This window comes from Nyctibius grandis, chromosome 3, assembly GCF_013368605.1.
Source record: "Nyctibius grandis isolate bNycGra1 chromosome 3, bNycGra1.pri, whole genome shotgun sequence".
Classification (NCBI taxonomy): domain Eukaryota; kingdom Metazoa; phylum Chordata; class Aves; order Nyctibiiformes; family Nyctibiidae; genus Nyctibius; species Nyctibius grandis.
Window position 1 is genome coordinate 99,196,077 of NC_090660.1, and position 144,179 is coordinate 99,340,255.

General features: G+C 43.3%; 3 protein-coding genes and 1 non-coding gene across 13 annotated transcripts in view; 2 read left to right on the forward strand and 2 right to left on the reverse strand.

The window, feature by feature from the left end:
• The first annotated feature begins 43,890 nt into the window (after positions 1-43,890).
• TRNAS-AGA (transfer RNA serine (anticodon AGA)) lies at positions 43,891-43,972 on the forward strand. The gene has a single exon. It is a non-coding gene; the product is annotated as a tRNA-Ser (tRNA).
• A 204-nt stretch (positions 43,973-44,176) lies between these two features.
• Positions 44,177-60,851, forward strand: CFAP418 (cilia and flagella associated protein 418). Of its 2 annotated transcripts, XM_068396263.1 has the most exons (7): positions 44,177-44,307; positions 45,859-45,958; positions 47,850-47,920; positions 48,501-48,566; positions 49,390-49,485; positions 51,691-51,822; positions 60,505-60,851. In XM_068396263.1, exons 1-7 carry the CDS (start codon positions 44,177-44,179, stop codon positions 60,668-60,670), a joined length of 762 nt encoding a protein of 253 aa, XP_068252364.1. In that variant the 3' UTR covers positions 60,671-60,851. The 2 variants fall into 2 exon arrangements, with proteins under 2 accessions (XP_068252364.1, XP_068252365.1); XM_068396264.1 differs by lacking the exon at positions 60,505-60,851 and having other exon boundaries at positions 51,691-52,251.
• On the reverse strand, positions 51,688-108,609 carry PLEKHF2 (pleckstrin homology and FYVE domain containing 2). 4 transcript variants are annotated; one of them, XR_011047812.1, is made up of 5 exons: positions 108,520-108,609; positions 66,450-66,526; positions 64,200-64,333; positions 58,972-59,037; positions 51,688-52,537 (listed from the first exon to the last, which is right to left on the reverse strand). XR_011047812.1 is itself a non-coding variant. In XM_068396265.1 (2 exons), exon 2 carries the CDS (start codon positions 86,562-86,564, stop codon positions 85,815-85,817), a length of 750 nt encoding a protein of 249 aa, XP_068252366.1. In that variant the 5' UTR covers positions 86,565-86,578; positions 108,520-108,609; the 3' UTR covers positions 84,240-85,814. The 4 variants fall into 4 exon arrangements, 1 of the variants encoding a protein (XP_068252366.1); XR_011047814.1 differs by lacking the exon at positions 108,520-108,609 and adding an exon at positions 82,739-82,847; XR_011047813.1 differs by lacking the exon at positions 108,520-108,609 and adding an exon at positions 82,661-82,749.
• An 11,163-nt stretch (positions 108,610-119,772) lies between these two features.
• NDUFAF6 (NADH:ubiquinone oxidoreductase complex assembly factor 6) overlaps positions 119,773-144,179 on the reverse strand; it is a 25,405-nt gene continuing 998 nt past the window's right edge. Inside the window, exons 2-10 of one of the 6 annotated variants that reach the window (XM_068397016.1) lie at positions 143,849-143,904; positions 141,440-141,539; positions 140,413-140,535; positions 133,417-133,473; positions 129,525-129,627; positions 126,668-126,801; positions 124,752-124,853; positions 120,425-120,481; positions 119,773-119,918 (exon numbers count right to left, since the gene is read on the reverse strand). In XM_068397016.1, coding sequence (XP_068253117.1) covers positions 119,790-119,918; positions 120,425-120,481; positions 124,752-124,853; positions 126,668-126,801; positions 129,525-129,627; positions 133,417-133,473; positions 140,413-140,499 — 669 coding nt within the window. In that variant the 5' untranslated portion in view covers positions 140,500-140,535; positions 141,440-141,539; positions 143,849-143,904 and the 3' untranslated portion in view covers positions 119,773-119,789. Of the gene's footprint in view, positions 119,919-120,424; positions 120,482-124,751; positions 124,854-126,667; positions 126,802-129,524; positions 129,628-133,416; positions 133,474-140,412; positions 140,595-141,435; positions 141,540-143,848; positions 143,905-144,179 lie in introns of those variants that run through there. The other 5 variants (XM_068397011.1, XM_068397012.1, XM_068397015.1 and 2 more) reach the window with 5 other exon arrangements.

Consider the following 144,179-nt stretch of genomic DNA (forward strand, 5'->3'; position numbering starts at 1 on the left):
GACCGGTGGGTACGGATCCTTGTTTTGCTGGGATGGCTTCTCTGAACCAGGACAGGATCAAACAGCCTGAGAGGAGATGAACTGGGGAGAGAAGAGCTGATGATACTTGTGGCCAAAGGATTGTCAGCCAATGATGACAGCTTGGGGCAGTGAATAAAAGTCTTTTGGATCTTCCATAATACTTCCCTCCAGGTTAGGGAAAAGGTCAGGAAAAGAGAAGAAGGTTTGGGGGAGAGATGAACAGAGGACCAAAGAGGTAGTTGTGGAGTGTTTCCAAGCACACAGATGCTTGAGCTGTAAGCACAGTCACTACAGTGAAGGCAAGTCTCAGGGACCTTTAGACAGTGGAGTGACTATCATCAGCCAACACTCCATAGTACAGAACATAGATAGACCATTCTGCTGCTATTGTGTAACTCAGGGTGGATCATTTGTCCAGTGTTTTAAGTCTCCTCTATTCAGGTATATTAGGCTATGTGGACACATGAATGGAGAGAGAACTTAAGGCATAAGTTTGGAGAAAATCAAGCTTTGTTGGCTTTTTGCAAGTGCGCAACCTGTATGTACAAAAAGCAGCCATTTGAGATCATGTCAAATTTTGTATTGATTCACTGAGGGGTAAATTAACACTGTTTGAGTTAGTAGAATTTGATTCTAGGGGTTGTATAAGTTGGAAGCTTTTTAAATTTGGGACAGATGTCCTTCCCAAAAATTAACAAATGGCCTTAGAATCTGCAATATTGCTGTATTTAAATAATCATTAGAGAATAGCCTCCAAAACCAGGCACGTCTTCTCCAAATCATCCTTTCCTCCTCTTCTTATCTTGGAATTCACTCTTACTTGAAGGTATCTTCTTTGGAGATCCAGGGACTTTCACCTACTGCTCTAGCTTCTTGCAGCAGAAGCCTTTGGTCATAGATGGTGCCATACCTTTTTCAATAAGCTCAAGTGTTGGCATGTAAGAACTGGTGCTGCCTTACGGGGCTTGGGGAACTTTTGAGGAATTACAACTAAACAGCCTTTGGCCACAGGTGAGAAGGCAGCATGCAGTAATTGTCTAGCTAGACAAAGAGGGATTGCTTGGGTGTTATCCAGAAGGTGCATGTCTGAGTGTAGTATTAATGAGACAGTCAAGAAATGCTAATGCCACTGTTTTCCAAGTTAACAGATGTGGGTGAAGAGGAAAACCTCAGGAAAAAATTGGATCAATGGAAGTGAAGGGTTCAACTGCCATTTTACTGCTGTAGATGGCCTTTCTATCGCAAACCTAAGCCACATTAGCAGTGAGGTCGTTTTTCACCTGCTCTATGAACAGCAGATTTCTATCTCCAGCACTGTCAATCTGGTACTTTTCATGAGTCATAAACCCATTTTTTTAACTATACAAGAAAAAGAAATGGTCATTACAGGAACAACTACTCTGATATTGTCTCATAAAAAGGATAGGTATCTCCTGTAATACACCTTAATTGAGAACGTGTTACCAAAACAGATGCAATAAGTCATACTTGATACAGAAAAATGTGTTCTCCTTTCTATCTAAATAGTCCTTTTCTGTGCCATGGCATTTCCTAACTGCACCATTTAGCTCATTGTGAGAGCAGAACAATTCAGTGTAGCTGTGAGAACTTAGAAGTGGACTCTCTCTTCTATCAACAGGCAACTTGAAGGGTTTGCCAGATGGATAAGCTGCAGGCTGTACTTTTGCCTGATGATACCCGCACATAATGCCAGCCCAGGTAACAGCAAACTTCAGGATTAAGCTAGGAAAAAAACCTGTAATGTAAATAGATGGGGGTTTTGAACCAAATGATACATTTGTTGAATGCAATCTTTCTTTTTCCTCTTGACAGTTGATGATTTATAGCACCCCGCACTAATTTGTCTCTCTTTCAGATTCCCCATTTTCATCCTTCTTTTTCCCTTTCCATCCAGCAAGTGCTGTCCCCAAAATTTCCAACACCACCATTATGGCAGTAACTCCCACCATAGAGGTCCGGACCTCGTCTCTGCCAATGGCAGATAATGCAGACCTGAGAGATATTGGTGCTGGTAGGGCAGGAGGGTATTATGAGATTATAGCTATACTAGGAATTTAAGCATGCCTAGGTTTAAATATCTAGACCTATGGACCAACTGGAACAGCACTCCCTGGCTCATGACACCTCCTGACCAAGTCCAGGAGCTGTCTGGGAGAATGGTCAAAAGCATGCCTGAAACCATATAACAGAATAGGTGATCATAGTCATTGTCCAGAAGGGTTCCCACCATTTGATTTCCTAGTGCAGACTTAGCCCAGATGTCCTTTGTACTGCATAGCAAATACCAAAAGCAAATGAATTGGTGGTGCACTGGTCAGGGTGGTTAGTACGGAAGATGTTGGCATTGTCTGCTCTAATACTGCTGGGATGATCACAAGCATATTTCATTCTTGATGCCTTGAGGACATGATACTAAAGTCTGGTGGCCAGAGCTCAGGTGAGCTGCAGAGGAAGCTACCAGCTCTTCTCCAAGGCAGGACTGCAGCTAAGCTCTCTGAACCACATCACAGAAAAGAGATTAGGTCCCTTTCTCCAGCTATGGAAATGGTCCCTCTTTTCCCATTGTGAAAGTTGTTGCCAGATAATCAGGGACATTATCTGACAACACCTACAGCAGAACTGTAGCTGTAGATAACTGTGCTGTGTTTTCATGGGACTGAGGAGAGATGTATGGAGTTTTCCAGCAAAAATGCGTTCAGGTATGCTGACGCAGTGGTTTGTGGTGGTTTTGGGAATGACACCAGCTGAGTGTTTTTGCAGGGCAGTGCCATTTCCTTCAATACAGGCAGCACCAGGCGCAGAAAAGGAGAGCGCGCACCAAAGCAAGGCAGGGCTGCAAGGGATCAATAGGGAGGAAAAGGGGAATAAAAGGCAGATAAAAGATATAGAAATATTACTTTATATTTAGAGATAGTAAAGGCTGTGGAGCAGACAAGGTGATTAAAATATAACACTAATGCAAGAATGAATTAGTATAAAATTAGCTGTGAATACATGAATGAATGTAATTAAAAGGCTTTAACTGTCAGATGGCAGTGAGGTTCTGGCATGAGCTTCTAAAGAGCGTAAACTGCTTTAAAATAGAGCTGATTCAGTTTGAGATAATGATTGCCTGATGCGACTGTGAGAGCAGGAGAGCTGCTGCATTACCTTGAGACTGCAGGCCCAGGAATGGCCCTGTTTAAACACCAGGATATATGCAACGATGTACCTGAGCAAGACTACCTGAAGTCTCTCAGCCGAAGAAGCTGACAGTCAACTGCTTTGCAGAGACATCCTGTTCTTACAGGCCAGTTTCTGCTGGCTCAGGAGATGAGCAAACATCATTCATCTGATTCACCTTCTAATGGACTTAAGTTATCATACATTATTCCCTACATCTATATATAAGATCAATAAATCTTTGCTTAAGTCCAAATAAAAAAATTTCACAGAATCACAGAATCACAGAATGTTAGGGATTGGAAGGGACCTCGAAAGATCATCTAGTCCAATCCACCTGCCGGGGCAGGATTGCCTAGACCATATCACACAGGAACGCGTCCAGGCGGGTTTTGAATATCTCCAGAGAAGGAGACTCCACAACCTCTCTGGGCAGCCTGTTCCAGTGTTCAGTCACCCTTACAGTAAAGAAGTTTTTCCTCAAATTTAAGTGGAACCTCCTGTGCTCCAGCTTGCACCCATTGCCCCTTGTCCTGTCAAGGGATGTCACTGAGAAGAGCCTGGCTCCATCCTCTTGACACTTGCCCTTTACATATTTATAAACATTAATGAGGTCACCCCTCAGTCTCCTCTTCTCCAAGCTAAAGAGACCCAGCTCCCTCAGCCTCTCCTCATAAGGGAGATGTTCCACTCCCTTAATCATCTTCATGGCTCTGTGCTGGACTCTCTCTAGCAGTTCCCTGTCCTTCTTGAACTGAGGGGCCCAGAACTGGACACAATACTCCAGATGCGGCCTCACCAGGGCAGAGTAGAGGGGGAGGAGAACCTCTCTCGACCTGCTGACCACACCCCTTCTAATACACCCCAGGATGCCATTGGCCTTCTTGGCCACAAGGGCACACTGCTGGCTCATGCTCATCCTGTTGTCCACTAGGACCCCCAGGTCCCTTTCCCCTGCGCTGCTCTCCAACAGCTCTGTCCCCAACTTGTACTGGTACATGGGGTTGTTCTTGCCCAGATGCAGGACTCTACACTTGCCCTTGTTATATTTCATTAAATTTCTCCCCGCCCAACTCTCCAGCCTGTCTAGGTCCCTCTGAATGGCTGCGCAGCTTTCCGGCATCTCAGCCACTCCTCCCAGTTTTGTTTCATCAGCGAACTTGCTGACAGTGCACTCTATTCCCTCATCCAAGTCATTAATGAATATATTGAATAGAACCGGTCCCAGAACCGACCCTTGCGGAACTCCGCTAGACACAGACCTCCAACTGGACTCTGTCCCATTGACCACCACTCTCTGGCTTCTTCCCTTCAGCCAGTTCACAATCCACCTCACTACCCGATCATCCAGACCACACTTCCTCAGTTTAGCTGCGAGGATGCTGTGGGAGACCGTGTCAAACGCTTTACTGAAATCGAGATAGACCACATCCACAGCTTTACCATCATCTATCCACCGGGTAACATCCTCATAAAAGGCTATCAAGTTGGTTAAGCATGACTTCCCCTTGGAGAAGCCATGCTGAGTGCCCCTAATGATCCCCCTATCCTTGATGTGCCTAGAGACAGCACCAAGGACAAGTTGTTCCATCACCTTTCCAGGGATGGAGGTGAGGCTGACCGGTCTATAGTTACCCGGGTCCTCCTTCTTGCCCTTTTTGAAGACTGGAGTGACATTCGCTTTCCTCCAGTCCTCAGGCACCTCTCCCGTTGCCCACGACTTAGCAAAGATGATGGAGAGTGGCCTAGCAATGACTTCCGCCAGCTCCCTCAGCACCCGCGGGTGCATCCCATCAGGGCCCATGGATTTATGGACATCCAGATTGTTTAATTGGTCCCTGACCCAGCCCTCATCTACCAAGACAGATTCCTCCTCTATCCTGACTTCTTCTGAGGCCTCAGGGGCCCGGGGCTCCTCAGGACAGCCTCCAGCAGTATAGACAGAGGCAAAGAAGGCATTCAGTAACTCCGTCTTCTTTTTATCCTCTGTGAAAACAGCATTTTAATTTTATTTGATCAGTTCTTAAGCTAAAGACAACTGACTGCTGTGCTCTGTTGGCACGTGGATGCTATTCCCACATGTACAACCATGACCAGCTCAGAGCCAGCCAGCTTCATTAAGCCACTCCTCAGTAACTCTAATCCTGGTGTTATATATTCCCTCTGGGACCAGCAGGCAGAACTTGTCCTTTTCCCTGAGGTCCAGTATTTTTCTCTCAGCTGTTTTCATTTCCATTTTTTAAAGCCCACATGGGGAAAGGTGAGATTAATGTGGCCTGATTCTGTGGCACTCAAACTGTCAGCAGTCTTTGCTGAAGTTAATGGGAATTGCTTGGGGCTGCAAATGCAGCAGTGCATGAGCAAACCTGAGTGTGGGATGAAAAACAAGTATCCTAGGTCTTCTGCCCATGCCTGGTCACAGAAGTTCCTTCTGGTCTTAAGGCCTTACCTAAGATTAAATTGCTCACAACAAGTTTGTAGAAGCAAATTTTTAAAATATCTAAAAACCTGCATTAGTACAATTCTGCCATTAATGTCATTGATATTTTTTTCCACCTGTTAGGCACCAGTTTAACCTCCACTATGCCATACTGCAGGTCTCTGTGTGTAATGTGGATGTAGGACTGGAGAAAAGCTTCTAACAACTGGAGGCCCTTGGTCTCCTGAGACAACAGAGGACCAAGAGACCTTTGGTGTAACTCGTTATCTGCATTCAGCATGCACCAATATTCCAATCCGTGTTCTCAGGACACATCCCCCCCTTTCAGGAATTGCTGCTGGATCCTAAAGTAGAGGCCACTCTACGTTAGTGAAATCTCTGTTCCTCTTCCAGAATCGAATCACATCACACAAACAGCAATGTTTTTTAATGACTTAGAAGTTCTCATACCCTTACAAAAAGACCTGGTGAGTTGCTATAACACTCTCTGGAGTGAAGGAAGGCTGTGCTTTGTGATCTTTAATAGGCTGCAAACCAATTAAGAAAATTCAACTTCAGGAATGCAATTTGTTAATCTCTTTTCAGATGATTGTCTTGAAATTATCCAAATGAGACCTCACTTGACCTAGATTTAGGTCAACAAAGAGGTAATTACTTCAAAAAATACAGTGTCACTAATTTTGTGAGTATGGCAGTATTTTTGAGCAGGTTGTCAACAACTGGAGAACCCTTACTAGACAGCCAAAACTGAGTGTGTGCTGTGAAAAACAGTGCTGCAGTAAAAACGTGCAGCATCTTCTTGTGGGTGTAGTGAATAGTGTAAATACACACCATATCAAAACTGCAATTCAGACTTTGCACTGTCTGCAAAAATTACTGTGAGTATAGGTGTTGCAGGGGAAACCTGGAAAGGAGGAAGCGCTGCACAAACAGGCAGTGGGAGCATGGGTGCCTCACCATCACCTTTCCAGGCTGGTCCAAAACTCATGCCTTGGGTGTACTGCCCTCTTCTGACATCCCCCACCCAGCGATCGGGAAGTACATGAACAAGTCCCAGAAAAACACAGCACAGGGATAATCTCCCAGATGACCAACAAAGGTTTGGAAAGGGTAGGGAGGAATCACAATGTCCTGCATATTTTTCCTTCAAAACATCATCAAATTAATACAAGTCCACATGACATACATGTCTTGATATGTGTTTGTTTTCTTAACAACATGCTCCAGGTAGCTGTAGCACTCCGTGTACATGTGGAGTAGGGTTGTCGAGGTAAATGCTGAGGTTTTGGGACTGAAAAACAGGATAAATCAGTGGCAAAAGTGCCCTTCACTGTCTCCATGACAATGTTGCACTGTACCCCCATCTCTGAGCCAGTTTCAACTGGCTCATGTTTCTTTAGTACACTATGCCACTGCTAAGGCAAGAGTGAGCACATGTGGCATTTTTAATCTTTTCTGACTGAAAGTTATACTATGGTTTGTGACAACATAGTGGAGTTTATCTTCTTAAATAAATTTACCTTTCAGTAGAGATTCCTGGGAAGGAGGCTTCCTACAGGTGCCTTATTTGCTGCAAGTGCCACGCAATGTTTCATTTCCTCTGAATTTTCTGCAGTGGTTTTTGTCTCAGTAATAAAATTCTCCATAGCAGACAGGTGAGGGTCTCTTTCTTTCTTGCTGCTTTTAATTTCATTCTGGTTGACACTAGTTTGAGCAGCTGGGCAGAAATCTGGATTTCAGCAGATTGGTATTTGCATGCAAAACCCAACCATGTTGTCTGGCCCATTTTTTTTGTGCAAGAAATGTTGAACTTGCATTAGGAGAGAATAAACCATTTCACTCAAGGGCCAGGATCACACACTCCATTTTACAGACAAGGAAATGGAGCACAAAGAAGAAAAAGGAAGTGATTTCACAGAATCACAGAATCACAGAATGTTAGGGATTGGAGGGGACCTCGAAAGATCATCTAGTCCAATCCCCCTGCCGGAGCAGGATTGCCTAGACCATATCACACAGGAACGCGTCCAGGCGGGTTTTGAATATCTCCAGAGAAGGAGACTCCACAACCTCTCTGGGCAGCCTGTTCCAGTGTTCGGTCACCCTCACCGTAAAGAAGTTTTTCCTCATATTTATGTGGAACCTCCTGTGTTCCAGCTTGCACCCATTGCCCCTTGTCCTGTCAAGGGATGTCACTGAGAAGAGCCTGGCTCCATCCTCTTGACACTTGCCCTTTACATATTTATAAACATTAATGAGGTCACCCCTCAGTCTCCTCTTCTCCAAGCTAAAGAGACCCAGCTCCCTCAGCCTCTCCTCATAAGGGAGATGTTCCACTCCCTTAATCATCTTCGTGTCTCTGCGCTGGACTCTCTCTAGCAGTTCCCTGTCCTTCTTGAACTGAGGGGCCCAGAACTGGACACAATACTCCAGATGCGGCCTCACCAGGGCAGAGTAGAGGGGGAGGAGAACCTCTCTCGACCTGCTGACCACACCCCTTCCAATACACCCCAGGATGCCATTGGCCTTCTTGGCCACAAGGGCACACTGCTGGCTCATGCTCATCCTGTTGTCCACTAGGACCCCCAGGTCCCTTTCCCCTACGCTGCTTGGGTTGGAGAGCAGCGTAGGGGAAAGGGACCTGGGGATCCTAGTGGACAACAGGATGACCATGAGCCAGCAGTGTGCCCTTGTGGCCAAGAAGGCCAATGGCATCCTGGGGTGTATTGGAAGGGGTGTGGTCAGCAGGTCGAGAGAGGTTCTCCTCCCCCTCTACTCTGCCCTGGTTTGTCCCAGTACAGGAAGACAGATTCAGACGGAAATTTTTAAAACATTATTTTTTTTGTTTTTCACTAGGAATGGTTTTATCAGCTTGACCCTCACATAGTAATGGCAGCAAGGAAGCCATGAGTTCGGGGGGATGGAAGACAGAAGGATGGAAGATGGAGGATGGAGGTGAAAGCTCTGAGGACTTATCTCCTCCAAAAACACGAAGAAGGGCATCCCCTAAGAGTTAAAGGCAGGCCTACGATTCCCTTTACTTACGTCTGACTGTGATTGCTCATAAATCCCCTGATAAACTCTCAGAATTTTTGCAGAGAAATACACAATATTTTCAAGATATTTAAATGACCCTCCTCATGTGAAGTGGAGTTAATTGGGACATGTAATTATAATATTTTTCTCTCAGAAAATTCTGATTTGCCAGAAGTAAAGCATTATACAGGAAAAGCTGCATTCAGAGAGATTTTTTCAACATTTTCAAGAGCATTTTATAAAGATTTGAAATTATCAAAATAAAAAGTCTCAGGAGTTTTGATGTTCAAAATTCTGTTTCTCCAGCTCAGCGCTACTTTGTTTCAAAATACAACCCAATTAAATTCAAAGCCTTTACTCAGGGTGGAAAAAATGCTGCCACATCTGATAACCCACTCTACACAATTTTCGTGAGCATCAATTACACCAAAAAGCAAAGAATATTCAGAGCCTGTAATCAAAATTCATCACTTCTCTGTGTCTTGGATAGAGTTAAAATGGTGCAAAGTGGGTCTCGAGCGTTGTTATTCGTTTATGAGTACCATTGTTAAGCAGAACACCATTATTTAAGTAAAAACATGTTTCAAGGAACAGCTGTAGAGAGCTGGTTTTCTGCCATCTGGAAAAAATAAAGGAGCCTGATTCTAAGACATGTTTGTGACATTTGTAATGTAGGTATGATGCTGTACGCATGCAGAAAACGTGCAGGTAATGATTTTTCCTTGTGAGCGTATGAGGCATTTTTTGGTGATTTATTGAATTGCTTTTCTGCAAAGGTAAGGAAAAAAAATATGAGGGTCTAAGTAGGGGAGTAAATCTCCCAAAGGTGCTCTCTGCCTCACGGTGCAGCCCAGCCTCAGCGTCGCACCAAGGTGGCTTTTAGCCCCGGAGCGCAGTGGGACGCCGTTAATCCCCTACTCATGGCAGTCCCACTGCGCTGGCCACCCCACTCCACACCAAGCAAGACAGGGCTGAGGCTGTGGGAAGGGGGTGGAAGGAAACCAGATCCCTGTTTTCTGGCCGTGCTTCTGTCAGTCAGAGTGGACGATGGTTAAAAACCAAAACTAAGCACACTAAGGGGTATGTAGGGTCACAGGGAGTAACAAGCTGGGGCAAGACCTGGGCAAGTCTGGGAAGTACCTGGTTTTTTCCTGAATAACCCCAAAATCATCCTGTCCATGCTTCTGGTATCTTCTCCTCCCCGTCCACCTGCCAGGCAGCTTTAGCAGGCGTTTGCTGTGTGTGCCCTGGAGGCTGCTGACTGAAGTGGTGGTCCTGCTCTCCCTTCCCGCCCCATCCTCATCTCACCCTGGTTTCTGCAACGAAATACCTGGCTGCAAGAAGAGGTAGCCGGAGGGGGGGGTCGAGGGGTGTTGCGTGCGTGTGTGCATGCGTGCACAGGAGTGCATGCTTTCCAGCAGACACAGCTCACCATGGTGGTTTCCTGGCACCTCCAGCCAGTGCAAGCAGAGCCACAGGAACAGGCAGCCTGGGCTGGAGGCTGTGCACAAAACTGACCAAATCTTGGTTTTCCTCTGGTTCCACTCAGGGATTTGTGTCCAAAGGAATATCATGCAGCTGCAGGGGTAGCATCACTGGTGGGGTCAAAGCCCTGAGGAGGAGGCTTTCTTTCCTCTTCCCTCCTACAAACCAAGCCTGAAAGCGAGCGGAGAGTGAAACCCAGGTGCTGTGCTCACCGGAGCCAGCATGCACCCAAAGGTGAGGCAGGAGTGGTGGAAACAGGGCTTACTGTGCCTTTCATCATTGCTGCTGCCCACCCACCTGCCTGCCTGCAGCACCTGCCTGACCTCTGCCAGGCTGCAGGAGCTCACGGCCTCCCTGAAAGACCATGCTGGGCAACTTGGTACCTGGCCGCCAGGATAGGTGCCTGTGGTTGTAGCCACCCTTGGCCAAATGCGCTACCTGACATGTTCAGCACGTTTAGTGTATAAACTCATTTCTGTCCCTAATCAGCAGCAATTTTTGCCAGCAGCATGCTCAAGCTCAAAGGTCTGTCCCCTGCTCTAAGAGCTGAGTGTGGGCTTCATCATGCCTGTACATCTGTGAGCATATTTTCAAGTGCTTACACATTTACATGCAATATAGCATCATAAAATGAAAGGAAAACACTCACGCGTTCTGTGAGAGTAGACAGACACGGGCATTATCAAATAATCTGGCTGCAGTTATAAATATACAATAATATTTAAATTTATAAATCTGACTGCTTAGATCTAAAAGCCATTATTTATTTTGTACATAAAAGTGATTTACGTCATACACACATAATAAAGAAATGGAAAGTCTGAATTGCTCTACAAACATGGGACTTCATCACCTTCTAAAATTTAAGAAAGAAAAAGTTCACATGGAAAATTTAAACTCGGGCTACTAGAGTGGATTAGAGAGAAGATCTAGTGATATGATTAGAAAACTGAACTTTTTCTTTAACCGTACTCTTTGTATAATATTCTTTATTTCAACAGAATTAAATTATACTTATCACTGTATTCTTCAAGTGCAATTCAGAAGCATCTTGTGATAGTTCTTCTCAGTGAGAAAAAGATTTCCTCTAGTTTACTGCAAGATTCATGTTTCAGAGATAAAATATACAAATGACACAAGTCAAAATGTGATGAGCCTAATCCATTTCTACACATACTGATTAATACTTTTGAGCTTCAAGCATCATCAGTTATTTTTGAACTCAATTATTTGTAATTTCTGGTATTTGCCTTAATGCTTGTCTCATCTCCAAGTTGGATTTTATTAAGATAAATTTTGTAAATGAGCAGCTATTAACATGAAAATATCAGCATACCCTCATGTGGTAGTAAACCAGTTTAGTGATGCCATGAGCAAAAGGAAGGTCAGTGAAAGAAGTATTTCCATAGAAACTGGATCCACTGATGCTTTAATCTCATGTGGATTTCTTCCTCTTGGCCACCTCTGCCTGTGAAATGTACAGGGACATCCTGTGCTTGAAACCTTCACCTCTGTCCGATGTGGTTGCTCTACATTCATGAGAACTTACAGATAAAGGACTATATTCCCCTCAGTGCCTAAAGACACTAGATTAAAACTGGGATGAATGGGGAAAAAAGAAAACAAGCAAATACTGCTCTATAGCTCCAGTTCATCATTATTTCTGCACATTGCTTCTTCTGTGTTTAATAATGACCTCTCCTTCTCTTCAGGAAGAATGGTGGTCTTCTAGTTAAAGTATGTGACCAGCAATCAAGCCACTTGGCTTCTGATTTCTGCTTTGGCATGTTTGTCCCTTGGCTTTGGGAAAATTACATCATTCCTACCTACCATAATTTTCACAAATGTCAATCAGTTTAATAACCTTGGGAGGGAGCATGAGTATTCACTTCCCCTCCCCAAGTGAGCAGCCCAGGTCCTCTTCAGCGGTCAGCCAGAGGGACGCCGCGTCCTCACAAGCAGGCTGGGAGCAGGAGTTCATCTTCAGAACCACTAATTTCATTCACCTCTCTCTTCTCCATGACCATAGAGAAACCGCAGACCCTTACATGGGCAGTTGGCTTTAGATGCCCAAGGAGGACAGCGTGCCTGTCCTCCCATGTCCATGGGCAGAACAACATGTTTTCATATCAGAATCAGAATCAATCAAGTTGGAAGAGACCTCTGGGATCATCAAGTCCAACCATTGCCCTGACACCACCATGTCAACCAGACCATGGCACTAAGTGCCATGTCCAGTCTTTTCTTAAACACATCCAGAGATGGTGACCCCACCACCTCCCGTTCCAATGTCTAATGACCCTTTCTGAGAGGAAATGCTTCCTAATGTCCAACCTGAACCTCCCCTGGTGAAGCTTCAGGCTATGTCCTCTTGTCCTATCGCTAGTTGCCCAGGAGAAGAGGCCGACTCCCACTCCACTACAACCTCCCTTCAAGTAGTTGTAGACTGCAATAAGGTCACCTCTGAGCCTCCTCTTCTCCAGGCTAAACAACCCCAGCTCCCTCAGCCGTTCCTCATAGGTCAGACCCTCCAGACCCTTCACCAGCTTGGTCGCCCTCCTCTGGACTCGCTCCAACACCTCAACATCTTTCTTGAAGTGCGGGGCCCAGAACTGGACACAGTACTCAAGGTGTGGCCTCACCAGTGCTGAGTTCAGAGGGACGATCACTTCCCTAGACTGGCTGGCTACACTATTCCTAATAGAGGCCAGGATGCCATTGGCCTTCTTGGCCACCTGGGCACACTGCTGGCTCATGTTTAGCCGGCTGTCGATCAGCACCCCCAGGTCTCTTTCTGCCGGGCCGCTTTCTAACCACTCTTCCCCCAGCCTGTAGCACTGCAGGGGGTTGTTGTGGCCAAAGTGTAAGACCCGGCACTTGTTCTTGTTGAACCTCATGCCGTTGGTCTCGGCCCATCTATCTAACCTGTCCAGATCCCTCTGTAGGGCCTTCCTACTCTCCAGCAGATCGACACTCCCACCCAGCTTGGTGTCATCTGCAAATTTACTGAGGGTGCACCCAATCTCTATGTCTAGATCATCTATAAAGATATTGAACAGCACCGGCCCCAGAACTGAGCCCTGGGGAACACCGCTAGTGACCAGCCGTCAGTTGGACTTTGCCCCATTCACCACCACTCTCTGGGCTCGGCCATCCAGCCAGTTTTTAACCCATTTAAGAGTCCACCCATCCAAGCCCCGGGCAGCTAGTTTGTCTAGGAGGATGCTGTGGGAGACAGTGTCGAATGCCTTACTGAAGTCTAGATAGACTAAATCCACAGCCCTGCCCTCATCTACTGAGTGGGTCACTTGGTCATAGAAGGAGACCAGGTTGGTCAAGCAGGACCTGCCTTTCATGAATCCATGTTGGCTGGCCCCAATGCCCCGATTGTCCTGCATGTGCCGTGTAATGGCACTCAGGATGATCTGTTCCATCACCTTGCCTGGCACCGAGGTCAGGCTGACAGGCCTATAGTTCCCTGGATCCTCCTTCCGGCCCTTCTTGTAGATGGGCGTTACATTTGCTAATTTCCAGTCAGCTGGAACTTCTCCAGTTAACCAGGACTGCCGGTAGATAATGGAGAGTGGTTTGGCAAGTTCATTTGCCAGTTCCTTCATTACTCTGGGGTGAATCCCATCTGGGCCCATAGCCTTGTGGGTGTTTGTCCTACTGGCACTGTAGTGGGAAGAGATTTATGCCTTAAGATTAGTCATAGACACTCATTTTGTCATTTTTCAGATAAATATGCTAATGCAAAGTACTCTTAATATTCTAGCAATCAGTTGTAATCGCTCTCACAATAACCATTTTTCCCTCGTCAGTAAATCAGTTTTGCATATTTATGGGCCTTAGTGCAAAGATGAGAATAATTGAAGTGCATAATGAAACAGTTATGTACGAAAATTTTTGCAGGCACTGATGTCCATTACTTTGCATATTGGATGCAATTTTGTACTTTGGTGCATACGCTGCAGTGCTCAGTCCCTTTACAGAACCTTCACTCAGCACTTAGAAAATCCACTGAAGCCTCGGGTTTCTTACTTCTAAAAGCTGACCTTAAACTTATCCCTTGTGTAGAAAGTCCTGTATGCCTCAGCAACACCCAGTCTTCTTGTATCTCAAACTTGAAGTGAAAGATCCACTGTGTGGCACACTGTTAAGCAGGGGAAGAGGAATGGGATATCAGCCCTTCAGGCACGATGAAGTATATTGATCTAGTCATTCCCCTTTTGCAAGCTTGCATGCTCCTTGGTTGCTGGTGGATTGAGCTGGTCTTCAACAAAGTGCACGTGCAATTTTGCAATAGGTGAAAAGGGTAAGACATAAAAACTTGTGGGCACAAGTGAGATAGTATGGATTGCAACTTGTAATTGCTTTGTTTAACTTTTTGCAGTCCTGCAACTTGTCCCCCATATTAAAAAACATGGTGTATTTACTCCTATTTATTATTTGCTCTGGGCTACTGAAGAAAAAAAACCCAGTGAAGTAGGTCTCTGAGTCAAAACGGGCTCTGCAAAGCTTTTGCACCAGTGCCTCATTAGTTTATGGAAAACAGGTCCCTGAGGAAATGGTGGGGTGAAAATAAATTTAAAACACTTTAGCCTTGCACATAAAGAGGATGCCAGATTTTTAAAACAGTGGTGGCTCAATGATGCCTTAAATGTTGCACATATCATAAATTTCATCTAGGTTCTCCAGGATGTTTATAAGCACCATAGAGTGATACTATTACAGATGTACATTTTTAACCTGTAAAGTGCACGTGTGCTCTTTGTCATCTCTAAGTGGTATTTTTGCTAGTGGCAACAATCCTTATTAGAAGTATTTGACAGAGGCACAAAAGGATGTCCCTGACGCTTGACACACCATCCCCACTCTGTTCTGACAAACGAACCGAGTTGCTTTGTGTTCATGCAGCATCCACAAAAGCCACAGGATTAGAGCAGAGCACACTGGATAAACATGTCTCTGGATGAGCAATGAAGTTCAAACTTCTGGACAAAGTCCTACTGCTGATAGAGACCCACATGTAGATAGCTCATCTAGGTGTCTGAAGATCCCATACCTGGAATCAGCTTAGGAACAACATCCAGGTCCTCCATGCCAGTTCCATGGATCTTGACTGCTGATTTAGCTTGTAATGTGTTTTCCTATTTGGAAAGCTCCCAGACTTGGATGTCCCTCTTGGAAAGGGTACCAAGATGTCCTGCAGTGTCTTCAGAAAGACAGGTCGAACTCCTTCCTAGGCAGTGAGAACTATTCTCATATATCCAAGGGTCCATACACAATTTGAGCATATAGTCATCTTTCAGTCAACAGATATCTGAAGATAGATATATATGGATCCATTAGTCATTCTTTAACCTGGAGCTACATAAAATATTGTCTAAAATCAGGTCAAGGTCATATGAAATGCTTATATTTGTTTAGGAAAGTAATTTAACAAAAGATAAACAAAATTAGTACCCAGAGGTATAGATGAGAAAATGTCCAACAGCAAAAAAAGACTAAATATTTCACCAATACCAGATCCTTCGCTGCTTTTATGTCCAGTGGCACATAAATGTCCTCTGTGGCAAACCCCAGCCAGGTCAGAGGCAAAAAGGGAGAATACACCTTTGTTATGTTTCAGATCACTGGAAAAAGGCATCATGCAGCATCACTTAAATGAGCTACCTAAGGCCAAAACAAGTCTGTGGTATGGAAGCCTCACGGGCAGTAACCACTCTCATGTATTCTGGTGAAGCAATAGCCCTGTCTTATGTTATACAATATAGGCAGGAGGCAGTATGTTATTCAAAGGTGATATTCAGGCACATTTTAAATTCTGAGTCTCAGAATAGATGGCAATTGTATTTCTGTGTCCATTAATAAGATATCCCTTATTACTCGAGGCTTCAGTGTAGCGGTCTGACAGCAATAGGCCCTGTTTCAACTTAACACATAGAAGCAAGATTACATCCATCCTGAGCTGCCAAAAAATTATGAAGCAAAAATTCTCCGGGGAAAGTCATAGCTTTATATAACATTACTGGATATTTACATTTACAGTGGGACATGGGACTTCTCCATTAGCAGGTATGTGTGAGAAAATATGTGAATCCAGCCATCCTCCTTGTGCTTGTACATCTGGGAAAGCTACTGCGTATCAGTTATTTCATCTGAAGGCTGCAATAACTGTTTTTACTGGCTCTGGTTTTCATCTAAGCCAATATTAGCATTGAAAATTTGATTTTACAATATATTTCCCTGTTTTGGAGAAGGGAATGGGGTTAATCCCCACCACATCCACCAGGAATAAACTCAATAACAGAGTTGTGAATATCTGGAGTAAACAACCATTCAGAGAATCACTCAGACCTCTCCTGTTTCATTTTTGACATACAAAGATACTTAGCACCAAGAATTCCCCAAGAAAGTATGTGAAGTTGTAAAAATTTGGCACCCTTGGGAAAGCCACAATTTTTTAGGTAGCAATTTGAGCATGACAGTTTGATACTGAAGTTTTTGCTTGTGATCATGGGCAAGTTTCTCCCTGCCTTTGCTTGATGGGATGCAGAGCAGAGAGACAGCATGCTCCAGGATAGGGCATCACGCCATCCCACAGGAGGAACTACGCAGGTAGTCCAACATCACTTGCAACCCAAGCAGGGCAAGGAGGAGGGCTGGGAAAGCTCTGCCAAACATTTGGGAATCCTGACATTTGTCCACAGACACAACTCTGCAGGATAAGTGTTTTTCTTTTCTCATTAGGATACACTAATTCGGGCAAACTGTATTAATGAACACACCCAGCAACCTCTGGGCATGACTCCAGCCATCCTCAGAGAGGGGCAGAAGAGCCTGACTGTGTCTGTGCTGCTCTCTAGAAGAATGCCCTAAACTCCAAGGCTGGGCATCGCAACAAAAGTTTTATCTGCTCAACTAAACCAGCCAAGGTGGAAGGAGAATCCTCCCAGGTCTGTGAGTGTCCTTGCAATCCAGTTGTGTCTTCTCTGCCCAGTCCATTTAGAAGCCTGAGAAGCATTATCACATCCTGGGCTAAATGTTTCACTAGCGCAAATGTAGTTATAGAATGGTTTCGGTTGGAAGGGACCTTAAAGATCATCTTAGTTCCCCAGAGACTGAATATTGTGCCCATTCTCTCTTACTTACTGGTCCTGGTGGAGGAGTGGTTACCACTGGGATAGCAAGCACTGGAATGCCCCAGGCCCAGAGCCATGCTTCAGGCAGGAGAACATCCCTGCAGAGACAGCCCAAAGCTGTGAACAGCCCCAAGCACCCCTCCTGTGCAATGCTTTTAGGCAGGCTAGCCGCTGCAGACATATCTCCAGCACCCTAGCTAACGTCTCTGAGCTCTTCACAGCTGCTTGTGGAGAGCAAATGCAACTGAAAAGCCCTCTTGGCTCATCCAGAGCTGCTTGAGGGGACAGCGAGGGCAGGGGCTGCCTGCCCTGCTTCTGGCAAGGCAGCAGCAGAGATGGGCTGTGTGGGCCCGCAGTGTATCAGACATGTTGTACTGCTTCATTTCCTAGTGCTCCATCTCTCAGTACTAGTGAAAAAGGTGCACAGTCTTGTGGGAGATAAATCTACCACATATGCAGAGGAACAAGCCCACTGCCACGTTACCAGCAGGATCCCAGGAGCCTGCTTCGCTCTCCCTGACAGCTTGCACACTCACTGATCCCGCTGACAGTGCCAGAGGTCTTCTGTTACAGCTGAATGTGGGCACAAAAAGGCACACCACAACAGCAAGCCATCTATCCTTTCCAACGTTCTCAGGTCTTCAAACAGGCTTAAGCTGGATTATTCAAGTTTGAAAGGTAAGAAAAAAGCTTTTTTGTCACTTGATGTAGCTACAGGCCCAATACAGTACCTGGCGCAGCATTATCCAGACATTAAGACTAGAAAATTGCTAGAAAACACACCGAAGCAGGCCAAGATCCTCTTAATGAACTTCAGGGTGGTTTTTGATTTGCTTTGTGGACAACACTCCCTTCCATCAGCGATACCAAGGAATACTAGTGTGATAGTCTCTGAAGAGGCAGAGTTACTGCCACATTAGAATAAAAGTAGAACTAGGTAAAGGTTGGCCATCAGTTTTCCTTGAAATCCCTTTTTCTCTAGCTTGAGTCTCTGTGATGATCAGTAGGAAGATTACTGTGCCTTCCTACTGAAAATCAATGAGCAGCTACCCGTTGCCAAGAGTGAAAACCTTCCAGAGCCTGTTGGAAAGGACTGGGCTGCTAACAAAGCAGCAGAAAGCAGCTAAAGGAAAGGCCTTACTGATGAAGAGCAGGTTCCTTAACGAGGGAAATGATACACTGCATATATCTCAAATGGGGTTTGTTTCCTCCACAGTAAAATGAGTTTTATTTCTGATTCTACTGAAAGACAACAGCCAAGTCTGATTCCAAACCACAGACCCAAGAGTCTGAGATTGCAAGTGATCCTTCAAATTGTAAGCAAGACTTAATTCAACTCCACTTTATGTCTAAACAATAGTTTGAACCTTCATTTAATAGGACCAGAATAGCCCCACATATTCCAAGCCTCGGTGGGTTTCCAGGGACTAAACCGTACAATAAAATTGAATGAAAAGTGTTAAAGAGGTAGAACTCATGCAGTATTTGTTCCTCTACATTTGCTTTTGTGTGTAACTTGGATTTAGCTGTAACCACACTATATAAAACACTAGTGCGTGTTCAGCAATGCCTCTGGAACAAAAAAGGATGATGATAAGACATCTTGCTACAGCTTCTGCTATTAAGTCTTTGGGACAGCAGAGAAAAGAATGCTCATTAAATAAGTGTTATAAAGCATTCAGCACTGAGAGACTAGTTCAGAAGCAGAAAGTGAAAGGTCAGCTGTTCCCCCTAGAAAAGTATCCATCACAGCCAAGCAGTTATCATTACCTATTGTCACAGCGCTCTTCCCAGAAACGTGGGAGAGGTGTTGGAGAAGTTACAGAAACTAAAATAACAGTGATTAACCAGGACAGCAGTACATCATGGAGTCAAGATGACAAGGCAATCCACAGACAAGTCCTTTGCCACAGAGAGGGAAGTATCTGTAAGCTGCTTCCACTGTATCCTTGTGCCATTTGTGCCATTCACTAGTGAGCATATTTATGTGGACTGAGGAAGAAAATGGGCTCTAGGTCTGTGTCAGCTGATGAAACAGTCCATAAAAAATGAGAATAATTTTTAATTGCTTCTTGAGCGTAACCAAAAAAAAATCACATTTCCTACATTTTCATTTGTGCTTAAAGTATCTAATGTGCTCTACATGAGAGCACACTGTAAATATTACTGAAAAGCAGAATCTAACTCATAAATTATTGGCATTTTGTGCTAGACAGCTTGTACTAATGTTTAGAGAAGCGGATCACCTGGAAGAAATGTGCTCTACAAGTTGCAGGAGAAACTAAAAAGACAATTAATGGGACTTGGCTCTGCTGCACATATTGTTCCCATGTTGTTCAGGCCAAAGCTGACTGCCTGCCAATAGATTTAGAAGTAATTGTCAACAAGATTTACAGTTACTTTTTCATTTGCACAGTTAAAGTAGAAAGGTTGAAAGAATTATGTGATTTGTTGAAGGTCCGTGCTAACAACTGATAGACCATAGCATCCTGCACCAGTGATCGGTAAAGAACACAGAACACAGACTTCACATTTTTCTTGATTGTGGAAGTTATTCTTCGTGGCAGAAAGCTGAAGTGCCTTGCTGTCGTCAGCAACTGTTTTTTATTTTAAACATCCATTCAAAAAGCCATCCTTCCTGCTGCCAAACTAGGTACCAGGCAAGTTCTAATCCTACCAGTGGAGAAAAAAAAAGAATATTTTTTAGCAATTAATGTAATGAAATGAAGGATGTGGTGTTTCAGCTTTTGGCAGAACTGCTAGCAGCTCCTGAATTGGCCACTCTTGTATGTGAACATGGATGGCGTTTTTTAATTAGCCGCGTTTGCAGCCTGATGATACTCATCTCCACTCTGCAAAAATATAAAACGGGAAAGCAAACACCCTATGAAAGTCCAGGAAATTGGTAAAAATAATCAGTTAGTGGCAGAAGGTTAGAATGATCTCTGGAGTTTTTAGGAAGCCCTGTTGCTGTTAATGTTACATGGGGTATGACTGTGTTTAACATTAAACACGGAAAACAGAAGATACAAACTACTTTGAAGGAACAGCCTGGTCCAGAAGTCTGTGACTTTCTTCCAGACTGCACAAGGGATCAGCAACAATTTGGGATCAACCTGGAGATCCAGGCAGTCAGTCTGCGGATGTATCCAGGAGGTGCTGGATTGAAGAAGGATTCATAAGGTCTTCTCTTTGGTGGTTTTCTGGAATATCTCTAGAGCCTTGAGTAAATTCCCTCCTGCATTAGTATACAGAAGGCAACGAAATGCAACCATCCCATCAAGGTCAAAGGACGTCCACTACTAGACTACCTTTTGCAAAAATGACTGTGCCTGTCTACTGGCACCTTCGCAGTTCACTTCTGGTCAGCCCCACAGGCTTCTCCTCTTGGCAAACCCTCCCACTGGGGCTCACAGGCAAGGCAGAGGCAGTGCCTGTGCTTTCCTTATTCCCAGCCAACACAGCATCCAACAGTTTTTGGCTGGTTTGTAGCTGCACCCCGCTGGCTAGTGTTTGCCTTCTGCTCTGACAGTGTAAACTATGACACAAGTGGCTCTTTCAGCCTTTTCTGAACTGGGTCTCCAGTCCCTGAAGGAGAACGCAGTTTGTAAATGTGGCTCTGACACAGTTTGGTGCTATCCACACAGGTTTGTGAAAACATTTCATAAGCCATCTCAGCTGGAAGTAGGCTTAACTCTGTCCTCTAGCAGAGGTGAGGTCCTTTGTCATGGCCAGTATAAATAGGGCTTAAGCTCAGCAGAAATTAATTGGGCTAATTAAGAGGTAACCCTAGATTTGTAGGATGAATCTATAAAGATTTGTATTCCCATCAGCATTTAAGACTGTGGCAAATGTAACATGTTAGAGTAATTGCTGTGTGATTGTCACAGAAATACTGCAGGCCAGAATCAATAGGCTGCAGCCACTCGGCAATGCCAGACTCAGAAAGGATGGAAAGTGTGATGTATCGAATTAGGGGCAATAAGTGATGATGACACTGAATAAACATGATAATGGATTTGAAGATATTTGAAGACACTTTTCAGTCTTCCACCCCCATGGAAAGGAAATGTGAAAATGCTAATATAACCCCCCGCATTATTTTGACTAGCCATGGGGCTAAGGGATCCCCCAGGGCTGGTATCCCTTGGTTTATAACAAAATAAAACCTGGACTTCAAGAGGCTTTTCATCATCCTTGTGTTTTCTGGTGCACTTCATTAAAATGAGTAACAGAGGAAAGAAGAGTTCAAGCTTCAGGTACAAAAATCAGTAGAACATAGAACAACTCCTGCATGTTCAGGCTAGAGGAGAGTCAAGATAACTCTGGATTCTTGGGTCAAGCCTGACCAGTTCTTCCTCCAGAAATACCACTGGCATGAGGTCAGAGGGAGAAAAAGTCAGAAGGAGAAAATACTTTTCTACTTCACTGCAGAGAAAGCTTTCCCTCTAGCAATGCAAACATCAATTCTTAGTTGAGAACACCAGCACCGATGCTCCATGATTCCATCGTGCCCATCCTCCAGCATGTCCCAGGAAGGATACCACTTAACTTCCCTCTTTAAGGAGGGATTCCTAGAGATGGGCTTCTTGGAAACCATGAAATGTGTGGACTTCTCAATCAATTTGTCATCTGTATGCTAAATCTGTACAACTTAGCACACATTAGCACACATTACCCCTACTCACTAATACTTCCTCACCCTGCTACTTTCATCTTCCACACCACACAGTGGTCGCAGAGACTGGCAACAGATAATGTGAGACATCCAGGCTAGCATTAACTCAAAGGTGGGTAACACTCTCTCTAGGAAGGAAGAAACCCTCTCACAGCAGGGACCCACTATGGCCAAATGCTGGGGAAATAATTTTCCCAGAACAACTGTCTTCCCTTTTACACAGAAGAAAAACTTAAGAATGTTAAGAGGTTTAGAAAACATGACCTATAAGGGAAAAGCTGAAGGAACTGGGTTTGTTTAGTCTAGAAAAGAGAAGACTGAAGGGGCATATGATAACAGTCTTCCAATATGAAAAAGGCTGTTGGAGACAGAGGTGATGAACTGTTCTCTGTGGCCACAGAGGAAAGGATGAAAAATTAATCTGCAGTAAAGAAAATTTCAGAGCAATGTAGGGAAAGAGGGAAAGAGTTATCAGTCTGTGAGATGATCAGAGTGAGCAGTGGACCAGAGCTTCAACCTATTGGGGAAGACAGAGCAGATCTTTAGGAACAAACTAGACATATATGTCTATCGTGGGTGGTGGGACACTTTGTGACCCCTTCCAGCCCTATAGCTTTGTGACTGAGCTCTGATACAGACGAGCCTCACGTTGAAGCCAATGGGTTCATCTGTCAAATGAATGAGCAAAAACATCAGGCATTGGCCTGGTAACCTCAAAATCAAAATAGAAGGTTGTAAAGCCCAATTAGATGCCAGTTAGAACCAAATTTTTGTTCCTAAGCCCTACTAAATAAGGAATATTCATTAAAGGAAGCAGGAATTGGACATGATTTATCTTCATGCTTTATCTTCAGAAGATAGACCACTTGCTGGGTGACAAGGCAGAGAGAAGTCTTCTGAGTGTGCCTTGGTGAGAAAATACAATTCATTGACACCAGCAGACCCAAAAAGACTGTGAGATTGATTACAGTGCTGTACACCCAAGGTAACACAGAAGAAAACAGTAGATTTATAATAGCATAATTGTGATCAGCATAGAAGCCATTGTATTTTCACTTGGGAAATGGTAGCTAAGCATTCAGCAAAGACTCTGTTTTCTCCCCTTGAACCTCTCCCGTGATTCTGTGACACATTGCTGGCTTATTCCATGCTCAGACATCACTTTTTTTTACTCAGAGATTTCAATCAAGGTTTAGATGTCAAGGAAAAGACCATGAGGGTAAACTGTGCACCTGGTTGTTCAAGTGTTTTCAGATTTTTATTGTGATGTGTTATTTCATCACACATTCATCACATATTGTGATGTGTTATTTCTCAAGCCCACAGCATACCTAGAGCAAGCCTGGAGGACCTGGAAGGGAGGCAAACATGCTGACCACTTGCTCATTTGTATTATTCTGCACATGTTCTTAAGTTATGGCTGTTTTAATCTCTCTGCTGAATTAGTCCTATAGAGCTTGTCTAATTGGCTGGTTTTTGAACACTGCATGGACCCCCTCTTTGAAAAGATCCATTTCAACTTATCTGTTAGTGTGTACTATAGAGTATGGCTGTTCCCTTGAGCATGTCTGCAACATGAATAAATGGAAGAGGCAGAAACACAAGATATGAGCTTAAACAAAAAGGATTCTTATTTCTTGACTCCTAACATGTCTTTACCCCTCTCCTGCCCTCAGCTATTCTCCAAAGGCAGAGTCAATGGGCTTAGGACAAGGCTTGTGAAAAGGCTGTTGAAAAAGCTACTCCAGACCCCAAAGAAACCTGCAGTTGGAGGAACCCTAGATCATATTTCCTCAGGTAGACTTAGACAACAGCTACCTCAAGCTGTGTTGTTACCAAGTCTATGTAAATGTGGGCTTGTTGGTTCCATCCTGCCTTTCTCTTTGCCCTGTTCACAGAGCTCAACTGAATGAGCTATTTTTTTTACGGATAAGAAGCCATTTCTTTTGGTCATCTGTGATCTTCCTGCTCTTGACCAAAATGAACAATCAAGACCTTCTTTCAGTGTAACTCTGTCAAGTTATGACAAATTTACAAGTACTTCTTGCATCAATAGCATGCTGTATCTAGAGGCTTTCACATCTAGAGGCTTTCACCTAAGCAAGCAGAACCCACTTGCCACCAGCCCAGCTGGGACAAGTTGCCCATACACTCAAATGTTGCTTGCCCTGAAGTCATAAAAACCTCAGGGAAGCAGAAGCTACAGCATATCTTAGGCCCTAGTTCAGATGTAAATATTTCCATCTAGCAGAACACAAAAATATGTAGGACCTAAGAAGAGTGTCTTGAGAATTCAAAACTATCTCAGGGATAAAGAATTGCTTTCATTTTCTGAGTTTTTTTCTCCTTTTTGAAGCTAAGCAGAGTGTGCTCCAACTTTGTGCACATGACCAGTGCAAATTGAATATGTAACCTTAAAAACATGCAACAGGTGGGATTTCCAGCTGTACTTAGGGCTCACTTTATTGTGTTCCCACTGAAGTCATGGCAGTTATCCATTTCAACAGGCTACAGGTAACAGTAGTTACAATAAGAGTTTTGGAAAATAATATAGAATGGTAGCTTGATTACTTGGAAAGAAATTTCCCTTGCCTGCTCAATAGGGGTTCAATACCTGCCATTTTTTTTCCCTCCCAGCCCTCTCTTACTGCTATTACTCTGTCCCTCTTTTACCTGTCTACTCCCTTCCCACTCATTTTCCTGTTGCATCTACCCCCAGGAGAGTCACAAATTCCTCCCATAATCCCTAGAGAAATTCAGATACCAGAACAAAACAAGGAAAGCATAATTTGCACAGAGATGCCAATAGCATTTTTCAACTTGTCAATAAGAATGCTGAAACTGTGTTTGGGGGGAGACTTGGTAATATATTAATTCTACTGGCAGGCCATGAATCAGGTTTTTAATTTTAATTTTACATTTATTATTTTAATCACACTAAATCAGAAAGATTTAATCTTCTTTTAGTTTCAAAGGAGACCTTCAGCAATTCACAAATATTGCTAATTTTTCATACACATAAATAGGTAAGTATGACTTACCACCACTTAGCTTCTTAATCATCAAGAAATGTACTTCATGTGTCACCACTGATCCAACACATGATGGTAGTTGTAGTGAAAAAATAACCAGGGGAAAGAAAGAGATTGTAAAGTTTGGAAGTTCTGCATATAAACTGGTGGACAGTAGACTTGAGGGCTGGCTAATTTCTTTTCAGATTCATTACGTTCAGATCCGGTTAGTTTGCAAGGTGCATGTCTTTTGCAAAGAGACAGAGTTCTGTAGAGCTGTTATAAAAATAACTTATTTGCAAAGGGTTGACTAGCACATGTGGACCAGCACATGAAGTTTCACACTCTTATAGGAAAGGCAGAGTAAAAACATGGGATTTCCAATCATAGATGCTATGATCATTCCCAGATGGTGTCAGACAATGTCTGTGGAGTGATACCAAACAAGGAACCGATCGCTTTTCCATATACTGAAGAAAGAAATAATACGTGCTCAGAATTAATATAAAATGAATCTCAAACTTCTCCATGTGTTCGTGCAGTCAGATACATACCCTTTATGTACACGTGGAAGTACAGGTTGGGAAAAGATAGGCAAGAGGGAACTTCATCCAAATATGAAGCTTCCCATTAAATCACACCCAATCCTATGAATATGTTAACGAACAAGTGGGCATGTTCCAAGAAAATTAATATTTGAATGTACATTCAACGTTGTCTATTCTGGAAGGACCAAGGGGAGAAAAATACTTTTTTAAGTTACTTAAAATACTTCATGTGTTTTGTCAGAAAAACACCCTTGTGCCCCTCAGCCTTGCTGAGGTGAAGGCATCATATAGCAAACCTGGTGCAACTCAGGCAGTTTTTAGACAAACAATAAATGTATCAAACAACTGAACTCTGGAAGGAGCATAAACTTACAAATGAGTTTTAGTCACGTTTGGAAAAATAATTTTGGCTGGGATTAAAAAATGGAGGAATTCTTTTTTATGTTGAAACTTTTCACTTAGCAAAAGAAATATTTGGTTTGGGAAATGTTAAAACATCATTTTTTAATATCCCCAAACAGTAACTCACCAGCTCATGGTTTTGAACTGGTGTTTCTCTTTTTAAAAATTAACTTGTAAGCCTGTGTGGGTGACAAAAGGGAGTGGAGGTAAAGTGCACTTGACTTGCATCCACCAGGAAAAGAATTGTGGTGTGAAGATACGACTAGGGAGCTGTAAGTTGAGATCTGCCTTGTAAAGGAGAAAATGTGCTCATTTTGGCCAGAGAACTCTACAAAGCCCTTCTTTTAGTATGCACACACTTCGTGAGCTCCAGTCTGGATTCCAAAGGCTCCTTAGTTTTTGAATAGTCTCAAAAGTGTGTTAAAAGCTTAACAAAGACGACAAATGTTGCCTTTAAGGTTTTACAGGCCTTAATCACACAATCTGTTACACAGAAATGGGCCTTTCTATGCTCATCAGAAGTAGTGCACATTTATATAGTATTAAGTATAAAAGTGGCCTTAATAATTTCATACCTATTGGTGAATGTGGGTGAAACTCTCTATCAACTCCAGGAATGCAGGAGTTCGTATCAATTTATCATAATTAGCTTTTTGACATCTGTGAATTTCTGATATTTTCCCAGCTGATATTTTCTCCATTTCTGAGTTACAGAGTTTTAACCAAGTTGTTCTTCATACACCTTTTTATTATGCATAGAAACAGGTAAGAGTGGTCCTGGAGAATGCCCAAAGGAGCTCAAAAGGAGCGCCGTTAGTAGGTTAGGTCCCAAACCTGCGATCTCCTTGTATACCCAGGAGAGCTCCCTGGGTTTCAGTGGCATTTCTTGGGTCTGCCAATGTCCTCCTGTGTTACTCAAACTACAGGATCAGGCCCTTGGTCAAAGGAGAGGGTCACAGGTTTTTAAGGAATCTGCACCAAAATTTTTGTCAAAATTTTTATGTCTCCAATGCGAATGTGGTTAAATAACCCATGGACTACAGCCACCGAACATTTCACTTAGCTACCCAGGGGTGAATATTACCATTTATTTGGGGACTTGTCAAAGTATTGTTTTTGTTACACTAATAAATACTGTAAAAGTCAAAATAAAAAATGTTATAAGTTCTGGAACATGTCTTATCTAAATCTATATGATCTGGAAATATTTAGCAAGGGAGTTCAGTAATACAAAACAGAAACAGAAAGGGTCCTGGGTAAAGCCTTAGGGAAATGCCAAACTATTAATTACACATTAAGTGGATGGTTTTTATTTTTCTGTTGAAACAGCAACTATTCAAAGTCTATGCTACAGTGCAACAAAAATTATTTTCTGGTATAACTTAGCATAGAAGTTCAAGCTATTTTGATCCCTAGAGTCAAAAGTGCTTTAAAAGATGAAATAAAATTGTGTTGGGAATTTTTTTTTGAAATTAGGAAGTAGGAGAGACAAATTCTGACCCATTAGCACAGAACTTGGCAAACGCTAACGATAAATCAAAGCTATGCTCTGCAAATATTCTTGCAAGTTTAACTGTATACTTGCAAATTCTTTTTCTCACCTAAGTGATTTTCCCAACTTGAATTTAGTATCGGTAAATATCACCACTACTGCTAACAGTTCTGACGAAGTCAAAGGACTGCCCACACGTGTAAAAATGCCCAATACACGAGAATGTTTGCCCAATCAAGCCCAACAGCTGTTACATGTTGTTGCTTGCACTGCTGGCCATCCCTTTGTATTAATTATAAATAAAGAGGGTTATCTAAAAAAAGGGATCCCCAAATACTTCATAAGGCATGGCCATAAGCCTGTTCACACTCTGATTCATGGGAATCTTGCTTTTGTGTCCAAAGCCCCTTGCAATACCCAAGTCCTTCTCTATACGCTTGTGTGTGTGTTTACGCAAAGGCACAAGCTGCATCATCGAAATGCAGACATTTCCAGGATGGAGAAGAGCCTCTAATCAGAGTATGGTATGCTCCTTTGCTCTGGGGAAAAGGTCACATTTCGGTCAGGACATGGGGGTAAATCCTCCCCTAGTATATAAAGCACCATGGGATCTTTAATGTCTAGGCTGAGCAGACATGACCTCAGTTTTCTAAGGTTTCCTTAATTCCTCAACTCCCACCTGTGAAGGGTCACAGAGCAGTTCCACTGTTATTGAATTTGTGCTTTGCTTTGAATTTTTGGGAGGACTGTTTTGGGTTTTAGGGTTGGGGTTTTTTTCATTTGACTAGCCTGTTTCCTCCCAAAATTTGTCTGGTCCTCAGAACCACAAAGTCAGTATCTATGAGTGCCTTGGATGCAGGGTGAGGGAGAGAGGTAATCTGGAATTTGAAACCAGACAGGACACCTCACTCAATGAATCTGTGCTCATCTATGTCCTTGTGAGCCTTTAATGGAAGCAGTCTGGAAGCTGCAAAGGTACAATAATATAAGCACAGATCAATTTGGACAGTATAGAGGGAAACTAGAGAAGTCAATGCTCAAGTTACCCACAAAATCAAGTGAAAATGAAGATACAAATCTCTTTTACAGCAAAAAGACTCCCTCCACTAACTATAGCCCTTTGTGTATCCTACTCTGAATGAAACTCTGTGTTGAACTCACCATCCAGCACTGAAGAGAACTCAGGAGCCCCTGAATGACCAAGAAAGTGGAAGAGAACTGGGGAGAAATCTATAAAAGAAATCCTCAAAGATTCTTGTTCAATGGAGACCCTTCTTCTTCTGAGGGTTCCCACCCAAGAAAGACGTATCTCTCTCTTTGTTCAGTGATTTCTGCCAGCTGTTGCAAGTGAGCAACTACCTTTCTCTAGATATTATTAGTAACCTACCTAAGTACCTGTGACTCTTAGCAGAAGATGTGTCTAAGATTTGCAAAGGTGTATGAAATTTATATGACTACAAATTAATAAAGTTCCTATTTCAAAGGACTGCAATTTTTAGGACAAACCTATGAACCCTTCCCAGTTACATACTGAAATCCATAAAACTGCTGAGTGTGAAAGAACTGAAAAGCATGAAGTCCTGCTCGGCAGAGGATGCATTGTAATTCACGGACTCGGACTTGGATGCAAGCTACAGTGACTCTAACGCCCTGCAAGTCTTCCATCAGAAAGTAACACGCCAGTGATGAACACTCCTTCCAAATGCACATTCTTACTTTTTTGTGTGCGTGACCATTCTTTGTGGTGTCCCAGGGAACCTGAGAGACGATTTTCATTATCCACGCTCACAAAGTCCTCCCTCTCCACCAGGATATTATCCACTTGACTCACTAGTTAAGGTCAACATAACCTGAGGAACTTATCACAGTAAAGCCACATGCATTTGTCTACAGCAGGAAGAACAACTCTGCAGAAGCAGGGGCTTGCTTTGAGGAACTTCACAGACCTGAATCAAGTGAGGTCTCATAAAGTGCCAGGGCCAATTTAAACCCACAGCTGACCTGTGTCCACTGACACAGAGGGCCACCAAGAAAAAATGGGGTGGAAGACATTGCATAATGGTGTAAGGGAGGGATTGTCCATGGTATTCACCCTTCCAGTTTAAAAAGTTAATATAAGCTTGCCAAAAGATGTTTTATCTTTTTGCACTCTGTCTTATGTTGACTTTCCTCTGTTTGCCTCCTCCCCCGAGTTCCACTGGTTAACGTCCTTTTCTTATTACACTAAAGTCATGAAAAATTGTAAAAATACCTTCGTTTCACCTATTGACCACTCTTAGATCTCATAGTCCATAGCTCCTTTAATGAAGTCCTCAGGCAGCATTTCCCTATATCCTTATCTGAGTTTAGTAATAAAGCATATCTTAAGCCAGCCTCCTTTTACAGTATATGAACTAGAGCTGGGCAAGCTTTTCATAGCTAATGTTTTATTTAGTGGATTAAGCCTTTTGTTCTCTTTGTGAATTATTATGGACAAACTTTGACATTAATTCATCTGGTTGTTATTCACAATTGTTCAAATAACTGTGTCAGTGAACATATTTCAGCTGTTTAGATTGTTCTGAAGTGATTGACTTCAGTTCTTTCTTTTGCTATTTGTTATATGCTATTTACTATTCAAGGAATGTGTTTGGTTTTACCTACCCCACCTGGTAACAATATTACCTGATCCTTACATCACTGGAAGGTCTATGTAAAGGAGCAAAATCAAAGAGATTTCATAATGCTCTCTCTTTCTACTGTTCTCTGTTCACAACACACATTTCTTATAAACTTTTGTACAAATATATAATAAGTATCTGTTTGTGATGAGGCCTATTTTCCACGAACAGCCTCTCAGTAAAAGCAATTAGGTATCCCTATGTTAACAGAAACGATTAAAAGGTCTGAGAATACCATCTGACTGGACTGACAGCTTCCGTCAAATATCTAAGATTCCACCTAGAAGTAACAAGGCAATGGGATACCAGACTTCATTAGTTCTGTACCCCACTGAGCTCCCTTTTTTGTTGAAACGAGCATTTAAAAAATATTTTAATACAATACTCACCTGGCTTTAATATGAACTAAGTAGCACATGTGTCTTCAGATTTCCAATAGTGCCCACGAGCATAAACCAGCAGTACTCCAGTATAACTGCAGAAATACACCATATGTTCCTGCAAGTATAAATCCAGAGAGAGAATACATCCCACTAAACCTATTTCCAATTATTTTTATTTTTCGTATAATAGTATATCGTGCATATAATAATAGATCATGCATCTCTCTTTTGCATTTAAAATGCAAAATGCATTTTGCATTCCAGAAACTGTAAAACTTTTATCTAAACCTAGATTTGACTTGGAGCAAAATCAGAGTGTACCAGTTCAGATCTAGTTCTGGTCCATATCATCTGTATTATGTGCTTCATGGCTCTGAAAATACAGTTTCTACAATGGTTTTCTAAACACATGCACAAACAAACAAAAGCAATACAACTTTGTCAATAAGAAAATAATCTAAAAGAACTACAATGGGCCAAATTCTATCCTGAAGTCAACACTGAAGCTGCAGGCACTTTTTTTGTAGGGAGACTTTAGCCTCTCAGTTCTCACATTTGAGCAGAATATTTGATAAACATTTTCTAGGATTCAAAGCTTTTGTTTTGAAGACTGATCAACCGTGATTCAGTGAACCCAGTAAAAATACTTCGCCAAAATCTCTTCAGGTGTGGCAAATATTTGAACCTGTCTCCTCTATCAGAAGCTTTCACTTCCTGATTGTGTTACATGTTCGTATGTTTTCCTTTCATTCTGTTAAAGTTATCAGCCATGAGAATAAGTTCTTCAGATTTCTGCTGAAAAAAAATTTAGCTTTAACATTTACTGCTTTTTTGCAATTTGTCACTCTTTCTACCCTAGTGTAGCATGAGCTCTTCAATTTGCTTAAGTAAATATTGGCAACAAATCAAAGGAAGTACTGTACGTCCATGGAACACAATTTCAAGCTAACTATGGAAAGTCTGCCAGGGATAGCCATGATGTTAAATGTGTTAGGCTCACTAATTTTCCTATGTGGTATATTCTTCCCTGACTATATGCGCACAAAGGGGAAAACACAACCTATGAAATGTTATAGTCTAGTTCCTACAATATCTTCAGAAATACTCTATTCATTTTCTTTCAAGGGTCATTACAGCACTATTTAGAGAGAGCTGGCAATTTGTCTAATGACATTTGTTAATCTTAGTATCACATTTCTGTAATATTTTCATTAGTTACATTTTCCCCTTAGGTCTGTATTTTCTAGTGTTGCACTATAGCTTTGTATTATGCTGCTTTGGTGACCAGGAACTCCAGCAGGGCACCACAAAATAGTACTATAAAAAACAATTGGGATCCTGCCTGCGAACTTGTCTGGACTTGCATACATCCACCAAAGGATACTTCCACCAAAGTGTGGCTTGCAACATGCTAGGCACAAGGTGTGTTTAATTCAGCAGCAGTGTGGTCAGGACCTATTAAGCTCCCTGTAGAGTTACTCTGGATTTATACCAGTGTGATGGTGATTAACTCGGACTGTGAGATCTAGCTGCAAAAATTTTTCTCCCTCCAATTTCCAGTGGCTGTAGAGTTCGGTTTTCTCAAACACTTATCTTCTTTTCCATAAATTGCACATAAACTACATGCAGGTACCCCAGAGCATATGAACACATTTAATACTCAAGACTCCAGTGTTGTCCTAAAGGAATCATAACAAATAATGGAAAACCCATGACTTACAAAAAAAAACCAAACTATAATAATCCATGATTCACATTTTCCATCAGAACTATACAGAAAATACAGGCTTGCTGCAGGTGCAGTTTTACAGATATTGTCATTTCTTGCCTGGAAAACAATCACATTTCATCATAATGATTATAAAATGCATGATTATATGAAACTCCATTTTACATTCATTGGACAACTTTGCTTTTGCAGCTCAGCTTCCATTGGCTAGTCTTGGTTTTCCCATGCTAGATATAGCATGGACATTTGTAAAAACAAATAATAGAAGCAAATTTAAAACTGTACTAAAGCTAATAACCTGCCTGCAGAATCATACAGGAGCTTGGCGCTTGTGTGGTAGGCATAGACAACTGCTCACACTTTGGTCTCCAACAAACAGCAAATCCTCCCAGGTTTTCTCCTGGTGGAAACTCTTTTTTTTTCCCTTCCTTGTTTTTTGGATAAGTGTAGCCTGTGATAAAGTTAGCAAGCACCAGCCAAGCTCTCCCACACACTGGCTTCTTTGTGAAAGTGTTCCCCTCATTGAGATGTCTGTCCATTTCAGCCACTCTCATTCCTCTCCCCTTCCTGCCTGCAAGTGCAACAGCTTCTCCTCCCTCATCTCTGCCCCACATCCTCCACTAGCTATGTCTTATCTCTAGGAATGAGTCTTTGCCCCTCTTTCTCTCACAAGAACCACAAAGTATTGCCAGGTGTCAAGGCTGGGAGGTGACACACCGAGGATATGAGGTGGACATCAGTGGGTGCCCTGAGTGGGTGCCAGGGTAGGTGAAGATGATGACTGGATGAATAGCCAGTGTGCGTGGGAAGGGAACAGGAGCTCAGCAGTGTCGGGGACCTGTGGCTAAGGAGGTACAGAGCCTTCAGCAGTGGGGTCCTCTGCCCAAACAGTGCAAGGTGAGGACAGGGCAGGCTAGGGGCAGGGCCCTCAATTCAGGCCACTGTTTGGCTGGTGAGGTTGCAGGGACACAAAAAGAAGGAGTAATTCAGTACCTGTGGCCAAGAAGGTACTTAGGAAAAGAGAGAAAAGGAAAGAAGGGAGAAATTGGTGAGGAAGAAAAAAGACAAGGAAGTCAAAATCAAGACCACAGACACACAGACATCCTAGGAGTATTTTAGCTGCCTGGAAACCATTTGCAAAGAAAGGACACAGCTCTTGAGTCTGGTCGATGCCCAACCCGGAGTGTTTTACCTTTATGAAATTAGTATCCCTTGAGGCAAGTTATTTTCTTTCCTCGTCAGCTGTTCAGCTCACTATCTTTCGCTTCAGTGGCTCTGCCCAGCATTTGCCAAAGCACTGGGTGAAAGATCATTGCTCATAATAAGACCCTTGATCCACACAGAGGAGCTGTAGCTAAAAATACTTTATTAAGCTAATGATCCAATGCTTTTCTTTTCCTCAGTCTTGGACTACATTGCATTGATTTATCCCTTTGCCAACTCCAGTCTAGATTGCTACCTCACATTGTGCCAGGGCCGACTGGAGAGGCCTCACAGAAGCCTGGGTGAAGAAGATGGATGTCTGTTTCAGGGTGGACTTCAGCAGTACCCATAGCATGAGCAGATGGTTATGCCCTGCAGGTAACCAATAGTTACAGCTTAGATTGTCTACAAATAAAAATACTATGGAGCTGGATCTTCTCTCAGATGTATTCCCCAGATAAATGGTATAAAGAAAAAAGACTCATTAATCCCAACCCATTGAGACAGACATCAATAGCTGCATGTCTGAACTCTAGTCTTGAGCAAGCAAGATTCACTAAACTAGGCAACTTTGTGGTTTAAAAGTTCTGACAATACAAGAAGCAAAGACTGAATGCTGAAAGCCACAGAGCCTGAATTGTAGGTGCTGAAATAGAAACCAACCCCTCCACAGGCAGGCTTCCTATGTGTGCAGACTGAGTCAGAAATCCCAGGAAGGGATCCCAACACCCCCAGCACTAAGGGGACATAAATCCAGAGCTAGCTACCATGAAACGTGGCCAGCAATAGGGTGTCAGCAGCTTCCTTTCACCCCACAGCTGAAGCTCCTTTCTTAATGCTGCAGAGCACCCTTCTCCTTGAGATCAAGAGCTCCAGAGTCACTCCCTAAGCCCTTCTTTCAGAAACTAGCTACAGATCATTATGGTCTTTAAAAAGCTGGTGTACAGAGATCCTACCACCAGTGTTTTATACAGTAGCCTACTGGATAGAGCACTTCAGCGGTTCTTTCCTTTACCTAAAAGGTTCAAGTTCCCTGCCCTAACCACAAGATATCCCTCCAGGCTCTCAGGTGAAAAATCATGCAAGTATGGCTGCATATCCAGCTGGGATGCTCGCCTGGAAAAAGTAGGACTCAGGTTCCGGTCTGTGCTCCAAAGCCTACAGAGATGTTTTCCTATCCATAATTATTCAAAGAGAAAGAAAAAAATGACTGAAAACATTCTTGGAGAAGTGTGTCCCTAAAAACACCTCAAAGCTAACTCCATTAGTGTAGCAACTAACAAGCATTAAATGGTAGCCACTGAGTCTTGATTTCTTTTTTGCACCACAAGAGGATCTGAGAACACCTCTCCAAGCAAGAGAGACTAAAGCCTTTTCCTAAAATGGGTGGGAAAAATATTTCTGGATTTTTTTTGGGAGGGGATGGAATGGAAGCTGGATTTTCCACATTCTGAGTAAGGGCACTAATCTCTAGGCTTTGAGGGTGGGGGGCAGTAAAAGAAGAAATAGCCACAACTTTTGAAAGACAGGAGGCTCTCTTGCACCCTTTTCAGGATTTATTGGTATTGTGCCTGAGAGTTGGGCTCTGAGAACATCTAGAAGATCTGTCCCGTTTGGAGACCTAGTTCTAGATCCCCACCTGGTTTAGATGCTAGGACTCAGATGGCTATGAGCCTGCCTGGCATCAGAACTGCAGACATCTGAGGAAATGCAAGATAAAAAAAGAATTAGGCACCACTTGCAAAATCCCCAAAACTCCCTCTCTGATGCTGCTGCCTCCCTGAGGTGCTTAAAACCCATCTAAATTTTAGGTACCCAAATCTAACTGGAGTGTGACCTTCAGCTGCAGATGTCCTGATTTATGTTGTTGAGAAATGCTGAGATTTAGTGGAGTGAAGGTGAGGAGCTCTGTCATGCTCACAGTAAAATAATTCATGTCAGTGCTCACAGGTGGCCATTATGTAAAGACTGGGTGGGTGACTTTACCCAACAACAGGAAAATACACACTACCTCATCCTAGCTACCAGCAAGTGTTTGGGAGACCTATATAGTTTCCATGTTTCATAGAATGATCATTGAGTTTGCTAGTACAGAGACATGTGTTATGATGTTTGCAATTCGCCTTAATCAGAAGAGATAAAATAAGATTACTTCCATAACAGTTATTACTGTTTATTTCTCTTCATGCTGCTTTTCTGGGTCATGATTTAGATGAAATTTCAGTAAATCAGTGTTCTTTCTGTCCTGTAGACTTTTTCAGACTACTGGTAATCCCACAGAAGCCAAGAAGAAAAAAAAGAAAGCTCATAAATATATATACTCTAGAGAAAATAGAACTATCATCAATAAATAACCAAACAAGAGAAAAATGTGAATTCATTTGGAATCAGAATATTCGTTTAAAGAGTTTCAAAACAACAGCCTGCTCTGTCCCAGACACAAGCAATTTCCAAAATGTAAAACAGGTTTGGAAGGTGTCATTCACTTTCAGTGGCATTAGACAGGGAGAGCAAGGAGCAGTGGGATAAAATCAAAATTTACATATATCAGGAGCACTTAGAACTTGCTATCTATAGAAATGTGTGCTTTATTTCCACCACAGATTAATGAAACACCTCGCAAAAGTTGTGCATTTGTGGAGAGCACGCAGGTCTGTAGGCAGCATACATATTACATAGTGTGCACTACTCCTGTGCATTGCTTTCGAGCATCATCACCAGAGGCTTTTTAAGACTCTGCAGCCATAGAATTAGCTGTGGTATTGCCAGCCAGCTGTGTATCCTCCATGGACTTTGGAACAAGCTATAAAAGTAAAAAGAAAAACATGCTTTGCCAGCTCCTCACAAACTGAGCCAGCACTTTAAAACCAAGTGGGTCCTTTTCCGCCCGGCAAATCTTGAGGTCGGCCTCACAGGTCACCATTTGGGATTACATCAGGGACCAACCGGTTGGGTTCAGGCAGGCTCGGGTTGGTCTGGCAGGCTGCGTGAAGCGAACAAAAGCCAGACCAAGACAAAAAGTTGAGGGACTGGGATAGGAGGAAATGAAGAAGACTGTTCCAAAGGCTTTTAAATTACGATGGCCATGTTGTTGCAATACTATTGGAAAACTAAATTAATCGCTCCCTTCCTTAGCCCCCTCCTGCTGTGGCTATATTTCTTTTAGCTAAGGGCCTGAGTCAGTAAAGATGCATCCAATTTCCATGCTGTCCAAATGCTTGTAATCCCTGCAGAAGCCAGACAGAGATTTCAGTAAACTGGGCTTTCATGATAAACAACGCTGTTCATTAGGTGGCTCTTGGCCTTCAAAGTTTTCAAGATGACAGAACTACTGGGAGAAGGTCACAAATTTACCAGAGAAAGGGCTGATTTCCACAAAATTCTGCTCATCTATTTTTTTTAAAAGCAGAGGACTTTAAAGAGTTTCTGTTCAGGAACCCAAAAGCTGAGGCACCTTGACTCTACAGTCACTACTGAAAAAAAGCGGACTAATCTTTATTAAGTTTTAGTTCACACTTACATTACTGGAAAGCCAAAGGTTTTCTAGGCACTGTAAAACCAGATAATAAAAGCAGTGCACATTTTCTGTAGAAGCCAGGGGCTCTGTAATTTCACAATCCACAATACAATTTGCAAGGATGCAGCTACACGGAAACCAATTTTTTAGTACACCACAGGAAAAATCATCTAAATTTTGCACAGCATTTGAGCTTCACCTGACACAGGTTGCCAGAATCTCATTGGTGGCATTCCAAGAAAACGCTACTCATTACATACAAGATCTATCACCCTTTCTTGAGTTGTTCTGTAGCCATTAAACACCCCAGGAGTGCAATGACAGACATGTAAGCTAGCAAGTTCCCTGTACAGCATAAAGAACTATGTTAAAAGAGACTGAAATTGTAGAGCATGAGAAGTTGTGAATTTCATGGTGGGTTCCCCTTCCCTTTGTTTGCCCTTCTTCTCCCCTCAAACACCCCATGTGTCTGTTTAAAGAGTGAAGGTTGTTTTCTGTTTTGCATTTTGTTTCCTTTTACTTTACTCATGTAATTCATTACAGACTTCAGGACAGTAACCCCTGTAGAATTTGCTAGTGGCCCACAGAGCTAGCATAAAATAAAAAGTTACAAGTCCACATAACCTTAATTTTATGGTTATAAGCTATATTTACTGCTATATCATAAGTTTGAAAAGAGTGCGAAGTGTTCAGTGTGGGAATGCGGGGAATTTCTCTTAAGTTAGTTTTATGGAGAAATGTGCTGTTAAACTGTAGGAAAGGTTACGGTCCTTTCAAGTCCTCCAGAGCAGAATGCCTCTTAGGTATTTTTAGGGTATTTATAAAATACCTCAACCACTCCCTCAGTATCGTTCATTGAATTTCAGATTCAGGACCTTTGCTCTGTTCAAGTCCCTTTGGTTTTAACACTGTAAACTAACCTGAGTGAGAAAGCTATCAAAAATCAAGGTGGGAGAATTTGTTTTTTAACTCTTGCTCACCTGCACTATTCTAACTTTGCAAGTGCTTCTCACCGCAGCACATAAATACGGTGCAACACAGTGAGCGTACAACGTACTAAGCTGAGACTTTAGCAACAGGAGAGATGGGATTGCTTTTAGTACTTCTGCCCTGATTTTATGTGATGAGCCCAGGCAGGATACAACTTCCTGGGTGCCTCAGTTTCCCCACCTGTAAAACTACAACGATAGTACTGACTTCCAAACATGCTGAATCCTCCTGCGACCTGCCAAAGAACAAATGCTAAACAAGAGAAAGTACTGTTTCTCCACACACCTCTCAGCCTCCCCTTCTCCCTCAATCTCTCACTCTCCTCTTCCAAGGCATGTGCCCACTCAGTTTGCTGTGTGGCCACACAATAAGCTGGACTAAACTCTGCCTGCAGACAGAGATCTGATGGGATGCCCGTGTTATGGAGTCAACCTGATCATGTACAGTAAATCCACTGCCTCCAGAAAGTGGACGGGCACTAGTGTTATGGGAGAGGACTGGCGAGGATGTGGAGCCAGGTTCAGAGGACACTTCATCTGCCCTGCATGGTAGCTACATCCCTGTCTGTCCCCTGGATGTGCTCCTGATGTGTAATGTGGGGGGCTGCAGGGCTCGGGGCAGAGATGGCAGGCAATACAGAAACCTGGCATTGAAGGCTGTGCACTGCCCATAGGCACCCAGGTACCCTGTGCCTTGTTGGTTCGATACACAGCACACCCCTGTCTTTTTAAAAATCTCCTTGCTTTCATTTTGAAATTATGTTTGTCATTCACATCTACCACATATGATGAAGTTTCTCTCTTCTCCTTGTTGCTCACATCATTTTTACTTTAATTCTGCATTTCATTTTTATAGGGAACAGTTTATTATTTTTTATGGATCGTCAAGAGCATCTCAGCCTGAAACAAGCCTTTACAATTCAGCCCACAGTGTCATTTAAAACAGGGAAATAAATTGTGTTATAGACACACTGAAGAACAAATGGTTTCTGGCATTAGTTTGCTCTTTCAGGAATTAGAGTTTTTTAGAGTGTAAGGAAAAATTCCTTTTATCTTCCAACTACAGAGTTTGCTAGCAGCATCTTTTGGTTTTAAATGACTGATAATCTACTCTCCCAGTGGAGACAGATAAATTTTAGACCGGCCAAACAACCCCTTGGAGTTCAGTTTACCTTCTGCCAGACTGCCCTAAAAACCAGTAATGTCACCCTGCAATGCCCTCTGCTGGGAAACACGACGTGGAGCTGGAAGGAGAGCTACCAGTTTGTGTCCTCAGGCAAGGAAGAGATACTTGCAATGAGATGGACTGGATTTTCACCTTCTGTGTGAAATCCTGACCCCACTGAAATCAGTGGGGTTCTCGCTTTTAATTTTCACTTTGTCCTTAATCATTCCTCCTTTCAAAAACCGCACTGTTATTAACTACACTGGAAAAAACCCTGTTTATTTCAAGTCCAAATGAAAACCTCATTACTGGCTTACAGACATGAAGATCTCCTTTTAGCATTTATTGAGCTCCTAGAGAGAGGTTTTATAAGGAAGCTTTTGGCTCTAAAAGACATTGTTCCTCTTGACATTCTTCTAAGTCATTTTAACTGCAAAAGCCTGTACAAAATCACATGTGCAAATAGCATTCATTACACAGGTGTGATTCTGCCAAACATGTATTTTTCACTGAACAGGATTCTTGTAGAGAAGAGGAAGTCAGGCAAATGCTATGCAGTAAAACAAAGGAGTATATCTGGAACCTGATGTGTGAGAACACCAACCCTGTCAACTGCTACCTCTGACCCCCCTCTGAGATGCAGCATCCTGAGGCCTGAGGAAGAAAAATCAGAATCGGCCCTGCCAAGGAGTGGGATAGGAGCATGGAGTTCACATGAACAGCAATCTTCCTCCTCACATGCATACTCACGCCACGACCCCACAGCTTATGGGCTGGTTATTCCCAGCTCACAACTCATCTGGAGAATCATCCCTGAAAAATATTTTCCAGCCTTGGCAAGGGTGATGTAACACTATCACTGCGTTGGTTTCAGCTCCTCTGTCCCTCAGCTAGGATGGTCTTGCATGTTGTTTGTCTCTCACCACAGCTGTGCAATGGACAGGAAGGATTTTTCCACAATAGCCCCCAGTCCTCTCTGCTGGATTCTTGCTCCTTACTACTCATGTTCCACAGCTTAGGTCCTTCCTGGCAGGCCAATTATTTTATATTTACTGCTAATTATTATTTCTATCTTTTAAATGGAAACATTTTTTCCTTGTGATGAGAGATTTCCTCTGCATTAACCTGCTTTATCACCATGTGCCTCCCTCTGCCCTGCTTACAGGGACAGACACCCTTGGTGCCAGAGAATGCAGGTGCAGTAAAGACACACAGAGCCTGGCAACACCATTTTTATTTGAAGTTACACATAATTATCATTGATCTGGAAGTGTGACCTCCTTGATACACAACCTTACAAGCTAACAGTTTTTTTCCAGAAATGACTTTACAATGTTTATTATGCCCTCATGGAGATCGAAATGTCATGGTTATAAGCCATTTTCAGGACTATGCCAGTTTGTTAAAAGGCCCCCAGACAAGTATTTTTTTGCTTTGTATACTGTGCTGAAAACCTTCTTCTCCCTTTGGTAAGCACCACAATGTCACATTCATTTGAAAATGAACATGTGTGGCTACAAACATCCAAAAGTATGTTTACTGCTGACATCAAGGGCTCAGACTGTCACTCTAGACACTTACCTGCTCTTCTGAGGAATATCTTTCTTTGCAGGAGAACTGTGTAGCCCAGGGACCAGATGGTGGGTGCTCACATACCCTAAACCTGAAATGATTAATTTGAGGGAACATTGGAAGTAACTGAAAGTTGTTCTAGTCCTGATGCCAGTCTGGTCCCTCACAAGTGAGGCAGCTGTGCCAGAAAACCAAGCTGAAAATCCACCCTCTGAGCTGACACCTTTGATGGAAGGATTGGCCATGAAGTCCAAGACCGAAATTGGCCTCCAGCTTAAATTGTCCTCTGATCCAAGGCTGTCTCTCAACATCAGAAACGAATAATATTATACAAGGAATCTTGCACACACTGCTATTTTTGCTGCCAAGCAGTCTTTCAAGAAGTTGTCTCCCAATCTGATACCTTTACACAGAATAATTTCATCCACATAAATGCTTGCTAGTGGTTAAATTACGGCCAAGAGTCTACATTCAGCCTGAATTTGCTCATGTTGATGCATTGTACCACTACTGGAAAGTAAGTGTGGTGTCACTCAAAATGATATTATACTGGAGTGTTACCAGGAACAGGATTAGAGCAATATCCTGTGACTGGAAGCAAGAAGATGAACTGATTCTAAATTTGCTGGATGCATTGGAACACCTTGGTGAGAGGCAGCCACTGTGCTACCTCCATCCCAGCTTCTGGGGCAAGAGATGGGAAGGCAGAAAGGGATGCAACATGCCAACGCTACATCAAAGAGTGCCTCCCTGCAATCATTTCCCTCCTGGCTGGCAGTGGGTTGCACTAGGGAATGACAGCGTTGGTATTCCCTGGCTCTGCTGACCTCTATCATCACCCAAGCCCTGGAGAGTTCATTCAGAGAAGAGGGCTTTGGAAAGCTCTGCTCAACCTCCATTAAAGCTCTCTTTGGTTCCCAGAGAAAACAGAAGAGGCAGATTAACATCCTGCCCTAGGAATTTTTTTGCCTTCATCACTGTGGTGGTAAAATCCAGTTTTATCAGCACTGCTGAGAAAGATGGCAGTAGCTTCATTATTAAAGAACATGATGACTTGCACCTGGGACAGCCTTCCAGCTTTTTGTCCTCTCTTCCTAAGGATACACTGAGAAAGTATCAAAAAAAAAAAGCATCATCATCAGACAAAGTGGTCATTCTGCACTTTTCCAGCTGTCAGCAGTCAGTAACCTTTCTGTTTGCACCAATATAAGCCCCAAGCAGTCAGTGGGAGACATGATTTACACAAGCAAATTCACTCATTTCCTAAGAGAAGGCAAAATTCAGGGCATGACCTCAACTCCTTTCTTCTGGCCACAGCTTAGCTGAAAGCCCAGTATGTCAGATTCACCTCAGTGTGATTCCAGCGACTGGTCTGGAATCAATTTGACCCAGTAAGTCTCTTTGATTGCATCAGGCCTTTCAGAAGTTTTGAACAACAGAGATCTAAACAGCAGGCAGCAATCTGCACGAAAACAATCTTAGGGATTTTTTAAAGGTCTGTCCCTTTTTTTTTCTTTTTGGTTTCAAATGCTTTCCAACTGAGCAAATGCTGCAGTAGGTTCATGGGAGAAGGCCTTGAGGTACTCCTGATTTTGGCACTGTTATCCCATAGACACTCCATACATTTTTGGCACCTTGCAACAGACACATTGACAGCCACAGAATTGATGGAAAGGGAAAGAAGCTGTTTTGCAGTCAAAGGAGAATGTACTCAGATTTCTAAGGTCATTTGAAAGAATGCCAGAATGATACCGGATTTCAGCATTCTTAAGCTCCTTTAAGATGATGCAGCAAGTGGTCTTTTCCACATGTGATGATGTATTTCAGGACAAGAGTTTCTTCAAGATTTTCCAAGCCTGTGGGCTTCTGATCCTTTTTCAAATTACAGAGATGATAGCATACCAGGGAGAATTGTGATTAGTTTAAACTCTCCACAGCTGCAAGAGATGAATGTAAAAATTCCACCCAAAAATCCACCACTTCTGGATTGAATTTACCTACACGACACCGAGTCCTGACCAAGGGACCACTTAAAAGAGCTGGAGCAGCATCAACACTATTTAGTTTCTTCCATCACATCAGCCCAGGAAAGGCTCACAACTGTCCTACCCAACACATCTCCCCCAGCAGCACTGCCATGATAGAGGTTGGGATATTAACGGAGCCCCAGGATGTGTGGGGAGGAAAATGGAATGGTGAAATAAAAGCTTAAGCATGAGGGAATTCAAACAGGGCTTGCAACTCATTACTTGGAATACCAGGAGAATTGTAAAGCACCTTGTAACTAAGAGGCTTTGCTTGGAGCTGTTAAGGACTGCAGCCCCCGCTTCATCACGGGCTGACAAATTCTGAACGGTCTAGGCAACAGGGGGGTGCAAGCACTGAGCTGTCTGTCTCAGCTTTGTTTTGCTTAACAGGTGCTCTCTCTCTCTCTCAGGTGCTTCCTTGGGTTTCTAATCAAATATAATAATATAGAGCATTCACCTCCATCGTTTGTCTCGAAGCGTCAGCATTGACAACACTGGTGGTGCACCCACCTTGAGACCTTTGGCCTTCCATCTGAAGACAGAGGAGGCCAGACGACGCATTGGAGGACCAGTGGCTGACACCTCCTAAGACAGGCGAGACCCTGTTTCATGGGACTTTCCTCAAAAACGCTAAATAAAGCGCAAAAAAAAAAAAAAAAATATCCCGCTTGCTTAAGTTGCCAGGTAGGAGGCAGCCCGGGGCCACAGCCGCTCCCTCAGTGCCCCGGCTCAAACGGTGGCCTGCTGCCCCCAGCCCAGCACTGCCAGAGCCTGCCCCGAGTTCCCCAAGCGCTGTAGGAGCCCTGTGTTTGGGAGCGTACCTGTTTTTAAGGGGACTAGGGCCATTCTCTCATCAAGTGTTTCTAATCTACACAAAACGAACAGGCTCCTCCCGCAGGACTTAGCGAAGTATAACCATTTCTTTTTGCTCTAAACAGACCGATACACACCATACTGAACTATATTACAAATACATTAAGCGTAAACTCTCTCTATGTCTTTCACTCCGCCCCGTGAGGAGACATGCCCTAAATACCAAATCAAAATCCTCAGTTTCCCTGATTCGTTCCTGACGGCGGCCCCGCCGTGCCCCTGCGGCCGTTCGGCGGCAGCTGGCCGAGGCGGGGCGGCCCGGCCCGGCCCGGCCCGCGCAGCAGCCCGGGTGATTACATCTAGTATGGCCGGAAAACGCATTCACGCAGGTGTAGTCGTGGCCGAGTGGTTAAGGCGATGGACTAGAAATCCATTGGGGTCTCCCCGCGCAGGTTCGAATCCTGCCGACTACGATCACAGCCTTGTGGGGTGTGGATTTTTTTTCCCCCCGTTCACTCCCGTCTCCCGAAGGTGGCGGGGCGGGCCGGGGACCCGACTGCAAACGAGCTCCCCAGGCGGCCCACAAGCGCTCCCCCCAGCCCGCCGGGCGCGGAGGCTCCGCCCCTGCCGGCGCCGGGCGGTGCGGGGCCGCCTTGGCAACTGCGGGCGGCGGCAAGATGGCGGACGACTTGGACCGGTTACTGGATGAAGTAGAGAGGCGGCTCAGCCGCCTGCCGGCGGGGGACGCGGCGGGCGGCCACCGGCACGGCGACGGGGAGGAGGAGGATAAGGCGGCGGCGGAGGGCAGGTTAGCGGTCCCGCATCGGTCCCGGCGCCCTCACGCACCTCCCTGCCGGGGGAGCGGCCGATGGCGCGCAGCCCGCCCCTCCCCCGCCCTGTGAGGCGGGAGGTGGTCGGCGTCCGGCGAGACCCCCCAGGAACCGAAAATGCCGGGGTTCGGGAGCCGAAACACCGGCCGGTGGACCACGACTATCCCCTGTCGTGCTTATTTTTAAACACCCAAGTCGTGTGCCAGCGAGTTACTTCAGATAGTCTTTGTCTCTTGGGAGTATCCCAACCTCGGATTAAATATGGCGTTAACAGCCGCACTAATTTGCTTGTGAGTTAAGATCAGGGATTACTCAGCTCTGTAACTGACCTCGTGATGTATATAAAATGTGGATAAATCTTGCAATTTAGAGCAAGAAGAATTTTAGCAATAGTATTATCAAACATTTTATTCTGTTGATACTTCAGTCATTTATGAATTCTGTTCATACTACTTCTATTAACTGTATCTTCTACAGAAAGCACTTAATTTACACTCTACACTCGGTGTATCCACCTCAAATTTCACAGTTTTCAAAATGGTGGTCTGAATACTGACAGGTTTGGTCATGACAGGGTCACTGCTGACAGACCCGCCAAGCGGGCTGCCACGTCGCTGCCTGCCCTCAGGTTTCATCCTGGCCCTCACAGGTGTCTTTGTCTGACCTCAGGTTTCCATCCCAGCCCTCAGGTTTCCATCCCAGTGCTCACAGGTGTCTCAGACTCCGGTTGGAAGGTCTGTGGACCAGAGGGGCATGGCCACATGTCTCCACAGGTGGGCTGCTGAGTGCTTACCCAACAGGCATCTTGGAGTCCCAGGCAAGGATCTTGAAGAGCCAAATGATGAATAAAAGACCAACAAGCCCCACTGCCTATGGCCATATTACTGGACTTCCGCGTTGTTTGCATAATACTTAGATAAGCACCTAAATTTAGTCAATCTAATTACAATATTTTAAAAAATCGCACAGTTTTCTTCTTAGGAGTAGTTTTGTTCGTGATTGGTTGATGCAGCAGTACTACAAGTCTCACTTTCTTTGTCAAAGAGCTAGCAAACAGCAGACTTGAGAGACAAGACTCCTCACTTGAGTGAAAGCAAAGTGCAGGTGATCTCTCTAAATGCATGCAATTTGGCAGGAATTCCTTCAGAACCCCTGCAGTGTATAATATGAGAACTCCCTCTGACCTTTTTATACTGCTGGTGAAGACTGATGTGAAAAATCAGGACTGTCCAGTCTCTTGCTCAGTAAGTGCACCATGGGTTATATTGTCATAGTTTTATTCAGGATTGGAAGTGGTTGGAAATAAAAGAAGCAAGCAAAAATAAGACCTGTGATGGGACAGTTCAACAGGGACTAAAAGGTGTCATCCTTCAGTTTACATCTGTCCAGTCATGATTTGGATGGCCTACCTTAGATACTACAGAAATATTAGAGGAAAAAGGCTGTAACTAATTTTATGTTTTAATTTACAATTCTTAGAGCTGCTCTGGTCATGCTACATTAGGAAGACTGATTTGTTTGTTTTTCAGATCAGCTAAACTGTTAATAAGTGCTGGCAGCAGTGAAGAAGATATAGACGACATTATTGATGAAATTTGTAATGACAGCAGCTTTGACAAAACACCTCTGGTGAGTAGGAGCACCATAAACTAAAACTGTTTTAAAAGCAAAAAAAATGATCTAAAACAAGCTGTAGGATAAACTTGGAAAATAAAGCAGAAAGGAAAATGCAACAATCCTATAGTGAGGAACAGGAGAGAGAGAAAGAGATGGTCTTACCTAGGCAGTAACAGGCAATTAAAGGAAATGCTAGTTCAGGATAGAGCAAAGTGTCAAATAACACAGAATCACAGAATTGTTGAGGTTGGCAGGACCTGTGGAGGCCATCTGGTCCAACCACCTGCTCAAGCAGGGCTACCTAGAGCTGGTTGCCCAGGTCCATGTCCAGACAGCTTTTGGGTGTCTCTAAGGATGGAGGCTACAGCCTCTCTAAGTAACCTGTTCCAGTGTTTGACCACCCTCACAAGAAGTAAAGAAGTTTCTTCATATGTTTAACTGGAATTTCTTGTATTTCAGTTTGTGCCCATTGCATTTTCTCCTGTCAGTGGGCCCCACTGAGAAGAGTCTGGCTATGTCTTCTTTATTCTTCCCCGTCATGTGTTTTTATACATTCATAATATTCTACTGACCCTTGTCTTCTCCAAGCTAAACAATTTCATCTTTCTTAGCCTCTACTTGTATGTCAGATGGTCTAAGTCCTTAAATCACCATTGTGTCCATGTTTCTTTTGTACTGGGCACAGCAATGTGAAACATGTCTGTGAGGCCATATGTGGAGTACTGTGTCCAGTTCTGGGCTCCCCAGTACAAGAGAGAGATGGAGCTACTGGAGAGCCTCCAGCAAAGGGCCATGGAGATGATTAAGAGACTGGAGTATCTCATATAAGGAGAGGCTGAGAGAGCTGGGACTGTTCAGACTGGAGAAGAGAATATTCCAGGAGGATCTTATCAATGTGTGTAAATACCTGATGAGTGGAGTAAAGAAGGGGCCAGACTCTCCTCTGTAGTGCCTAGTGACAGGACAAGAGCTAATGGGCACAAACTGAAACCCATGAAATTCCATCTGTACACAAGAAAACACTTTTTTACTGCAAGGGCGGTCAAACACTGGGACAGGCTGCCCAGAGAGGTTGTGGACTCTCCATCTGTGGAGATTTTCAAAACCCAACTGGACACAGTGCTGGGCAAGCTGCTGAAGCTGACCCTGCTTTGAGCAGGAGGGTTGGCCTAGATGATCTCAAGAGGTGCCTTCCAACCAAAATGATTCTGTGATTCTGTCTCACCAGTGCTGAGTAGAGAGGAAGGATCACCTCCCACGCTCTGCTGGCAACGTCCCTCCTAATGTAGCCCAGGATGCTGTTGGCCTTCTGATCATCTTTGTGGCCCTCCTCTGGAGGGCCAGAGATGGTCTCTCACTCAGACATGTCAGTAAATTTGTATAATTTTATCATTTTATATCCCTAGGACTTCTCATTTAGGATCTAGATTTCTAGTATTCTAGAATTCAAATAAACCAGTTTATGTGCAGCAAATAAGAAATTTTTCAAAGACACTTTATCTTTTTTAATAATAAAGTCCTTGATGTGTTTTCAGTAAAACAAAAGCTCAAAAACATTGAGGGAGAAGGTTCCTAAATTAAAACTGTTTTTAAAAGCAAAATTATTAAAAAGAGGGCATGAAATACTAAGTCTTGATTGTAAAGTTGAAGCAATCACGTGGTGTTGAATTCCTTCAGGCAGAGCTGGGAATTCAGTATGGGAAGAGAAGCCTCGTTCCTCATTTATCTGTTACTTCAGCATCTTTTGTCTCAAAGAGCCTCACAGAAACCTGAGCAAGAAAATTCCCAAATTCTTAGTCCCCTTCTGTGATTGAGATTTTCTGGCTCCTGCTTATTAAGTAAAACAGAATATTGTTACCTTGCTGTAATGCTGCCTTTTATTCTTTGATTGCTTTTTAAATAGAAATTGAAGTCTAACTCTGCAAGTCTCACACCTGAAAGCAATAGTGCTGTTGTACAGGCTTACAGGAAAAGGTAAGTGAAAAGTGTTTTGGCTAGTTGAGCATAGCTTGATTATAGCTTGTTGTCACTCTAATAATATTGCTGCTGTTTAATCTGTGTCGACATTAACTAAGAAAGAAACTGAGTATTTAGAGAAGCATTCTTTTTAAAGAAAAACAAAGATAAACAGAGATAATTTTGAAGAATTACTGATGTGCGTTCGTGTGTTCAAAATTATTTATTTTAAATTTATTAATTATTTAAGTTATTGAACAAGAGCTTCCTTTGCCTTATGGATGTATACATTTATCAAATGCTGCAATATATAGTCCATGTATATTTTGTATACAGAATAGTTGTTAGAGTTTTACTTTGAACACCTTGGTAACACCTTGGTAACACCTTGGTAACACCTTGGTAACACCTTGGTAACATTCTGTGATTCTGTAATGGAAATCTTAAAATTCTATAGTTTGTAAGCATTTGGATGCTTTGCCTATATTTAATAAATATTACTTTAGAAATACCATGCTGTTAAACTAGGAGAAGCATTGTACTACTTTCTGCAAAATGTTTTGCTATAATTTAATTTTTTTTAATGAAATCCATATAGATGCTGTCCAGTGTACCTCGGTGGAAGCTCTTCACCATATGGCATAGGAACAAATATTTCAAAAAGGTAGGAAACATGAAAAAAAAGAGTTCTACTTGGTGTATCATCGTTTTTATTCACAACTGTGTTTCCGTGGTGGTACCAAGTTCTGCGTTGGAACTGGACAGGACAGCCTTATATTGATCTAAACATGCGGCTGCCTGTAACTGCAGTTGAAGTCAGCTGGTCCCTTCCAGTCCTCTGTTGTTGGCCGCTAGATCTTTTGTTCATTTGAGGAGTTGTAAGAGGTGTGCAAATGAGACATGAGACTCCAAAAATCAGTAACATGGAGTTAAGGAAATCGCTGCTGTATTGTTATTTTTCCCTTCCTCTCTTCAGCTTTCTGTGTGATGCCGAGTGACTTAAATCAGTGGGCTGGTTTAAGTCATCCCAGAGCCTTAACTGAAAATAGCCAGAGTGCTTTGCAACTGCAGCTGAACTTAGTAGGAGAGGTACTTTAAAGATTTATCCCCAACATCCTATAGAACATCATTGCATTTCCATGTGGGATTTTTTCTAGTAAGTAATTACACACTTGATGCATATTTGGATGCTGGTCAGGTGTCATACCAGTGCCATACCAGTGAGCAAAACCAAAGAGAATATACCAAGAAAATATCAGTTTATTTTATGTGTTCAGCGAGGTTAGGAACCTGTAAAAATAATACACGATCATATATTTAAAACACATACCATAAAGGATGTGCCAGAGATGTAAAAAAATTAAGATTACAGGGTAACCTTGCTTCTAGTATTTCTGAGTGAGCTCTGTACTTTAAAACAGTTGTGCTCTGTGTAGTTTCTCTGATTGTAGTAAGCTCTTGGAGCTTTCTGTTCCTTTTTGGACCAGAACGTGTGATCAACTACGTTGTACTGCTTGCGACTTCCGTGTGTCACTTTTCAATGACTACATCTGGGATCAGTCCTGTGATTATCTTTTTTTCAGGTATGTCTGAGGTGGGTTTGGTATTAGTATTGTGTTACTGTGCTTTGGGGCTTGATAGGAATGGGAAAGATGAAAAGTCCTGAGCACTCCTGTGTTACCTAAAAAGGAGTGTGTGTGCAACCTGTTCTGTGATCAGGTGGGAAAGTCTGCAGGGAGAGGGATGCAACATCTCCCATAATCTGTTTTCATGCCTTTCCATTTCTTCCCCATCACTCTCCCTCTCTGCTTTTAAAAAGAATTCAAGTTTCATGGATCAAAAGGCAACTTTACTGCTGAAATAAGCAGATAATCTGTGTGATGGGTTGGCCTCTGGTGTGCCATTGCAGGATGCCTACAAAATGAATGCAGACTGTTCAGCATGTACGTCTCGCAGTGCCTTCAGTCATACAGACTATGATTGTTTCAAGTCAGGTTTTTTTTTCCAGTATCAAGTATTATACTGTCGTGTTCAGTGAAAATCAAATGGTTTGATTTCTTAACAGACTTTTTTTTTGAAGCAAGGTTTGATTAAATGGAGTGGTGGGATTTTTGTTTTCTTCCTATATTGTGATGTCTTTGACTTTAATTATTTTAATTTTTTTTAAAGACTTAAAATTAAGGAGTTCTGATTTCCATTTTCTCTAAAACTGTATCTAATGTGAAGACTTAGTGAAGGATAGTGTAGTAGGCATGCTCCTAATACAGACATCAGATTTGGATTCCTCTTATTTTGGTAAAGTCTCTGTATGTGCCTGTTAACTGATGGAGATGGTGGATGTGTTCAGAGTATGTGCTTGGCCACTGCGAGGTGTGGCAGCTGGCGTAGAACAGTAATGGATAAATCGTCTCCTTTTCCATTATTTTTCTTGTATTACATGTTAGGTTTTTCCTGTGTTTTCCTTACAGTTTCAAAATTTGTATTTCTTTTTGAATACAAATCTTATTTTCCCGTTCATAGAATCATAGAATGTTAGGGATTGGAAGGGACCTCTGGAGATCGAGTCCAACACCCCTGCCAGAGCAGGACCAGTCTAGGGCAGGTTACACAGGAACGCATCCAGGCAGGTCTTGAAAGTCTCCAGAGAAGGAGACTCCACAATCTCTCTGGGGAGCCTGTTCCTGTGCTCTAGCTTGCATCCATTGCCCCTTGTCCTATCGCAGGGCACAAGTGAAAAGAGGTTGCGCCTTTCCTCTTGACACCCAGCCCTCATATATTTATACACATTAATCAGATCCCCTCTCAGTCTTCTCCAGACTAAAAAGCCCCAGGTCTCTCAACCTTTCCTCATAACCGTTATTAAAAGCAGCATTAAAAATACAGTGCTGCACTAGTCTCCTGAGATGAGTTTGGTAGCTGGAAAGATTAAATAAAAAGGTAATTCTTTTATTTACTCAAAGTCTGAATTATTCTGCTTCTGAGATCTTGAAATTAATAATTTAAAAAAAAAGACATGAAAGGCATTAGTATCAGATACTTGTAACATTGATTAAAATCTGTAATCTTTAGCAAGATATTTAGCTATTTATTTTGACTTCCCTGAATTTTAAAAAGCAACCTTGAAGATTAAACATTTGCCTTCTATGAATAGGTGTTTGACCTCTTTTTCTAAAAATTCTTCCTTTGATGTTTATTTTGGGTTTTCTTTATTTAGCTGGGCTTGTTAATGTTGTTTTTGAGCAATTCAGTGGCCAGTAATTGATGGCCAGGAGGAGGTAATGAGAGCAGGGAAAGTTTTAAAATGCTTAATTTTCACTTGTTTTTTGAAACAACTTGTTTTTGTAATAGCCATGCTAATTTTTCATTTGTTATGGTTGAGGCTTGCACAGAAATTATTTGTGGTTTGATGTACATTCTTCCCTCTTATGGCCATTTCATTTCAGTCACTTTAACAGCCATCCTGAGTAACAGTTCCTGATGAGAAGTTTAACTCTTTTCTTCCCAACTCTTTCTCTGGAGGCTGACACAGGGTCTCTAAACCTGACAGAGAACATTGCTTACAAAAACATCAATCTTCAGTTGGTCTGAGAATACAGCAACTACGCACCAAGACTGCTCTCAGGAAAGGATTGTGTTCAAAACAGAATTTAAACATATCCCTAAATTCATTAATGACAGTGGTGCTCAGAAATGTTTTTAAGAGCTTTTCTGAATTAAAATGGCCTCATGAATCTTTTTTCTTTAAAAAAAAAAATGCATGATCCTAACTGAATTCACTTGATTGGCAGGAATAACATGCCTGAGCTCAGTAAACTAAGAGCGAAGATGGTAAAGAAGAAAGGAGCACGAGCATATGCTTGTCAGTGCAACTGGAGATCCATTGATGAATTAACTGACCTCCAAACAGACCAGCAGCTTCGGTGGGTTTGTGGTAAACATGCAGACTGAAGTCCTCTTGTGTGTGGTACCTACTTGTGTGGAAACAGGTTATAAACTCAATTTGGTTCCCATGCAGTTTTCTGAGAACAGATGGAAACCTGAATATTTGTATCTAGAAATAGATTATAACACCAAGGCTTCAACCTGAAAACTTTTTTTCAATTTAACTCTCTTGCAAGCAATATGGGGAGTTGAATTATTAGAAGAAACAACCAGTTTGGAGGGTTTCTGGAAGCTAAATGAGGTTAAAGTTCATACTCAGTAGTGTTAAAGAAAGGAAGAGGAAATCGACAGGTTTAGGTATGGGGCAGAGCACCTTGAGACTGTTCCTCGTAGTTAGCAGAGAGCCTTATTTCCCATGTCTGTAAAATCTTGGACTCAAAATGGTGGGTTGGGATGCAGCCATGACACACAAGCGTATGAATTTCTGCACAGAAATTAATACTGCTGTTCTGCTTTGCTTATAGCTGTTAATGAGCAAGTGGTTGTAGGTCTCTCAAAAAATTACTGCAAGATCAACTCTCACCTTGAACATTTCAGCACACCCCAAAACTTTACTTTCTTTTACCCACCAATAGCGAAAAACTGCAGTTGCTGGAAGTTTCCTTCCAGTTCCTACTGCTTTCTTCAAAGTATTTTCTGCTGACTAAAGACTTTTTACCACGGTGAATTTCTTGGATCTCCCTTCAGCCTTCCCTGCAAGAGGTGAACAAGTTATTGTGCAATTATTTAATATTGTGCAATTTTAAAGAAATTCTGAAGAATATATGACTCTTCTATCAATATTTTCAAGGGGAAAAAGGCTCAGGCTTTTAAAAGTGAGAAAATATATATCCCCACTGACATTCAAATTTGGATTTTTTTCAGTTTCACTTAGCTTTCACTTCAGTTTCACTTCAAAGTACTACATATTCAGAAAGTGTAACTGTCCTGTTTCAACACACTCCCTTCCCCTAGTAACATCATAAAACTGCTTCCAATATCACGTTACTTAGTGAACTGTCTTGCTTACAGTTAATGTCACTATAGTTTATGAGCTCTTTCTTTTCATTATGTATAAATAACACAGGAGGTGGATTTGCGGTTTGGGTGGGCAGAGAGGAAGGAAAGGATTACCAGTCCTGGCAATTACTACATTGAAAAGTGTCTCAAAATGGGAAGTCTGTCAGTACTTTTGCTATGCAGTATATGATATTCTACAGATAAATTAAAAACTACTTACTTTGTGCAGTGTGCCTGGGAGGCCTGGCAGTGCTTACATACACAGTGCTTCGGTGCTCTAGAGTGCATGTTGCAGTGCCACATGTAGCCTTGCTAGTAGGCTCAGAGGTGACTTCGCTTTGGAAAGGTACAACTTGGCATGATGGTATAGACATATTTAGGGTCATGTATTGTTTTCAGTGCAACTGGTGTTTCAGGCTGAAGTTTCAACTGCTGGAGTCTGAAACTGCAGGTTCAGGAGACAGAGGGACCCAGAGACCAGTTGATTAATGCTCCATCAGCTACTGGCAGAGGTCTGCTTGCCTTTCTGTCCTTTGTGAAGAGATAGCCCTTGTGCAGACTGTAAGCAGTAAGTGTTCCTGGGTTTTCTTCAGGTGGGCCTGAGCGATTTCCATTCCCAGAGAACACTAGTGCTAATGGTAAGAGAAGAACCCAGCAACAGTATGTAATTTATTAACAAGTTCTAGAGAAGAATAAACCTACTTTCCATTCTTCTTCTTGAAGAAGAACACAGTTCAAAAAGTGCTGAGTTGCCTTGGCTTGCCGGTTCCAAGGCCTGTTGAAACCGATGACCAAGCACCCCACAGGATGCTCTTTTGGCCTGGATTTGCACTGGAACTTGTGCCACAATGTAGGGAACAAGTTAGGCTCGTGACTTCTGAGCAGGAAACAGGGAAGATCCTAACACCCATCTCAGTTCATGAGACCAAGTCTTATGTGACTTGGAAAAGGAGCATGTCTCCTGTACCCTGTTTTAAACAAGCCAACAGAAATAGTCACCCCCTCTGGAACAGTTTGCACTACCAAGCGTGGGGAGCAAATCGTGCAGAAACAAAAGTTCAAGACATCCGTTCTAGTGATTTTTATGACAAGAAGACAGCCTGCAGTGCTTGAAAAGTGGAGGCTAGGAAGGAATTGAGACAAAAGGCCTAAGAGTGTAGGAGAAGCAAACAGGCTTAATACCAATATCTATTAATGTTAGTCAGCATTTCTGCTAGGTCACCTCATCCCTCAGTCTTGTTACAGCCTAGAGAGTTGAGCTCACTTTCTGTGTAGAGATTGTCATCAGGCGATTGTGTCACTAACGCCATTAAGTGCACTCCAAGCACTGAAAATGTTCAAAGATAATCTTAATTGTAAATGTAAGTGGAAACCTGTGCATTCCCGTGAAATCATCATGTTTGTTCAAGTGTGGTTACTTGTTTCTGGCCTTGGTCAGAACAGTGGGATATGACAACACTTTGTCAAAGTGAAGTTTTAAACAGGTGCAGAAATAGTGCTTATTGTATTGGTTTTCATTACAGAATTTAGCATATTTCTAGATCTGAGAACAGTTACTGTGTCATTAAATATAATTATTTTGTTGGAAAGAGGAGTGGTATTAAGTATTTGATTTCCCTTCCTTTGCTTCCTTCAGTTACATGTTACAAACCACTCCAAAGTCCTCAAATGAAAAGAATGTAAAGAAAGGTAAAATTAGAGCTTCAGTGTTCATTTGATGAAGGTATTGTAAGATTGCACAAGGTTTTCAAGATGCAGCCCAGACCCTAAGTGATATTTCCGTGTCAGTTATCTGAGATAGCAAGGATCATGTTAAGAGTTTTGTTTAAGAATGCCATTCAGCTGTTGTCAAACGGAAGTACTGGAGAAGAGTTTTGCTAAGTATAAATGTGACCATTGTTTTCCTCCAGTTTTTTGCTTTGGAAGAAATAATACCATTTCTGTTTGTGAAATGGGGAAGGTGAAAACTTGAGACTTTCCTTTTGCTTGGGTGGTATGCTTGGAAATTTTCTAGCCTGCAGCATTAAGCTGTAGCAGATCCCTCAACAAAACAAAAGCAATGAAGGATGACAAAATGAGAATCCACACAAAAGCATTCGCTTGGAAATGTAGTCAGTGGTTTAATGTCATACCAACTTTTCTAAACCTGTGTTCCTGCAGTACTTCTGGATAGGAATCCAATCCAGATGTACATAGTACATTTTGAGAGCTTCTCTTTATCAAATGTTAATGTGCTGTTCTAACTATATCTTACTTGTTTTACCTGTGAACTATGGAAGGTGTCCAACCCAGATGCTGTATATAGCTCAGAAGGCCAATTATTAAGGAACTTGCCCTGCCATAAAATTTTAACTTACAGAAGCAGAAGAGCATTACATATTGCAAGCTCTGGACTGTATAAAATTGAATCAAGATTTTGTTTTTCTGAACACTCATTTCAGTTTTGTACTGAAGGTATCCTGCAAATGCTGGGTGCTGGAAGCTGCCACTTGGTGAAAGACTGCTCACTTCTCTTGTTTCCTACCTGTGAGTCTTTGGGTCATGTAACCAGCACAGGTGGTAGTCACACAACAGGAGAGGGGCTGGGTTGGGAGCTGTGTAGGCAAATTTTTCTTACTGCCAGGCTCTTTTTGCACAAGACCTGACGAATTTTGTCTGTTGTGTGACACCAAATAACTGCAGACAGGCCAACCTGGAAGGGCATGGAGTAAAGCAGTGTTGGGTGCTGCTCGTTTGTGAGGGCCACATATGCTGCCTGGGACTTGACAGGTGTGCTTCGAGGAAAGTATTTTTCAATTGTCGACACTTCAATAAAATGAAAAGTTGGAACAAATCTGAACTGTGCATTGGGTAAATTCTATTGTGTTGTTCCTGTCCAAGAGAAGCCTTCTGAAAATGATGTAGGACCGTGTTTTCTCTGTCAGAAGGGTTATGAAATGCCCTTAATACAGAAACATTGTCCAGTTCATAAGAAACAGTAAGTACTGTTGTGTGTGTTTTCTCATATCAGTGGGGATGTAGCAAATACCTGAGAAGTAAATGAGCTTTAATGTTCTTTACCAGATAACATGAGGAGAGCACATTAAATTATAGAGAGCTCAAAAAGGTGGATGCATTTACCAGATGTCTCGGATATTTACCCAGGATAAAAGATGGAGCCAGTTGCTGTGAGAGGTGGCATCTAGCTAAATTTCTTGCAGACTGGGATGCTGGTACCTTTGTGTATCAGTCAAGGCAGGTTATCACTAGCATCATACCGGTCACTTAAAAGTGGGAGATCAACCAAGGAATCACAGCATTTGCTGTCCCCTGGATCTTGCTGTAGAAAACTGTTCTTAGTACCAAGAAGTTGCTCTACAACAAATCTTGTTTCTCCATCATGAAGAAATGCTGTGTGGCCTTCATTAGTCACAGACACAAATATTTCCTGTACTCCATTCTGAATTTGGACTCCAGATGTTGGTGCTGTCTGGGCAGTAATTACTTCCCAGATTTAGTGGGCAGTGTGGACTCGGTGAGAACACACCAAAAACACGCACTGCCTCAGGAGTACTCCTGACTTACCCCCCTTACAACTTGCAGTGTCACAGTGCACCGTTAGAAGGTAGTGTCCGTATACGTTTAATTCACGTTGACCACTTTTATTCTGTTGTGCTTTAATTTAGGGTAAAATGTGATTATACGAGCTGCTCTGCAGAGGGCAGAGCAACACCGCTGAGTGTTACACTTCGGGCTTCTGCTTCACTAAGACAAGCTCATACTTCTGTTTTCTGCAATAGTGAAGGGTTACATTAAACGGACCAAGACCTCTTGCATTTGTTTTCTAAAGGTGTAATTATAAGTGGGGTAGCCAGATCTGTGGCAACTCCATTTGATTTTTGTATGACTTCATCCAAATGGTCCTCAAGTGGTGGACCAATACTGAAGCAGATAAACTTTTTTAGCTGTTGGCTAAAGCAGCATAAAAAAATCTGTGTGTGTATATATGTATATATACACACATAAGTGTATGTATGTTTATCCTCTAACAACATCAGTGGAAGAACTCAGTTGCCTTTGGGATTTACCTTTCACTCTGCCCAAATTAATTTTCCCTGAAAATGTTGTGAAGCGGTTTTGGCAAGTAGAGGTTGTGTAGTTTAGGATGTCATAATGTCCAATACAAAATTTATATAGCACATCACCCAAGATGTTACAAGACGGCAGATCTTAAGAAGAAAATGGTAATAGGCCAAGATTTAGAATTACCAAAACATTGTTTCTATAGCAGAAAGCCATGCAGAAGACGGGAGAAGCTGCAGAGCAGTCTGAGTAATGGCAGGGAGAATCATCCAAAGACCTGCACCCTGCAGTTCATCAGCCATGAGCCCTGGCTAAGGTTTTGGGGAAAAGTGAGTTTTAAAAGGTGGTGCAGGCTGCACATTTGCAAACACTCTGCCTCCCATGAACACATACATACACACAGCGTGGTCCTTTCAGTCTGAACTCTCTGGTTCTTTGGAAATCCAGTCAGTGTGAATGCGCAAAGCAGATTTATAGGGGATGGAAGTAAATGGGATCTCCGATAACCAGCAAAGTCATGTCTATTTCTGTAGAAGGAATGAGGTGCTTTTAACTAGAAACACAAGCATACCTAAACCATGAAACTAGAGTTTGCTTATTTTACTGGTAAAAGAGGGAGTATCATCTAAATTTAGCCTAGTTACACCGTAGGTGAGTGATCTCTGTCACACTTTTTTTACTTCCTTCCTTGTAACAGGAGAAATAGTTGAACAAAAAGTTTTAGGAAAGAGGAACAAGCAAGATGAGTGGCACACTGCGAGAGGTTGCCTGTAGAAAAGTTTTGTGAAAACATTTTTTTCAGGCAAGAAATAAGCCATTGGTTTTTGTTTGCTTCTAAACTAAAGAAGCCACACGTAAGTGAAAGAAACAAAACCAGCATGCTGTAGGGAGAAGTTCAAATGCCCACAAACCATTTGCCCAAAGCAAGGACAAAACTTCATATGGGAGGTGTCCTTTCTAGGAGACTTTTAGGATTGCAATTTCAGGGGTTGGCCCAGAAGACAGGGGTGAATCCACCCCCCCTATCCACTGCCCTGCCGTCACTTCCATCCCAGGAACCTGAGCTGCATAGGGAAGCAAAGTGCAGGAGGGATTTCATCCTCAGACGGTGCCTGCCTGCTTCCACATGAGGATGGTGTGGAACAGGGGAGCTGAGTGTGGTTCATTTAGGTTTGGGGGTTTTTCCTCTAAAACTTGTGAGAAGAGTTTCCTGCAGTATTTTGAAAGCTGTTTCCTGGTGATAGTTTTAGATACAAGAGCTAAGCTGTTCAGATATTATATTTAGATATTATAGAGAGATATTATACCTAGATATAGGAGCTAGGATATTCAGGACTGCTAAAATCCTCTTAGCCAGTGGTTTATAACTGTTACTCAAATATAAGCAAATGATCTTGAAGTTTTTCATGAAAGCTTAGTGAAACTGAAACCCTTATAGCCTCACAGCTTATGCTAAAGAACTGGGAGGCAAAGAGAAGGAAGACATTTTCATACTTGTCAAACAAACATATAATATTCTAGCTCCAAGTACCTTAAATACATCTATTTTAAAATGTGGTTGTCTACAGAGGGGAAAAATATATTAACTAGCTCTTGAATGGTAGTAGGATATTTATAAACTAGCCATAGAATTTTTCAATCTCTATTTAAAGGCAAGCAATATGGCCTTACTCTAAGACAATGCAATATATGTGGTAGTAATTAAACACAGCGAGCGTACATCTTTCAGCTGCTGCAAAGACGCTTTGAAACACTCAGCAATCTGATCGTGCTTGGAAGCCTGTGTCCTGCCCGCCCTGATGTAAACAGCATTCACAGGAAGGCGGGAAGCAGCTACCCGGGACAGGAAGGTTGAATTTAGCATCAAACTCCTTATCTAGGCAGAGCGGGCTGCTCAGGATGCCGGTAAGAAAAAGCGTACAAATTGCTACAGCAGACTGTGATAGCTGCCTGGCCCTTCCTGGGAAGACCATTCACATCCATGTAATCAGGGTACAATCTTGCACGTGCAGATGGGTTTAGGAAGAGATTATATCCTGGGGCCAGTTATCCAAAATAATGCTTACCTTGGTGTATTAGGGTCTCATTCAGTCTTGGTTATCGTCACTTGCAGGAAGAGATTGATCTGCATGCTGAAATAGAAGGGTGTGTGTGTTTTAAAAATAAAAGCTTTATCATAGTAAGAGTTATTATTAGTCTTATTAGCCCTAAAGAAATACAAGCCTTTCCTGAATCCTAATATGCACTGCAATATCTGGTTTAATTTCTAGATTATAGGTTTTATATCAGAGCTGGCATAGCTCTGATTCCAACACTTTAGAGATAAAAGCTGTTGCAGCACTGTTTTACATGCTTGGAACCAGTGAGGCGTCTTGTTTACAAGTGGAAGATAAATGGCTTCAAAACATTCTTCGCAGTGTAATCGGTTGCTCATTAACGTATGATGCCAAGTTTTCTTTTGATTTCTGTGTGTATCTTGGGAAACCCATCTTCTCTGAGCCTACAGCACAGCAAGGCACCATTCAATCCATACATGCTCCTCAGTGGCTGAAATGAAGAGTTAACACAAAACTGTAGCATCCTCTGCATTGATTTTCCTATGAATGATGACTCTTATTTCTCCTGTCTTCCCCAAAGTATACTGCAAAATTATTTCAGATTTTCTCAAAACTTTATTCAAGGTAAGACTGAGACCTGGAAACGCTTTACAGCAGGCTTTTAATTGCATCTTCCCACATATGTCTGAAACACCTCTTTTTTTTTTTTCCATGCTAGATACATATTTAGTTCAATTCCAGTAAGGAAGGCTGGAAACAATTAAGCTATGAAAAAGGAGACTGGTATAAAAGAGCATACCCGTGTCCTGAACAGCAATAAAATATATCTGTCCTAGGTAATTGCAAAGAGAACATTCTGGATTTGAATTGCTAAAACAAGTTAAGCCAAGAAGATATTGGGGTCCATCTGTTCTGCAAACTGAATGTGGGTACGCCCATCACCCATCTCCTGGGCGCAGGAGGATACGGTGACACGACCGTCAGCAGTCTCAGCACCCAGAGTATCCAGCCAGGTGCTTCACGCCAAGGTTGTCGGTGTAAGCTAAAATCCTTAATCGCTCTGTTTTTGCAAAAGATTTTTTTCCCCTGTGGTATACTGGAAATCCCTCCTAAGACCTGGAGAGCATTACTTCTTTATAAAGAATATGTTTGTAAAGGGGATAATTTCCAGATGTCAAATTGTTTCTCAGACCTTGCAATAACAATTCACTACTTAGGGTTCTCAGCCAGTGCTGGGCATGTGGTTACCCTGGGTATTTTCAGGATCCATCGTAAGGCACATGACACCTTTAAATAGGGGAAAAACAAACAGCCTAATAGGCACCTCACGGCAGAGAGCACCTCATCAGGTTTGTCCCAACACATTCTCATGTCGTTGTTCGATAGGGTAACAGGCCATAAAAGAATGAAGCAGCTACTTTCCTTTTCTGACAGATGTTGCAAGTTATTCATATTTCCTGTTCTGCTATTTAAAGGACTAAGGGCTGAAAATGGGAGTTCATTAACTTGTCTGAAATGAAATATTTTCCTCTCTTTCTACAGCCACGTTCAAATGAATGACATAAACGTAGGCCTGGAAGGCACCTCCCAGGAGTGGGTAGTGCCTTCTGCCCTGAGACGGGGCTACCCGTACGGGAAGCTCAGGCTGAACCCTGGTGCAGGTTGCCACCAGAAAGCTCCCTCCAATCTGCAGGGGAGCTGGATATAGTATACGCCAAAGAAAGAGAGACCAGGAGTTTCTGTGCCAGCTGTCCAGTGGGTCCCAGGAGGAACACCCCTCTCTCCCTGCTGCGAGGGGCTGGGCTGTATTTTAGCCAAGAACAGAAGTACGTGCGAGAACGCAGGAGAACTGCAATAAGCTAACACCAGCGGTATTTAGGCACCGAATGCCTCTCTGTGTTTTTGACAATCTCCCCTTAACTGAGCACATTCACACTTCAACCATTTAAAAATAAAACATTGCTTCCCACACTCTCTTCTCTCCTGGCAGCTGTTGTTTTCTTTACAGACTTGAAACTATGCTTATTCATCCTTCAGAAAAAATCTTATCTCAGTCCAGACAGCCTGGGAAAATCTTAGGGCGCGCTTGCAATGCAGACTTTGAGGAAGTAAATTTAGTTTCTCAATGAGTCTAACCAACTCGACTGTTGCCTTTGACAACCATCCTTCTAAACTTTTGATGGAGGAAGCGCTTGCTGCTCTGGGACGTGCAGTCAAGCGCTGTGGACCCTAATGTAGCTTTGAGCTCCAGGAGGTCACAGGCCACATCTGAGAGGCCCAGGAAGGGTAACTAAGAAAAGCAAGTCTGTTGTCAGCAGCCTTAAACTTGCCGTGCTGGCGTGTGTACTGCTGGGGGAAAAAAATGTAAGGGTTTGCAGATTGAAAGAAAGGTTCTGAGAGCAAGGCCACAAGTTGGGCAGCAGCGGCTGTTGTGTTTTTCAAAATACAAAGGCCAAGTCTTCCTGAAATGCAAAGGTGTTTGCAGGAAAATCTTTTCACTCTAATATATTCTGACTCAGCACCAGTATGTAAACTACAGACCATGAACATGCTTGTGTACAAACGTCCTCACGTGAGTTCCTGCCATCCAGGTCAGTGTGGGTGAGCACTGAGGAGCCTGCTTACTGGAAAAGCACACCTGAGGAGCTCCCCTTGCTCTGCTAATTATACTCTAGGAAGCTTTGATGTACGGCACCAACCCAGCCTGCCAACTTCTGGGCTCCATTTTTTTCTTTGTGCACCTTAAATGCAAAGAAAGGGGCTCCCAGCAGGAGCTCCTCAGTGGTTGCTGCTGACGGAGGGTGCTGCATGGGAGATGAAAGCCAGCAGAGATCCTCCCACACATCCTCCTCCCCTAAATCCCACACAGGTAGCAGGGATTTGGGGCTCTACCTTGTAAGAAGAAGGAGTCTGTCAAGCCAGGAGTGCGCTGAGCCTGGGGAGGGCAGGTGCCAGCAGCCGGAGAGGGAGGAGGCAGGCTGCACTTTTTTAAAAGTTCAGGGAGTTCAGACAACGAGTACTCACAAGCATTACTTACCTTTTAAAATGCTAGCCATTAAAAAAAAAAAAATTAAAGATCACAGTAAGAATTAGAATAAGCTACAGCCACAGCCTTAAATCAGTTTAAATAAAATGTGGTCCTGACCCAGAGATTTTTACATCTTATAGCCTGGAGAAATTATCTTCATTTGATTCATAAAATAAATCAACATCATGCAAACAGCATCAGGAACTTAATAGTGTTGAGAGGAGTTGATGCTAAAATAAGGTACAGGGGCGCTGAAACGCCTCCCAGCAGGACAGCCTGACATGTGGTTGTGTAATGGGGATAAGTATGGTATTTCTTTGGAGCATTAACCTCAATTAAAGGATGAAATGGCTGGGCGGCTGGACAGGGATCAAGCGACACTCCTGGTCACTGCTGAGGCCTTGATAAGTATAGGAGAAATTGCAAGACCATCATTTAAATACAGAAACTCACTCAGGAGCGCATTTTTCTTGCAAGGGATTTCTTCTCCCTGCAGGACCAGGTCTGCTCTCAGGGCAGCTGCGGCTGGGGAGGAGGGGGTTCAAGGAGGTCTTCAGCATCCCCACCCCATTACACCTGCACCCAGCGCTTGGAGGGCACGGCTCCTGTCTGGCCCTGCTTACCCACGGGCTGCCGTGGCTGTCTGCAGAGCCGAGCGGTGCTTTCCAGGGATGGCAGCTCGACAGAGCGTTAGGGACTGATGCAAAACCAGTTTATTGTGTCTATTATGCAGCTGCTTTGGGAGTTACATACCTAAACTGTGCATCACGGTGGGAGAACGTTCCCCGCGCAATGCTGCTTGTTGTCAGTAATCCTCTCAACTCGCTGCTCAAAATACAGCGTGCAGCAGTTGCTGCCGTGCCATGGAAAAACGTGGTACGCATCAAAGTCACATAGAGCCTGATCTTCATCTGGGGTCAGGCCGTGTAACGCAGGGCAATGGCTGCCGCAGCCGGTCCATCCCGCCGGAGCCATTCCTTCCCATGAGAGCACAGGCAAGGCCACACATCGACAAGAGGCACTGCTTTAACTCCAGCACCCTTCAACAGGATTACTCCAGATTTTTCCTTGGGGACCTAAAAATCTGAATTTAGCCAACAGCACATACCCAAATGCCATTTGTTTGAGTTCAATCCACCGGCTTTGCTTCAGTTTGAGAGACATCTACAAGGAACAAACCTCTCCAAATGTTTTACAACTTCAAAATGGATTTTAAGATGCTACTGGCTGTGTAGGACCTGTAATACATTGTGCCCTTGCAGAACTGCCTTGTATCTGGCAAACAACACTGCGATCATCAGCACAAACTTAACCCTGTCATCTCCATGATAACACGCTAGATAGGCTTACTGCAAAGGCTGCCCACTGGGGTGGTATGAGCCTTCAGTAAAGGGAAGACTGGTCCTTGTGTAAGTATATTTTTAAAGCACATATTCAAATTATAGAAAAACAACAGTCAAAGATCCTGCCCACTAGATGAGGATTTTGAGGTTTCCAAGCGTTGGCTCGCCCTGTTTCCTCACTGGCCCCGGGCTGCCAGCTTTCCTCTGCTGCTGACGTTAATACAGACGTGGTTTTGTTGCAGTGACTTTCATGCTTATAACTTCTTGATGGGATGAGCAGGGCTGGCACACACATATCCCCTCAACCATCACCACTGCTAGTTTCTGGAGGTCTTCTGCTCTCAAAACCAGCTCCCAGAATTGTAACAGAATAAGACCTGAGTCAAATGGTGTTAACACGTGATTGCACACCAAAAAAAATCGTCCATTGCCACTGATTAAAGGCAACATGAAGGCATTTGGCTGATGTGCTCCCCTAAACTGATCCTGTGTCTGAGCACTAAAATATCCTCCAACTTAGGCAAGGCGAGCTGGCTCTCGGAGAGCTTCCCTCTAGGACCGGTTTAACGTGTGCTGGGGAACAACTGACGGTGCCTTCGCTTGGTTTCGAGTGTGCTGGTTACATCAGACCAGCTGGGATGATTTTGCATCATCCCTTTCAGCTCTGTCTAGAGTTAGGAAGCCAGAAATAAGAACTGTCATCCAGAATTTGATACTCTCCTAAGGAAACTAGTTTGAATTATACCTCAGGAGCTTATCTAAATGTAGAATTGCATTAATTCAATGAAACAATTAAACTAATTGAAGCTTTTGCAAAACACTGTGCACGTACTCCCGCTTGCATTTTAACCAGGTGTCTTTCATACCTGTCTCCACCATCTCTTGCTCCAGTGGTTTTCAGTGTGTGCTTCCTCCACCTTCAGACAGGTCACCAAAAATAACTGAGAAAAGCAGTTTGGCAACAGGTTTGAATTCCTCTGGGGTAAGCACTGGAAAGTATCTGGGTGAAAGACAATTTTAAAAGATAAAAAAACACCAGCTTCTTTAGTTAGCTAAATGTACATGTAGCTAAAGCCTGGTGAAGACACCCGCCGCTCCCTGGGACAGTGCCGCCTCGGGAGCGATCTGGCCGGCCGTACCGCAGCACAGAGCAGAGGTGCTGCAGCAGGGCACTCGGTGGAGACCAAATAGCTGCAAGGTAGGATCCCACCCTGTCACTTATTTTCCCCATGCTGGGTGCTTCGAAAATCAAAAATCACAGCCACTGACCACCTCATCTCTGCTAAGGCCAGGGCTGCTCAGGTCCGCTGTGATCTCCAGAGCACCACTGGCCAGCTGCAAACCTGGTCCTTGCTCTCAGGTGACCAACCCCCAGCACACACAAGGCACTACATGGCACTGCCCTTCCCCCTGTCCCCTACCAAGAGATGTGCTCCTACAGGTAGGTCTGCAGAGATGTGCCCGCACTGCTGTGGTTTGGCGTTACAGGGAGCCCTCAGCCTTGCTGGCAGGTAGCAAGTTGAACCGAGCTACGTCTTTGGGGGAGATTTTGCATGCGTGATTTCTTGTTCAGTATTTTCCCACAGCTAAAATACCAAACATTGAGGCTGAAGGGTTTCGAGTCTGTGTTCATGCTGAAATGCAGTGGTTATTTTATAGAATTATTACTGTATGAAAGTGTACACTTCAGATCTCCTCTAAGGCAAATTCTGGGGTAGTGACATGTGGCAGGAAGGAGAAAGGCTTACTGGGGTTTCATCCCTTTTCATTCTTTAAACCACATTTTAAAATTATAGAAATCATAGAATCATAGACTCATAGAATGGTTTGGGTTGGAAGCATCCTTAAAGATCATGTAGTTCCAACCCCCCCTGCCACAGGCAGGGACACCTTTCCACTAGACCAGGTTGCTCAAAGCCCCATCCAGCCTGGTCTTGAACACTGGCAGGGAGGGGGCAGCCACAACTTCTCTGGGCAACCTGGTCCAGTGTCTCTTTCTCTTGTCTCTGGTATGCACCTCTGCTGCTCTCAGTCATTGGCTCAACGGCTATCCAAACAGTGACTTTTCCATGAGTCTTGTAGCCACATGGCCTGCACAAAAGGGTCCTCACTAAACGTGACCACAAGCAATGGGGCACTCAGAACAGAAAGTCTCTCTAGGACACAGCAGATGCATGGCCTATGGGATGCTCTGCCCACCACGCCTTACTTAGATGCTGCCACTGTGCAACTTTGGAAACGGCAACTTCAGGAACATGCTGGATGAATTATGTACAGGTTTGAGCTATTTCTGATTTCCACTGGGAAGACTCAGCTTGTAGAAGGAAAGCTCAGGTACTGGAGGAATGAGAAAAGTCAAAACCCCCTCGAAGCTACGGATCTTTGTTCATGACTTTGGTGCTCTACACTGCATGGAGATCCAATCCCTACTACAAGCAAAAATGAGACGATCAAAAATGTGAGGTGATCAAAAATGTGAGGTGAGTATTCCACTAAAAAAGAAAATAAAAGCCAGAGCCTGGACCTTTAAACCCCACATGTGCCTCTGCCAGGAAGGCCACGGCACTGCCAAACACCAGGAGCAGCAGCTAATACCCTTCCTGTATAACACCATTGTCATTGTTTTTTGTTGTTTTTTTTTTAATTTACTCAAAACCTAAGCTCTGTTCTGAAGCATCAGACTGCCGGAAAACACCTTCTAGTCCCATAGGGTGCTCATAACCAGGCAGGTGGGTGTAAAATGGCACCTCACACTGTGGGGGCTGAAGTGCCCTTCTCCAGTAGACGCTGCCCGCTTGCCAGACTGAAAGTACCACTGGACGAGGTGCCCTGGAACTGGGGAAAACTGCCTGCTGGGCTGGATCAGGCCCCGCTTCTGGCCTGGAATGCTCATCAATGCCTCTTTCAGAGCAACAAGTTTAGCACGAGACACCTGAGCAAACATCCCCGTGTTTCCAGGCTATTTGCATGTCCCGGGGTTTCGAGATGTCCCTCCCTTGCCTCCGCAGGTGCCCCCAGCTTGGCTGCACCCCGCTTCGCACACCACAGAAACAGGACCCACATCTTTACCCAAACCCACGTGGGTTTGAAGAAAGTTTAGCCTCACGGGTACTGACTGAGCTAGTCCTTGATGCTTCGGCTGCTCCGTTCTGCTCGGCGACACGAGCGCTGCTTTTTTCCATCAGGGAAATGGCTGTAGCAAAAGAAAAACAATCATTCTTTTGGTTTTCTTCCCCTCTTAAGAAGACTTTCAAAAAGCAGAGTTTCTGTGGCTTCAGCCTCAAACCCTTCTGAGGTCCCTTTCGACCGCAGCTTCTGCAAAGGCTCGCGTGCGCCGTGGGCGTTTGTTAGGGTGGTGGTCGCTGGTGGGTGCAAGGGGAAAGGCGGGTGCTGCATTTAGATCCCCATTTTCTGGGTAAGTAAAGACATGGCGAACAAGAGATGTTCCTCTCAGCTTTGTCCCCACCAGCGAGCCCCTTGCCCCGTGCCCTGCGCTGCCCTGAAGCTTTTATAAAGCTCATGCCTTTGCCAGTGTGGGACGTGGCAGGTGTAAATACTGAGAGCCGCTTTGGTCCGCTCAGAGGCTCTGCGAAGCATCCCTACGGCAGAGCTGCCATGGGTGGGTTGGTCTTACAGAGCTAGGGAATTGATTTTTTTTGTGCTGATATGACTTGGAGGGGGTAACACTGGGGGGGGAAAGTCTATGTGTCTGGAGAGGAGTGTAAAACTAGATGGCTTTGTCCAAAGTGAGGTCGGTCCGGAGAGGCCCGAGCATCCATGCAGGCCAAAATGGGGGACCTTATTTCCCCCATTGGAGAAGCTCATTCGGCAGGGGGCAGGAGATGCCAGTGAGGGGCAGGAGGCTGCAGCCAGCTGCTGCTTCCCATGCCATGAGGTTAATAACCCCATTTTCTCTAAGCGCTGTGAAAGACCAAAGACAGAATATACGTGCTTGCCATGCAGCCGCACGGGTATTGCGAGCTCAGGGGGGCCAAACTGCGCCCTAGCCTGGCTCTCCTGCCCATGGCTCCCAGCGGTGCCACCAGGCAGTGCCCACCTGGGGCTCAGCACCATCCCTGTGCCCCACAGGGATGGGACAGGGACTGGGAGCTGGCACGGATGCCATGCAAAGTGCCTGGAGGAGGGTGCTGTGGGCTGGCCCCGTGGCACCACACAACCGCCCGGGCAGCTCTGGCTCTCAGCCAGCCCCCGTGTCACACATGCCCTGCTCGATGGCCGCTATATTTAAAATTACCACCGCCTTCATGCTGAGACCACGGGGTCTTCTCTGACACCCAGCAGTGTCCCCTGCATTTGTAGGCCTGGCTGATTGTGAGCTCCATGAAGCACACGCTGTGCCAATTAGTGCTGATTACTGTTTACTCCCTGCATCCCTACCCACCTGCAGCAAGTTAAAATAAATGAACGATATTTAAATGATAGTGCATTTGTGATCCCTAGTAATTTCCCTTGAAGTAGTTATGATGAGCACATTAACTGGTACTAATTCATCATGCTGCTCATAATTTGGCCAGGATTCAGACAGGAGAACCTGTTTTCATAGCAGCTAATAAACGGTGGTTTATTGCTGTCCTACCAGGTGTCCCGTAGCTGCAGACTCCTTCCTAGCGCAGAAGCCATGAATGTCTACTTCTCTTGGCACGCGCGCTTGGTTAGAGAGACGATACTTTACAAATAGGCCAGGTTGGTTATGATTCAGCCCTAACCACCATAAACAGTCTTTCTCTTTCATCAAGGGAAAAATGGGTGGAGCAAGCATCTACCCATTGGTTCCACCTAATGCCACGCAGCTCAGGTGCATTGTTCACAGGCCTTGCCTTAAAACTTAGTGCAGGCTTAGGAAACCAAATTATACCATGACCTTGCTTATGCATCATGCTTACAGCCGTTTCAGGTTACACAGGCGCCCCGTGCTCCTGAGGTTCCCACTGAGACCGGACCTGCGATGGGGACTGGTCCAGCAGCACCAACGGGCTCCGACCCAGTCCCAGGCGTCGATGGCAAAGTGGGGAGCCGAGGGAAAAGAGGTTGGCAGGATCCCCAGGTCCACACAGGCAGTTGGGCTCTGTGCTTACCCCACCTCAGCAAGGCAGGAATTAAATTAAAACCTGGCTTATGAAGGCTGCGTGGGCTCTGCTGGCTCACGCCAGGATGTTAGATGAGGGGGCTCATCTTGTCAGCCAGAGAAATGGAAAGGCTGGGAGAGGAAGCCAGGGCTGAGAGTTCCATCCCACTCTTGCCAGCACACCCAAATGCTGGAAGGGAACATGCTCGCCCAGTGACCGAGCAGAAACCGCTTACAGGGATGGCGAGGGGATTTGCTTGTCAGTGAGCCCCTGTAATTTGAAAGGGTTTGTCCTGGTGCGAGCGAGGACAGTGGGCACGTACCCCTAGGGGATGCGGGAGAGCTTGCCAAGTCCCTCCTTATGGCTAAAGATGCTAAGCTTCTGCTTTTGATGATCAGAGGGCTGGAGCACCTCTCCTATGAAGACAGGCTGAGAGAGTTGGGGCTCTTCAGCCTGGAGAAGAGAAGGCTCCGGGGAGACCTTATAGCAGCCTTCCAGTACCTGAAGGGGGCCTACAAGAAAGTGGGAGAGGGGCTTTTTACAAGGCCAAGTAGTGACAGGATGAGGGGGAACAGTTTTAAACTGAAAGAGAATAGATATAGATTAGATATTAGGAAGAAATTCTTTACTGTGAGGGTGGTGAGACACTGGAACAGGTTGCCCAGAGAGGTTGTGGCTGCCCCCTCCCTGGCAGCGTTCAAGGCCAGGTTGGATGAGGCTTTGAGCAACCTGGTCTAGAGGAAAGGTGCCCCTGCCTGTGGCAGGGGGGTTGGAACTAGATGATCTTTAAGGTCTCTTCCAACCCAAACCATTCTATGATTCTATGATTAAAACTATCAGTTAATAACAGCTAATAGGAGAAGAAAGAAAATTGCGTTTGGTGGTCCCAGTCGAGGCCATATCAAGACCTGATCAGTGGTGGCTCCCGAGCCAGCGATACCCTGGGGTTGCTAGCAGCGTCATGGAAAGCTGCAGTGGGTTTGCTTTGGGTCTGGCTGTGTCACTGCACAGCAGCACCATCCCTGCCCCACGAAGTACTGGAGCATCCCTGTCCTACCCCTCCACTCACAGCAGCCAACTGCGCTTCAGGCCTTGATATCGAGCTGCCAGGCTGAGGGAAAAGCAGTTCAGCCAGGAGCAGGAGGCATTGCAAGATCCTCAGGTTAGGTCTGGCTCTCCTTCCCTGCAGGAACAGTCTCATCAATGCCAAGTGCTTCTGGCTGTTGTAAGATAAAAGCAAGTCCTGGTCCACCCACTTTTGCTCACCGTTGATGATGCACCACCCACACAGTGATGGCAAATCTTGTGGGTGTCCGGCCACAGGCTCAAAATCAAAAAAGCCTCGTGGCTGAACAGCCCCAGCAGTGAGCCCGACCCTCCCCATGTGCAGTCGCATGACGAGCCACCAGCGCCAGCGGGCAGCACGTGGGGACTGTCCCAGAGGAGCTGCTGCTTGCAGCAGTGCCGGTTCCTCGCTCTCCAGCATTTCAGAAGACGTTCTGTGAAAGAACGTGTTACTTTTTGGATCCAGGCTACTTTTACTCAGTCAATACTCCTTGTGACTTCAGGAAGATTGCAAACAGGCAGAGGATTGCTGGGGCATTACAACACACGTGCAGCTTTGCCTTGTAAAAGGACAGCCGCACCATGGCCTCAAGCAGTTATTTCGCTTGATATCTCCCTACTCAAAACCCAGGTGAGCAGCTGTGCAAAACAGACTGCGGACACTCCGGGGGGTGCTGCGAGTTTATTAGGTATTTAGCCAGGCACCAGTTGCCCTTGATCAGTGATCCGTCACCTAACAATGAGGCTAAGTCAGGCCTGGATGTTCGAAATTACATTGTGATTCCCTACATGCTTTGTGATGTCATCAGAAAATGTCTTGATTTTTTTAAAAAAATGCAAAAGCAAACCACAAACAGGACTGGTATGCCTTAAAGTGGGTGGGGGTGGTTTATCACACACTAATGCAGACTCAGATTCTTTCTCCAAGATGCAGCCAACTTCATGTTAGTTATACTTGGGCATCTCTCCGCTTTCCCAGGCACAGGTCTCATCTAAAGTCCAATTTTCTCCGTTAGCAGCACAGGGCAAGGCGAGGGCCAGCCCTGTGCTGAGGGGGGAGAAGAGGTGTTTTATAGTCTGAAAGGCTACAGAAACCAAAAGCATTGTGCATTTTCTACCACACTATCCTCATTTTCTGCTGTAAACTCTGGAGGGTCCTCACCCCTGCAACCTCTTCTGCACGCCAAGTCCTTGCAACAGATAGCTTGCTTGGCCAAACAACTAATCAGCACTTTATCCCTGCAGGTAACAGCACGAAGGTAATCCTGCTCCTCTCTGCATCTGCTCACCTCTCCAGCACCCTCCATCCTCCACAGTTGGGCTGTGCCTATTAGCAGCTCTGTGCCCACAGCAGCCCCATTGCCCAGCTATCTCCCTCTCCCCATCACCCTGACCAGCAAAGGGCTGGTTGCTAGCAGCAGCTCCTGGCCCAAGGATGGCCAGACACTGGCACACACCCCAAAATCATGTATGATGAAGGGCTAAAAAACACCTGTTTTACCTTAGCAGAGGGGGTGCCTGTTGGGGTGATGGAGCAGGCAGGGTGATGCGGGGTGCAAGGAGCCACATCTGAGCTGCCGGCTGCCCGCGTGGTTACAAGAAGAGCTGGAAAGTGCATGTTCTTACTGGTTTTTAAATAGAAAAGTCAGACCCCAGAAAATTTCTGTTTCAGTCAGGATGTTTAAGTGTTTTTTAAGCTGTCTGAAGGGAAAAGGGCTGCTCAAAGTAGGGATTTTGGCCTTTCATAGAATCACAGCATAGCTGGGGTTGGAAAGGACCTCTGGAGATCATCTAGTCCAAACCCCTGCCAAAGCAGGTTCACCTAGAGCATGTTGCACAGGGTCGCGTCCAGGCAGGTTTTGAATATATCCAGAGAAGGAGACTCCACAACGTCCCTGGGCAGCCTGTCCCAGTGCTCTGTCACCCTCAAAGTAAAGAAGTTTTTCCTCATATTCAGATGGAACTTCCCATGTTTCAGTTTGTGCCCATTGCCCCTTGTCCTGTCTCTGGGCACCACTGAGAAAAGTCTGGCCCCATCCCCTTGACACCCACCCCTAAGGTATTTGTAAGTGTTGGTAAGATCCCCCCCTCAGTCTTCTCCAGGCTAAACAGACCCAGCTCACTCAGCCTCTCCTCATAAGAGAGACGATCCAGTCCTCTGATCATCTTTGTAGCCCTCCTCTGGACTCTCTCCAGTAGTTCCTTATCTTTCTTGAACTGGGGAGCCCAGAACTTCACACAGTACTCCAGGTGTGGCCTCACTAGGGCAGTGTAGAGGGGGAGGATAACTTCCCTCCAGCTGCTGGCCACACTCTTCCTAATGCACCCCAGGATACCATTGGCCTTCCTGGCCCCAAGGGCACATTGTTGGCTCAACCTGATACGAGCCGTGCTGGTGCTGGGGTCTGCCCAAGGTGCATGAAGGGATCAGCAGGGAAAGGAGATGCACTCACGCTTGGGCAGACCCTCACACCAGGCAGCGCCCAGAGCAGCAGGCCCACAGCCAGTCCCCAAACACCAAACAGGGACAGGGGCTCATGGGATCCAGCCCTGGGTGCTGCCAGGGGACACCACGCTGTGCCCAAGCACCAGCAGTCAGGGCAGAGAGAAGCAGTGCTGGCAGGCAGGAACAGGGCAGGGACTGTGTTGGCACCATTACTAATTTTTACATTATCACTTTCTACAAAACTGCGGCTTTGTTTCCTCCTGCCCAGGGAGAGACCACCCCGCCAACAGAAATGTCCAGCAGCACCAGAGTCATCCCAGACCAGACTAACCACATCTCAAATCTTGGTTTTTGGTTTTTTTTTTTTTTTACCCATTTTACCTTCTTGTTCTCTAATCTGTCTTCCCTTCCTCTTCCTTATCTCACTTCCAGGCCTTTCTCTCCCTTTTTTGCCTTTGCAGCCCCTTCCCTGGCTGTCCTCCCCCCCTCTTTAGCAGCATTGTGGAGAAAACCATCACCCCTAAACATGGCTGCTGCTACTCAGCAGTGCAGATGATGGCCCCACGTGCCCCCCCGTAACTCTTACCTTGCAGGCTCAGCAGCTCTATTGCAGGCTCATAGCTCTTCCCTGTCTGCATCCGAGTGGGCAGCAGCTGAAGAAACTTTCTGGACCTAGGCAGGAGCCCAGGCGGTGCCTCCAGCAGCCATCACACCACCAGCAGCCACCCAAGAGGGGGATGCTGGGTTTACCCAGGCCAGTCCCAGCCCTCCACTGCCAGAACTTCAGCAATGAGAGATGCTCTTAAATTATTAAGCGAGAGGCCTGCCTTGCTTAAAGAGTTTGTACTTTTAAGCCATTAAGCCCTTTGCCATGGAGGCCAAGGGCAGGGATTGACCCCAGGAAGAGAACCAGAGGCAAGGAGAGCAGAGACGTGCCCAAGGTGGCAGGATCAGGCTTTGGAAAGGGCTTTAAAGCCATTAGCTACACCATAGCTTCACTAGAAAAGACACCAAAGCTGCCAAATAAAAGAGAAGATAAAAAGCAGGAGCAGGGTAGCACCTTGCATGGAGCTGCCACCTCTCAAGAATTCAAAAATCACAAGTCAATGCTTAAAAAGCAAGAATTTACATATAACACACTTGGGCTCCTTATTTTTCCTTCAGACTGGAAGCCTTTAGGGTTTCAGTTTTCCTCTCAAACCACTTACTGCATAATGAAACCTGACATTTCGATGTACTTCATGTTACTCCAGGGAGGTGGAGCTTTAGAAAATCACCAAATATATCAAGAGCCGGCAGCACCGCTTTCGTTGCCCTTTGCAGCCGTCTGCGATGCTAATAGCCAGCAAGATGGTTCCTCCACAGTGGGCTGCTGGAGCAAAGTCCTGACTTCTCTGCTGAAGGGAAAAGCTGTGCAGTGGCACCAATCCAAAAGAAATTACAGCAAAACGTGAGAGGGGCAGAAACTGGTTGGGAAGGAAATTAATGACCAGCCACGTAGCGCTGCCAGAAGTCTCCGTACACATGGCCTCCAGCCTGCCTTCTCCGAGGGCTCTTCTCAGTCTTGGTTTCTCATCCAGTTTGTGTTTTGACACTCAGAGGTATGGTTTTAGCCAGGTCTTCTGAGGAAAGCAAGCCTTCTCTCTTACACCGCACACCCGTGTGCCTAAACAGTGTTTGAACCTGCTCACCATATTTTAACATAATTTGATAAGGGGAAAAAAAAAAAGTAGAAGCCTGTGGAAGCCTTGTGAAGACAGAGATAGTGAGTAAAGATCTTGCTGTCACCCTCATGGCCAGACAGGCTGATAAATGAAGCTGGCTTGCAGCAGGCATCAGGGCATCCCGCGGCAGAGCGCACCCCCGGAAACTCATCCCTCCTGGCTCACACAGCTGCCTGTTTACAGCACGTCTGTAAAACTCTTGCTATGGACAGTTCCAGTGTTTTAGAAACACATGCAGCATCTCTCTCATCCTACGTGGCAACAGCTTCACGTTACGAATGGTGGCTCTGGCACTACATGTCAGTACACGGGTACCAGGGGGGCTGAAGGGTTCAATGGAGAAAGGCCCCGGAGGATACGGTGCCTCCGCATGATGATCAGCAGAGGCCCTTTGGTCCACGGAAAGCACGGCCTAAGTGAGGTTAAGGCAATGAGGAGGTTTCTGTGCATGCAGCACGGTCTCCCTGTGATGTTCTCCACATTTAGGTGCCTACTCGGTTTGTATCATGAGCCTCCTATCTGATTTCCTTCCACGATAAGGCTTTTAATAACTAACTGCATACACAACAAAGTAAATATTCAATCATCTCAGAGCTAGATTGCGGATCAAGTATCTTCAGATCTTTCTTCTTTCCCTTTTTAAAAAAAAGAACCAAACCTACACATGCAGCCTGTAGGGGAAAAGATTGCTCGCTTCGCACTTGCCTCAGCTCATCAGATAAATGAGCAACTACCAGTTTTGTACTTTGCAAAAAACAGACGAGGAAGCTGCTCCGCGGTAACGTGATGGTGAAGAGCCGGGTGCCTGCCCAAGCCTGGCTCCTCTCCTGCGCTTGCTCTTTAGCTCTGTCCTCCAACCCGGCGCGCTGGTGTGCCAGCACGGGCTGCCTGAGCTGTCTCTGGCTGGGAGAGGAGGTGGGTGGCATCTCCTGTGTCCTTCCCCACCGAGTGGCAGGGCTGCATTCATACAGACTCAGACTAAAGAAAAACTCTAGCGAGACTGTGGCTACAAAGCCCAGGCTCAAAACAGAGGGAGGAAAGAGGGAACAGGAGACACAAAAGCAACTGGCAGCAAAGCTTTCCTCCTTGCCCTCAGCTTATAGGCAAACAGCAGAAACTGGCTGCCTTTCCCTTCCCCTCCATACCTTTCTTGCTTTCCACCACAGCATGCCAGGAGAGCAGCAATTTCCTTTCTCAGGTGCTCCTCTGTGAACCCCTCGGGAAGCAGCCTCCATTTTCACATCAGATGCAAGCGTTCCCTTATCTGCATTTGCTCCCTGGGTTGGAAGAGCTGCCCTCCCTTGCAGCTGCAAGGAGTTTCATGCCTCTGCCTCAGCGGAGCACATCATAGAAGCAGAGGCATTGCACAGGCCCCGCCTTAGCACAAGGAGAGGACAGAAAACGGCCATAGCCCAGCCACCGAGGAGCTCCCCGCTTCGCAGCCGCTGACCACAGCAGCTCCTGCAGCCCTCGCTGCCCCATGGTGTTCTTAAGACAAGCTGCATTGGAAACCTATTAAGCACAGCTCAAACTATTGACATTATAAGCCAGCGTGCAGGGGAAAGGGAGATCAATGGTGTCTTTGACAGGATGAATGAATCTGGGTAGAGCAGGGGACTGACTTAAAGAATTGGGGGAGGGTTTCTGAATGCATGGAAGTTTCCTTGAAGGCTGCATCACAAGCTGCACTGTGAACTAGGCTCCACTCGACGCCAATCACGCCCCTGGATACAGCCCATGCTCAGCCCAGGGACACGGCTGCTGCCGAGCAGGCGGCTGAACCAGGCAGATGTCGTCTGGGGTCAGGCAGGCTCTGACGCAGCTGGGATTTAGACTGTTTAGAGCTTTGCAGAGCATAAGCTGCACCTTACACCCACCTTCTAAAAAAGCCCCAGGAGTCATAGCAGCCAGTGCAGCCACAGCCTGGGAAACCCTCTCCTTCCCCCCATGGCCTCTGCAACTCCCAGCACAAGCAGTTACACAAATTACAAGAGGAAAATCCCATCTACAGCATTACTTTATAATTTAACCTTGGTTCAGCTACCCCCATGCCATTACATGCGAAACATGCACGTCAATCTGCTTTGACTTCTCCATGCATCAAGACAGCCCCGGTTGCAGCCCTGAGGAGGACTTGGGGGTGATGGCTGACGAGAAGCTCAACATGAGCTGGCAATGTGCGCTTGCAGCCCAGAAGGCCAACCGTATCCTGGGCTGCATCAAAAGTAGCGTGGCCAGCAGGTCGAGGGAGGTGATTCTGCCCCTTTACTCCTCTCTCCTGAGAGCCCACCTGGAGTAGTGCATTCAGCTCTGGGGCCCCCAACATAAGAAGGACATGGAGCTGTTGGAACGAGTCCAGAGGAGGGCCATGAAGATGATCAGAGGGCTGGAGCACCGCTCCTGTGAAGACAGGCTGAGAGAACTGGGGCTGTTGAGCCTGGAGAAGAGAAGGCTCCGGGCAGACCTTATAGCAGCCTTCCAGTACCTGAAGGGGGCCTACAGGAAAGCTGGAGAGGGGCTTTTTACAAGGGTATGTAGTGATAGGATTTAAGGAGGGGGGATGGTTTTAAACTGAAAGAGGGTAGATTTAGATTAGATCTTATGAAGACATTTTTTCCTGTGAGGGTGGTGAGACACTGTAACAGGTTGCCCGGAGAAGTTGTGGCTGCCCCCTCCCTGGCAGTGTTTAAGGCCAGGTTGGATGGGGCTTTGAGCAACCTGGTCTAGTGGAAAGGTATCTCTGCCTATGGCAGGGGTGTTGGAACTAGATGATCTTTAAGGTTCCTTCCAACCCAAACCTTTCTGTGATTCTGAGTTGTTTCTCTGTGACTCATCTCCCCTTCTCCTTTATCTGCCCTTTTTTCTTCCAAATCTTTTAGAGAAGGCAGGTCTAGGCATTTATACGAAGTGAAGCAACAAAGGAGCCCTTATCTCAGCGGGGATGCAGGGCTGTTTCTGTAACAGCCAGGGTGTTGCCTCGCAGAGGCGTTACAGCCCAGGGGGAGAAGCACCGCTCCCTGCTCCCCCAGCTGCACACCAGCCTCCCTGCCCATGAGCTGGGTGACACCTGCACCGGGACACGCTTCTCCAGGGCAGACACAGAGTCCTTAGCACCAAGGCAAATGGCCATCCCGGTTTGCTCCGTGGTTCCTTGCTCCGAGCACCACATCCTCCCCCCAGTTTCCAGATGGTCGGAAGCGCAGCAGCATTGGAAGCCACACCGGGGGGTTACAGTTACCGCACCAGGCATAATACTCCCCTGCCTGCATTAAACTGCTTTGGGCACTAAGGACAAACACATTCAGGTGAGGAAAGTCCTCTTCCCACTACCATAAGCTATCATAGTACTAACACCCACAGACACCCTATTTTGATCATAGGCAGACCCACAGGTGGGGCACGATGAACCAGGGGCCGTGTGTCATCTGGGACACAACCATCCCAAACGCAGCAGGCTACGCCAAGACGTTTAGCGCGTGAACTCCGGGCTGGAGCAAATCAAGTCATCGCACTATGCTGGCAAGGCCAAACTGAACCGATACCAGCACTTCTGCTAGAAAACACGGAAGTATTTAAGAGGTTGGATAATAGTTCTCCCACCTAGAAAGAAACATGGTATGGGTGAGAATGCATGGTAGAGCAAAGGGATGGCAACAGGGGGAGGGAAACGTCCTTGTGTGAAAAACCTGGGTACAAACAAAGAAAATACCAGCAACTTTTGGAATCTCTTCCTCTATCTTTCCAAAACCATAACAATTTAAGCTTTCTCTTTCTCTCGTTTTTCTTCTGGGGAGAGGGAGACATGACAACACAGGGGGGATCAACAAAACTGAAATAAAGATGTTACCAGAAGTTTATAGATGTAAAGCAGCACTATATGATCCAACTCACATGAGGCAGAAATATGCCCTTGCAGCAAAGGTCGCTAACAGTATCCCCAGCTGCATTAGAAGGAGTGTTGCCAGCAGGTAGAGGGGAGGTGATCCTTCCCCTCTACTACTCAGCACTGGTGAGGCCACACCTGGAGTACTGGGTTCAGTTCTGGGCTCCCCAGTACAAGAAAGATATGGACATACTGGAGAGAGTCCACCAAAGGGCCACCAGGATGATTAAGGGACTGGAGCATCTCTCCTACAGGGAAAGGCTGAGAGAGCTGGGACTGTTCAGCCTGGAGAAGAGAAGGCTCAGGGGAGACCTCATCAATGTGTGTAAATACCTGAAGGGAGTATGCAAAGAGGATGGAGCCAGGCTCTTTTCATATGATGCCCAGTGACAAGACCAGAGGCAATGGGCACACACTGAGACACAGGAGGTTCCCTCTGAACATCAAGAAACATTTTTTCCACTGTGAAGGTGACCAAGCACTGGCACAGGCTGCCCAGGGAGGTTGTGGAGTCTCCATCCTTGGAGATATTCAAAAGCCACCTGGACATGTTCCTGGGCAACCAGCTCTAGGTGGCCCTGCTTGAGCAGGGGGTTGGACCAGATGACCTCCAGAGATCCTGCCAACCTCAGCCATCCTGCGACTTCGCATGAGCAGCAAGCAGCCACTGTCTTCCTTCCCCTCCCAGTTTACACAAGTACAGCAAGACCAGGAGAACAGCTCACAGATTTTTCTACAGCCAAGGAGTCGGGTCAGTCCTGGCCTTGCACCACTGGTCTGAACGCCCACAGGACAGAGGAGCAGAAAGGGACCTTGTGTGGCACTGTTGGTCCCTCACTACTGCAGGCAACCACGTTACATACGTTCTGTGGACCAACAAGCTCCCTTTGAACCCTGCTTAGGTTGCCACTGCATGCTGTAACGAATAGCATCAGCCTCAAAAATGGCAAGGGCAGAAGCTGGCCTCAGGCACTAGCCACCTGTACGCCAGGCACCGACGCTTGCACAAGCAGGAGGACAACTACATGCACCTCTGATGCTCTTCTGACACAACTGAAACAGCCTCTTAACGCAGGTACCGCCAAAGAGCGCTGGATCCAAGACAGAAACTGCAGATAAAGCTTCTCAAGCAGCAGCTTCAGCACCAGGTGTTCACTGCCGAGCCCCACCTACTCGACCAAAGCCAGGCGACACACACAAGACATGCTGACGCTTGCTGCTCAAGTAGCTTGCAGTCTCTGTACTCGCTCTACTAACCAACTGCAAACCTCACCCGAACCTGTCTGTACCCCGGGGTGATCCTCCCCACACCCCCTCACCACCTCTGAGCTACCCAGCCAGCTCAGGTGGGGTTTGCAGAGGCACAGCTAGGCAGCAAAAGAGCTCCCAGCATTTTTGAAGAGCTGCTGCATAGCAGCCAACAGCGCTGGGCACGCCGTTCCAGGGCAGACTGGCACGGGGCATTTCAGACAAGGCATGGTTCCTTCCCCATGTGTGGTTTTGGGACCCATCTCCAAAACTACACCAAAGGAGCCTCCAGCGTTTGCAGCCACTAAGGATCACACATTGCACTTTTCAGCATTAATTTGTACATGCTGACCAGTGACAGCAGTAACTGTTTTTCATTCCCAAATTGTTCTTGTCCCTTGGAACAAAGGGTGACAAGGGACCATGTTAGCATCATACTCATCTGCTGCTCAAGACCTGCCATCATCCCCTGTAAGCCCAAAACCACTGGCTTCCACTACACTGTACATGGGGGCTGCTTTGTTTTGGGCATGAGCAGAACTGCACTGCACTCGTTTGAATCATGCTAAACATTTCCTGCAACAAGGAAAATGGGTTTATTCACAAAAAGAAGATTTCTTCTTGGACTACCACATTTAGCTTCTATTAAGGGAGGTAATAAACCCTTTTCATTACATGCACTACAAACACTAGGATGCAAGTATCCAAGCAGAGAGTAACTTTCCTCTACTTCCACAGATCTCATATAAGAGGAACTATATCCATCACTAAAAGCCAAAAGATAATTCTATTCAAAATGGGCTTTTTCATGCGTTCCTCCTCTCATACACTACTGTTTCAGTGCTGTTAAAAACATTACTCAACTCTCTTGTTTAAAAGCCAGGTTGGTCCTTCCAACCTTTAAGACTCCTTTTACTCAAAATGCCAAATTATATATAATAGCGGACAGGTCAGATGCACACAATGAGTAATACTATTACAGACTTTCTTTTTTTTTTTTTTTTCTCTTATTTTTTTTTTTTTTTTTTTAAAAATTAACTTTAGCTTAAGAAGAAAAGCCTCAGAGCAGACTACAGGCCCTCTAAGGCCCATTCTGACCGAAGCTGGTTGCCCTTCCTTCTGCATCTGGCAGTGAGCTCCACGGCACCTTCACAGAATCACAGAATCGTTAAGGGTTGGAAGGGACCTCTGGAGATCATCTAGTCCAACCCCCTGCCAAAGCAGGTTCACCTAGAGCATGTTGTACAGGGTTGCGTCCAGGCAGGTTTTGAGTATCTCCAGAGAATGAGACTCCACAGCCTCCCTGGGCAGCCTGTTCCAGTGCTCTGCCACCCTCAAAGTAAAGAAGTTCCTCCTCATATTCAGATGGAACTTCCCATGTTTCAGCTTGTGCCCATTGCCCTTTGCCCTGTCACTGGGCACCACTGAGAAGAGTCTGGTCCCCTCCTCTTGACACCCACCCCACCCACTTTGCATGCTCACGATAGACTGAGAGGCCAGGTCTTTCCTTTTAGACAAAGTTAATTTACTAGCATGCTTGTTTTCTAAGTGTAGCAATTAGCTCTGTTGTCTTCCTTATTCCCAGCACACACGTACACATCCCACAACCCATCGTAACACCACAGCAGCGCTCACATCATCCCTGTCAGATAGGAGAGGCAGGCTCAGCCCTCGGTTATTCATCTTATCTTCCAGGGTAATACTCTGATAAGGCAAGTATGAAGCAAGCCAGGTGGGGAAGGAAGGAAATGACTCAACCTGTATATTTATATATACAGAAGCAAGTGTCCCAGCTCATTTTGGACCTGCCATTCTGAAGAGACAGCACAGACCTGGACTGGGGCAAACAGGTACCAGAAGGAACCGTCTGCCATTTCAAGCAGACCGAGCAGGTCCCCTTCCTTCACTGCTACTCAGCAGTCTCTTGAGAAAGCTGTCTTTATGCAAACCCATTAAAAGCTCAGGGGTTAGAAGTGCTCAACAGCAGCACCAGGCTCCATAAAAAGCAGCCAGCAAAGCCCTAACTCTTACTACAACACAGATTACAATTAAATTTGCATACAGACAACAGCTTTTGGAGAGTAAAATCTAAATAGGAAGTCTAGCCAGAAGCTAAAATGAATTGCTAGCAAGCCACTCACACCTATAACAGGGCTGGCCACATCTACTTTTCATCAGCAAAGACAACTATGTAAGAAAGGTCAACGGATGCTCTTGAAGATCCGACTGTTGAAGATTTAAGCCCTTGAACTCATTAGCATTATGCCTCACAACACCTGAACAAAATGAGCTCTTGCTTTCTGCCCGAACACTACTTGGCTGGCAGTATCACCTTGTGTAAAAGGATTTCTAAAGAAGGTTTCTTTTAGGTACGTTCTTACCATTTAATCCAGTTACCCTCTGTGTAACCGAGAATGACCCAGAACAGGGAGGGTGGAATCAGGTCTCTTTGCATCACCTTAGGTTTTGCTGCTGCTGTTACTTGGTAGCTTTTTATGCTTGCAGAAATTAACCTGAGACAGAGTTTCTTAAAATACTAGATACAAGTAACTGCAAGTTTTATAAATGTAAAAATTTACCCCAACATAAAATTATTCCATAACAACAGTTTGGTGCACTAAGTGACCCTGAAATGCCTCCTGCTCCTCAGCAGATTATTTCACTGTCAATTCAATCAATTTACATTGTTAGTTTTTATCCTAAACGTGTCCAAGTGCAGTTGAAGTGTTTTGATTTTTACTCTGGGTACAGGTAGTATTTCACAGAAAATTAGAAAGTCATTTAGAAAGCAACGAATCTCTGCTCTGCAGACTGAGGTTCAGATTTCCTATTCCTGATTGAGCTTAAGAATATTTGCAGATACACGCAGTACAGTAGAGCTGTCTATCACTGTACAGCAGACCCATCCTCGCTGTGCTGCACTCCCCGGCTGCTCCAAACTCGATCACAGCAAGGGAACAGAGCAGAGATTCTTCACGGCAAGAGCACCAGCTACCCAAAATGAGTCACAAGAGTCAGCGCTGGCAAGAGAGCGGCTGCAGGCACAAACAAGTAGCTCAGATTTCATCAAATGAAAGGCAGTAAACAGCCAGAAGAGTTTCTAATATTTTCTACAATAATTTGCTACTGGGAAGGGGGGAAATCAGTACTCCGACTCTTTTCCAGCTGTATCTGCTAAAAGAACCGGGCATTCTTCTATCAGTTCAGGGAAATTACAGGAAAATACAAAAATCAAAATAATATGATCCATAATCTGCTTCCACTTAAACACTAACCAGCAACGATGATAACCACTGTTTCATCTGCATTAAGAGATTAGCTAAAGCGTATCCCCCAGGGGGAAAGCCCCACATGTAAAATACAAGGTTTCTGCATGTCATTTTCATAATCTGCCTGTTAGTGAAGAGACCTTAAAAGCCCCGCTGCAAACTCAACACTCATTAATCCACTTGCCCATTTTGTTAAACTTTATTTTAAACTGAGTAACAGCGCTTGACCCTCACAGATTACTCATTAGCTACAGGAAGTTCAGCTGCATCAAACCTGAAAGGAAAAGAGTCTAATTCATCTTAAGATAACAACAGCAGTTTAGGTGCAGAGGCTAAAATTAGCAGGCTTCAATTAAAACCTTCAGAAGAGAGACCTTTCCCTTTCCTTTAATACTTCCAGCAAACAAATGGTAAAGTACCGTCAAAGAGTGTGCAAAATGTGAACTTAGCTAAAGCAAGTAAGTACTTATTTCTCCAATATAGCATCTCCTACAAAGCAGAAGCCGACTGCAGAGCCTTGCAAGAGAGACAGCTCAGGCTCAAAAAAAAGAGCGGGTTAAGTCTACCACAAACAAGAAAAGTACATAAAATATACAGAGACTGACCATATTTAATCAGTATTTCAAGATCTTAAGAGTGTAGAAGCTTCAGGAAAAGTACTAAGTTACTCTCCAGTTTGATACCTTGAGAAGTCTCGTCCCCAGTGGTGTTTGGAGGTGGCCCAGAGCCAAGACGTGCAGTGCTGGGGCTGGGCTGCTCAGCACCCTGCTGCACCTGGGGCTTCCTCCAGCCTCTTCCAGTGGCTCAACTGAAATGAGTTCAACAAAAGCCAAACTTTGCAACACGCTTGGTCACCCTTGTTTTAAACAGTTATTCAAATGCATTAAGTTGCTTCTAAATCCATAACTACATTTATTTCCAATTGTCTTAAATCTCCTTCTCTATGCTTATACTCCCAGTTTATTAATCCCTCCTGACAGTGAATAAACTTGCTGAAATACTCGTCAAGATAAAAAAGAGCTGCCCTATTTTCTGTCACCCTTGAGGGCCCACACTTAAAGAAAATTAAACACATAGGCTTGAAGCTACACCATATATTTGTAAATAAAATAATTTGACAGAACAAGATTACAAAGTACAAAACAAGCCCTTTCAGGAATTTGTAAGTACAAGAGAAGCAGATGTCAAGTCCACTTTGTAAAGTTTTAAACAAATACCACTGAAGGATAGGAGTATTACCATAAAACACTTTTTTTTTTGTTTAACGCTTTCTCAAAAAGCTTGGCCCATATACATCCATTTCAGATGAAAAATTCCACACACACACGTTGGTTTGGTTACAGCTTCAGGGGTCAGTGCGGCACAGTGCAAGTTTCATTCACAGATAAAAAGATATTTGAAGTAGGTGCAAGAACATTCTGCAAAATACAGGATGTGATCAAACTCTTGGTAACCCTCTTTCCACCCCCTAAAAAGTGCTGAAAAGTAAGCACAATGTACAGAAACACAGGGAGAAGTACATAAGGAGACAGACTCTCTAACAAGACAAGTTAATATTTGATAGCTTAAGAAAGAGGAAACAATTGCACCAGGAAGAAAATGATTGTTAGTCATTAGAAAGTATGTACAAGGAAGGTTTGTACTTTCATTCTGTAGAAAAACTGAAGCTGACAAGTCTCCATTCCTGAAATATTGAGTAAGAGAGGTACAAAAAATAAGCACTATTAACTGAAAGTGCCTTCTCAGAACAGTCCATTTTCCCCTGCTGCAGGTCACCATTCCCTCACATTTCAAGGAATAAGTGTATGTAACTACTTATTTCAGCTAGTCTTTCAGTATATACAATTCTTTATTGCTTATCTGGCAATTTTACAGAATCTTCCTGGTCCCTAGTCTCCATCAGAAACCGTCTTCCCCTTTTTATGTTTATTTCAAAGTAGATCCAATACTCTTCAGTGCTTTTTAAAAACTTATTTTTAGAAATAGCCCAAGCTAAAAATATTAATGTAATTTTCACCTGAAGCAATGTCTTGCGGACTATTAATGTAGAGTGCCTCCCTAAAGACCTTAAGTGCATCTTTAGCTACCTGAAATCTCACGGAGGGCTACAGCTTTGAAGTGCTCTGCTAATTTTTATAAAAAAAATTATGACTGACATTTACAGCATACAGAATGGGAGACTAGTGCAATATGCAGCATTGTTTATTCAATAAATATTTAACCCAATTATTGCCAACCAAGGCAAACAGTGCAGAAATTGTCACTTAAAGAAGATACAAAAGTTTTAAATTTTTTTTTTTTTTTTTTTTTTTTGCATAAAGTCAGTTGCTACTATATTCATACAACTATTTCAAAGAGGTTTTTCTCCTTCAAAATTGACACTACCATTATAAAAATATAGAAACATAGTATTTGGGGGTTTAACGTGTCTTTGCAAGTCTAACTTTTACATTTATATGGGAATATGACACTTCTGTATTCAAGAATTTATTACAAATAAAAACGAATACTATGGTAGAGACATTTTCTGCACTGACGATTTCATTACAGTTTTCAAATACATCTTTCTTGGTCCTGGGTAGACATTTAGAATGAAATAACTTGCATCTCACATTTATCCTGAGGTCAGCTGTGTAAAAAGGAAAGCCAATTTTATAAGGATACTTGCATGCTTCTTGTTCAAAATATGAGGTTATTTTTAAACAAGCCAATAAAACTTCTGGAGGGAGAAAAAAAAAACAACCCTCTCACCAATGTGTTAAGAAACAATTTAGTATAATTTTGGGGAATTATTTCCAAAAATATATAGGTTATCACATCCAAATGCTATATCACCCAACTAAAATTTCAGTATGCATTTACCAAATTTGAAACTTAGAAACTGTTCTGAAAACATATAAATCCCCGTGAAGAGTCACCCTAAGCTTCTCATCTCAAGATCCCAACCCGCAATGCAGCTCCTGCAAGGAGAACCCCGCTGAAGCCTGTTGGAGTCTGCAGAGTCTTCGGGTCTGCCTGCACAGGTGAGGACATGAGATTCAGGTCTCCGTCACCCACCACGGGGTACAGTTATGACCTTGTCAAAGCTCCACTTTGAACACAGCAGTTATTTTCAATAGCACCAACAATCTCTCAGATACCAGCATCAGGCAAACACAGACAACATAGAATAAGTTTGTTTCTTCCTGAATCAGCACAATTGGTACAAGGCACTGCTTGGCACAGGAAGTCATAAATAAGAGCAAAACAAGACAATTTCCAAGTTTTGTGACATTTAAGTTTGTAAGTTCTGTCACATTCCAACTTATTATATACCATGGTTAGAAAAACAAGATGGTCTAAGGGATTAACCAAAAACATCACCGTTCCATCCATGCTTACAGTTTTCCTCCCCATATCCAAAAAAAACCCCACATAACAACATACCAATATGAAGCATTAGGAAGTATGGGTTGTTAAATTAAGAAAGTACATTTTATTCTCCAATCTCCCACAGAAGTCTAACCTAGACACAACTCAAGTATAAGAAGTTGGAAAATAGTCTGATAACATTTGCAACGGTCTATCCCTGCAGAGGAGTGAAAAAACTATTGTCTAGAGAATTCATAGATTGAGGCACATCGCAATTGAAGATATTCAGGCATATTTCATGGCTAGAACAGGATTTTTCTGAGGAACCTCACTACAGACTTCCCCAAAAGCAGCTCCATACGGTTTGAAACACAAATTGCAACACATGGAAAAAAAAACATTTGGTCCTTAATCACTACTGTCTTCATCATCATCATCATCAGATACATCATTTAAAGATGACTTAGGTGACTGGCTGTAGGAGTCTGATCTAGCAGACTGACAAGCAGTCATCTCCCCAGTAGAAAGAAGATCATAGCAGAAGTCGCAAATTCGCACAGGCTTGGAAGACTGGCTCGGGAGAAGAAACCTCTTCTCAGAGCAAGGCCCACACACCACGAAGCCGCACTTGCGACAGTGGTGACGACGGTTGACGGGTGTAAATTTTGCTTTCTGACAGCGCATGCATACAGTGGCTTCTGAGTCTGGTACCCAGACAGCTGCATGTTCATTGCTAGGAGTCTTCCCGCTTTTGGAAAGCAAATCAGAAACACACTTATTTATGTGGTTCATCCACTCAGACTTCTCTGTAGCGGTGGCAGCGTAAACCGCAAAAGACTTTGTTGGTGTCTTGATAAGCCACCCGTTCCGTAAGTCTCCCTCATCCTGGATGGAATCAATAGTGACATTTTCCAGCGGGATTATGTGCTGTTTATTGTATTTCTTCTTCTGGATGACAATGTTACCGTAAACAAGAATGTCATTGAATAGGAAGAACTGCCTCGCTTTGGGCTTCTTCCTACACAGCTTTGTTAGTACCCCCTCTCCGATCAGAACACGACCAGGAATAGTCAGAGGTTGACCAGCTGCTCCAAAGCAGTTTTCCACTATACTTATTCTTCTAGTATTTGCCTCACTGTTTGCCAAGCGATCCACCATCTTTCACAAGTATCCTAAAATTAGAAAAAAAAAAGTTTGTTGTTAGAACAGCACTGATTCAACAGCAGCCTTCCCCAAGGAAGGTACCAACCCCACATTTCTTAAAATATCTAACAGAACCGGCTGGCTCAGAGGCACTGACTTGGGCTAGATTTAAATAAGTATTAACACCTAAGAATTTTTAGTAACCAATTAGTCTTTTCTTCAAAAGCAAAAACGTTCCATCCAGCTGACAGCTATCTTTATCACACAGACAGCACCTACCGCATTGCTCTTGAGAGTCTCCGGCAACAGACTAGGAGGCTTCCCCTCCAGTAAGGGTACTGCATCCTGCTCATATTTCTCTGTCTATCCTCCTGCACCTACTCTCTGGATGACAAAATAAAGTATCATGCATCATTCCAAATTCTAACACTGACAGAAACATCACCTTAACTGAGCAGCTTGCAGACCCAGGTTAGTGTTAACATAACAAACAAAAAATGATGTAATTGATGTTCACACAGGAAACCACCATAGCCAAGTTCAGTATTGCTCTTTTTTCAGTACGTAAACCTTCAATCATGGGCCAAAACTCTGAATCTACCTACTAGAAACATTTTACAGGCCACAGCTTGCAACCCCCCCCGGCACCTGCTTTCATGGCAAACTCTTCAGCCAGGAGCAGCAAGCAAATCATGGCTGGTGACCCATCGCCTGCTTGCTGCTGCCTTCTTTCTGCCATGGCCCCCCAGTCCCTCCCTCCTTGCCTACTTGAACTACATCTGCATCCATCACAATCAGGTGACGTACACAGGCAGACCAGCACAGAGGACAAGCCACGCAGCTCGCAACTGCTCCCGAGGAAGACTAAGTGACCTGCACCAGCTGAAAGTTTAGGCAAGAAGGCTTTATACTTCAGGAAGTGCTGATGAACTAAAGAGTACATTTGTTCTAATTACAGACTAAAACCACCCTCATCCTTCCCCAAGTAGCAAGTAAGATTTTTCTCTTGTAAGGGTAAGATTCTTAAGGCATCCAATGAGGAACTGAAAATAAGAAGCCACACCAGTGATTCATACCTCAGCAAACCACTCTTTTGCCTATCTTTTACCCTAGAACTTCCCAGGCAGAAGTCAGGCAAAGGAAACTCCTGCCACTCTGATCCAGATCCACTCCCCCCAAGCTTCTCCGGAGGACAGCCATGAACCTGAACCGTGTGCTTGACAGAGCAGTGAGACAGCTGGCAGAGGTGAGTACTAAGGACAGACCTGTCTCTCAGCACACAGAAGACGGGTCTCCTGTGCCTTCCTTTCCAGCTACCGCAGGGCTAATGACACCCTTTGGTACAACCACTGCTTTGAAAGGGTCTGAAGGAGAGCAGAGTAGCAAATACTCAGTGCCTACTACCTGTGTTTCCCAACACGATCCCAGTTTGGGAAGTCCTCTACATTCACCTACCTCTTCTTTTAGATCTACCTTGCCTGCCATCAATACAGCATCAGCCTATAACTGAGATGAAACTGGGCTGAAACAAGGCTCAGACTTGATGCTGCTCAGACTCTCGCTCTGCCATAACCTGATCCAGTCAATCTTCTTCCTATAAATCAAAGCCCAGATACTTTCTTACAAAATAGGAATGAAACTTCTTGACAGAAATTTGGTGGCAGAGAAACCTCTTATTAGGCCTCATCTAAATAAGTATGTTACCTGTGATTACAGAAATCTACATGCCCAATGCTGTGTGATTAAAAAATAACTTACAAGTTTCTGCTTTGAGAGAGTAATTAGTTCCACACTAAAACAGTCTGACAAGTGGCTTGCTCAGATATAACTAAACTGACCTTTTTTTAAGCTCTGCACACAACATCATCTTGTATCAAAGTCTGACACTGAAGACAGAAGAATCTATTAAAGATACTACTCAGCACTTCTTTTGAATTTTCTTTATGTGCCTTACAGCATTAGTTACAATATGTGAGTACTGTGTTAACCGGTTTTACAGTTAGTGAAATTACAAAGCCACCAAATCTGAAGTTACTTTGATCTGCAGAAAGTCAAGACAAAACACAAACTGACTTATAAAGGGGTTTCAAGAGATTTCATTGTGCTGCATCATGGCACACAAACAAGTACACTTATGCTATTTCCACCAGGTATCAGTCAAACCTTAAAAAAAAAAAAAAAAAAAAAAAGGCTGACCTCCATTACCCTGTCCAGTGTCTCCCCATTTGATCAGTTAGAAAGTATTTTCTTAATAGTAAGCATAAGTCATCTTTGCTGCAAAACAAACATTTCTTTTTGTTCTTCAATTGGAATAACCATCACTACCTTCTTTATTAAGCTTTCTGAGGACTGAAATGCACATCACTTATCTTTAGAGAGAAAACTGGGAGTCAGAGTGGAAGGAAAAAAAAACCCGTACAAAAAAATTCCCTGTTATTTCCATCTCCTTCACTAGTTCTACTTTCTGAACCATTACTCTTGTCAAGGTTCTCGAAGCTTTGTCCATGATTCCCTTTAAGAGATGCCCACAAGTGGGCACCCTAAATCGTTCTGCGACACCAAACTTAGCAAAAATTGGTATCGCCACAGAAGGAAACCAAGCAGAACCGTATCAGCTATCTGCCCCCCCCCTGCTCCACTGTGCCATTACAAAAGCTACATAGTGAATTAGATCAGGGCTGATGAAGTTGAGAACAAACCAGAGAGTTTTAGGGCTCGGGCTGGTAGCTGCAGCGGAGTGAGATGATGGAGGGATGGGAAGGGAGGTGCTTAGACAGTTCCCTGCACAGAAAGTACATTGGCTTAAACTGATCACTAAACAGAAGTATTACAGTATTTTTTTTCTACTAGAGAACAGCAGAAGACTCAAATTACATCAATACAATTAATTTTTTTTAATGCTATGACTATACAGGCATATCCAAAATATACCTTTCAATAGACACCTTATTTCTTTCAAGCATTCCAAGCACCAATATTAACTCATACACATGGGGACACACACTACCCATCCTTTACATGTTTTACTCAGCATTAAGATCTAGCCACCTTTTTTTTTCCTCCTTTTTTTTTTTTTTTTTTTAAAATATACACCTTCCACCTACCTACTATCACATGGCAAGGAGGCACAACACTGGCACTTGGGAGCAAGTTTTTCAGGTAAGTGACTGGCTTCACTTTTACTACAGCCTTGTCTAACACAGAGGTACCACTCCACAGAAATGCTGTTGGCTTGTCCCAGCTGTTCTCTCTCTATCTACCAAGGAGACAGTACTAAGGAGGGAGTGCAAAAGATAAACTCGAAACTTTTTGATGTGTATTTGCTGTGGTCCTAGGCTCAAAAATCACATTCATGTGCCTGATTGCCAAAGCCCAGGATCTGGAATGAGGGTTAATTGCCATTAACTGCCAAATAACCATTCCCATCTAACAACATACTAGCAAGAAACAGCCTTTGCAAGTGCCAACGCTGAACCAACAGCCGCTTTGGGCTGAGAAAGCAAGGAGTCAAGTCACAGGGTCAGTCTAAAGTTATTTAGTAATCCCATGTTCCCTGTGAAGCGGTGAAGGAAATCAGTCAGCAGAGCGCAAAGGGGACAGACCAGATGAATACACTTTTCTGCAGGTACAAATCAATAGGCACTACTTCTAAACTTACAGTTTTATATTAATTACCTGCAAATTACAAGAAGTTAAATGCTTTTGTTAGTCCACAAGGGGGAACACCTGCCCCCCCTCCCCCCCCCCAAAAAAAAAAAAAAACCACAATCATACTGATGAGTTTTAGTAAAGCAAGCTCTTGGTGTGAAACTACAGTGACCTGTAGGAAGCACCCACTGCTCCACAGCTCCAACTCAGCGCTCTCTGCACTCACTGCCAATAAACAGCCAAGTCGGTTCAAGGTCACCACAAAAGCTTTCAAAATACAAGCCGCTGAGAGGAGAAAACGGGGAGAAAAGGCTAAAGGTTTTAATTAACTGTTCTCTAGGACGACCTAAGAGAAAACAACTCTAAGCAGGATCATTTAATAATCGTCATGGCTTGAAACCAAGACGCATGACTCCAGAACTTGTGCTGAAGACTGTACTTTCAGCTTGTTGTGAAAATAACAACTTATTGGACTTAAAGCAAGAATTTGGGGCAAGTAAAGAACTATTAAGACAGACAAGATAATTGCATCTCTTCTAGATTGAAACTTTTGTCTGTAACCTTCAACAAATTCTCACCTACCAGTTAAGGCAGTAAAAGCCACAGACTGCTAATGGATTATTCCACCTTTCCAGGGCATGAATAGTATTTTCCTCACACTAATAGTCCAGGCTTTTTAGAATAAGCGCTCTGACATTTTTCTCATAAGTTTTTAGAAAACTGAAAATCCATCTGAAATCCTATGCACACTCACTCACCTTCACTAGCCTCTTCTGAGAGAGGAAGTAAGTTCAGAAACGGATAATGAGAAGCTACCTGGAAAGTATCATTATTACAAATAATAATGAAACGTGGAAAAAATACCAGGAATACAAAACAAAACAGGAATACAAAAGAGCTAAAAATTAGAAGAGTTGCACCTCTTCTTCGCATGAGCACAAATACCACGGAGACATTAAAATACTGTCTGGACACACAAAAGAACTTTTAACCCCAAGATGTCACACTCCAAAAGCTATGCAAGATTATTGATTACTAGTCTTGAAATTACAACAATCTTTTCTTAAAGTGTATCCAGACACATTGCAAAAAAAATAACAGATCATACCCTGGAACTGGGTGGCAATATCCTCCTCTCTGCCAGCTAAAACTTTCTTCTGAAGTCTCTGCTGTTGGCCACTATGAGAAGCAGCTACTGGATTACTGCCCTCAGGATCCAGGATCTCAAGATCTAATCAAACAAAGCAATTCCCGAGAGACGTGCACATTGCTGAAAACATGCCCCAAATCTTCCACAAAGCAAGTGAGGAATAAATCAGAACCAGGGGCTCCAAAATGACAGGCTAGACAGCTCCACTTAAGAGGAGAGTGGGAGCATCTTATACATAGTGTCAGTTTATGGATGCTATGAAGTAAAAACCCTCAAACCTGTTGTTCAGACTTCTATCACATTGACTCCAGTTTCAGAGTTTTTGCATAGAAACTCCCAAAGTTCCCATGCTCTTATGCAAGGAGAACTCCATTTGTCTATAAGGACAATCAGTCCATCACATCAGATTCATTTTCTGTGTCCAGACTGCAATGTAATACAAGCTGCTAGTCAAAACATCGCAAAAATAAACAGATCCTCTTGGAAGAAAAGTTAGCTACATAGACCTGCACCATGAGCAGGGTTTAACAGCCTTTCTCAACTCTCAAAATACTTCAATACCTTCAGTTTGTCCTCCTCACACACAGGCTCTCAGTCAGCCCATTTCACCATCAAGATGCTGGGCAAAGGCTTTCATCTCTAGCATAATATGCTATTTAAAGGTGACAAAATATTTCATGACACAGAAAGCCCCAACTCCTCTACCATATGCAGAACTGTCTTTGACACCAAGTTATTTTTAGTTTTACTCACAAGAAGCTTCTACAGAAATAACAATTCTGTTATCAAGATACCAAGATCTTGTTGCTCCCATTTCACTCCAGTTTTACATTTGTATCCTGTTCGTGAGAACAGTCATCTTCAAAGTGAGCAAACGTAGATGTTACTGAAACCTCTGAAGAGCTAACAAGTTACCCACTTACCTAAAACACAACCTGCGTTGAGGAAGTAACATATTTACTACAGTTATTAACATTCCAGACTACTGCAGCAGGAAAATAATTCTGTTAGGGTTGCTGTGCACTGACAAGTCACTTCCCACATAATTGTTTCTTTCTGCCACTGTAGCCTGGTGTCCAAACTGATGTTCTCTCAGGACTCAATGCTTCTACAGGTCTTATTTAAAACAGGAGAATGTTTATTTTACACGCTAGCTTTGCTCTGGAGTACAGGCTAAACTGCAGAAAAGAACAGCTGTAGCTGAAGACAGTCAGAAATCTAAAAAGAAAGCAACCCTGACTGACATAACTCCACTTAATTCAACACTGCCAGAAAAGTCTCCTGCTATAACATGAGCACTGTAGCAGCTGGCATGGTCACCACAGAGCAGAACCATAGATAACACAAAGGTGCTGGGTGGGAGAAATGAGATTTAAAAAGCTACTATGGTGTACTGATACAGACTGCATACAGCTCAGCACAAAAACATTTCCTCACCCCAGCTCAGTGCGTGCTACCATCACAAGCAGCACTCCCTTCAGACTGCAGGACAGGCACAAAAGGTATGCAGGAGCAGGACACAACCTGAATTCCCAAGTTTCTTCAGCAATACAGCAGAACCGGCAGTGCTCCACTACTTTCTGGCCTGGGCAGGAATAAGTCTTGTCCAGTACACAGTCCCTGCTAACAGGCATTAATTATTAAGCATCTAATTTTTAGCATTATTTTTCTTCAACACTCCTTCAAGGGAGCAAAATGCTACTGGCCTTGCCATAATTGCCTGTTCACCTATCGTCATCTTTACAATTAGCAATTACACTGTTAACAATTACATTTAACACACTGGATTAATACAAACCAGGCAATCTAGACTTCTCAGAGCCATGGTATCAGGACACAGGCAGCTCATCCTTTACTACATACATTCACAGTTGAGGTAACAGCTTTAAAGAAAAAAGAGTGTACTTCAGCTGCCTGAAAAAGTACAAGAGTTTAAAACTAACCACACAGATGCCCATCCAGTCCTAAAGCAGCAGCAGATCCTGGATGTTTCCAAGCCAGATTCAGTAACACAAGTCCAATAAAAAAATGTCACTAACCACAGCATCTGATCACACCATTAGAACAGACGGAATGAGATCTAGATATTGTTGCAGTGAAGCAAACAGAGAGACTAGAAAAGAGAAGACTTGGAGGAATACAAAAGGAATAGAATAAAGAAAGGAAAGGCAGAAATAGCAGATCTAAATGAAAGCACATTATACCTTGCCACCCAATAAACTTCTAAATAATTATCCAGTTGTCATAGAGACCCCCTTGTTCTCACACCTGCACTTGCACATACAGACAACATCAGTGACTATGTTCCATCACGTCCAAACTAAACCATTTTCCTTCTTGCCTAAGGGTAACATATGCTTCATAATAAAAGTTTCTGTTTAGAGTTACTTAATAAAAGGCAAAAGTCAAAAGGTTTTATCATGTCTGACTCCACAACTCAGAGGCTCTGATAAGAGATTTCAAATAGAACTGAATCTTGTTTTATTACACTTAATCACAAAAGTTAAACATACATGAAAAGTACAGAAGATCAATAAAACTTTTACAAGACACAAACAAGTAATCTGTAAACCTAAGACAGACACAGACTATCTGCAGACTAGATATCTAATGTGCATTAAATGACTGGTTGGTAAGATGACTCATGTTTTGGATCTACATAGGAAAATACCACACTCTCCTTAAAAATTGTTCATCAGGCAGAATCAGTCATTTCACAGAATCACAGAATCACAGAATGTTAGGGATTGGAAGGGACCTCGAAAGATCATCTAGTCCAATCCCCCTGCCGGGGCAGGATTGCCTAGACCATATCACACAGGAACGCGTCCAGGCGGGTTTTGAATGTCTCCAGAGAAGGAGACTCCACAACCTCTCTGGGCAGCCTGTTCCAGTGTTCAGTCACCCTCACCATAAAGAAGTTTTTCCTCAAATTTAAGTGGAACCTCCTGTGCTCCAGCTTGCACCCGTTGCCCCTTGTCCTGTCAAGGGATGTCACTGAGAAGAGCCTGGCTCCATCCTCTTGACACTTGCCCTTTACATATTTATAAACATTAATGAGGTCACCCCTCAGTCTCCTCTTCTCTAAACTAAAGAGACCCAGCTCCCTCAGCCTTTCCTCATAAGGGAGATGTTCCACTCCCTTAATCATCTTCGTGGCTCTGCGCTGGACTCTCTCTAGCAGTTCCCTGTCCTTCTTGAACTGAGGGGCCCAGAACTGGACACAATATTCCAGATGCGGCCTCACCAGGGCAGAGTAGAGGGGGAGGAGAACCTCTCTCAACCTGCTAACCACACCCCTTCTAATACACCCCAGGATGCCATTGGCCTTCTTGGCCACAAGGGCACACTGCTGGCTCATGGTCATCCTGCTGTCCACTAGGATCCCCAGGTCCCTTTCCCCTACGCTGGTCTCCAACAGCTCTGTCCCCAACTTGTACTGGTACATGGGGTTGTTCTTGCCCAGATGCAGGACTCTACACTTGCCCTTGTTATATTTCATTAAATTTCTCCCCGCCCAACTCTCCAGCCTGTCCAGGTCTCTCTGAATGGCTGCGCAGCCTTCCGGCATCTCAGCCACTCCTCCCAGTTTTGTGTCATCAGCGAACTTGCTGACAGCGCACTCTATTCCCTCATCCAAGTCATTAATGAATATATTGAATAGAACTGGTCCCAGAACCGACCCTTGCGGAACTCCGCTAGACACAGGCCTCCAACTGGACTCTGTCCCATTGACCACTACTCTCTGGCTTCTTTCCTTCAGCCAGTTCACAATCCACCTCACTACCCGATCATCCAGACCACACTTCCCCAGTTTAGCTGCGAGGATGCTGTGGGAGACCGTGTCAAACGCTTTACTGAAATCGAGATAGACCACATCCACAGCTTTACCATCATCTATCCACCGGGTAACATCCTCATAAAAGGCTATCAAGTTGGTTAAGCAAGACTTCCCCTTGGTGAAGCCATGCTGAGTGCCCCTAATGATCCCCCTATCCTTGATGTGCCTAGAGACAGCACCAAGAACAAGTTGCTCCATCACCTTTCCAGGGATGGAGGTGAGGCTGACTGGTCTATAGTTACCCGGGTCCTCCTTCTTGCCCTTTTTGAAGACTGGAGTGACATTCGCTTTCCTCCAGTCCTGAGGCACCTCTCCCGTTGCCCACGACTTAGCAAAGATGATGGAGAGTGGCCTAGCAATGACTTCCGCCAGCTCCCTCAGCACCCGCGGGTGCATCCCATCAGGGCCCATGGATTTATGGACGTCCAGGTTGCTTAATTGGTCCCTGACCCAGCCCTCATCAACCAAGACAGATTCCTCCTCTATCCTGACTTCTTCTGAGGCCGCAGGGGTCCAGGGCTCCTCAGGGCAGCCTCCAGCAGTATAGACAGAGGCAAAGAAGGCATTCAGTAACTCCGCCTTCTTTTTATCCTCTGTCTCCAGGACCCCCACCTCATTCATCAGTGGGCCTACATTGCCTCTAGTGTTGGTTTTACCTGCAATGTATTTGGAGAAGCCCTTTCTGTTGTCCTTGACCTCTCTTGCAAGGTTTAATTCCAAGGAGGCCTTAGCTTTCCTAGTTGCCTCCCTACATCCTCTGACAACAGACTTATATTCCTCCCAAGTGGCCAGCCCCTCCTTCCACGATCTGTACACCTTCTTCTTCCACTTGAGTTTGCCCAGCAGTTCCCTGTTCAACCATGCAGGTCTCCTGGTACCCTTCCTTGACTTCCTACCTGTTGGGATGCTCTGATCTTGAGCTCGGAAGAAGCATTCCTTGAACGCTAACCAACTGTCTTGGGCCCCCTTACCTTCTAGTACCCTGTCCCATGGGATTTCCCCTAGCAATTGCTTGAAAAGGCCAAAGTTGGCCCTCCTGAAGTTCAGGGTTGTGATTCTGCTAGCTATTCTGTTCCTGCCACATGAGATCCTGAACTCTACCATCTCATGGTCGCTACAACCAAGGCTGCCCTCAACCTTCACCTCTTCAACCAGACCCTCCTTGTTAGTGAGGATCAGATCCAGCAGCGCTCCTCTCCTAGTTGGCTCATCCACCATTTGCATCAGAAAGTTATCATCAATGCACTGGAGGAACCTCCTGGACTGGGGATGGCTGGCTGAGTAGGCCTCCCAGCAAATATCAGGGTAGTTGAAATCCCCCACAACAACCAGGCCCTGTAATTGCGAGACTGCTCTCAGCTGCCTGTAGAAGGCCTCATCACCCTCCTCATCCTGATCAGGTGGCCTGTAACAGACACCCACAACAGTATCACCCCTGCCAGCCTGCCCCTTAATTCGCACCCACAAACTCTCAACTCGCTCCTGATCTGCCTCTGGACAGAACTCAATACATTCTAGCTGCTCACTCACATAAAGAGCAACTCCACCACCTCTCCTTAGCGGCCTGTCTTTCCTGAACAGGACATAGCCATCCATGACCACATTCCAGTCATGCGAGGCGTCCCACCAAGTCTCTGTAATTGCCACTAGATCATAGCCCCCCGACCGAACACGGATTTCTAACTCCTCCTGCTTATTCCCCATGCTGCGTGCATTGGTGTACAGGCATTTCAGGGAGCGAGCTGGGCACACCGATTTCATCCCAGATTCACCCCCTGATTTCACCCCAGGGGGATGGGGGGCCTCCTGGTCTACCTCAACACTAGAGCATTGCCCCAGTGGTGCAAGCCCAGCTACCACCCCATCCCCCTTCGAATCTAGTTTAAAGCTCTCCGAATGAGCTCCGAATGAATTTAGTACATAGCTATGTATTATTATTTTTAGTAATAAGTTTCAAATAATTGTTACACATTATCAGACTCATTCACCTATCCTCTTGCACTCTGCCTATGCAAGAAAGATACGCTAATTTGACTTACAGTAGAATAAACACAAACAATTAAGTTACCCAGAACCCTCATACATCCCTCTGATTTAAAGCTCTGTCTGAAATGGTAATATCACTACTTTTTGTGGACAAGCTTTCAGCTATGAAGGCATCTCAGTACTGTAATACAATAATCTCTATTAATATTAGATGTATTGCTCTTAAGAGCAACACTTGACTTTTTGCACCACTGCCAAGTAAAACACAGCGTAAATTTCTAAAGTGCAACCTGTTTAAGGAAACTTATCTATGCCTAATGCTTTGAAAATAGTTTTAGCGTGGAAAATTGCTGAACTAAACACATGCACAGCAGATATTCTGTTTCTGATACAGGTCAGAAGAAAAATCAGCATAAATTTTAAATCCTACTTTAGCCTCACTGGTTCTACCTCCTACACAACCTCCTTCAATACACACAGAGAAGGATGATACCATTGCTTGTCCTGAAAGTTTCACTGTGTCATCTTTGTTGGCAAAATTAAGCTTTCTATGCACTTAAATCTGATTAGTTGTAATCAGAATCCAAGCGTACATGCTCAAGTCAGCACTACCTGTCAAGGACCATAAAGGTAATAACAAGAGCTGGATTAAAGATGACATAGAAATACCAGCAAGAGGTATTTAATTAAACTTTATTTCTATCATTCAGTACATAGAATAAAATACTGAGGAAAACGAAGTTTTAAGTATCCATTAACCCATTTATGATTTCATTAATATTCCATTCTATATTTTACATTTACTTAAATACATCTGTAACAATTAACTGCAGGGGGTTTTATATTAATTATATATTTCCATTATTCACCAATTGCTTTTTTTGAAACAGTAAAAAGATCAATTTGGTCATAAAGTTAAGTGAAATTAAAAGAAATTTCGCCCCCAAAAAATATTATGTTGAGAGGATATACAAATATGACAAATGCTTTCTAAAGGTCTTTATCACTGCTAAAAGCTGACATGACAGTAACAACTAAATGCCTGTACTGTGCTGGAGCTAGCTGTCCTGGATGCTATTTAAAACGTAAGACAACAACTGTCACTTAAAGAGAAATACAGCCTTCTAACAAGCATTTCTCTAATAATTGTCTTCACAGAAGTATTCCCAAACTGTTGTATTTAACAAACTGTCTTGCTATCGCTACCGTAACCAGCTGGTAAGGATGCAGAGGATAACCCTGATCATACCTGGAAGATACAAGTATCAAGAATGACAAAAAGCAACATCGCAATACCACAAAGAAATAAGAAAGACCAAGAGATTAAAGAGACTGTATCAAGATAGAGATGACTGCAGGAAAAGAGGCACTAAGATCCCTCTGAACTTCTTCAACATAAGTCTTGATTCAGAATCACTTTTCACTAATCTGGTTAATGGCTGCAGCATTCAGAAAGGTACCAGCAGAAGGACAGAAACTTTGACTTGATTTACAGACCAAAAAACGTTACCTTTTCCTTAAGGCAATGTATGCTGTTGCCTCTTTGCACCATTTTTCACACCCTTATTAATTACTGGCATTTAATAAAGTCAAAAAAGCAGCAAGATAAAACACCAGAAAAGGATGGTGGCAATACCAAGGCTGCTTTAGATTACTCTAAGGAAGCAAAGATGCTTGTGACATTTTCACCCACACCCTATGGAGAAAACATAGTGTAATCATCAATCAATACCACACTGGCAGGAAAGTGGAATAGATGACACCGCAGACCTCTCCCGAGTCTCATTTCTATGATTCTCAGTGTAATGTTTTCTACATGAATGTGATGTTTCATTTTTTCTTCCCCACTGTGAAGACATGGCTTCCTGCATTGCGCAAGCCTGTGGAGCAATGGCTGTGGCGTGAGGAAACACAGATGAGCTAACTCACTCCCTTCCTGGCACAGCCAGTACGAACCAGCAGTCTTACTCTTTCACTTGTCTCAACCTGTTGGCTAATGTTCTGGCATCAGCCACAGACTTACAGAAACCATGCTGGAAATATGTTAACAGTAACCGCATTACTTCATACTGTGCAACCTGTGAATACTCTGCCTTGCCAATATTTTAGAAATCTTTACATTATTTCTCAGTCATGTCCAAATACATCATGAAAGCAAACCCCTGCATTTGTCTAGTCGGATGTCATCATAAACCTATAATTACCGTAATAACCCAGACAGATCTGTTTGGTTTTTGCTTTTAAACTGATGCAAGTGACTGTCACAAGTCTAGTCCCACTAAAATTCTTCTTGAAGGTACAATGTAGAAATCTCTATTTTAACTGCCTAACATCTTACAGTTTAGTAATTCTTTCAATACATTACAGTTAATTTTAGTATACTCTCATTTCCAGCTTACAAGGAAGGATTGCCATTTCACTTTAATTGACCAGTTGTGTAAGAATTGCTTGTAGAATGTAAATGATTCTAAATGAAGAAGAACAACAGAAAAACTCTTTATTACCAAACCTGCATGGCAAGTGCATTACTTTTCAAATTTGCAACAGCCATTATACAACCGAGCTAGGAATGTTTAGAAAGGCCAATTCCATTTTGGGGATGGAGATAATTTCTAGGTAGATCTTTCCAGATTTATGACCTTATATTCCCCAACCCACTCAAAAGCTAGTTTGGCTACAGAAAGCTATTTTTAGCAAAAGATGATCTGTTTTGCCAAGCAGCATATGTATCAGCACAGCAAGAACACAGCAATGCTGTTTTACTATCCAGGCTACTCTGCTGAACAGTTAGCACACTGCCTGAGCTGCTGTATGCAGGCAAAACCATCCAAATTCTGCACGTTAGCTGCTCACAAGGTTTGGTATTTAACACAATAAACTTCAGCCAGAAAGAGAACACCAATTTAACCTGCTTGTAAACAGAAAGACCAGCTCCCACATCCCAAATGAGTTATAATGCTAAATAATCATAGAGGAGACCGGAGGAAAATAAAGGCATGCGGAAGCAGGCCGCCCCACCAGATGAGTTCGGCCAGTCTGCAGCCTGTCCTGCACAAAGGGTGAGAGGAACCACCTTGGCCATAACGCCACGTGTCATAATGCCACATAATGCCAGCACCCCTGCTCCAAGCAAGAAACGTGTGGCACCCATTAAAGAGACACAGAAATCCAGAACTGCCGAGTCCCAAAGCTGTTCCCACTACCTTCTCCTGCTTGGCAGTAACAAAATATGAAAGATGGAAACCCAAACAGTACTAAAGAGCTTGTACCACAGGGAAGTATACAATCAGGAGAGCCTCAATCCACTTCCTAGACCGACTGGAAGTGGCTGTATTTCCCTTCTGTCCCCAACTTCACTGGAAAAAGTCCCTGAATGCCTCTTAGGGGAGTAGAGACCTCACTGCAGAAGCCCAGGAGCAACATTCTTGTAAGAGATCCAGCTTTTTAATGAAATCAGCTGTTTATTACCACTGTCAGGCTTCTATTTATAATAAACCATGGTAGCTGATATTGTTTTTGTCTCCTGGCATGATAGAGACAGAGCTGCTGCTGGAAATAAATACGCAGTTCTCCATCCCCCCCTGGTAGTTAAGGGTTGGATCAACAAAGGGAGCAACTTCCTAAACACATTTCATCTCTGTGTCCTTACATGTCTGTCGACAAGCTGAGCACTCCCCAAGCACCAACACAGGCTTACATGGCTCTGAACAGCGCTTGTGAAACACGGTACTGCCAGCCAAACCGCTGCCATTTAGATGAGAAAATTCTTAACGCCTTTCAAGATGCGAAGGAGGAGGTAGCCAGCATGTGCATGTGAAAACCAGGTAATGGCTAGAATTAAAGGAATTTTTAAAAAAACCCCACAGCTCACAGCCACACAACCCTGAAAGCTTGAGTTCTGCAAACAGAGGTAACAGGCAGGCCTGACCAGCCATGAACAGTGTTTCCAGTCTGACAAACGCATCTGCCAAAGCACAGAAAGCAAGATCCAGGCAACTATAGGCATATCAAGTACTTGCAGCTCTCAGCATACTGAAATGGGTATAAGTAAAAAGGCTGAGTTTTTGTATGCTTATATATATAAAAACTATATATTTATAAACTATATAACACACATGTGCCCTTTTAAATTAATCAACAAACAAATAACTGAAAAAATCCCAAGATTCAGATCAAATCTTTGCTGTCATGGGAAAAGACCCTAGTATTTCAACTTTCCATTTGCATGTATTTAGGAGCACTAGCAGTGGTTAGCCTAGCCTCTGGTGCTAGCAAACTGCATCTTTCATCTAACCAAAGCACTGGGAACACGCATCAGAACAGTTTCAAAACCAGCTTCCACAGATCTTGAGCCCCAAAAAGTTCCAAGTTCCTCACGAAGTTATCCGCAGCTCTGAGTAGCTAAAAGCCATCAGAAGAACAGCAGACAACAGAGCAACACCTTAGATATGCCCCAGAAGAGTCAAGGGCAGACAACAGGAGTCTGTGATCCTGCTCAAGAAGCTCCAGCAGACACGAAGCTCACATGCTGGGCCGGTGCCTAAAGGATCACTCGACCAGGCTGCGATACCAAACACTGGAATACATTTTTCTGTTTACAATTTAATGTTTCCCTGCTCCAATTGTTTAGCTGTTTGAAGAGTCTCTCCCAGCAAATGTTATTTTCCAGTTTGGCAGCAGTGACTTACCCCTCCCTTCCAGGCTGCCTGGACAGGCGCCGGGTGTGCCCTTCCCATCTGATACGCTGCCTGCGAAGGAACGGCTCAACTGGTGACAGCCCGCTTCAGCAGCACCCGGGTACCCATCCGGACATCTGGGCTTGCAAAGAACCTGACGTATACAAATACTCCCATGCTTAACATTAAATGGACATTGGGTGAGGGACATGAAAAATCAATCAAAAGGATCTGACCAATTTCAGAGCAAGCTAGATGCTGCCTTAAGTTTTGCCAACCCAGCACAATTAAGAGAGTCCACAGCACCAACACACCTTTTAAATCTTGAAACACAGACTTATGTAAATTCTTTCGGGGAGGGGACACTGCATCATTAGTATAGAAAAAACAGATCCAGATACAGCTGATCTACAGGAAGAGTTGCCAAATCTACCTTGCAAGCAGTTCTCCAAAGCCAGATCGGTTGTGTGGTTTGTTGTTGTTATGGGTTATTGGTATTTAGAGCACACACAAAGGCAACTCGCTACCGACTAGCCAGACCGTCTCTCAGTCAATGTAAAAAATAAGATTTGGTCTTCAGTGACTGAAATAAATAGTATTTGCCAGCATGCTTCTTGCAGCATCTTTAACCTACAAGTAGAGACCACTTACAGAAGGATTTCCAATGTGTATCTCTTATACACAAGTATACACTAAAAATAGCACCTCCTAGACTTTAGAGCACCTGCATGTTTTAACACTTCAGAGCTACCAGAACATCTATACGTTCAAATGAGCTTCCTCACATTAACAGAATTTTATTTTCCCTTTCATTATGAATGCACACCTATGACACATCTGACTGTCCACTGGCTTATGTTTTTTTACTATACACAGGGACTTAAAACAGCCAGTGTTAAAAAAAAAACAAAGTTTTCTGGTTTAAGTTGTCTTTATTTTTATTACCATTATGAGAGAAATTACTGACTTTTACTAACAGTCTAACAAGGACTAGACTATAGGTAATTGATTATAACATGACCAAGCTATAGAGAGAGTTATCAAGCAGCCAAAGCTAGGCAAAAGCCATTAACTTCCTACAAATAACTGCAACACAAAAGAACTCTTGCTTTTAGCTAGCCATGTTTTACAACAGAGCAAAATTTTCCCACAGTCTCACAATTTACAAGCACAACAGCATAACCACACCATCACTATTTCATTTTTATTATATCAATATTATTTTCACATGCATGTGTCCTTTAAATTCACATATCCTGTTAAAGGAAAAGAAGCTGCACGATAAAAGAGGTTTCTTTTACCAGCTCAGTAATTCCAAGCATTTCCACAAACCTAAACAAGACACAAGCCAAGTAACAACACTCAACCTCCTTCTCTGACCAGGAGCAATCATCTCAACTTTCTGCTGCTCTTGACCTAAGTGTTAAGAAATCTTCACTTTAGGGGGCAACCCTAATACTATATTATACTGTAGAAACACTTTCAGGAGGCCAGGCAGCTGGCCAATACCTAACAGGGTCAGACAAAGCACTGCTGCAGCACATTTTCAATATTATAGTAGGAAAACCAGAATATTCAGACATACTTTGTCCCTTAAAATTCTTAACTCCTTGGGAAAAAAAAAAAAGCCAAACAATTTCTACCACTAGTTCACCAGCAAGAACAGACTAAGTAAGGGCAAGCCTGGCTGGCTGCAGGGAATCTTTTTCCTACCACTTAAGCCTCCTGAAAGAATTTGCTCAAATTGGTACCAAAAAATGGCTCAAGCCCCAGTAACCATGCGCACAGCAGGGCTGTCACCAGGCTGCAAACCACCAGCCCAGCAGAAACCAGGGGCTCGCAGGCAGCCAAACACAGCTTGGGGCTTGGAATCAAACCATATGTTGTGATTTTTGGGAAGCTTGACAACGCTGATGTGCTGCAATCATGTACCTGTCACTGTCACCCCCCAGTAAAATTTATTTAAGCAGCAATATCTAAAACACATAAGCCAAGCGTTGAATTGCTCTTTCTTGAACAAGGGACATAAGCCCTTTTTCATACCGAATGCTGGTGACATATGGGTGGATAGTGAAGGTCTAGAAAACCAACATCCGAGAGCTATCGACAACAGCCAAAAGAAAGCTTTAACAATGATACTGTAAATAGAATTTGTCAGTCTTCAATGTCAGTAGCTTTTCAGCTGTAACCTGCGTGTTAAAAGGGCAGTTCACTTGCCTCCATGCTGCTAACCTAGATCAGAATCGGGGCTGCAGAGGAGGGGAGCGGAGAATCACTGTCACACAGCTTTCAGAACAGAAGTACACTGAAAACCAGTCTTAGATTCTGTTTTACATTACCAAGTATTGACAGCTAAGTCAGGAGAAATTTAAAAGCAGAAGGAGAAGGGGAAAAAAAGGGAGTCATTTCCTGAAAGAACCCCATAATCACAGCAGCTTACCATGGCCTTCCTGGGAAATGCACTCACTGGCCTTTTTCCCTTTTACTGCTTGTCAAATGTGTTTGATGCATTTTAAAGTTACCCAGAAAGCACTCGGAGTACAGACATTAGAGCCCTCAGCACAACTCAGTCCTCCGGGTGCAATAAACAGCATCCATAATACTGCAGGGGCTCATGGTCCACATGATTCTCATCCAACAGGCCATCTTCCTTTGGTCTTAGGCCCTTATTGCCACAGCAAAGATGACACAATGTAGAGGAAACTTTGAAAACTGCAGAAAGGTTTGCACTGAAGCTAACCTGCACAGCTCACTGTTCCAAGAAAGATCCTGTCTGATAACCTGAATGGCAGTGTTATTAACTCTTTAATATTAATTTGCATTAACAAATTATATTTACACTTTAGAAATGCAGATGTCAAAGAATATGCTGTAACTTCTTCCTTTTGCAGAAGGCATACTAAGTACTTAAAAGCAAAAAGATGATATGTTTGAGGTACAAGAGGTATCCAGTGAAAGCTAAAGCTGCTGACAGAAAGATCAGATACATCACCATCTTGCAACCCCCTCGTATCTGTTTGAATCAGTACAACTTCTCAAGAGATTGCATCTCACCACAGTAAGTAACTGCTTGCATGTCATCTTATTACATTCAGGAATGGGGAGGGATGTAGAGAGAATATTCCTGTGTTTGAAATCCTTGACTTTCAACTGTTTTCTCTTCTTTTACATTTAGACAAAATGCCAAAATCCTGCTATATTACATAAACAATATGCCTAAAACCGTAACAATGCAAGGCGGGGGGGGAAGAGAAAACCACTCTCTTCAAAGTAATTTTTAAAATCCTTGAATTAGCTATCATCACTAGTAGGGTGTAAAAAAAAAAAAAAAGCATCATTACACCCAAGGCAGTAGCACTCTTACCTATTTATGTAACTCTACAAAACCAAAGTAAACATACGAGTGCATTTCTGACTATGTAGTGCTAAAGTGTCATGCTGAAAAACATTAAGTACTCTTCTGTTCAATAACCCTTATGCACAATAATATTTATTTTCATAAAAGGAGAATCTTTGTCTACAACTCTCAGTCAAGCCACTTCTCACGCGAGCAGACTCATTTATTCCAACAGGACTACTCATGTGGCTCAGAATGTGCAGGACTCTACTTGCTAACACAGCTTATAGCTTATGACGACGTTAAAATCACCCTTAGTATGGCAAACATGTTCTACCACACCTATCTACAGAGTAGCTTTTCACCCCCCTCACTGTAAAAACAAGTCCTCTGCTAAACCATGAAAACAGAAGTTATTTTACATCCAACTCTGCATTTGCTGTATAGAGAGAAAGTTTTAAATATGCGGTTCTATTTCAAAAGCCTATTTTTGTACTTTATTTATTCTCTTTTGGAACAACCCCAATTATCACACTTCCATCAAATTCCTCAATTAATCCTTGAAAGTAGCAAAATATGCATATATAAGCATCATCTATCATTAAAAAAAAAAAATCACAAAAATTAAATGGAAAAATAAGCTTGACTATTAACAGAGCTTGGAATAAGTCACAAACATACTGAAGCAGTACAAAATAAGGTTTAATTTCTTAATACAAAAATCAAGAAGGTAACTAACTTTCTTACCTATCAACATCTAAGAAACTTATCTATCATTAAGGCTGAAGTTTCCTTATTTAACATCACCCCCTAATAAATGGCCTTTAAGAACAAAAACTTGCGTCCGTTTGTTTGCTTGACCACCACTTCTAACACTTTAGGGAACAGACACTTTTTCAGAAAATTATACCTGCAAGTATTAAAAACCTCAACTCTCCCTCATCTACAATGCCCTGCTTTGACCCTAATCTTTCACTTTATCATCTCTAGCCCTCTTCGGGAAGACAAGTCACCAAAAATGCTGCAAGTGTAACAAAGCCAGTGTTTGTGCCCCGCCTGCAGACAGCACCCTGTTTATTGCCCTCACTTGACTCCTGGCAACGTAAATGAGACACACCAAGCTCCGTCCTATCATGCCTTACCTAAAACTGCAGTTCCACCTCTCTTTACTGCACTGACTCAAGAAAGATGAAACCTTCCCGCATCCACCAACCACAACAGTGAAACCTAAAAGTCACAATGCTGTTTGAATATAATGACCATTTTACCGATAATACTTTTGGTAAAATAATGGGCTTCAGGATGTTACAGGTAGATCTTCTGTTCACCCAAGGGCATATGTAATACTAGGGTTAAGTGTCAGCCCATAATTTAAAGGAAACAGAATGCAGCTCTTGCTAAATAATGATTTCATCACTGCATCTAATGAAAACTTGCTTCTATGTGAAAAGACACTACTCTTATTTCTTTTTAGATGATATGACACTGAAGAAACTGATCCAGCTTCCCCAGCTCCAAATTTCTACTCGCTGGTTTTCATTTAGCATTTAAGGGACTTCCTCTGTGTGGGTTTCTATGCAGGCAAAACTCACAAACACTCCAAAAGGCAGACAGCCGATTTGCATTCAGAAGCAAGAACTTGGGACACAGGCTCACAAGGCTTCACTTTCACCGCCGTTTTCAACGTAAGTAGCACAGCACTAAAAACTGGGAAAATGTTATTTAACAAACTGAGCTGATGCACGTGGCATTTAGCTACGTAAGGATTCTTATTTGTCACTTGATTAGTCAACAGTACTTATATTATAGAGGTTAAAAGCAAAAACGTTATCTTCTGAGCTAAAGAACCAATTCCTTTCTGCACATTGAGTGCCTACAAAGCAAATCATCTGTAGCATCTCAGCACTGATTACACTGCCATCTTTAAATACTTGCCATCTATAAATACTTCCTTTCTTTCAGATAGCCATCTCTAAAACAATTCAATATACAAGTCTTAGAATTTGAAAGCTGAGTATTTAAGTTCTCTTTATTTTGGGAAAGAAAGAGGAATAGCAATCTCAGTTCTGAAACCGATTCCAGTGTTGTGGGTTTGATTTTAGACTCACTTTGCCTGCTGTATTAACCTCAACCGAGTTGTCAGGCACATCGCAGCCTCTCGGACGTAGCGTTTGTCAAATAAGCATCAACCCCTACCGTAACTACTCACCACACCAGACAGCCCGAGTTCGGACTTAACAATGCTTCTGGAAGCACTCTCATCAATTCAATCAAAAGACAGGTATAGGAATCCTTAATCTCTGGTTAAGGATATAACAGGTTACCAACAACAATTGCACTGGCGCTTCACGTCAAAACTTGAGCAACGGCCGTTTCTCTTAGCAGGGACAAAGTCGATGCCAAGACACGCTGCTCAGCAGACTCACTCATCGCTTTCTTGCCGCGATGAGCAGTTTTGCCGTTTATAAATATCAATGTCTATGCACACAGTATTGCAAATGAGGCGAAAGGAAAAACATGTGGCTGTCTTTTCCTGAACCACTTTCAGGCAACAGCTTATGTGCCACTTATATCTTAAGCAGACCAGTCACGTTCCTCTACAAAATCTGTGACTTTTCACAGTAAAAACAGCACCTTGCGCTCGCAGCCGCACCACTCGCGGTTCCGCTGCTTTTTTCTACCACAGCATCAAGACTTTTCAGGCGACTCGCTCCGAGAACGACGAGGGGTTTAAAACGGCGAGCAAGGCGCTATCCCGCGGCGGGCGCAGGCTCCGGCGGCGGGCTTCCCCGCGGGGCCCACCGGGGAAGGCAGCGCCCTCCGCCCCGGCCCGGCCCAGCCCGTCCCGCCGCCGCCCGGGCCTCGGCGCCAGTCACGAGTTGGGGAGTTTCGGGCACTTATGTAACACCGCGGGGCCGATGTCGCTGTTGTTTTTCCCCGCTCCTAAAAGCGAACTCGTTACCGAGGCCCCGCAACTCCCTCAGCGCCCTGGGACAGGCCAGAGCCCGCCGCCGCCGCCTCTCTCCTCCCCAGAACCTTCCCGCCCCGCCGCCTCCCTCCCGGCGGGAAGCGGCAGCGCCCTCGCGGACGGCCGGGAGCGCCCCAGCCCCGCGGCGGGACAGCCCCGCACGGCGGCCGCCAGCGGAGCCCGGCACCGCCTCCCGCCGGGGGAGCTCCTTCCCCGCCAGGCAGCCCCCGGCTCCCAACATGGCCGCGGGAAAGCGGCCGGAGCCCCGGCGGGGAAGGGCTCTGCGAGGAAAGTTTCCTTCCCCTGCCCCGACGGCCGAACCCCCCACCCCCATCCAGGACGCAGCCAGACCCGCGCTGCTCACCCAGCGCGCTCCGCTCCGGCTGCCGCCCCAGCGCCCGGCTGCCGCCAGCCCCGCCGCCCTCTCCCCGTCACCGCCGCGGTCATACACCCCGCCGCCGGGAGACGGGCTCCGGGACACCGCCCGCGCGGGGCGGGGCCGCCGCCATCTTGGGAGGAGCCGGGCGGCGGGAAGGGGTGAGGCGCTGCCGCCGTTCGCTCCGCGGCGGGCGGATTCGCTGGGGGCCGGCCCCAAGGAGCCGCTCTGCGTGGCGACAGGAGGGGAGGGCCCGGCGCTTCCATCCCACGGGTGGCACCTCGTGGAAGAGCGATTCTCAGGACACGAGAGCGTTACCTCAGGGTTTTTTTAGAAACCCCACATTTCCAGTCTTTGTGCACCATCCCGGGGGCGTGTGTTACGTCCGTGGGTCCAAGCATGCTCTCCCAGAAGTACATTAGGGTGGTCACGTTTTTCGTTATCTCTCTGTATATAAACCCTTTATAGCACATGGACGGGAGTTAGTGAAATGTTTTAGTTTGAAGAGTTGCCAGTCAGCTTGGGGAAGCTATGGCAGGTCTGCTAGTGCGGCTGCCACCAGAAACACCACCGGAGCTGGAAACACGAGGAGCCCCTTCCTTCCTCTCTATTATCATTTTTAGCATCTGCACATCTAGCCATCCAGAGCAGTATTTTCCAAACGTAGCCTGCTGATCAGCAGATAACCCAGTCTTTCCAAGATTGCCAGATGTTGTTGGGTGCCACCGAAGTGGGAGGGCGGCTGGGGTGTTTTGGGGAGCTGTGGGGTGGGTGGGAAGGGGGAAAGCTCCCCTGTTTTGGTGGTAGCGCCATGCACTGCTACGGTGCCACTCCGGTGCCAAAGTCTGCGCTCTGGAAAATGGCCCAAGGGGCTTTTTTTAAATAAAGTTTCACTTACATGCAATACAGCAGAGTTTCATTTTCCAAATTTCACATTATTGGGCAATGATGCGGCTGGCTTTTATGGAAAAAAAAATAGAGTAGTTAGGTGGTGGGGCTTTCCAGTGGTAATAATGAACCCACTGAAGTTTCTGAATTTCATCTGAATTTTTTATTCCAGCTCAGATGGTGACACAGGCGAGAGCCGCATCACCAAGCTGGGTCTCTGCTGCTGTGGGAGAGGGACACAGGGAAGGGAGCAGGATGTGAAGGGCTGAGCACACGTGTTCTCCCACCCCACAACATGGCCGACTGTCAGTCTGCTTCTCCCCTCAAATCCAGCCGGTGTTCAGCCCAAGCCAAACGCTGCCCTAAGGGTTTATTGAAGACAGAAATGAAGGAATGGCTCTCTTTCACTGTTGTGACAGACGTAGCTTCTGGACATGGGGCACATTCAAAAGCTTCTGCGTGGGGGTGTAACAAGTGACATGGACAGCTGTAAAAGACCACTAACATATGTTCAGATATGCTCCCAGCTCCATGAGCGAATTTCCTACAGAACCAAAGCAAGCGGGGCTGCAGAACCCACTTCCCTTCTGCAAGTAACAGATCTGACCCCTTCCAATGGACCCTGATAAAGAGTAAACGGATGGTGCTAAGGAGAAAGTGCCTGGTGAAGGCGAGCAAATCTCCCACCAAGACAAGAAACCCATGGCAAGCTGCTTGGATTCTATGTAGAAAGCAAGCAACAGCTAGAAAACTGAGTGTGCATGAAAAACATTTTTTATTAATGCTTTTTTTTTTCTCTAAATAATATTGTGGTAGCTTTTTAAGCCCTGATGGAGTCCCATATATGTTGCCTGTCAACAACAATTTTATTTTTTTAGAGCACTTCTGCGAAATATGTGAGTTTTCTTTATCACTCTTATCACTTCCTCACTCCTTTTGGGGATCTGTTCATTTTGTTGTAGACAAAAATAGAATTAAAAAAAAATCCAACCAACAAATAAAAGCTCCATAATGCTCAAAAGAGACCACTCTTACTGAAACTCAACAGCCTACATGAGAAGTGGTGCTTGACATCTGTTTAACCTTGTGCCCTGTCCCCAACAGTGACCACTAGTGGAGGCTGAAGAAAAACAAGTAAAAATAGAGCAATTACGTATTTATCTCACTAACTGAGGTTCTAATAAGTCTTCTTTTGGGGCGGAAGGGAGGAATGTGGGCTTCACATGATAGAGATTGCAATTAATATGCTCCTTAATAGACACCAGCTGATAACAAATCCCTAAATTTATCTAATTCCTTTTTTCACCTTCATAACATCATGTGTCAATTTATTTATTCGCTGAAAACTCATTATTTGATGATTGAATGATTCAATTCATTAATTCAAAATAAGTATATATATTATATATAAACATACGTTACTAAAACATTGCCGCCATCTATTTCTATTCATTCTATAGGATCAAGCACACCTAAGAGTACAGTTTGTGTTCGGAAAAGTATTACACCTGCCTCCAGGTAACCTTTGAGCAGTTAGTTCTTGGCAAACCCACCACAGCCAACTAAGCAGCCGACTAGAGCCAAAGATGAACTGCAGACACTTGCTGTTAATCATTTCTGAACACCTTGGTTCTCTAAACAGAAGTCAGGTCAACAAGTGTTTTACCTTCAGTTGGGTCAATGTGGAGTTAAAATTTTACTCTTGGCATATGAAAAAAAATTGTTAGAGGCAGACAGACCACAGTTGCAATGGAGATAGTCGAGTGACAAATAAAGATTCTCACACCATTTTTATGGAATTGCATTTAACACTCGTAAAATTGATATATTACGGTTCTTATTTTCCATGCAACATTAATGAGAAGAGGCAGTCAAAAGAACATTATTTGGTAACTGGCTTTAAGCATTTCCCTTTTAAAATAAAAACATGTAAATATATGGGCTTTTTTTTTTTCTGTGAAAAAGCACAACATTTGTCTGTCTCATGTATTATAAACAACATGTCCAGTATAACAGGACCATCTGTAACTTCATATAATTTTACAATATTTTGTCAAGCTTATGTTAGTAATATGAATTTATGGCTGTTAGACTACCTTCCAAAAAAATTTGTTGCAAAGGTTTTGAGAGTTGCATTAAAATTACATATACTGTTGCATAATGAAGAGCTTGCACTGATGTATTATTACGAGAGCCAGTATCTGTAGACGTACAACAGAAACCAAACCAGGGGACTCAAATTCAAGACCGCAGATTGATTCCCAACCTCTCTGTGTTAAAACTGCTTAAGTGTGTTCTATAAATTTAGCCCCAAGCTGTGCACTTGAATTCAGATGGCTATATGTAGTTTTTGTCTCAAGTTTTTGGTTGAGGTCTGTCCATGTACAACTATTACCAGAGTTTAACATTTGAACCTACCTTAAAAGCTAAATTGCCAACTGATAGGTTATTTTTGAAGTGAGACCAAGACAGACTACAATGCAGTACTTTTTCTTTCTGCCCCTCTGCTATACATACCGTACAGATGAGACTTAGCAATAACCATTTAACACAGTATCTTAACAAATAACAGAGCCAGAAAGGCTCAAGCCAAGCTCATTTTCTGATGGATTGCTTCTCTTGACGCTGACAGAAAGGGATTGCTGGTTTTGACCCAGTAAGGATTGCTGCTCGCCATCTGTATATTCAAAACCTCTTTGGAACTACTCAAGGGCAATTTCCAATCGGCCAAGGGAAAACTAACAAAATCCATCATTTGTGCTCTGAGTCTTCATATGATGAGAATTCATCATCACCAAGAAGCTGCACTCACTGTACGCCTAAGGTATGAAAGAATTTGGCAAAGAAGTAGCCTCAACAAGCATGGCCTTTCCCTAGAAATAATAATAGTAATTCATATAAACATAGAACAACCTTTTATTTATTTGGTGTTCATCCCATTTTCATTGCAGAAACTCAGTTCTCATCCAAATAGCGCTCTTTTTCCTCAGTTTCCACATCCAAACTGCTAGCCAACAGCCTGAGAATGAAGGGCTCAGAAGCTGAACCAAAAATAATTCTTTGTTTCCTAGGGAATGGATGTGTCTTGTTCTGTCCCTGCAAATATTCGTGTCATTTTTACTTTAGCTTTCATTAAATAATCCATAATGCTGAATTCTAAACTTGCGCTGTTGAAAGCAAAAGATGATTCTCTACTCCTTGTTAGAAATGAATCTGATAAGAGATTTTTTAAAGGCAAAAACTTCAATAGGTGCTAAGTTTTTTACTTTTTGGCTTTCCAAGTGCCATAAAGGCATAGCGTTTTTGCCGTTCAAAGCATATTACCTTACTAAAAGTTTTAGACTATAGGATTTGTTAAGTATACAAATCATACTAATCCAGCTTTGTGGAGGGTTCTGCAAAACACTGAAGGAGTTCGGTCCCATTTCTGAATAAACCAATCGCCAAAATTTGGAATTCCATCCTTCAGCTGGCCTGGTCAGAGCTATGGTTTAAGAGGATGAACTCCTGTGTTCAGCTTGGGCAGTGACAAGCAATAAGAAAGTGCGGATGGACAAATCTTTAGGGTGCTTTTACATCTCCTGATGTTAGAAGACAACAAACAGATGTTACGCTGTATCTCTGGGGATTTTCAAGCAATGATAATGGTGTCTGACTGTGGGCTGGCAGGGATGGAGCTTCAGACCTCCATCCCTCCAGGAATGGTTTGCAATGAAGCTTCCCAACGGACAGAGGCCCAAATCCACATCTTAAAGGCACATAAATGCCTAGTTCCCAGCCTCAGAAGAGGACAGCGGAGCTTGTTGGTCTCCTCTCAGAGGTGACAAATACAAGTGCTAGGTCTGTATCATCACAGTCCCACTGACCTCTTTCCAAATGTGTTGTGAATCCTGTGCTGCATCGTGGAATAACTCCTGTGGAAAAAGCTGAGTCACACAGAGCAGCCTATTCACATCTCTGATAGCTTCAGGTTAGCTGTCTCCTCGTGGATAAGGCACCCTTCTGCATGATGAGACCTCGAAAGTGCTACAAGCTGGAGGGAAGCTGGATTGGGGTCTCCATTCCTGGGATGCCCATGAAGGACTGCAGCCATGGCTGCATTCTGTGAAAGCCCAGCCATGCTGTTATGTCCTTGGCTGGCTGAGGGGCTCAAGAGGCCTCGGTAGAAGGACACTGTATATCCAGAGCCTGTATGACATGGAAATGAGAGGAACACCAAACTACCCATACAGGGACAGCGCTGAGCCTGCCCAGAGACACAGCTGCAGGCACCTCAAGAACTTGAAAGACAGGGGTCTGTAAAGATTAGTGGCAGCTATTGGGCAGCAGAGTTACTTGCACTATGATTTTAGATTTATGGGGTGAATTTCTCCTCTGCCTCACATTAGTTGCTTATGTCCTTTACTTAAGCTACACAAAAAGCAGTATTTGTAGGCAGGCAGATTTTGTGCAACTTCCACAGCTACAGTTCAGACCTCTCACTTCCAAACACTGCATCTGTTATGAAGCCCCTTACACATATCCACCGTTGGTCCAGCCCTCCTATGGAGTTTGGTTTTTAGGGAGGGTGAGGGTGGTTTGTTTTTTTTTTTTTTAGCTAGAATGAAAATATCTGGGGGAGTCTGACTGAATCTGGGAATCTCTACATTTGTACAGCATGAAAACAGCGGCTAACCTTTGCTTGGGCTTTTTGGTTAGAACAGAGACTACACTACTAAACCACAATGCCATATGCAAAGACTTTCTTGAAGGAACGTGGTCTTTCTGACACTGAAGAAGCCCAAGAGTTACATCTTAACTATTTTTCTTCTGCCTTCATTTAATTTTATGCTTATTTAAGCATGGCAATCTAAATAGGCATGGATGTCCTAGACCACAATCTTTTGCTCTGCCTGTGGTAACTAAAGAAGGTGTGAAATTACAAAATCTAAGTTTTCACGCTTCAGCCTTAACTGATTATCTGCAGTAATATGTCAAGGAACAGCATCTAGATACAATCTGACAAAACTAGACATGTGCTCTGAATTTTTAAGCATTTGAGGTTTTGGTTTTTTAAAAAAAACTATAGACTGAGAGAAGTCTAAACAATCTCTCCACCCTAGCCCCAACATTTTGGCTTTGACTCTCCAGAGCACTGTGATTCTGATGTAGAAAACCATACGAGATGGATCAGCATACAAAATTTCTCCTCCCTATTACAGCCCCTCTCTCGTTGGTACAGATTAAATACTGAGCAGTAGTAGGCTGCAAATGTAATGACAGTCACTATATGACTGAGAGTCACCTGTGGATGTATTGCCCTCCTTGCTCCACTGGCAACCCAATATGATTTAAAACATCCTTTATGTTGCTTTAAAATAATCCTGGTGAATAGCTGTAAATCCTGAAAAACTGAAAGCAAAAATTATTTTGAGTTCTTTCTGCCATCTTCCTAAACCATCATAAATTATAAATTCCAAATCTCTGACAATAAAAAAAATCCTGTTATTTAATGCATAACATAATCCATTTATGCATAACATTTCATCCATAAAATGGGTAACTGGATGCCATGGCTATAGTTGATTCTGCTGATAGATGGACTGGTACTTTAGTTACTTCCCACGGTCCCTTTTGGCCCTATTTTTATGATGCTGTACGCAATATCTGAGTGAAATCGTCAAGATGTTTGCGTAACAGATCTGTATGCCCAATTGACCCTATTTGTTCCTGCTAAGATACTGCCCCTAGGGAAAAGCAACCAGAAGACACGCATTTGTGGCTGTTTGGGAAAACGTGATCTTTCAGCCTATTAGAGCAAGTTGTCAGTGAATATGAAGGTTAAATGGGCATACCAATTCATTAGGTGCTTAAAGAAAAAAACATGTTTAGGCTGATGAGCTACAACTGAGCTAATTTAATAAAAGGATAACTCAGTTAGAGCTAAACTAACAAAAATGTCCTGTCTTGTCACACACTGCCTACCTGCAACTTCAAATAAGCTGCAGATTTTGTGCATTATGTACAACAACACAAAAAGGTTTTCTGTTTTTAGGCAAATTCCAGCCTTCTGGATAGTGACTGACAGTTAGAGCTTTACACATTTTTTTTTTATTTCCTTTGGAGTCTTCAGATCAATAAGATAGAAAGTTTGAACTGCCTGAGTAAGAAGAGAGTGTGCTCAGCCTAAGATGCGCAGAGCAAAATAATCCTTAGCTCCAGACAGCAGCGCTTGGGTAGCTGCCCCTAGACCTTACCACAGGTTATACAGAGGTAGCCACTACTTACAAGTTGTCTTCTGCTGCTGACTTGACAAAAAACCCTCAACCACTTACTATTGCACAATTAAAGGTTTCAGAAGTCCCCCCTCTAGTATGACGAAAGAAAACCAGCATCCTCCTTTAAAGACTCCCAGCTTTTTTATCCATGAAACAGAAATGCATATCTGTCCTACCTTTCTGACTTTGTGTGGATACAGAGGGGCCTACCTAGAACAGGGAATGTAGAACATCCATAGATTAACCCACTCAATATATAAATTGCCCCTGTTGGAGCAGAATGCTAAACACCATTTGCTTCAGCTTGAGAACATAAATCAGTGAATGATTATCTGCGAATTGTTGCCTGTCTATAAAGGCAAATACCAATCAATATATAGCCTGGAGCATAAAGGATTGCTTGTATACTTTGTCCTGATTTATGTATCTGTGGATGTTATTTATCATAATTTTTTACTGGATCAACGTCAATGGACTCAAAGTGGTTGAGGGTCTGCCACATTTAAAAAAAATATTCTGTAGAGCAAGATTCATGAAAGCTGAAAAAAAGATGATGTTTTGAGACAGAAAGACAAATGTAGTTTTGAGAATGCACAACTGCCATCAGCAAACGCAATGGAAAATGGGTTCTGAGAACATTCAGTATAACACTGTATTCCCTTCTAAATTCTTTTATAACTAAACCTTTGTAGTTCTTAACCTGGAATCAGAGCAGTAAGAAGAAAAAATCTTCGCTATTTTGGCAGACTGCTCATAATCATCTAAATGATTCCTCTTGTATTTTCCTTTGAAAAACACAAAGACAAATGTGTGCTTGAAAAACAGAAAGACAAAAGTGCACGGCCCTCCCCTTCTGCAGTATAGCAGTTCCTATGTTTATGGCTGGAAAGCATTTTCTGGTACTCTTGAACGTCTTCAGACTAGACAGGACCAAAATAAGATGTTGAACGTCTTCAGACTAGACAGGACCAAAATAAGATGCAGATATTCAGATGCTGAGCTGTGAGGGAAACGGGGACAATCTGGAGGATGCATTTCTCAAAAGCGATGATTGAGATTTTTGTATTTTTCCTTGAAAATTAATCTTTTCTTTGGTTTGCTTTTACCAAGACTATTACATGGCTAAGTGGGAAACCAATTAAACTGCAAGATCACTAGGCAAGTGATGTCTGATGTGTTTCAATTCATTCAGGCCTTTTGATCCCATAGCTGTTACCTACCATGGACAAAATATGATCTTGTTACAGGACTAATACAATTCTGATGTTTAGCTCGCTTAAACCTGCAAGTCAAAAGAGACTCTGGAACAGACTCCAGTAAACTGCTCTGAAGAGAAAGACAGAGATCCAATTCTGTGCTGAACCAAAGGCAAGCAAGACCATAAAGACCAAAGATACACAAAACATTTAAGGTCACTGAGGAGGATCCCTGCTAGACTGCTGCTTTACATGGACCAGGCTAACTAGGCATGGAAATTATTTTCAAACATGTAATTAGCAGCTAGCAACAGATTTTCTAGTTGCTTTTCTGATAGGAACAACCAGTAGGTTGGCAACAATATGAGAAAATATTTTGTCAGATCCAACAAACAAAAACAAAACAAAACAAAATAAGAAAAAACAAAACCAACAACAAAAAGGAGAAATAGGACAAATTTTTGTAGGATGTAGAATTATAAATTATTAAAACCAATGAACAGAATTTCTTATATGGCACTAATTGCTATTGAGAAATAAAAGGAGATAATACTAGTGAAAGCAGACAAATTAAGACTACCTTGTTTGACAGGTATTTAATGCCTCCATTCACAACGTTGTCCCTAAGGGCAGAATCGGGCATGACCATCCAAGAGAGAGCTGTTCCCTGAAGGATACAAAGGAGACATAGGTTGCTTATTCAAGCAGCCTCCTGTCATTTGCAGTTCAAAGTGCTGCTTTACTTTCTGAGGTCGCTCAAAACTCTCTTGTGACTGAAGTCATAACTTGAATTTATTTATTCCATATCCTGTTTACTAATTCACTGATAAGTCCCTCTCACCACGCTAGCCACTCACTGCATCACACGGCTGCTTTTCTACAAATTGGCCCTTCCATTGATGCCTTTGTAAGCACATTGTCAAGATTTGTTCCACTTCAACACCGAAGCAAAGCACTGGCCTCATGGCCTGGAAGCAAGATACCACTGTAGCAACTCGACGTACTGGCGATACTGCATGGTTTCCCTTCTCTTCCTCCTTGCTGTGCTCCTGCCAAAAGTTAACTTTACGGGAGAGCGATTCCTTTTGAGAGGACAGACAGGGCTGCCTCTATTGTCCTTACTCAGCATGCTCGGAACAAAGTGAGGACCAACTGCAGAAAGAGACATTTGTAACGCTTTCTCCAGAACACAAAATAAACAGAGCAAATGTGCAGCTGGCCTGGTAGCAGCAACAGAGCCCAAGCCTTTGCTCTTCATTTGGCAGGAAGAGCTGTGGTGCCTGCATAGGAAGGAAATATTTTCTTTTCACCAGACCTCTTTTGCCATATTCAAGAACACCAATGATAAGATACAGCAGCTGACTTGAGAAATGGACAGAGCCTGTTAAGATTTTACTTTTAGAAAATAGCCAGTATAATCCCGATCCAGTATACACGGATTTTTCTAGGTTCGTATCAACCTTGATTATTACACTCTGAGTAATACAGAAACCAAGATCCTGAGCTGAACAAATTCAAAGAGAAATGTCTTACTCAGGAATAGGAAACTGCAGAATTAACCAAGATCTGTATCACAAACCGACTTCAAACATGTAAAACAAAATCAACAAATGAAGGATTTAATGTTGGGTTCCTAAGATTTCTACCATGCTAACGGTTTCTGTGATTAAAAAAGCCATGACTCTTGTTCTCAGAAATTCATTATGTAGCATTGTACACTAAAATACAGGATGCTGTTATACAACCAAGCATCTGGGGAGATTAACCCCGATTAAAAAAAAAAACCTCTGGGAAAAGCAGTCATTTAATAGAACAAGGATGATGGCAGAATAAACTACCGGATTTGTGCAACTGAATCAAGTTGAACGTTAGGAAGTATTATTTTACCAAACAACAAATGAAACAGAAATAGTTACCTTGATCCTAAGAGATCTGAGTACAAAGCTCCCAGTAATTTCCCACCAAAAAAACAGAGCAGTATCTTTACAGAGAGGGAGGACTAAAATGACCTGGAACATTCAGGAATATGTTTCCTCACAGCACCAAAGAAAAGGAATTCAGGAAAGCCACACAGGAGGGTGTCCTGAGAGACACACGGTGAATATGAACAAAGGGGGCAGTCGAACCCACGTTGCAGTGACAGCTGTGGACAACAACAGAGAGACGAGAGGCCAGGAAGAAGATACAGCCAAGCTAAGAGCAGAGTGAGAAAGCCTCTGGCTGAGCTGGAGATAAAAACTGTGTAAGGGTTCTCTCCCTATGTTGTAAAGCTATCCTCCCACTACCTATAGTCACTTCAATGCTCAATCTCAACACGCAGTTAAATAATTTCTGTACTGCAGCTCTATTTCACCATTCTGAAATTCTATGTAAACACTACATAATTAAAACAGCCAAACCTTTTTCTACAGTTTTCTCGCATTCAAATATAGGTGCTCATGCTTCCAATTGTGAAGCATCATTAGTATTTGCAAGAAGTCTGCTCCTTGCACTAAATAGAATTGCTTAGCTGATTTATAAGGCATTTACTGTAACTGCTTTTGGGCACAAACAAAGCAGTCTTTTTTTTTTTTTTTTCCGTTTTTTCAGTAAAGTGTCAGAACTGTCAGAAGTATCCATTAGCACAGAGTTTGTCCAAGAAGAATTCTATCATATTGCTGTTATTACAGGAAAGACAAGAAAAGTAATCTCAGACGAGGACATATGACTTGGCAGACATGTGAAGCAGAGATATCAGCCTAATATTCCAAGAACAAACTTAACTACTGCCAGCAAGCTGACAGCTACAGTTTATGTGCATCTGCTGTTTCCCATGAACTGCACTTTGCAGAAGTGTGAAGTTAGACACTTAGCAATTCTAGCAAGTTATGACATGAAAGAAAAAACTCAGCACTCTGAACCCATATTAAAAAAAACTTTAATATGTTTTTTTCCAAGATCTAATATATAAATGCAATGGTAATAATGTACTCTTCTTTTGTAAGCTTGGATGAAATATATTGAAGTCCACTTTTCGCATATTATATAAATAATCATCTAAAGCAACCTAGAAAAGAAGAAAAAAGCTTAGTCCATATGGTGCACACAAATAATTGGGTATTAAGTTTAAAAATACATGAAACCGAATGAGGAACTGCAAAAAGACTCAACAGTTTGCCTGTTTTATTAGGTGGTAGCATAACCATCACATTCAAAGGCTATAAAAAAGGCAGGTTTTGTGAAGACAAGCATTATCTTTTACTAGACCAAACAGCAAATTATAAAAACAGACAAGATTTTGGGCCCTTGCATCAGAATGATAGTCTATGAATATACATACATCTTGGGTGAAATGATGTAGTTAAAGAAGGATTAGAAGTGTTGATCAAAACTATGAGCTTCCACAGTCAGGCACACATTATGATTTTCACAAGTATTAGGTACTACATCCTCCCAAAACAGACACATGAAGCATTAGTTAACTATGCTTAATTTGATACTCTTACTCTTCACAAACATATTAGCACAGAAAAGAGTCCATCACTTAAAGAGTGCATGATATATCACACCCACCGTACAGTAAAAAGCAGGGTATGCCTTCACAGGAACTTTCTTACTGAAAGATCTAGCCTGAAAGTAAATGGGTGGAAGAAAAAAAAAAAACAAAAACCAAACATACTTATCAGGAGAATTTAACATTTCAGATTAAATATCAAGTACTATATACAATGGTTAGAGCCAACAGACTGTATTATGAGCTTCATCCCTTTTTATTTTGACATCCTGAAACTATAATCATTCATTATGTGCAAGCCAGCACCATCCCTCACTGTACACAAAAGTAATTACACAGCCAGTATGTAATACTGGGAGAAGCCTAATAAAATTGTTATATGTTTTGACGTTACAGTTTACATATAATAAACCAATGCAAATTAGCATCCCTTGTTCTGACAAAGTTCCAAGTTGCATCTGATTTAATAAATATGGTTTAACACTTTTTTCCCCTGCCAAATAACTCTTCCCAAGAGACAGAAATGATGGAAGACCAGAAATGCATTTCTCTGAGTGCATCTTTTTGGCCTAGTGTTCCCATCAGTCCCAGAAGTCCAGTTATGCTCCATTTCCATTTATGGGACTCTAAAAGGATCTCAATGCCTCAGGTCCTCAGTATCTATGTATCAACAGAGTCTAAACCATGGCTGAATCAAATCTACAATTTAAACCCATGTACAACTCGGGTACATCTACCAGAGCTGAAGCAAATCTTCATGTAATGCTTATTTATAAATACAAAATCCCTCATTTTGCCTTTTCTTACAGGTTAAAAAAAACAACCAATCAACCAAACCTTTATGAATACTGCTGAGTATGCATGCGCTTCTGTTAGTTTTCCATGGATCTTTCCAGACAACTGAGAAAATCAGGCTGAAACTTTAGCAGGGAAAAAATACTGAATCTTTTCAGAAGGCAAATTATTTTAAAACTTTGAGCTGTAGTAACATATGTGTGTGTGTGTGTGTGTATATTAAAAAAAAAAAAAAAGGAAAATGCTCTTCCCTGATCTAATTCTCTGCCTTACTATTATTAATTGCAAGATGAAAAAGGAAAGTAACCTTGCTTGACCTTCTTAACCCAGAACGGGTTGCATGTCATTCAGAAAGCGTGTTACCTTCCTTGGTAAATTGAGTCCATAATGATCTAGCATAATTGAGATAAATGCAAAAGCCAAAAGGAGACCTTCTTTTTAAAGAGGAATGGAGGGAGTGCTTAAGAGAAAAAGGGGGAACATGTAAACGTATTTGCAGGTTTTCAAAAGGATCACTGTGGGACTGACAGAGCACTTTTATTATATGCTTTTATTCTAAAAAAACACACAATTCCTAAAGAAAACTGCAATCTTCATTATCTTATTTTGCCCTCTGCTGGTCATCAGTCGCAGTATCAGTAAGAGCTGACCACACTTCAGAAACTTTTCTCCCAAGATTAAATGCCCCATTACTACAATATGCTTCATATAATATCACTGAGACTTAATTTAGCATTTGAGAATTATGTTTCTTCTGACTGTGAAATGGGGCTGGTAACTGTTACCCTCATCCTCCAAAATACACGGTTTGTGTAACAAATGCTGATTGTTGAAACCTTGCTGGAGGTTTAAACTTTACCCTATCCTGTAATTCCAACTAAGACAGAGGGTAAGTGGCTGAAAAGACCCTCAGGCTAAACAAGATGGTGTTTTTATACAGGAGAACAGATGCATTTAAAGACACCAGCCCATTACATTCACCTAAAGTCCTGAAATACCCGGCAAATGTTGCCAACAAAAGACCATTTCATCCATTAGGGGAAAAAGTATCTTTACCCTTGCATTAACAAAGACCATCTGATTATCAAGGAGGCTAATACCCTGTTATTACTGCCAGTTATTGCCACAAACACTCTAGAGATCCAGAACTGTCAATTTTTCTTCACTGATGATGATGGAGGCTGGAAGCAAGTATTCAGAGAGGGGGTTTTTTATTTTAATTAAAATTATATAACCTATGTATTTAAAAAAAAAAAGGATGTAAGAGGGTGCCAAGATCAACATTCAACTGAATAAAATGCTAATGCTGCCCTAATCTGGTTTCCTTGTGTTTATATTTTTCTGTATAGTCTCCAATTACATGATCACATTGCATATTTTCCACAGGACCCTCCCAGTGCATAACATAGGCCGGGCTCTAGGAATGGAGTGGGAAGGAAGCAGGGGTAAGGTTCTACCTGTTCTCTTCAGAAGCTGGCTGGCATGTTGGGAGCCAGGATACCAATGCACTAAGAATTACCAAATTAGATGAAAGGCTCTGAAAAACTGAATTCTCTCCCTGCTTCTGTTCCAAAGTTTCCATGCAATACCAGCAACCAAATTTTAAACAGCTGGACAATAAATACACATTGCTCGTTCTCCATGCTTCCCATCCCTGACATGAGGCATTTCAGGCCAGGCACTTGGCGTTTTTGTAAGCCACATCTGCAACCAAAGTCAATGGCTTTTACACACTGTGCATTATGGTTTGAGGAGTGGGGAATAAAAAAGAAAAATCAAAATACTTCAGCTTGAACAAAGATAGTGGACAGTTTTGACCTTGCATTTTCTTTGTCTCTGTTCCCTGCTTCTAAATGGAATAAACAGTTTCCTTGGGCATGTGACAACAAAAACTGAGACATCAGGTGAAGCAACATGAACAGGAATGCATTAAATGCAAATTATAAATAGTCTGCACTAAAAATAAAGCCCAAGACTACATATTATTAACAAAAAATAAAAACATTAATCAGCTAACTAACCACTGACTGAACAGACCAGGGATACCTCATTTTACCTTAAGAAAAATGAAGAAGGCTTTCCTATCTCTACTGCACAAAATACTGTGATCACAGGTAATGCTGTAATTGAGGATTATATTAATGGCGTAAATGCAGAGATAAATCTGGCATTACTTTCCTTTGAAGTGGTATCTTCTCAGACTACCTTGATTGGAAGCATTGGGTGCAATACTCAAAGTATATGTGTACATGTACTTGTAGACTTAAGAAACTCTTTACAGTGCTTCTTGCAAGTTTTGTTTTCCAGATAAAGGCAGACACAGAATTGCTGATGAAACATTCTTTTGCTTTTGTATTATGTACCAACAAGCAATTCAGAGTGTAGCTAAAATAAGAGCTTAAAAGAAAAACAGAGTAGGACTCTGCAGTTCTTCAGGATTCATTATCCACTGTTCCAAGCAAATAAAAGTCTTTCCTAATTCACTTGGCTGTGAGCCAGAAAGAAAATAAACAGAAAGCACCTTTCCCAAGATAGCTTTGAGCATGGCTGGTCCTGTTAGGGAATGAATCCCCCCTTCCACACACATTAACCAGCAGTTAAAGGCAAAATGCTCTGCTTTCCTGGCAGCTATTCCACTGGGCTGTGAAGTACCATATGCAGAACCACTTTCTATGGTGCAGCAAAAGGAGGGTCAAGGAGAGCCTCCACCACTTGCTGAATGAGGAGGGTAGTGTAGTGTCAGGGGATGAGGAAAAGGCAGAGGTGCTCAATGCCTTCTTTGCCTCGGTCTTTAATGTCAAGACAGGTTGTCCTCAGGAGACTCAGCCCCCAGAGCCTGAAGTTAGGGAGGGGGGGCTGTGTGAACCCCCCGTAATCCAGGAGGAGACGGTTAGTGACCTGCTGTGCCAGTTGGACACCCACAAGGCTATGGGCCCAGATGGGATTCACCCCAGAGTAATGAAGGAACTGGCAAATGAACTTGCCAAACCACTCTCGATTATCTACCGGCAGTCCTGGTTAACTGGAGAAGTTCCAGCTGACTGGAAATTAGCAAAGGTAACGCCCATTAGACATTGGAATGGGCTGCCCAGGGAGGTGGTGGAGTCACCATCTCTGCATGTGTTTAAGAAAAGACTGGACATGGCACTTAGTGCCATGGTCTAGTTGACAGGGTGGTGTAAGGGCAACGGCTGGACTCGATGATCCCTGAGGTCTCTTCCAACCTGGTTGATTCTGTGATTCTGTGATCCCATGCTGGCATATAGTGGCATTTATAAAAGCCTGCTTGAAGTTTCTCTCCCAGTAATAAGGCTTTTAGTCAGTATTTACATTTATGCAATTGGGCCTGGCTGTGAATCAACTCCCTCCTGTACATACAAATAAATATAATATTCATACAGAAGTAGTTGTAATATTTAAAGGTTTTGTGTGGTGGTATTTTAATTTAAACTCTCGAAGTAATTAAAGATAAAATATTTGAAATTAAGGTATGCAGCTGTAAGTCTTCTAACAACACATGCACAATGCTTTGTGAAGATTAGCATCAATTATGTTTGTTTAAATAAATAAATAAAACGGAAGGCATCTCACGTGTTCTAGATGAATATGGGCCTGACTGGCAATGTCATAAATTACATCTCTCACATTTTTCTCTTGCTTTCCTCTTATAAAATCCTCTTGTGAAACTCCATGCTAGACATAGGAAGGAAAATCAGAAAGATAAAAACCCTCAATAAATATCAAGTTTCCATTTTAGCTTCTCAAAAACCTGTCCCAGCAACCATACTAATGACACAAGACTGAATCAGCCTAAATGTTTTACCACTGCCCCTCGTTTTTTATTTCCCTTTTTTTTTTTGTCAGTCACTTGGAAAAAAATTGAAGAGAACAAAGTGAAGAGTTGGTACAGACTCTCTCTGCACAAATTTGATCCCTAAAGACTTTGTGGTCAGTCAGATAACCAAGTCAGATTTTAAAGTTTTGGGAATTTAGATCAGTTTAGATGCCCAGTTTTTAAAACCATAATCCAAGAACTGATATTAAGCAGAAGAAGCCAGGAACAGGTAACACAGAAGCCATGCTGGCTTATGAAGCAAGTCATTATCTTGGGATTGGTGTGTAACACCAGGCTTGCAAAAAAAAAAACCCACGAACAAACAAAAGCACAACACAAAACAACCCCAAAACAACCAAACCAAACAACGAAAACCACCAAAAAAAACCAACCCAGAAACCCAAAAAAGCCCAACCCCAAACTTATTCTCTGACTACAGTGACCAATGTAAGACATAATATGGTATATTCAGAATTGCACCAGTGGCCCGTTCTTCTCAACAACACTCAGACATGTGAAAGCCGTATAAAGGTAGGCAAGTAGGCTTCACACGAGAGAGAAACTCCAGTAGAACTCTGCGATACTTGCCAGCAGCTGAAATGCTTACAAGATGCTCAGTCTGCACAGAAGAGATGCAAGCTGTTTTTACAGTTTCACTGTAAAACACCTTCTGTGGCAAGGAATGAATGTGAATTTTCAGGCTATGTTTGAAAAGCTAAAAAACTGGAAGGCCTCCCATACCATCCAGCCCCAGAAGGGCTGAAAGCAGGGTGCAGCTCCTTTCCGCAGTGTTATTACCCTGACCTATATTAGTATCTACGTTTTTTTGCAGCTACCTAAATTACTAAACTTCAAATCAAAACTTTCAATTGTATTGAAATGATGTTCAGAAAATACTAACACAACTGCCTTAAGCATCACCATAATTACACAAATTTTGGTTAAGTATAAAAGGAACAGCATTAACATTTAAAAATAAAGACTGGAGATGAAGGAATAACAGCTGCGATGCCTACAGATCTAGCCAGAGAACATTAATGAAAAAATTCGAGCTTTAATCACATTTTACCTAAATTGCAAGATCTGCTAAATTCCAATGCAAATTAGGTGTACTGTTTAAACTGGAAGACTATACCATCTCCTACAGCAATGTATGGAATGTATGCTTATAGATATCAAATATGTAACAAAAAAAAAAAAACAACCCAAAAAAACCCAAACCACCAGCACATTTATGAAAAGGTAGTAAAGAGAAATCCAAGAAGGTTGTTCAGAAGTAAAATTTCTCACAGTGAGTCCTTTATGGGGATAGGAAAAGAAAAAAGAAAAAAAAACACAGGCCCTCAAAACCCAGGCCCCATTCCATATGTGTATTTCTACAGGTTAATGGAAAAATTCCTGAAAGCTAAAATAATACTACATTTAATTAAAAAAAAAAAAAAAACAAACCAAAAACCAGAATCCCTAGCATTTCATGCAGCTCACTCCTCTCACCTCCCAAAAGATATAAAACCATGACAATGGCATATTACTAGGCCACAGCAGAAAGAGTTAAAATAAAGACAAAAGGTGTTCTGTTTCTGGCCTAATAAATTACAATCTCATATCTAGCGTTGAGAGACACAGTTAGAAACACTATACTCTTCAATTCCAGACAACCTGCTTCTCTTACCAACATACAAATGTCCATGGGAAGAAAGACCTTTTGTCTTGTACTATGATATGGAGTTGCTCTTAAACAGGTAACTATGCCTTGCGCTTTCCCAATGTGACTGGCTGCATGGTCGGCATGGATGTCCCTCACACCTAAAATTGAAGAAAGAATATGTTTAGAAACATAGTGTCAGGCCTTTTGAGGGGTATAGTTCTCCCTGATATGTACCACAGTCATATTTAAGGAAGGCTAAGTGTGTGGGTCCATGATAGAACTGTCTATGTACATAAATTGCCTTGAGATCTCATCTCACAGGGGCAAACCAGCAGGCAAATTCATTGATTTCCACATTCAGGAGCAAGCTGCCTCTTAGCTTGTTGCAGTTTCTGCAAAGGGTCTACTTAGCAGAGCAGCACCTATTCAGATAGAATACATCAGTACACAAACTCATTTTCATTGGCATGTCCTCTCCCAGGACAACAGTATTCCAAGAGCTTTTTTTCCTGCCAAAAAAATCATTCAAGTGTGAGATTCCTGACAAGTATTAATGCTTACAGCATGGTTTCATGATAGCTGCAGCTGATTCAGCAGTGTACTGAAGCCAAAGAGAATGGTCCCTTTGAACCCATATTTCTACCACCTCCCTTCTGCTGTCATGGGCAATGAGGCAGTAGCATGGTCAACTGAATCAGATCACCAAAGCAAGGGAAAACTAACTTGAGTTACTGCATGGTCACACAACCGTGAGAACTGAAATATGAGGGAGATGAGTGGGTCAGAGCAGCACCATTGCTCTTCATGGCAAGACCATACAAGGTTGGCTTAGACCGATCATAAAGCCATAATGTTTTCACAGGACTGACTGGGGATAAAGTGAAAATTTAAAGGACAATGGAAATTAAAATTCACAAAAGCTCTAACAGAAGCACCATTCTACAAAGAAAGAAATAAGGATACAGGAATTGCAGATCCATGAGCCTAACTGACACCTGAAAACGATACTGGGCATACCAGATTCACTGCCCAAGCCTGCCTGAGCCTTGCATGGGTCTCAGAAGCCTTTGTGAAACAGTGGCTATAGGCAGACTACATGGACTTATTTTAGCAATGGTAGCAGAAAGCAGAGTGAGGCTTGGAGGAATCAATGGATATAACTTACTGACTAGGCAGTTCAGGCTTTACGTATAACTAGAAATTAAAAAAAAAAAAAAAAAAAGCTCAAAGAGTAAGAGTTACCAATGACTCATGCTCAACCTGGGAATATATCCCAAAAGTGAGGTTCTGAAAAGGTTTAACAAAATTATTGAGTAGTACCACACTCCTAACTACTTAGGCAATGAATCAGAGAGCACAATACTAATATTTTTAAGTGACAGGAGCTGGGAGGAAGTAACAGGACTTTGGACAACAAGATTACCAGTCAAAATGAGCTTGACAAAAGTAGTAACCCGAAATCAGTAAGAATAAAGCAGAACGACTACTGGGAGAGATACACACAAACTGGAGACAGGTCAGCAATAAAGAAGCTAAAAAGCACAATAAATTTAGCAAACATGAGCTGTAATGAAACCAAGTCCACCTAGTCTAGAAAAGACTGCTGATGGGAAACACCAAGAAAAGGGCTGTGTTCAATTAATTTCTCCATCTGTGGAAAAAAACACAGAAGTTAACTGTTTAATATGCAGTGAAGGAGAGTTCTGCTTAGATATTTTGTTACATTGGTATATTTAAGAGAAGTTAAAACATGACAATAAGGCACATAGAAAATCCAGAGCCCCGTAACAGATTTTCAAGAACAGGATCATCTGACTTCTATCAGGAGTGACCCAAGCATGACTGAACTCCTTCAGGATCGAAGGCATTTCTCAGAATGGAAGATGTTGGTATGCCTCATACTCCTGCATTTCTTCAATCAGAAGTTCAGAAACACACTTGAAACATTTCACTGATTTCCTACCGAGGAAGCGAACATCAGATGTTAAGAGATAGGGTCCTCATTTCTTCCTAAGAATAATGTGCGCATCATATCTCTCTTTTTACTTCTCTTTTTTTCTTTTTAAACTCTTTTAACCGCAGCATTGGCCTTCCATCAGACTACTCTGATAAGCAAGAGGAAAATACTGCTACTACAATACTAAATACTACTAAATAATAATAATTCTCACCCTTCTTTTACATCTGAGCTCATACAGGGAATACTTCCATAATGCAAGAGATACGTAAAAGAAAGTTACCCTTTTCTTCACTGCAAATGAACAGTTCTTTCCCAATCTGTGACTCTTATATGAGACATGACACAAATACTAGGTCTTAAGCACAAGGATCCTATCATCTTCGTTGCATTTTTTCTTGCTATTCAATTATTGATAGTTAACCTACTTTCAGGAAGTGGAGAGGACTCAGATCCAAATTTACAACATCACCAAGGGAAGTTTATAGGTTGGGAAGTCTGCTGTTTCAAGATAACCAGTGTACATCACTGCAATATAGAACAAAAGCTGCAGAATAACTACAGCACTTTGTGTTCTGAGAAGTGGGACAATCAGAAAATATGGTGAAAAGCTGAATTTACCACACTCTGTAACAGGAGCAAGAAAAGAGAAAACAAAGCAACAAAGAACAGAGCAGTAGGAAACCGCACTTCAATGAGCTTTCCACTGAGCAGCTTCTAAGGAAAGTACGTAGTTCTAGGACAGGTGCAGCAAGATTCCCGATTTATGGTTGAGCGTTCAAAAGATATCTGAAGTATTACCTAAGACAACTTCTCCTGAAATTAAACTACAGTGGAAAAAGAGTGGGCTTTTTGAAACATCAATAAATATTGTACCTGCACGAATGAGTCATCAACAAAATCTAGAAAGGGGAAAATGCCTACCCAGCATTTCCAAGGTGAGGTACAAGAGAGCACTCTGAGTGTTCTCAGCATACGTTTCAAGCTCCTGGATGTTCTGGTATGCTCTATCATCCAAATTCTTCTCCTGTAATATGAACGCAGAACTTCAGTAAAATGTAAATATAACTGCTATTTGTACAAGTTTATTAATACAGTCATGTCAGTCTAATCCACTATTAGAATAAAAAAGGACAAAATAAAGAGATAGAAGAGAGTATAAACGCAGACAGAAGTAGTCATTAAAGCTTATAGCCAGTCTAACATAACCAAATAAATACATGTAACTGCAGCCAAGTCTGGTTACTGGAGCAAATATAACCTTTTGCAAGAAGAAGAAACCAAGATTCTTCATAAAAAAAAGATACAGCCAAAACAAAACATCATATGGTATTCTTACACTACAGGGTTGACAATTATAATACTTAATTTGTATCTGAAGCACAGAGAAATTTAGATAAATAGGAATGTATTTTTTAAAACATGCACAAAAATCAATCCATCATGTGGGGGAAGTAAGGAGGGGCAAGAGCAGAACTTCTGCCTTAGATTTCCGCCGGGCAGACTTTAGCCTGTTTAAGAGGTTGGTGGACAGAGTCCCTTGGGAGTTGGTCCTGGAGGGCAAAGGAGTCCAGAAAGGCTGGATGTGCTTCAAAAGGGAATTGTTAAATATTCAGGAGCAGGCTGTCCCGGTGTGTAGGAAGACAAGCCCTTGGGAAAAAAGACCGGCCTGGTTAAACAGAGAACTTAGGCTAGAACTTAAGGAAAAAAAGAGAGCCTACTTGCTCTGGAAGAAGAGTCGGGTAACTTGGGAGGTCTATAGGGATGTGGCCAGGTCATGTAGGGAGAAGATTAGAAGGGTCAAAGCTCAATTAGAGCTTGATTTGGCTGCTATGGTCAAAGATAACAAAAAAAGCTTCTACAAATACATCACCAGCAAAAGGAGGGTCAAGGAGAGCCTCCACCACTTGCTGAATGAGGAGGGTAGTGTAGTGTCAGGGGATGAGGAAAAGGCAGAGGTGCTCAATGCCTTCTTTGCCTCGGTCTTTAATGTCAAGACCGGTTGTCCTCAGGAGACTCGGCCCCCAGAGCCTGAAGTTAGGGACGGGGGGCTGTGTGAACCTCCCGTAATCCAGGAGGAGATGGATAGTGACCTGCTGTGCCAGTTGGACACCCACAAGGCTATGGGCCCGGATGGGATTCACCCCAGAGTAATGAAGGAACTGGCAAATGAACTTGCCAAACCACTCTCGATTATCTACCGGCAGTCCTGGTTAACTGGAGAAGTTCCAGCTGACTGGAAATTAGCAAATGTAACGCCCATCTACAAGAAGGGCCGGAAGGAGGATCCAGGGAACTATAGGCCTGTCAGCCTGACCTCGGTGCCAGGCAAGGTGATGGAGCAGATCATCCTGAGTGCCATTACACGGCACATGCAGGACAATCGGGGCATCGGGGCCAGCCAGCATGGATTCATGAAAGGCAGGTCCTGCTTTACCAACCTGATCTCCTTCTATGACAAAGTGACCCGCTTAGTAGATGAGGGCAGGGCTGTGGATGTAGTCTATCTAGACTTCAGTAAGGCATTCGACACTGTCTCCCACAGCATCCTCCTAGACAAACTGGCTGCCCGGGGCTTGGATGGGTGGACTCTTCAATGGGTTAAAAACTGGCTGGATGGCCGAGCCCAGAGAGTGGTGGTGAATGGGGCAAAGTCCAGCTGGCGGCCGGTCACTAGCGGTGTTCCCCAGGGCTCAGTTCTGGGGCCGGTGCTGTTCAATATCTTTAGAGATGATCTAGACGTAGGGATTGAGTGCACCCTCAGCAAATTTGCAGATGACACCAAGCTGGGTGGGAGTGTCGATCTGCTGGAGGGTAGGAAGGCCCTACAGAGGGATCTGGACAGGTTAGATAGATGGGCCGAGACCAACGGCATGAGGTTCAACAAGAACAAGTGCCGGGTCTTACACTTCGGCCACAACAACCCCCTGCAGTGCTACAGGCTGGGGGAAGAGTGGTTAGAAAGTGGCCCGACAGAAAGAGACCTGGGGGTGCTGATCGACAGCCGGCTAAACATGAGCCAGCAGTGTGCCCAGGTGGCCAAGAAGGCCAATGGCATCCTGGCCTCTATTAGGAATAGTGTAGCCAGCCGGTCTAGGGAACTGATCGTCCCTCTGAACTCGGCACTGGTGAGGCCACACCTTGAGTACTGTGTCCAGTTCTGGGCCCCGCACTTCAGGAAAGATGTTGAGGTGTTGGAGCGAGTCCAGAGGAGGGCGACCTAGCTGGTGAAGGGTCTGGAGGGTCTGACCTACGAGGAACGGCTGAGGGAGCTGGGGCTGTTTAGCCTGGAGAAAAGGAGGCTCAGAGATGACCTTATTGCAGTCTACAACTACCTGAAGGGAGGTTGTAGTGGAGTGGGAGTCGGCCTCTTCTCCCGGGCAACTAGCGATAGGACGAGAGGACATAGCCTCAAGCTTCGCCAGGGGAGGTTCAGGTTGGACATTAGGAAGAATTTCCTCTCAGAAAGGGTCATTAGACATTGGAATGGGCTGCCCAGGGAGGTGGTGGAGTCACCATCTCTGCATGTGTTTAAGAAAAGACTGGGCATGGCACTCAGTGCCATGGTCTAGTTGACATGATGGTGTCAGGGCAATGGTTGGACTCGATGATCCCAGAGGTCTCTTCCAACCTGATTGATTCTGTGATTCTGTGAAATACACAAGTTTCAGAGTCATATGCAAATACACCCAAATATATAACATCCTCCATCATTCTTCCTGTCCTAGTGGCTTTTGCCATTAAAACATACCAGCCTTAAGATTAAAAAACTCCGAAGTCTTTCATAGCAATGACACTCTGCAAGTAACTGACCATTAATTTTCTCAAGGTATAACTTCATGGGACACTAACTTTAGCATCAAAGCTCGCTTAAGGAATTCCTGCCCTCGACTATTCATTCTTGCCCTCGTGTCAGAGTTGGTAGCAGCATCACTGTACCAGTGAAATTCTTCCTCTTGTTTTTTCCCAGAAAAAGGGTGGATATTTTAAATTTCATGTGATTTGAATGCTCCAGTTTACAGCACTGCTTAGAAAAAACTCCACAGCCATGATAAGGAGAAGCAGCAAAGTGTGGCAGAAAGGTTCAGATGGGTCATTTAATTTTTGAGATTTTATATCCATGGCTCATTACAAGAGAAGGCTATTTAGGGGCAAAATTGACACAGTAAGACAAGAGGTGATGAGGAATAAGATGATGCCAATAATGTAGATTTGTGCAACTTTTTTCAATATGCAAGATGTCCTTTCTCTTGGGGCAGGATTGGAATGGCACAAAAAGAGACTATATATGAGTTTCTCTTCTTGCACATCTTCATTTCCGTTTCTATTAAAATGTAGTTTTCCACAATTCTTAACAGTTGCATATAGAGACCTTACTACTTAATCCCACACAATGGAACTTCCTTGACTTACATACATTAAGGTTTCTAAGTGTAACTCCCAATGGATTACCTCCTAGGGGTAGTCACTTCAAATCAGGACTAGAGACCAGCAACAGAAAACATGAGCACAGATACACTGGTGATCAGAGCAGGGAACAAGAAAGATGTGGATTCACAAGCTACATCTATCTTAAAGCAAAAAACCCCACAGGATTCTATTAGCTGTTTTGGCCAGAAAGAGCAGAAATTATGAGTAGGGGCATCAAGGCAGAATTAAAAGGAAATATATCAGTACCGTTCTTAAAGAGAAACACTACTGTTTGGAAAAGATTAATTACTTAAGCTTTTGTTTTACACACAAACACATAAAAATAAGGGGGGAAAAAACAAATATGACTAAAACCAGAATCAGACTTTGAATGGTAAATACTTACTCTTTCATCAATGATCTTCATCAACCACATTTTAGTCAAGTTATGCCTCTTGACAGCCTGAAAATTAACAAATAAAACATCCACGTTAATGTATACAAAGTGATGGCAGCACTGCATTCTGAAGGCTGAAATATATTTTAGATAATCCTTTTCTTACAAGGGTTGTATTCACTGGGTTAAGTCAAAGTGGCATGTCAGTGGAAGATGAGAATCTTCTTCAAATAGCAAAATTTTCAAGTGGCATTTGTCACACATTGCTGCACACAAAAAAAATGAAATCTTGGACATGAAGCCAGTTAACTAAAAGCATTTCTTTAAAAATATTTTTGAAAGTAAATTATTCTTTCATGGAGTCGTATGTTCCCACAAAATATTTGGAGATAACTATGTTCACTTTCCAAAGAGAACAGAGTTTCCTCCAGAGTCAAGCAATAAAAAGATTTCCCCTGTAAATTTTCAAGAAAATGTCAGGACAACATACCAATATGTACTGTAAAGACAGCATCCTAACAAAGTAATATGATGAATATTACGGTTTTGTTTTAAAAAGTGTCCCACAGCATCTCATATTCACACATTATTCTTTTGGCTCTTCTCTTGTATTTGACTTCCTTCCTGTACCACTTCATTCCATCAACTTACCTTCAGTCCTCTTACTTACACACACTAAATTTTGCAGACCAGATTGTCAGAAGGGCTACAATCACATATGCAAATATTTATAAACAAAACTTATGGAGCAGATTTCTCACAATCTTAGCCTTTATAGCTCGCTTTCAACTTCTTCACATCCATTATATTTGCAAATATTTTTTCAAGGTTTGACAAGACTAGATCTTGTTGATTCAACAAAATCTGCTCGAGGAAGTACCTGGTATGCACAAAGGCAAATTTAAGTTACAACTACAAATGTCAGTTTTGGTTCTCACTTGTTCATCTTGAGTGTCATTTTGTAAATGAAATCCTTGTCACAGGTCAAGACTTAAAGCACCAAACTAAGTTCTGCTAAATTACCCAATTTGTACATTACATCCATTTTGAGCTACCTTCATTCAAACACACAGGTCCTCATTTTTCATAAGTTTTGAAAACTGGCTTCTTCCACAGACACGAATGGAGAATTAGGCCTCACTTTTCATATGTTCAAAGTGGACAGATAAGTAAGAACAAGTATCATACAGCTGCCATATAAGTTTATATTAAAGTCACTGAGAGTAGAGCTATTAATAATCCTAAAAATACTATTAACTTTACTCGTGCATAAAACTCTTGGAATTCAAATGTAAGTATTCTGGGATATACAAAACTTCGGGAACACATTTAACATGATAAATTAGTATTTATTCTGGAAAATCAAAATTGTCCTCATACAAACTCAATAGCAAGAAAAGAGTATACATAAAATATGCTGTGCAAAAGACATGCTAATTCTATTAACAGCTCTGCAATACTTGTGAATTCAGGTGTCTTTCCAAATCCTTCTAAGAATTGCAATTATGTTCTTGAACATTTGTGAAGATGTGCTCTTCAAATAGGTCATTCTTGGGGTATTTGTTGAAATGTAGAAATAAAATCACATCCTGAGTGCAAAGGCCACGAGGCCAGGTTGGATTGTTAGTTCGCTGCAGTGCTCTGCAGTGTTCAGAGCTCCCAGAAATACTTTCTAAATTATTTTTCAACATCTTATTTCACAACCAGTTCTGTTTGGATTGTCTTACATTCGTCTTCCTTTAGAGAAATCATATGTAAGTTGAAATCTTGCCACAGAGATAGGCCAATTCTTTTTTCCACTTCAAAATCAATTTTCTGGTTTGTGAGAAAGGAGTATGACTGGCAGTATTAGCTGTTGGAAAGGGTTGCAATTGGTATCTCAATATCTGAATGTTGTACTGGTTTTGGCTGGGATAGAGTTAATTTTCTTCTTAGTAGCTGGTATGGGGCTGTGTTTGGGATTTGTGATGAAAACAGTGTTGATAACACACGGATATTTCAGTTACTGCTGAGAAGTGCTCACACAGAGTCAAGGCCTTTTCTGCTCTTCACACTACCCCACCAGCGAGCAGGCTGGCGGTGCACAAGAAGTTGGGAGGGGACACAACTGGGACAGCAGACCCCAACTGACCAAAGGGATGTTCCATACCACATCATACTCAGCAATAAAACTAGGGGTGAGGTTGGCAGGGGGGGCCCCGCTGTGCTCAGGGACTGGTTGGGCATCAGTCAGTTGGTGACGAGCAACTGTTTTCATTTGCATCACTTGTCTGTCTTGGGTTTTATTCTTTCCTTTGTTATTTTTCCCCCCTCTTTTCCTTACAATTATTATTATTATTTCTTTTTAATTATTAAACTGTTTTTATCTCAGCTACCAGTTTTTTACCCTTCCAGTTTTCTCCCCCATCCCACCACTGGCGGTGGAAAGTGAGTGAGCAGTTGTGTGGTGCTTATTTGCCAGCTGGGGTTAAAGCACAACAATGTTTTGGGTTTTTTATAAGTTACTCTTCTGCTAATAAACATTTCCACCCCACGCTGATACACACACAAGCAGCGTGAAATTAGAAGTGATTGAAAGAATATATACAACCATACCCAAAACTAACTTGTACATAACCGACTCAATGAAATAACTAAATGAGAGGATATCTTCAGAAACAAAAATAAGTTAAGCTACACTAAAGCAAGTTCCTCTTTGGAAAGGAGACAAAAGCATTTTGAGGGAAAACGGTGTTGCTCCTGGGAAGTTTGCCATATGCTGGAAGAGAGACAGAAAGAAGGAAATAAAAAGCAAAGGCACAGACAGATTGACATGCAGAATGACCAGTTCTACATTTTAATGTCTGCATTAAAACATCATCCTACGTGCATCTTCAACTTCCATAATCCCATAAAAATGCTCACAACATTTGCCAGTCTTCATTCTAACTGTATGAATGCTTTGTTGTGGCTAAGGCACACGCTTTATCTGAGATGGAGACACCTATGAATAGCTCTGGTCCTCCCAGAAGTGACTGGAACAGGTGTTTTTCTTTTCTTTTACTTCTTGGCTTTACCTATGTTTTCTCATAGTTAAACAAACTGTATCTTGTTTAAATCCCAATTTTAATCTAAACATGAGTGTTGACAGACAGGAACAAATGCTCACTTTGCTTTATTTCACATTTGAAGGAGGAAGAGTCAGGGAGAGGCCACAGTTTCAGCACTGCCAAAAATCACTGAAAGAGGATTTGGAAAAGACTCATTTTTGTGGTCTCAGAGGTGCAGCAGAGTGTCTTTGAAGCCAAGATGGCAACAAGTGAAACACTCTAATCCCCCAGGAACTGCATTGTTCTAACCTAGCATTACAGCGAGTGTCCTGCTTTTCCCAGGATTTTAACAGGAATAATGCAGATGAAGACTCCACATTTCACTGCCTGTTTTTCAGCAGGTCCATAACCTACCTACCTATGTGATCTATGTTAGCTGTATTCAGCTATTGAGATCTAGACAAACTGCAGCTTTTCCTGTCCAGCAGCTCAGAGATCTTTAGTTTAAATGCAGGTTCTGTTCTTATGAGTAGAGGCCTTACGGTTGCTGCTCTTTTGAAAGGTTCTAAGACTTGCTGTGGCACATGGCCCTAAGATGACAAGTGAGAAATGTACGGAACCTCCCCAGTCCAGGAGGTTCCTCCAGTGCGTTGATGATAACTTTCTGATACAAATGGTGGATGTGCCAACTAGGAGAGGAGCGCTGCTGGATCTTATCCTCACTAACAAGGAGGGTCTGGTTGAAGAGGTGAAGGTTGAGGGCAGCCTTGGTTGTAGTGACCATGAGATGGTAGAGTTCAGGATCTCATGTGGCAGGAACAGAATAGCTAGCAGAATCACAACCCTGGACTTCAGGAGGGCCAACTTTGGCCTTTTCAAGCAATTGCTAGGGGAAATCCCATGCGACAGGGTACTAGAAGGTAAGGGGGCCCAAGATAGTTGGTTAGCATTCAAGGACTGCTTCTTCCGAGCTCAAGATCAGAGCATCCCAACAGGTAGGAAGTCAAGGAAGGGTACCAGGAGACCTGCATGGTCAAACAGGGAACTGCTGGGCAAACTCAAGTGGAAGAAGAGGGTGTACAGATCGTGGAAGGAGGGGCTGGCCACTTGGGAGGAATATAAGTCTGTTGTCAGAGGATGTAGGGAGGCAACTAGGAAAGCTAAGGCCTCCTTGGAATTAAACCTTGCAAGAGAGGTCAAGGACAACAGAAAGGGCTTCTTCAAATACACTGCAGGTAAAGCCAACACTAGAGGCAATGTAGGCCCACTGATGAGTGAGGTGGGGGTCCTGGAGACAGAGGATAAAAAGAAAGCGGAGTTACTGAATGTCTTCTTTGCCTCTGTCTATACTGCTGGAGGCTGTCCTGAGGAGCCCCGGACCCCTGAGGCCTCAGAAGAAGTCAGGATAGAGGAGGAATCTGTCTTGGTTGATGAGGGCTGGGTCAGGGACCAATTAAGCAACCTGGACGTCCATAAATCCATGGGCCCTGATGGGATGCACCCGCGGGTGCTGAGGGAGCTGGCGGAAGTCATTGCTAGGCCACTCTCCATCATCTTTGCTAAGTCGTGGGCAACGGGAGAGGTGCCTGAGGACTGGAGGAAAGCGAATGTCACTCCAGTCTTCAAAAAGGGCAAGAAGGAGGACCCGGGTAACTATAGACCGGTCAGCCTCACCTCCATCCCTGGAAAGGTGATGGAACAACTTGTTCTTGGTGCTGTCTCTAGGCACATCAAGGATAGGGGGATCATTAGGGGCACTCAGCATGGCTTCACCAAGGGGAAGTCATGCTCAACCAACTTGATAGCCTTTTATGAGGACGTAACCCGGTGGATAGATGATGGTAAAGCTGTGGATGTGGTCTATCACGATTTCAGTAAAGCGTTTGACACGGTCTCCCACAGCATCCTCGCAGCTAAACTGAGGAAGTGTGGTCTGGATGATCGGGTAGTGAGGTGGATTGTGAACTGGCTGAAGGAAAGAAGCCAGAGAGTGGTGGTCAATGGGACAGAGTCCAGTTGGAGGTCTGTGTCTAGCGGAGTCCCTCAAGGGTCGGTACTGGGACCAGTTCTATTCAATATATTCATTAGTGACTTGGATGAGGGAATAGAGTGCGCTGTCAGCAAGTTCGCTGATGACACAAAACTGGGAGGAGTGGCTGACACACCGGAAGGCTGCGCAGCCATTCAGAGGGACCTGGACAGGCTGGAGAGTTGGGCGGGGAGAAATTTAATGAAATATAACAAGGGCAAGTGTAGAGTCCTGCATCTGGGCAAGAACAACCCCAGGTATGAGTACAAGTTGGGGACAGAGCTGTTGGAGACCAGCGTAGGGGAAAGGGACCTGGGGGTCCTAGTGGACAACAGGATGAGCATGAGCCAGCAGTGTGCCCTTGTGGCCAAGAAGGCCAATGGCATCCTGGGGTGTATTAGAAGAGGTGTGGTCAGCAGGTCAAGAGAGGTTCTCCTCCCCCTCTACTCTGCCCTGGTGAGGCCGCATCTGGAGTATTGTGTCCAGTTCTGGGCCCCTCAGTTCAAGAAGGACAGGGAACTGCTAGAGAGAGTCCAGCACAGAGCCACGAAGATGATTAAGGGAGTGGAACATCTCCCTTATGAGGAGAGGCTGAGGGAGCTGGGTCTCTTTAGCTTGGAGAAGAGGAGACTGAGGGGTGACCTCATTAATGTTTATAAATATGTAAAGGGCAAGTGTCAAGAGGATGGAGCCAGGCTCTTCTCAGTGACATCCCTTGACAGGACAAGGGGCAATGGGTGCAAGCTGGAACACAGGAGGTTCCACTTAAATATGAGGAAAAACTTCTTTACGGTGAGGGTGACTGAACACTGGAACAGGCTGCCCAGAGAGGTTGTGGAGTCTCCTTCTCTGGAGACATTCAAAACCCGCCTGGACGCGTTCCTGTGTGATATGGTCTAGGCAATCCTGCCCCGGCAGGGGGATTGGACTAGATGATCTTTCGAGGTCCCTTCCAATCCCTAACATTCTGTGATTCTGTGTGATTCTGTGAACTTCTAACCCCAAAGAAATACAAAATTCAGCTCAATGTGACTCTGATAAAGAAGGCCTAACATCAAAGTTAGATCAGGTTGAGTGGCAAGCTGGACTAGGTAACAATCAGAAATCCCTACCAACAAAATTATTTTGTGGTTCTGTATCAGCATCAAGGGGAAATCCATTTACACTGCCTTCAGACCTCTAATCACCCATCGAACATATCAATGATGGTCCTAACTAGAACCAAAAAATTTTGCAAGAAAGCCTGTTTCTTTGGCCATGACCAGCAGAGGAACAGATCTGTAGGTGTAGTTTACGTGTGGTGTTCTAGTGCCTGCAGAACTTGGGCATCTTGATGAAAATAAACTGATAAGTTCACAAGTACATTCCCTGAAGTACATTCCCTGTTATTCAATGCACACAAAAGGATCTGTGCAAAACATAATACATAAATAGAACTCATCAAGCAACTCTTGATGCAAGGAGAAGACTGTATTAAGATTCTTCCTATTATCCAGTAACTAGGTATGAAGGTCTTGAGCTTTTCCTCATACCCTACCCTATCTGCTAGTTGAATCTCCATGCTTACTCTCATGTCTTTTTGTACAGCTTAATCTCTTCAGGCAGGACTAGCACTGGCTCAAGAAAGCATACTTATGCACTTCACTTGCTATCAACTTACGGCTTACCACAATTTACTCTGTCCTTTGTCTAAACAGAAGAGAAAAAAGCAGATGGTTCACAGAAGTCTAACCCTAGAAATAGGTCCTACCTAAATATCATCCTTCTGTGAATCTGCTCTTTGTTTGTAGGTAACATCACACACAGACACAAACACAATTTACAATATCTGTTTTATATTTAAAAATGCTGTTAACTATGCAACACAGCACACACAAAACAATGACATCATTTCCCACAGTAATATTTTAGCTAAGTGAATTTTAGGACAGTAAAGGTATATTTTACCCTCCACAGTTCTGTAGCAACTGGCTGATGTGGTGGTTTATTGCAGTATATATCTTCCACAGCCTCCCTCCAGAACTGCATTCGCATAAAACCTGTAGTCTTCTGAGTTATGGAGTCTTTAATCTGGAAAGGATACATCTGGAGTGAAATTCAGTGTCTTTAAGGCACTTGGTCTATTTACACTGAAAAGACAGACACAGGACATAGCCAAAGTCAGTAGGGAAAGTGCTTAGCTCTGAATTTACATTTATTCCTCATAGAGCACATGAACACTACAGAGAATTAAAAAAAAAATCTTCACCACAACTTGACTTTGAAACCCATGGAGATTAAGTCCTGGGCGACCCTCATCTTGGCTTTCTTCCCAGAAGGAAAAGAAGCAGTGGTAACAGCAGCAAGGGAGGGCAGCGCCACAGGCTGCCAGAAGCACAGCCCACAGAAGCTGATCCAGGATTTTGTTTGGTCAGCACATTTCCTGGATTGCTCCTTTCTGGCAAGCGTTACCAACTTTCCTGGTTGTACTGGCAGTTTCTGGCCATCTAGCAAAGGGAACAGACTGCAGACATTCCCACAACTCTCTAATTACAAACTTCCCTCCAGCAGCCTTTCCATCACCTAGCTTCCGCCAACAAAGACCTGGAACTGATTATATCATCCAAGTTTTTGACAGACCTTTTACAGATAGGATTTAGCTGCACTTTACCAATTCAGTCGCTGCATTTGAAGCCAGGACATAGATGCAATCACGTAACTGTATTAAGGACCACAGCCTGTTTGTCATCATTTAATTTTAAAATGCACAACAAAGAGGAAAGTCAGAAAAACTATATACATCAACAAAATAAATTGGAGGAGGCTGGCTACTTTCCAAGGGCCAATCAAAACTAAAGGTTAGTATTGCACTATTTATTCATTGCTCCTTACAGTACCAAAAGTTAATCTCGGCAAAACACCACCTACTAGCGTAATTTAGATTGAAACTGTTATTTTACATTTCCAGAGTCCACAAATATATTTTAATACCTGCCTGAGCTAGTTCCACATTGAAGGCTCTCAAAGCAAAAGCAGAGACTCGAGATTCCGCAGGCAACAGCAAAGAGCACAGAAACCCTTCATAGTCACGCTTTCTATAAAAGGATGAAAAAACCACATTTATTTATAGCTCTGTGTAAATTGGGTGTGATATTGCTTAGCACTGTACTCCTAAAATAGCAGCAATAAGTTATACTTCAAAACTCTGACTTTGCAAAAGTAGCAGCTTTTAAGCTTATTTTAAAATCAGACAAGCTCCAAGAGAGAGGCGATGCTGTCTGAACTCTCAGCGTACCTCTCAAATCCAGATCTCAAGATATTTGGCTAAAGGCATGGAACAAGTCTGTGACAGAACTGCAAATAGAATCCAGATTGTCTGACTTCCAGACTTCTGTTCCAAACATGAAACCACATTTCTTTAAAAGATTGTGCTTTTGAGCTTGGCAGAAAAGTGCTTGCTTAACCAGTGTGTGTTTGTTTATTGGCAACTATAGTCAAAGCACAAAAACTCTGGGTCTCGGCAGTTTCGCTGCAGGTAACTTGTTGCCAAGCTAGAGTGATATGCCTTTGTTTGGCCACTTGGGTGTGCCATTAATTTAAAAACAATCACAGTGCACGGAATCATAAATTGCATAATCATACCGAACTGTAGCTAACAAAAACACCTGGTCACCTCTGAAAAGCTAAATCGCTTGTGTTGAACAGCATTTTTGTGTACTTTCTTATAAGCCAGCAACTTGAATTTTCATTAGAACAAGACCAGCAACTCCGAGTTTCGCCTCGAGAGTGGAGAAGCAGGTGTCAAGGAAAATACATTTACTTATTTTCATGAAGTCTGCTGTTCTTACATGTACTCGTATTTCTTTTGAATGTGAGCTTAAAATAGCAAAGCCAAACTAAAACCAAGGGTTATTAGGGTTGCTACTTTTAGCATCAAACGAAAAAGGAAGCAAGATTTAACTGAGGTTCTTACCCCCACAATACACAGCAGCTGGTAACTAGCAAGTGCTTAGAGTTTTCACACCAGTTGTGAAACTTGTTTTAGAGCTTGATGCAAATCCAGTGCATCAACAAAAAAAAAAATAATGACATTTGTGAATTTTATCGGGCTTTAAAGGTCACCCTCATATTAAAGAACAGATGCATCAAACCTCCCTCAATTAAGACACTTTCTAAAAAGTATTATCTGCTCAAAACCTAGAAGTTTTTTTCAAGGCTGACTGTAGTAATACCCAGTATTGCCCACCCTGGACAGAGCTGCAAGGTTTACAGCCATGTTTTCCCAGTTCCAGTTATGCACTTTGCCTGGGTTGCTCACACAACACAGAACCACCTCTAATTCCAGAAAGGAAACAAAGAAACACATTACACAAAGTAAACAGCAGCACAATAAAGAAATTTGTCTTCCGTCTAGTAATGATGTTGGCATGTTGTTCTGGTTTTTTTTCCAATTATTCTAAACTTAAAAATTAAGTGTAGCAAAAAATAGTTAAGAAAAAAATCAGAAAGAAATGTGAATTTTATGCTGACAGTGTGCCCTTGGACATAACAGTAGAAAAGCAAATCAGTTAAGCCTCGGCCTGTAAAATAAAATCGATATTGCTATATATCATGTTCCACCCCAACTCTCTTTGTGTATTTGGGTAAGGAACAAAGAAAGGAGGGAATGACCTTAAGTCTGGTATTGAGTGGTTTTCATAGTTTCCCTTTTAATTAAGTATACGCTTACACATGAACCCACAGATGGAAGAAATGTTGGTTATGACAATTACTGAACTTGCAGTATAATGAAAAATTTAAAGTCTTAAAAAGAATTTCTTCCATGTTACGAAACTCCACAATACCATAAGTCACAAGCTTGGCTTGCAGAGCAAACATCATAAACAGGAGGAGACAGAAAACATACCTACTAGGGAAACATATTTGTAATCAAATAGCTTAAAGCTACTTGTAAAAGAGTTATTTAACATAAAAAGGAAAACCCAAGAGAAATCACATCTTGCATATTGCAAAAAGTTGCACAAATCTACATCATTAAAACATAACTCAGTTGTTGTTCTTCCTAATGTGTGGGAGACACACATTCAGGACCACGGAGTTGCTGACACTTGCACAGCCTCAAGTGTTTTACTTCTGTTTGAACAGTAACTCCTTCCTCTTCCTCTTATTTTTTATAACTTATGATTTCCATGCAATATATGAGCTGTGAACAGCAGCTTCAATTAAATGATGCCAAGAGCATAACCACCTTCATTTTATTATTTTGAATGCTTGTGTATTTTTATAAGTAGTTCTTTTTATGGTTTAACAAAAATAACCAAAAAACGTTTAAATTCAACCATCTTAGTTTCTGTGCCTTGGAACCTAGCTATTCTGTTCACAAGTGTTACTGAAAACATTTTACCTGTATATTAACTGCACACACAGCCTCTGATCTCCTGAGTAACAGGTGAACAAATCCTGGGTAGAGTAACCAGGAAAACAAAGCTGTAACCTGAGGTTTTATGAAGGAAAATGCAACCTGGCTATGCATGCTGATGCATCTGTAAAGTCTGCTGCTTGGTGCTACACAGAAAATTTACGATTGTCACATTTCATTTCACTAGTTTTCCTACTTCCGCTGATCACACACACCTTTATATTTTTTTACAAGCATCAGTTTGGAGAAGATGATCCTGTTCCACTCTTTCTCTACACACTTGGAAGCCTTCTTCCTGCTTTTGTCAACCATCTAG

Excerpts from the sequence above, each read along its gene's own strand:
- CFAP418 (XM_068396263.1), top strand. The coding sequence starts at position 44,177 with ATGGCGGACGACTTGGACCGGTTACTGGATGAAGTAGAGAGGCGGCTC. Across the intron at positions 44,308-45,858 it reads AAGGCGGCGGCGGAGGGCAG|ATCAGCTAAACTGTTAATAA; the intron begins GTTAGCGGTCCC and ends TTTGTTTTTCAG. Across the intron at positions 45,959-47,849 it reads GCTTTGACAAAACACCTCTG|AAATTGAAGTCTAACTCTGC; the intron begins GTGAGTAGGAGC and ends CTTTTTAAATAG.
- PLEKHF2 (XM_068396265.1), bottom strand. The coding sequence starts at position 86,564 with ATGGTGGATCGCTTGGCAAACAGTGAGGCAAATACTAGAAGAATAAGT.